We start from the raw sequence: 144,179 nt of genomic DNA, 5'->3' as shown, positions 1-144,179 counted from the left end.
AATCGTTAGACAGAATGCAAAGTATAATGCGTATAGCGAGAATACTATTATGAAATAATACTGTAAGAGCATTGTATGGTTTCTAAGCCATATAAAAATACATACATAAATAACATAGACTAAAATATTCAACTGGTGCTTCTAAAATACGCCTACCCCAATGTATCTAACCTAAGTCTAGTACGTGGGAAGAGGTAAGTATGGTCTTTAGCATAGGTTTAGTTTTATCAAGAATCTACCAAAGGTTCCTCTAGGTTCTTATCAGCTCCATAGCTTGTTAGAATGAAGGAGGTCTGGTATTTCTTTCTCTGGACTCGATTTCCCAACACCCTGCAAAGGGAGTCAGAAACACTGGAGCTGGATTTCTCAGCAGAGGAGGGCAGCTTCCTGATCAGTGCGTCAGCTGGAGAGTCGGCTTCCTTTGGCACTTGCTGTAGCGAGCTGCGTCGGGCGAATAGGTCGTCGAACTGCTCCGAACCACCGTACCTTGTTCTAGCAAGTGAAGGTGTATTTATACTCTTGAAGGTGTTTAGGAATGCCATAGGTGATGTAAAGTCGGGCATATGAGCATCATGAATAAACCCCTAAGGAATAGATGTTCATTGGAAAACTAACTGAGTTCTTGGAGAAATCAATATTCAAGCAAGGGGAAGTCCCTAACGGCTTAAGCAGGTTTGCCAAGAAATCGTTGTGACGTTTGGTGAACGGATGGAAGTAGCCATGCCTGCATTTGGGCTGCATGGGCTATGCCTAAATAGGAGCTTAATTTCTATGCCTATATAAGGGCGCATTGTGTACGCGACCTTGTGTGTTTACTTTTACCAGCAACTGCAAGTAGTTCGATTGCCCTCTCGGTGCCACAGGCGATTTGCTGCCCCTGCCTCGCCTCCCCTTTGACCTCCATTTTGTTCAGTGTTGTTGTTCCCAGGCACGCCCCTCCTCACCGCTACCGCCTCCCAGCTGCTGACCCTCCCACCCACGTTCAGAGAGCTCGCCACCTCCTCTCACCCCTTGTGACCGCCCGGACTCGTTCCTGACCGGTTGCTCTCTCCTCGCTCCTCTCCCATTGCTGCTGCCTGCCCTTGGTGAACATCGCACCCCTAACTGGACACTACGGTATCGCCTGCGCTTTGTAATATTAGCGTAGTGATATTTTAGAAGCTGATAAACATAACGTAGGCTCCGCATTGTAATCGTATTGTTATCATAGCGCATGGAATTGTAGCGCCGCCCGCCCTGCTTTGTGCACAGTGCATTGTGTACGCGACCTTGTGTGTTTACTTTTACCAGCAACTGCAAGTAGTTCGATTGCACTCTCGGTGCCACAGGCGATTTGCTGCCCCTGCCTCGCCTCCCCTTTGACCTCCATTTTGTTCAGTGTTGTTGTTCCCAGGCACGCCCCTCCTCACCGCTACCGCCTCCCAGCTGCTGACCCTTCCACCCACGTTCAGAGAGCTCGCCACCTCCTCTCACCCCTTGTGACTGCCCGGACTCGTTCCTGACCGGTTGCTCCCTCCTCGCTCCTCTCCCATTGCTGCTGCCTGCCCTTGGTGAACATTGCACCCCTAACTGGACACTACGGTATCGCCTGCGCTTTGTAATATTAGCGTAGTGATATTTTAGAAGCTGATAAACATAACGTAGGCTCCGCATTGTAATCGTATTGTTATCATAGCGCATGGAATTGTAGCGCCGCCCGCCCTGCTTTGTGCACAGTGCATTGTGTATGCGACCTTGTTTGTTTACTTTTACCAGCAACTGCAAGTAGTTCGATTGCACTCTCGGTGCCACAGGCGATTTGCTGCCCCTGCCTCGCCTCCCCTTTGACCTCCATTTTGTTCAGTGTTGTTGTTCCCAGGCACGCCCCTCCTCACCGCTACCGCCTCCCAGCTGCTGACCCTCCCACCCACGTTCAGAGAGCTCGCCACCTCCTCTCACCCCTTGTGACCGCCCGAACTCGTTCCTGACCGGTTGCTCCCTCCTCGCTCCTCTCCCATTGCTGCTGCCTGCCCTTGGTGAACATTGCACCCCTAACTGGACACTACGGTATCGCCTGCGCTTTGTAATATTAGCGTAGTGATATTTTAGAAGCTGATAAACATAACGTAGGCTACGCATTGTAATCGTATTGTTATCATAGCGCATGGAATTGTAGCGCCGCCCGCCCTGCTTTGTGCACAGTGCATTGTGTACGCGACCTTGTGTGTTTACTTTTACCAGCAACTGCAAGTAGTTCGATTGCTCTCTCGGTGCCACAGGCGATTTGCTGCCCCTGCCTCGCCTCCCCTTTGACCTCCATTTTGTTCAGTGTTGTTGTTCCCAGGCACGCCCCTCCTCACTGCTACCGCCTCCTAGCTGCTGACCCTCCCACGCTCCGCCCCCTCCACTATCCATTAAATGCCAGATGTCCCAACGCGCAGCGTCCACGCGCTGCGGCCGCGCCGAAGGTGCGCCAAAGGTAAGCCCATCTACGCCCGTCCGCGCCTGGACCGCGCCCAGCGCCAGACCCCCTGGTTCCCATAATGCCCAGCCCACTCGCATCACCTACGATGCCACCACCCTCCTAGCCCTTAACCCCGGCCGATCCCCAAACTGCGCCCTAGCCGCGCCTGGACACACCCATGGACCCTTCTCTTGCAACTCCTGCAAATTCGACGGCACCAAAACCAACTCCACATCCACCAACGCCATACAGAGACCTGACACCAAACACCTTAAATGCATCCTGCTCAACACCCGCTCGGTCCACAGACACGCCATCGACCTCTGGAATCTACTAGACACCATCTCACCAGACGTCGCCTTCCTAACAGAAACATGGATGAATGCCTCTTCAGCCCCAGACATCACCATTGCCATCCCGGAAGGATACAAGATCATCCGTAAGGACCGCATCAAGCAAACAGGAGGAGGCATCGCCATCGTCCATAAGAATTCCATCCGCATCTCAACCAGCTCTGACGCCAACCTTGCCAGCGCCGAACACCTCCACTTCCAGATCCACACCGACCCCAACACCACACTCAGAGGCACCCTCCTCTACCGGCCTCCAGGACCCCGTGCACAATTCAGGGACGACATCACTGACTTTATTACCCCACACGCCCTCCCCTCCGAGGACTACATTCTATTGGGAGACCTCAATTTTCACCTGGAAAAGAGCAATGACAGCAGCACCACCACCCTTCTGGACAATCTCGCCAACCTCGGACTCAAACAACTTGTCACTACCCCCACCCACAATGCAGGTCACACACTCGACCCTATCTTCACCTCCAGCAAACATGTCTCCTTCTGTCACACCACAGCTCTCCATTGGACGGACCACAGCTGCGTTCACTTTATCTACAAGAAGACCACAACCCACAACCATCCTCAACCTACTATGCGAAGAAAGTGGAACAAAATCACCATCGATCAGATCTCCTCATCGCTTCTTCAAAACCCCCCTGCCCACTCCCCAAACGCCGACCAAGCAGCCATTAACCTCACCCAATGGCTATCCAACAGCGCCGACATCCTAGCACCGTTGAAAAAACGTCAAATCAAACTAGGCAGCAAAAACGCCCGATGATCTTAAGAAATCGAAGAAACTCTGTTGCTCCCTTGAGAAGGTCTGGAAAAAAGACCCAAACACCAGCACCAGGGACGCCTTCAAAAACGCCACCCGCATACACCACCAACTAATCCGGTCTGCCAAGAAAGCTGCATTCAAAGACCGACTAGATAACAACGCCCACAACAGCAAGGAATTATTCAACATCGTCAAAGAATTTACCAACCCATCAGCCAACTCCAACGACATCACCCCCTCCCAAGCCCTCTGCGACTCCCTAGCTTCCTTCTTCCACAACAAAATCGCAGACATCCACAACAGCTTCGACAACCGACCCGGAGACCAACCCACCCAACCTTCTGCAGGACCTTCACCCCCCTTGAACACCCTCAACGACTGGAACCCAATCTCCACTGAGGACACCATCCGCCTGATGAACTCCATCCACTCAGGATCCCCAACTGACCCATGCCCTCACCACATCTTCAACAAAGCAGACTCCATCATAGCACCACACCTCCGAGATGTCATCAACTGCTCCCTCAACTCCGCCACCTTCCCGGAAAGCTGGAAACACGCAGAACTCAGCGCCCTTCTGAAAAAACCCACAGCTGACCCCACCGAACTCAAAAACTACCGCCCCATCTCGCTTCTTCCATTCCCGGCCAAAGTCATCGAGAAAGCTGTCAACAACCAGCTCGCCACCTTCCTCGAAGCTAACAAATCCCTCGACTCCTCACAGTCCGGCTTCCGAGCCAAACGCAGCACCGAGACCGCACTTATCGCAGCAACAGACGACATTCGAACTCTACTGGACAATGGAGACACAGTCGCCCTCATCCTCCTTGACCTCTCCGCTGCCTTCGACACAGTCTGTCATAGCACCCTTCTACAACGCCTCAGAAACGTCGGAATCCAAGGAAAAGCACTGGAATGGATCACCTCGTTCCTCACCGGAAGAACCCAGAGAGTCCGCCTCCCACCATTCAAGTCAGAGGCCTCTGAAGTCATCTGCGGCGTGCCACAAGGATCGTCACTCAGGCCCACCCTCTTCAACGTATACATGAGCCCCCTTGCGGCCATCGCTCGCCAACACAATCTCAACATCATCTCCTACGCTGACGACACTCAACTGATCCTCTCACTCACCAAAGACCCTAACACCGCCAAAACCAACTTACACGAAGGAATGAAAGAAGTAGCCGAGTGGATGAAGCACAGCCGTCTGAAACTGAACTCAGACAAAACAGAAGTCCTCATCTTAGGCACCTCCCCCTCCGCCTGGGATGACTCTTGGTGGCCAGAGGCCCATGGAAAAGCACCCATCCCGACGGACCACGCACGGAACCTGGGCGCCATCCTGGACTCCTCACTCTCGATGACCAGACAAGTCAACGCCGTTTCATCATCTTGCTACAACATCCTTCACATGCTCAAAAAAACATTTCGCTGGATCCCCGCCGAAACTAGAAAAACGGTCACCCACGCACTGGTCACGAGCCGCCTGGACTACGGAAACACCCTATACGCCGGGACCACCGCAAAACTCCAGAAAAAACTCCAACGCATCCAGAACGCTTCAGCCAGGCTCATACTAGACATCCCGCGTAAAGATCACATCTCTGGTCACCTGAAAAACCTCCACTGGCTCCCCGTAAATAAGAGGATTACTTTCCGCCTCCTAACCCACGCACACAAAGCACTTTACGAACTTGGACCCGAATGCCTCAACACACGACTGTCCTTCTACACCCCCTCCCGTCAGCTACGATCCTCCAACCAAGCCCTTGCCACTGTACCTCGCATCAACAAAACCACCATGGGAGGTAGATCCTTCTCCTACCTGGCAGCTAAAACCTGGAACTCACTTCCCACTCACCTTCGCCTTACTCAGAACCACCTAGCATTCAGAAAGCAACTTAAAACTTGGATATTCGACAAGTAATTCCCCACCCTGCCTCAAGCGCCTTGAGACCCTATGGGTATGTAGCGCGCTATATAAATCTCTTGACTTGACTTGACTTGACAACGTGAATTGTACCTATATAAGGGCATGAATCGGGAAAATTCAAACGGAACCTAAACAACTACACAACACCGTGACTATTTATTTAAATATATTTTGGAGATTCAGACCTTTTTTCTCCAACATCAGCTTATGAGTTCTGAAAATCCACAAATGTTTGTCTTGAGATATACAATTGTGGTTTACATATCTAATTCACTAAACAAATTGTTCCAATGTAAAAGGTGGGAGGCACACAGAAGAGCTTTTAGAAGGTAGGATGCACACAGGAGAGGTTTTAGAAGGTGGGATGCGTACAGGAGAACAACTGACAGGTAGCTAGAGAGCTACCAGTAGCTCAGAAGCTACTCATTGTAGAAGCCTGGACTAAGTGTTTTGTAGAGGGTGCCTGAAAATAGACAACTTAACAGATTTTTAACACTTCTGCCTGGAGATGCACATTTCAATGAAGGCAGGCGAAAATAAGTTGTTACTGGTACCTCAGATACAGCTGGGTCCCAGTGAATGGAAACTGAACCACAATGTCTTTGGGGCGCTGATGTCCATAGGCAGATTCTCTCTCTTAAATTATGTCATTAGGATAAAGTTTATACAAGTTTATCGTTGTTAGTTGTTGTAATAATTATAGTATTGTCATTGATGAAGATGCTGTCATTGCTGAAATCAGATGTTGTCTATACATGGTGTTATTATACTTCATACAATTTTACTATTCCCGAGTTGAGATGAAGCATTAGGTAACATAATACAAGTATACTGAAAGAACTAGATTATGGATGTAGTTTGCCTTATTGGGCTCAGATCAGAAGAATGAACAGTGAGTTGAAGAAATGTAAGCATCTCCTCGCAAGAAGAAAGAGGGAGAGAAGGAGTTGAAAGAGTACAATAATCAGAACTGGTTAGTGAAATAGGTGCACTGTACGTTTAGTTTTTTGCAGTTTGTTTTCTGTATGTTTATTGGTAAATGTGGTTGTTTACTATTAAACAAATGTACTTGGAAAGGACTACAATATAAAATAAAGGAAGACTTGCATAATTATATTCTCCATGTCCTTTAAGAGAACTAAATTTTATTTCTTGATAGGTAAATTTTAATTGTAGTTTACAAGTTTTAAGCCATGGCATTGATCTCACAGTCCACAGCTCTTGGAAAGGATTCCTAGTTGGTATACTTTGGCCATTCCCCTTTTAGAGACCTCCCCGGTCGTTTTCATCCCACTACGTAACTTTGGCAATGCTTAGCTTTTGTTCTGCACCATACTTGCCTTCTTTAATGCCACAGACAAGTATAAAACGGCTAGAGCTGCCGACTTTGGAGCTAGGGAACCAGGTTCTAGCCTCTGCGTCTTTTCTACATCTTTTGTTTCTGGTCAAATTACTTAATCTCCCAGTGTGTACCAAAAAATGAAGGTGTCCTTGTGTAACGTAACTGTGGTGCTCATCTTGTAAGTGCTCTGTTGTAAGTCTAGTTTATTTCTATGGCACCTCTTGTGCTTCTTGTTTATTGGTCCTCTCCATTACGTCACTTGGAACGTTGTATTATTAATTAATTTACGTTACCACCTCTCGTAGTGACTCTGTCCAGCTGATTGACTCTGCGCAGTCGTTTCCTTCACTCTCTCCTCAAGCTCGTTTAATTACAATAAATCCTTATAATTATATAATTATCATTTTGCGTCATACTTATGAGGCATCACTACAATTTGGCGACGAGTTCGGGATACTCCTTTCTTGTGACGGGCTTGTGGTAGAGAGACGATTTCAGGCGGCTGATCCTTTACCTAAGGCAAGTGCTTATTATTCAGTTCAATGAGGAAATTTTTGCTCATCATTCATTTGTCTCTCCTTTACTTTTGGGGCAGGTGACAATCTGTTGGAAACGCTTATTCTCAAAACGTATTGCCGTCAACAGAAGAATTTTCCTGAAATTGACGATCGGCTAAACTTTTCATGATCGCCCAAGAACATTTTCAGCTGTGCAGCTACCGGTGAACTGACGTTCATGCGTCATGGCGTCTTCAACGTAAGTTACACAACGCCATTTTAGAAGTCATTCAGCTTTCATTATGAAGGACGGCTTTCTCCGTTACTGTTCACTTACTAAAGAACGGCAAGGTATTGCCTTTCCACATAAATTTCATAACCAGTATGAACGTTCAAGTTAAATAATTAGCAAAGTAGTTACATACAGGACTAATCTTTTCATTTAGTTGCTTCTTAGATGAAAATTAAACTGAAGAACGGTATTGCCATTCTTTTCCCTGCGTTTGGCAAAGTTTTACCTTTCATACTTGTTCTTTGCAAGGATCATTATTTCACAAAATATTTCTTACTGGTACACTTGTAAAATGTATAAGCCTCTTTGCCAACTTTATTGTAAGTTCAATTGTTAAAGTTGTGCTTATAAATAAGGCTTTTCTTGTCAAAAAGTATACATTTGCTAGAATATTGATTTTAAATATTTTGCAACATATTAATTTTGCAGTCATTATTCAAATTTCTAGTTACTAGTCTTTGATTTAGTAAGTATTTAGTTCTGTACCAGGGTCACAATTGAGTATTTTATTAAGAGCGAGCCTTCAAACTGTGAACTCGAGATCATGGCCAGTGAACACAATTTCAGTACACCTGCTGCTTTTCTCAATGAACCTGGACAACCAGTCATGAAGTGGCGGAATTGGTATAGAGCTTTCGAAAATTACTTAGTCGCAATAGATGGTAAGAAGTTTGAACCAGAGCGAAAGAAAGCAATTCTTTTTGGAATTTTAGTTGTCGCTGGCCAAGAAATTTTTGACAGTTTGCCCGAATATGAACCTACCCCTGGACAGTTTATTCCTCTTGATGAGTTTCAAGAAGCAGTTAAAAGACTAGAGAAACAGTTCGACAAAGAAAAAAATATTATGGTTGGCAGACACCGGTTTACTATGAGAAAACAATCCGAATCTGAAAATGTTGAAGAATACATAGCCAGTTTGAGAGTGTTAGCTGCAAAATGCGATTTCAAAGATATGGTTGACAAGTATATTCGTGATCAATTTGTTTTCCATTGTTTGGAGCGAGAAATTCAAGAACGTTTGCTTGCCTGCAAGAATCCTACTATTTCGGATGTTATTGATATCGCCAAAGGCATAGAACGTTCGCTAGAGGGTTCCAAAGAATTGTCAAAAGTTTCTGGTCCAGGTTCCAATGTGTATTTGGTGCAGGATAAAAAGAAAAAAGATACAAATTCAAGTATTAAGTACAAAGAAAAATACAATGCTAATGCTTTTCAATTTGTATGTTTTAGATGTGGTTCTAGAAATCACAAAGCTGACTTTTGGGGTGCCCAGCACTTGGGAGAAAGTGCACAAGATGCCAGAAGGTAGGGCATTTTTCTGCGGTTTGTGGTAATTTTGGTCAGAAACGTTTCCTAAAAACCAATGTGAGTAATGTTGAAGAATTCGATGAGGACATGTGTTCAAACATCGTTTTAACTATTGAAAATACTGCAAAGAAGTTAAAGGTCCTTTAGGTGTGGCTCATGTTGGCGAAGTTGAACTTCACATTATGGCTCACTCGGGTTCGCCAATAACTATTATTTCAGACAAAAAGTATTTACAGCGTTGGCCAGATGTTGATCTACTGTCATCTGACGTGAACCCTAAAGAGTTTGGTGAATTCGACATCAATATGTTTGGCTACTTTGAGGAGGTGTTAAACATCAAAAGAAGGTGTGTGGTTACAAAAATGTATGTAGCTGAGCGTGGTAGGAATATTGTCGGCTGGAGGGATCTAGCCAAGTTAAAAATAATTCTAAAACCTGGTGCAGACGACCCTATTATACTTGATGAAGGTTTTGTTTCTGTTGTTTCTATTTCTTCAGTGCCATCTATTGATGACGGAATTGCTTCTATTTTAAGTAAGTATGAATCCCTGTTCGAGGACCGCATAGGGTGTGTCAAGGGGTTTGTTCATAAAATTATACTTAAAAGGGATGCTATTCCAGTCAGACATAAAGTCAGGCCTTTACGGTTATCTGTTAGGGAGGATTTGCAGCTGTTATTGAACTAACTCATCAAGGAGGGAGTAATTGAACCAACTGATTCAGCTGAATGGATTTCCGAAATTGTATTAATTAAAAAGAAAAGCAGAGATTTCCGTTTGTTTGCTGAGTTAAGATCTTTGAACAGAAATATCTTAGTGGATTGTTTCCCATTACCCAAAATTCAGGAAATTGTGGCTGCCACTGCAGGTTCTAAGTATTTTTCACTCATAGATCTTAAATCAGCGTAAAACCAGGGTAAGTTGGATGACAAATCGAAAGAATTAACTACATTCATCACTCCGCTAGGTGCGTTCAGGTACAGACGTTTACAATTTGGCCTAGCATCTTCTGCTAGTGTCTTCCAAAAACTTATGGAAAGCATGTTTAGTGGTATGACGGGCGTCCAGAAATTCCAGGATGACATCCTCATTAACGCTAATACTGTGGATGAACACAATGCCATATTGGATTCTGTCCTTGGTAAATTGCAGAAGGGAATAACCGTTTCTAAAAGCAAATGTGAATTTCTCAAAACAGAGTTAGAATACTTGGATCATATCCTTAGTCTTGAGGCTATTAAACCAAAGTTGAATTTGGTAAAAGTTATAGCTGACTGCCCCAAATCAGAAGAAAAAGACTCATTGAGATCGTTTTTAGGTCTCAGTGAGTATTATTCACGGTTCATAGAAAACTATTCTAACATGGTTGAACCTTTAAGAGCCCTTTTACCTAAAGGGCAACAGTTTGTGTGGGAAGATAACATGACCAGTCTTTTGCAGAGATCCAAAGACCTATCTTGAATGCACCTACTTTAAGGCCTTTTGACACAAATGGTCAGAATATAATTACAGTTGATGCCAGTTCGGTTGGCATAGGTGCCGTTGTTACTCAGAAAGTTGGTAAGCATGTCCACACTGTTGCTTTTATTTCCAGGAGGTTGAGTGACACTGAAAAGAATTACAGCACCATCAAGAGGGAAGCCCTCGCATGTGTATGGGCTGTAGACAAGCAAAAAATGTATTTATGGGGTAGGAAGTTTGAATTGATTACTGATCATAAACCCTCACTTTCATGTTTGACAGCTATGGTAGAAGAAATGGAAAAGCTTCAGCCAGGTTAGTACGGCTGCTTGCTAAATTGCAGGAATACAATTTCTCTATCAGACACATTTCAGGTAAGAACAATGTCAGAGCTGATTTCCTTTCCCGTTTGCCCACCGAAGGTTCGGAACCCTTAAGGGAGGACGAAACAGAATGTGTTGTTTCTAATGTAGAAATTTTGCAAGGGTCACTCAATGTAATTTTAGAAAATGAATGGATCAAAGCAATGGAGAATTATCCAGTTTTGACCAAAGTTAAGTTGTATATGTCTACTAGGTGGCCTCCTGTACGCAACCTAACTGCTGATCTTAAAATCTTTTTGCAAGTGTCTGATGAATTAAGCGTTGTTAAAGGACTCCTCATGAGAGGAGATTTACTTATTCCTTCATCCAAACTAAGAAATCAGTTAATCTAAACGGCACATAGTTCCCATCTAGGGTCCACCATGACAAAGAAAAGATTGAAAGTACATTGTTGGTGGCCCGGGTTGGATCTGGATGTAAACTTGCATATTGACAAATGTGATATCTGAATCAGGTCAGATAAACATTGGAAACCTAGAGTGCAGGAGATGCAACTTGTTTCTATTCCCAGTTCATCTTGGTTTAAGATTGCCATTGATATGGCAGGTCCTTTTCAGATCCTAGAGCAGGATTCCAAATTTTTAATTGCTGTTAGTGACTACTACAGTAAGTGGATATATCATAAGTTTGTGCATACTATTGACTCGGACACTGTCATTGACTTGCTTTGCCATTGAAGGAAGCCCACGCATTATTGTGTCTGATAATGGGAAGCAACTAACATCTAACAAAATGACTGCCTTTTTACACCAACATGGCGTTTGTCAGAAGACTCTGTTGTATTCACCTAAATCCAATGGTCAGATTGAAAGAGTCAATAGCTTCCTTAAGGATGGTAAGGGGGGAAGGGAGGGGGATAGAGGGAGGGGAACAGGTAGGGGGGGAGAGGAGCGAGAAGTGGGACGGGTCAGGGGGGGATACGAGAGGGCCGGGGAGGGGAGAATGGGGGAAACAAATTTCATCACATCAGCATATAGAAGAAACTAAAGACGCCAGGTTAACAAAAACTAACTGGGGGAGCGTGAAAAAAACCCAGAAATGACTGTGCGGATAGCTTCGCTGAATGTCTGCGGACTAAACAATGGCAGGAAACGAAGAGCTTCGAGGGAATATTTAAGAACACTGCATGCTGAGCTGATTTGCCTACAAGAAACACATATAGAGGTCTCCCAAAAGGGACTCTTAGAACAGCTGGGATACCAATTAGTATCATATACGACGCAAGGAACAAGAACAAGAGGGGTAGCCATCTTAGCAAAGCATGGATGCGTGGTTGTAAATAGACAAAAATCAGACCGATATGGTAGATGGGTATTGGTGGAATGCCAGATACAAAGCTACAATTTCACACTATGCTCATTGTATGCTCCCACAGTAGAGGACCCAGAAGTTATGGTCTCTGTTAACTTAGAAATAGCCAATTGGCCCCTGCCATTAATAGTCTGTGGAGACTTAAATGTTAATGGACTGAATGGCTTGTGGAAGAACGACCCGGGTAAATTCTCCGGTCGGAAGAAGAGAAGCCACAGAGCACTGATTCAACTGATGTGTGATAATGGCCTAGTAGATATATGGGAGCTGCAAAATAACTTAGGGAGCGGTAGTACATAATATTCTGCCCCTCATAAGGTCTTAGCAAGGCTAGACTATTTTTTGGTATCACCTGCTGTAGCATCCACCGCAAAGATTAGCATACTACCCAGGGTAATGTCTGATCATAACCCTCTCATCTTAGATATTACAACCGCCGCCCAGCAAAGGAAGGTGACAAATTGGACATTTGAGAGAGCCTTGCTACAGAACACAGAGTACATCATTCTAATGAAAGAATGGATAAGAATTTTTTTGTACTAAACAAAAATTATGTTCCACCTGCAGTAGTATGGGATACCCTGAAAGCAGGTATAAGGGGGGAGACAATCAGGTATTCAATTAGGCGGGATAAGGCAGAGAGGGAGGAAGTAGAAACAAGAATAGGGGCAGTTGCTAGACTAGAACATGAACTTAGTAGAGCAATCAGGGCGAATCAGGATATTGTTAGTATAACATATGAGCTTGCTATGGCTAAGGCAGCGGTTGGGGAGCTATTTGCTTCTAAAGCATCAGGGAAGTATTTGGCATGGAGAAAGGACCAATGTGAGTATAGTGAGCAGATAGGTTGCATGCTAGCTGTCCGAACAAGGCAGGATGCTACTAAAGGGGATATTTCTGAGATTAGATCTGAGAACGGAAGGGTCGCAACAACCCCGAGAGTATATGTGCTAGTTTTGGGGACTACTATCAGAAACTATATGAAGATGACAATACGGCATCTATCGAGGATATAGAAGGATATCTTGAGAGTGTCAGACTAGAGAAACTAACAATAGAGGAAAGGGGGGCATTGGAGATGGCATTTAATAAAACAGAAATACAGAGGGCAGTCTATGGCTTACCATCTGGCAAAGCAGTAGGCCCAGACTCTATACCCTTGGAGTTCTACAAAACATTTTTAACCGAGATAGAAGAAGAATTATATGAGTTGGCTGTAAATGTACAAGAGGGTGCGATGCCACCGGAGTCATGGGGAGAGGCAACCATGATAGTCTTTCTGAAAAAAGACAAGCCCGCAACCAATCCTGGATCTTATAGGCCGATAAGCCTAATGAATAGCGACGTGAAAATGTACTCAAAGATGCTGGCAAATAGGCTAGGAGCAGTAATTGGTAAGATCGTCTCCCCATGGCAGCACGGGTTTATCCCTGGGAGAGGAACAGCGGAACATGTTAGAAGAGTGCTTACGTTATTTGATGGCACGGCATCCTCACGAGACCCTATGGCGCTGATCCTTTTAGATGCTGAGAAGGTATTTGATAGGGTCTCGTGGGGATTTTCTGGGCTGCGTTGGAGAAGCTGAACATGGGGGAGGGCTTTGTGGGAGCTCTGAAAGCCTTATATAACAACCCAAGAATAAGAGTTAGAACCATGGGGGAGCTGAGTGGTATAATAGATATTGGACGAGGAACTAGGCAAGGGTGTCCCTGTTCCCCGCTACTATTCGCTCTATATATAGATACATTCATTAGGAGGATAGAGCAGAATAGAAACATTCTGCCCATAGTATTGAATAGGCATGAAACAAAAATACTAGGATATGCGGATGACTTGGCTATAACATCAAGAGAACCAATGTCAGCCCTAAGTGAAATAGAACAAGAAGCAGCTGCATTTGGAAGACTGTCTGGGTACAAACTAAATGCAAACAAAACTCAAGTAGTAATAAACCAGGAAATATCTTTAATCGATCCAAGAGTGGTAGAGATAGCGGTATATCTGGGGGTTCGCATAACCTCAGACCTTTCTAAAGTGGTATCTAAGAACTTAAGCCCCATCATAGATAAGGCCAAATCTGATTTTGACAAACTGAATAACTTACACCTAACAACAATTGGACGCTGCAACGTTATTAAAATGGTGTTTATGCCAAAGGTGCTTTACTTATTTAGGACCATACCGCTGATCTTTAACAATAGCTGGTTCAGGGAGCTAGAAAAGGTGACAAATAGATTTATCTGGGCCAAGGGTAAAACACGCCGCAGCCAAAAATTTCTGTCACTCCCAAGAGAAAGAGGTGGGCTGGCGCTACCAGATTTTAAGGCATATTATTGGGCAACGGTCCTACAATACATCAGAGGTATGTTGGGGGGGAGCGTTTTGGACAGATGGAGAGGTAAAGATGGTGTCCCAGACGTACATGAATTAGTAGTGAAAAACTCTAATCAATGGCTACTCACATACGAGGAGAGGAGCTATCATAAAAAAGTAAGGTTTAAGACCTTGGTGGCCGCAAGATCAGTCTGGTCTGGGATAAGGAGAAAATTAAAACTAGGGAGAATGAAGTATTATACCCCTCTGTATGGGAACCCATCACTGCCGGTGGTATTTCATGACCCAGTTATGAAGAGCTGGGATGTATTAGGGGTTAAAACTATTGGGGACCTTATAGGGGCAACCGGCCTGATTTCTTTTGAGCAGGCACAACGCTTATATAACCTAGGGCGCAGAGACTTCTTTAAGTACCTACAAGTGAGGTCAGTTCTGATAAAGAAGCAGGGAGGAGACATGAATTTTCAAAGAATCGAATTGCTGGAATGTGTAAGGAATGAAGGGGGAACCTCCATCTCGCAAATATACAAAGAAATTTGTAAACATAAAAAGGACGATTGTGAAAGAATGTATGAGAAGTGGAGAGACAAATTAGGTCTAACGGGTAACGAGGCAGAGAAGTCATTAAAACTATCAAATTCGGTTTTAAGTGTGGCAAATTTACAATCTCAACACTACAAGACTTTGTTTGAACACTACTATACTCCTTATAAAATAGTGCAATGGGGGGGAAATAGCGGGGGAATCTGTCCGAGATGCCAATCCACGCAAGCAGATACAATACACATGTTTGCATCATGCCCCTCTTTGGATATATATAAAAAATTGTTAGAACAATTTTTTGCCGACTCTCTGGGGATACATTTAACTTTGACAGATGAAGTTATGACTTTGGGCGTAGCGAGGGTGGGTGTAGATGTTCTCCATCATAAATTCCTGTATTTAGCGATGACCCTTAGCAGATTATGTATAGCCACACTTTGGAAGGATCCGAACCCCCGAACATTACAGCAATGGATCTCACGCGTACTGGCGATATATATCTTAGAAATGGCCTTATATGAAAAAAGAGGGAGGGAAAAAAAAGAGGCCGGTCAGAGGATATGGGCCCCAATAACAGAATGGAAAAGGAGACTGGGAGAGATTTAAGATGAATTAGGGGAAAACCAGACGCAATTAAAACTACAAGATATCTCTTAATGATGGCCCTCTATTATTTTTGAGACAATTTAAGTTTTATTTTTTTTTCTTCCCATTTGTTAGCCTATCTTACCCAGTCTAAAGCTCTTAGTGTGTCTTTGGGGAAAAAAATACAATATTTGTTTTAAACCGGATGATAATACTTTCTGAATTGTAAGATAAAAAAAAAATAATGTGTTTCTGTTTCTCTGGCAATATATGATGAATCTGTAAATCTGATGTTGATGGAAAAATAAAAAAATTAAAAAAAATTTAAAAAAATAAAAAAAGGATGGGGTCCAGTTGGCTTTGGCTTCTAGACTACCTGTCAAGAAGTTCATTCAAGAAAGGGTATTTGCGTACAACACCACTCCAAACAGTGTTACTCGATTTTCTCCTTTTTTCTTGAGAGGAAGGAGATTTGACAATTTATTTATTTTATTTATTTATTTAACTGTTTTATAGCGTGCTCTATTACTACCAGAGTATCCTGGCGCGAAAAGGAAAAACAAGCAAGTGGCCGTCTGAAAAGAGTGATAAAAGCTAATAGGCGATTCTAAAAAGATAAGTTTTTAGTGCCTTCTTAAAAGAAACGATATTTTCAATCGATCTCAAGGGAAGGGGTAGAGTGTTCCAAGTCCGAGCTGCGACAACAGCAAGCGAGTAGCCTCCCAGGCGTACTCGCTGAAAGCGGGGCACCCTCAGGAAATTACAATCAGATGAGCGTAAAGGCCGAGTGGGAACATAGCGGCTAAATCTTTTTCTCAAATAAAAAGGCCCCAGGTCATTGACTGCCTTGAATGCTAAGGTAAGGATTTTAAAAGTTATCCTTTGCGCAATCGGCAGCCAATGAAGTTCCTTCAAATGTGCTCGCACGCTTTCTCTACTTGGAATTTTGAACAGCAAATGTGCCGTGGCATTTTGGATAATCTGCAGTCGGGCAACTAAGAAGGCCGGAGTACCGCTAAAAAGAGAGTTGGCGTAGTCGAGCCGAGATAAAATTAAAGCCCTCGCAACCGACTCTCTTGCTGAAGATGGCAAATAAGGAAAGAACTTTCTCATGGCTTTAAGGGATCCGAAGCACACCCCTGTGAGTTTTTTTATGTGTGCCTCGAATCTCAGATCCTCTCCGAACCAGACTCCCAAATTCTTTGCAGAGATAGTAACTGAGCCTGGCTGGGGAAAATCAGGCGGCCACAAGAGTTCTCCAAAATTGGGCGAGAATTGGCCATACAGCAAAATTTCAGTCTTGTCTTCGTTGCACTTCAGCTGTGCCACTGCTAACCAGTTAAACACAGCAGAGAGGCACGAACGGACAACCTCTGTGTTAGTTGCTGCATCATGCCAAGTAAATAGAAGCTGCGTATCGTCTGCATACGCTATGATTTTTGCTCCCATTTGTTCGGCCCGCACAATAAGAGGGGTAAGATATATATTAAAAAGCAGGGGGCTCAATGTAGATCCCTGAGGAACCCCGGTAGTGAGGGGCCTAATAGAGGATGAAAAAGGTGGGATCCAAACCTGCTGAGACCTGTCGGATAAAAAAGACTTCACCCATTCCAATCCTGAACCCAATACACCAATCTCAGCCAAGCGAGTCAGGAGGAGTGAGTGTGGGACAGTATCAAACGCGGCAGAGAGGTCCAATAAAATCAGAGCCGCTCTGCCGCCACTGTCCAAGCACTCCCTGATTGCCTCAGTAATCTCCACCAAAGCCGACTCCGTGCTATAAGCTGCACGGAAGCCAGACTGAGCAGGATGTAAAACCTCCGAGGAGTCTACAAAGGCATTCAGCTGAGCAAATGCAAGTTTCTCCCCAATTTTTGCCATAGCTGGGAGTAGAGATATGGGTCTGTAGTTACTAGGCACAGTTGAATCTGCACCTGTCTTCTTTAACAAGGGAAGCAGCTTAGCCTGTTTCCATTCGTTAGGAACCCTAGCTGTTGTAAAAGATAGGCCCATTATTTGAGAAACCTCAGGTGCCACTACTTCTGCCACTTCGGCCATCAGCTACAAGTCAGAAAGAAGATTGTTGATTGCCAGTTGAAATCTAAAATGTATCACGACAAGGTACATAGGGCCGTTAAAAAAGAATTCTGCAAGGGAGAATGGGCACTTGTCAAAAAACCTAATACTCAACTCAACGGGGAATCGAAATATTTTGATCCAGAAGAAATTGTTGAAGTTTCGGGTAGTGCTATTTACCTCAGAAATGTTGGGAGGCGAATTAAGAGTGACGCTATAAAATTGAAGAGAGATCAGGTTGATTTGTGGTTCAAGGGTAAAAATGACAAAGCTAGATTTGAGTATGAATTTTCATGGCTTGATACGTATTCAGGTGAAGATGGTGATGACTTAACTGTGCATAAAGAAAACATCTGTTATCCTCTGTTCAGATGCAGTAATGACAGCGATGAGAGAATGTCTAGCAGAGGTACCTTTGCTGGCACAGAAGGTGAGATGTGTAATGACACTGTTGAGGATAAACAATCAATCAATCAATCAGGGCATTTATATAGCGCACTACTCACCCAGAGGGTCTCAAGGCGCTAAGAAAACAAGAAAACTTTGATGTTGTTCCCAGAGGAGAGTTTCCCACTTCCACTACTGCATGTGGTGATAGTGCAGAGGTTCATGGTGGTTGGGAGGGTACTTGCACCAGATATGGCAGAATATCCAAGTTACCCAAAGTATTTAAGGACTATGAATTGCATTAATTTATCATTGTTAGAAAGGGAGATATTGTAAGTCTAGTTTATTTCTATGGCACCTCTCGTGCTTCTTGTTTATTGGTCCTCTCCATTACGTCACTTGGAACGTTGTATTAATATTTAGGTTACGTCACCACCTCTTGTAGTGACTGTCCAGCTCACTGACTCTGCGCAGTCGTTTCCTTCACTCTCTCCTCAAGCTCGTTTAATTACAATAAATACTTATAATTATATAATTATCATTTCGCGTCATACTTATGAGGCATCACTACATGCTCCAATACCTTCGGGTCCAGTTCGCACTATATAAATTTGCAAAAAATAACTATCGAAAGGAAAAACGCACAGCCTCCGTATATTTCTCTATTTTCAAAAATTCTAAGGCTGCTCCAATTCTATGTCAGGGAGCGGAGGCGAGGATTTTGCTAGTCCTTTCTCCATTTTATTGGACAGCAAGTTAGTAGTAAAGAAAAAACATCACATCCAGGACTACCCAAACCAACATGGCAGCGGTAGCCCTGGTAACCCAACATCCAATCAGAGTCCACTAGTTCGTATATATGGAATCCCATCTGTTAGTCCTTCCTCTTTCTCCATTGCTGCCTCGGCAAGATAAGTCACGCTCTTCATATCTTTGTCGTGGCAGTTCTTTGTGTGATTGTTGACAGCTTTATTTTATAGCGACTGTTTAAATTTAACTCTGCCTTATCGTAGGCTGTGTTTATTTAACGCGGTAGGCTTTCAGCCCGAGCGTTCATTTCTTCGCGCGTGCGCGATCTTGGTGTCGGCTTCTGACGCCGATCAGCTGTTCTCCTCAGCGCTCTTCGCGCTTGAGTAGAAACGCGCTGAGGCACTGCGCTTCTGTCTTTTTTCAGCCTCTTCCCTCACACGGACGCCGTTTTAGACGGCAAGAAGTACTTTTCTGACTGGAATTTTTTGAAGTTATTCATACTTTCTGTCAGAATTTTGATTTCAGGTTTTCTATTGTGTTAGCCTGCCTGGTACCTGTGTGAAGGGATTTCCCCTTGTATTTAGTTGGGGTGTTTGTGTATGGGTACCAGTTTTTCTGCTAATATGCAGTCCGGTCCTTCAACTGTTGAGGTGGTGGCTCCTAATGTTCAGCCACAACTGACCCCTTTACACCCTCCTGCAGAGGTTGACAGGCTTCTCTCTTCGGCGATAGCCCAAGCGCTGGCACCTCTGCAGGACAGTGTAAACAGACTGTCAGCCCATGTGTTTAAAAATGATACTGGTGTTTTTGGGGACAGTGGGGCAGGGCCCAGTGGTGTTCCGTGTGCTCTACCACGTACGGCCAGAAAGCGTGACGCGGGGCACCTGAAGGGCTTCAGTAAATTATCTGAGGTGTTCCGTAAGAGTGCGCGCACGCTTAGAAGCGCACCCTACCGGGGGGGAAGACTCACCCGGAGAGACTGGTGGCTTTGCCACCCAGGACCTTGACCCGGAGGAAGGGTTCCCCATTGAGGGAGATGATGAGGAGGACGAATACGTTGATGAGGATGAGGATGCTTCCTCAGAGGATTTTTCTGATGTGAGCAGGTACTGGCGCCCTAAGCCCAGTGCTCCTAGTCTTGCGGAGGGTGATCTGGCCCCTCCTAATATGTTTGACCCATCGACTATTGTAAGACCCAGGTCATCGGAGTGGTTTCCTGAGCAGTCTACTGCTGATTATGTCGCAGCTAAGCTTCGACAGCCTTTGACTCAGGATGTCCGACTCCGTCTGCGCTCTGAGTGCCCCCGCCCTTCCCTTCCCTTTAGAGTGGCATGCACCCCTGAGATTGACCCCAAGTTGTGCACCTTCTTTGCAAAATATATCAAGGATCCCAAAAAGGGTATTGATAGGTCATGGAAAGCCTGTCAGGATAAACTCCTAGATGTTGTGGGCCCTCTCACAAAAATTATTGAGACGGCCCAGCGTTCTAAGGAGTCGGGCTTACCGATGTCTGTTGATGACGTGGCTGGTTGGTCGCAACGGGCAATGTGCCTTCTAGGCAATGCCAATTGCGCGCTTTCTGCAGAACGGCGGCGTTCCTTACTGCTTAAGATTGACCCGAAATTAGGGGAATTGTCGTCTTCGGAGGCAGGTCCTGTTGCACAGGGTGCTTTGTTTGGTGACCCCTTTGTTAAGGAGTTGGGGAAGTTTGTGGCAACCTTTTCGGCTCTGGACAAGGCTCAAGCCTCGATGAAAAAATTCTTCCCCAGAAAGGTTTTTGGCGGGGCCGGCAGAGGCAGGGGTCGCTCTTCCGGCCGTCAAGCCCAGCAAGGCCCCAATAGAGGCCAGTACAAACGAAATAACGGCTGGAATGATGGACGACAGGGTACCTTTTACCCCTCCAGAGGAGGCAGAGGCCAAGGCAAAGGACGTGGTGGATTCCAGTCAAACTCCAGAGGATTTAATGGTAAGATTTCGAATCGTCTCTCTGGTTCAAATGGGGGGAAGGTTAGCGTTGTTCCCCCAAGCCTGGGCGTCATTAACTTCAGATCCTTGGGTGCTGGAGACCGTTCAGGGGTTTCACATCGAGTTCTACGGTTCCCCTGTTCAGTTTTCTCGTCCTCGTCCTCTAGTGTTTTCTGTCTCAGACCAAGAACTTGTCGATTTAGAGGTTCAGGCGATGTTACAAAAAGGCGCCATTATCCCCTCGGCGCTTCACCCAAACGGTTTCCTCAGCAACATCTTCCTGGTGGAAAAGAAAGGCAAAGGGTTCAGACCAGTAATCAACCTCCGCTCCTTCAACGAGTGGTTGGTTTACAGACACTTCAAGATGGAGGGCATCCATCTTCTGAGGGACCTTTTGTTACAGAACGATTGGCTGGTTCGCTTGGACCTGAAAGATGCTTATCTTTCGGTTCCAATCTTTCCTCCTCATCGTCGTTTCCTTCAGTTTCTGTGGAGGAATCAGGTTTACGAATTCCTTACGCTTCCCTTTGGTCTTTCCTCAGCACCTTGGTGCTTTACCAAACTCCTGCGCCCGGTGGTAGAACATCTCCGGACCTTAGGGATTCGTCTAATTGTTTACCTGGACGACATTCTTTTGATGTGTCAGTCCAGGGATCTCCTTCTTCATCATCTTCAGGTCACTATAACCCTCCTTCAATCTCTGGGTTTCATCATCAATGCCCAGAAGTCGGACCTCTTTCCCCGACAGGAAATGACTTTCCTTGACTTTCTGATCATAACTACGGATGCGACTCTTCACCTTCCTTCCGAAAAGACCTCCAAGATCAAGAAGGAGATTCGCAAGGTTCTTCGGCGGGATCGTGTATCCCTCCGCCAACTAGCCAGGATTGTGGGCTTACTCTCCTCATCGATCCAGGCCATTTTTCCAGGCCCTCTCCATTACAGGGCCCTTCAGAGACTGAAGGCATTTCATCTCCGCAAGGGTCTTACTTATTCGGAACTGATTTCCTTGAATCTGGAAGCCCGATCGGAACTCCTCTGGTGGTTAGATCACATGGATGCCTGGAACGGGAAGGCGATTTTCGGTTCCCGTCCGGATCTGGTGATCGAGTCAGACGCCAGTCGCCAGGGTTGGGGTGCCCGTTGCGGCCCCCTCTCGGTCGGCGGCAGATGGACGGAGGAGGAACTTCACCTCCATATCAACTGTCTGGAGCTCCTTGCGGGCTCGCTCGCAATCCGCTCCTTCACCTCGACCAAAGTTTCGTGTTGTGTGCTTCTTCGGATGGACAACACAACGGCGGTCAGGTACATCAATCGGTTGGGAGGTACGCACTCCAAGGTTCTAGCGGACCTTGCGAAAGACTTTTGGAACTATTGCCTTCTTCGCCAAATCTCTGTCACGGCGGAGTATCTCCCAGGCGATCTGAACACTGTTGCGGATTGGCAATCCAGGAATTTCCGGGATGCCAGCGACTGGAGACTGGATCCCCCAGTATTTCAGAGAATTTCGAACCTTTGGGGTCTTCCAATAATGGACTTATTTGCGTCCAGATGGAACGCCCAGCTTCCCCGCTTCTACAGCTGGAAACCGGATCCGGGGGCGGAAGCAGTGGATGCCTTCCTGCAGGACTGGTCCCTGTTTCCAGCTTATGCGTTTCCCCCCTTCCTTTTCATTCAAAGGGTGGCGGCTCAAGTCCGCAGGCAGAAAGCTTCTCTGATTCTGATCACGCCAATCTGGAGAGCTCAATGCTGGTTCCCTTCTCTTTTGGAACTATCTTGGGACAGGCCTCTTCGGCTCCCGTCGTTCGACCACATTCTGACGGATCCATTGGGTCTCCCGCATCCGCTGGTTCTCCAGGGCCATCTACGTCTCATGGCATGGAGGATTTCAGGGGACGTTGGTCTTGCGACTCGCTTTCGAGAGACGCTGAGCTCCTCATTCGAGGAGCCTGGGCTCCTAACACCACTAAGCGGTATAGATCAGCATGGAACAGATGGGTTCGTTGGTGTGTGGGAAAACACCTGGATCCCATGGGCTCCTCTGTCACTGACGTGATTAACTTCCTCGCTGATCTTTTCAAAAAGAAATTGGCGTATAGCACCATTAATTCTTTCAGGTCGGCAATTTCTGCTGGGCATGCCCTGGTTGATGGCTCGCCAGTTGGTGAGCACCCTTGGGTTTGTAAACTCCTTAAAGGTATTCGACTTTCGCGCCCCCCAGAACCTCGTTATTCAGGTTTGTGGGATGTTAATGTGGTTTTGAATTTTCTAAAATCCTGGCAGGATAATCAATACCTTTCCCGCAAGGAGCTTTCGGCCAAATTAGCGATTCTCCTCTGCTTGATTTCATGTAAACGTGCTTCAGATGTTCGGGCACTGGACGTGTCAGCCAGGGTTTTTACCCCAGAAGGGGTTACATTTACTGTTTCAAGGAGAACCAAATGTAATACCAGGTCAGTATCCTACCCGGCTTTCCCAGATTCGCCAAAGCTCTGTGTTGTTCGTTGCCTTAAGACATATGAGGATGTTACTCTTGAGCTCCGCCCTCCGGGCGAAAGACAATTACTTATAGCGGTTAAGAAACCATTCAAGGCAGTTTCTTCTCCCACCATTGCCAGATGGGTCAGGTGGATAATGTCTGAAGCTGGAATTAGCGTCACTGACTTTGGGGCTCATTCCACTAGAGGTGCAATGGCTTCCAAGGCTATTCAGGTAGGTGGACGCCTGGAGGATATCATGAATGCAGCGGATTGGTCATCAGATTCGACTTTCAAAAAGTTCTACTTTAAGCCAATCCATGAGGCTGCTTCGTTGGTGGTGAGTAGGCTTTGAACAAGCAAAATCCTCGCCTCCGCTCCCTGACATAGAATGAGAAATTTCCTAGTTACCACAAAGGAAAGTTTCAATTCTATTAAGGAGGCGGAGGCGAGGATTTTCCCACCCAGGCTTATCGAGCCTGCCCTCCCGTAACTGGACTATGATTTGTAACTTCGTCTAAGGGAGTATACCTTTTCTGAGTTTTAATGTTTTCATTGATGAGTTGTGCAATGTTGATTAAGTTCTATCTGCATTTCGTTTGGTGACTCCATTGCAATGTTCTTGAATTCTTCGACATTGTTCTGGACGAGATATTATTATTTTGTTCTCTTCCCTAGGCTCCGATCAAAAGACGGACTAGTGGTTGGATGACTTCTTCCCTACGGCAGCTTCCACGAAAGAGGAAGGACTAACAGATGGGATTCCATATATACGAACTAGTGGACTCTGATTGGATGTTGGGTTACCAGGGCTACCGCTGCCATGTTGGTTTGGGTAGTCCTGGATGTGATGTTTTTTCTTTACTACTAACTTGCTGTCCAATAAAATGGAGAAAGGACTAGCAAAATCCTCGCCTCCGCCTCCTTAATAGAATTGAAACTTTCCTTTGTGGTAACTAGGAAATTTCTCATTCGCGCTTTATAAATCTGCAAAAAATAATAACCGAGGGGAAAAATGGTCAGCTACCTCTAAGGATGTTACGGAAAAGTCACGTTTTACTACCATAAATAACTTGATGCATTTATTCCGTTTTTGTGTGAGAGAAATTAAATGTATGTGTTAATTTCCGCGCAGAAACATATTTAATCCGCCTATTAATCACCATAGACCCGGCTGCTGCATGCCTCTCCGACGTTACATTTTTTTCTGTTCGCAATAGGTTCAGACTCAGCGGAGTGCTTCACATGGTAGTTGCTGATATAAAGAGGAGCCGGTGTACCTTGCGAGAAGTTTATTTTTTACCGGAACTGTTCTCGACTACAATCTGACTGTATTGGTTTTAACCCTCACGCGCCGAGACGTCACGCTGCTGTTGCTTAGGAGATCGCTATAATTTCAGTGCGGAAGTTATGAAACCTGAACAACCAAGATATGGTGCGATTCCTCCGTAATGGCAGTAGAAAATGAAGAAAGACTCTTACAGTTCATTAAGGGGTGGGGAAAGAAGACTACCGTTCAAGGAAAAAGCGTCTGCGAGTTGCAAACTGATGTCGTAATTCATTTTATTTCGCTTATCTGATCAGCAATGGATGACGCCCTGCTGCAGGGCACATTGAAAGCCCTTGGGTAAGTAGCCCCTCGTAAAAAAGATTTTCCTACCAAACTATGCAAACCGTTTTTAGCTAGCAGCCCTCCGCTCCAAAGGCGCTACACTTGAAGTCAATCCTTCCTATTACATTTGGAAACTCCGCACCCACTATTAGAGACCGTGGAACCGTCCCGGTACGGGTTCCCTGCCCTTTCGTTCCGGGCCCCCACCCAGCTGTTTCGAATCCCTGCTCACATATTTGAAAACAGTGGTCGAAAGACAGGCAGTATATGGAAACTGAGAAAGTACTGCTAGTCCTGTGAGAGGCGTGGCTAAAAAGCAACATTTTCTTTAAGTATTTTTTTTTCCTGTAGTTAGTTGCTCCAAACGTATTTGATACAGCTGCGTACTTTGACATTTAAACGTATTTTATGTGGTTTAATAAGCATCGAATATTGACATTCGTGAGATTATCTGCCACCATGTTATAAACTGGACACTGGTTAAACCATTCTGGACAAAGGGTACAAATTACTGGCACAAATCTAGAACAAAGTGCGAGCTTTTATGGTCACACCCGTTCTATACAGCTAATTGAAACATAACTAAGATAATGAACAGTTGCCATAATAATTTACGTTTGATGAGTTTCATAAATGTACATTACTTGCTATACAGTAGAGATCTTATAGAATGTGCCACCTATTGTGTCGGGACCACCCATGGAATGAGGCAGTGGAGTCATAGCTGGAAGGTTGTAGTCTTCTTCATTGCAAGAGGGAAAGCCGGCCTTAACAGTGTGCCAGCCCGCCTTGCGTGCACTCTTCTACACGTCACTTACTGTCCCAAAGGGCTGCCCCGGATGTGACGTGAGTTAGGAACATCTAGAGTGTGACACCACACATCTCCCCTTTAATAACATTACACAAGATAACAACGAAATACATCTCCGTGTTGAACGCGTATACACATAGGGTCATCAACGGATCAACATATGACTGTTTCCAACCACTGGCTGAAATTTTGGGCGGAGGAGCAGGCTGCGGGTGGATGGGGAAAAGGGGAAGTGACTGCCCAAGATGAGAGGGAAAGAGGGGGAAGTGAGGCTTACATATCATACTCACTGTATTTCCTGTGTAACACCACTTTCTTACCCTTGCAGGTGCGCGTGAGAGGAACTTGTGGTGCGTGTGTTTCCCCTGAGCGGGAACTGCTTTCTTGTGTGCTCCCTTCCGGGCTCTTGTTGTGTGAGGTGGTAGCCTCTTGTGTGATGTCTGGATTGTCGGTGTCATCAGAGGTGGTGTATGTTGTGTGGACTCGGATTGGTTCCTGTCTGCCATGACCCCTGCATCACCCCCTGTCCCCCTCATTGTGCTGTTCCTCTGTGGCCCTGAGGTGATGCCTCCTTCTTCCCTGTCTGATTCCCCTCCACTGTATTCACTTCTAGTGGTGTTATTGTCCTTGTTCCACCCGATGACCTTGTTGCATTTTGCCATTCTGCAGTGCGACCACACTTTGCCATCACTCAGCAAGGTGGAGCGGGAGTAAAGTTCTCTGATTTGTAGGGGCTTGCTGAATTTGCTTTCTCCTTTCTTTCATAGGTTGCCCAGTTTCACCGGACCCAATCACCTGTAGTCAGGAAGTCTTCTCATACACTATGCCTCCTATCATAGTTGGTTTTATAGGTTTTCTGTGCTTTCTCTAAATTGCTCTGATCACCAATCGTGACCATTTGCTTTGTAGTTGCAGGTTCATTCAGAAATGCTTGTCTCTGGTACATAAACAACAAAAGGGAGCACAGGGTATAAGGCAACCAGACCCCTATCATTCTTTTACCCTCCACCTAGACCCATTCATCATGGCCCCAAGTGGAACCCTGTCAACCAGTACTATGGCAGTGCTCCAAACTTGGCTAGACATGGTGATTATAATATGTGGTCTGGCATTCCCACCTTCAATAGATTCAGTTGCCTAGATGCTGTCGACTGACTTGGCACTATGCCTGACTGTATCTCTGAGTTATATGACACCTTCTGTAGAATGGGCAAAGGCAATTCCAAACTTAAAAATGTCCTACAATTGCACGATGATGACCAGATCACTAAGGATATGTTGCATAGGACCATCTGATATCCCCAGAAAATGGAATTATCTTACAAAGCTGGAAATGTATGCCATAGTACAGCTGAGGGTGGTCGGGATGGGGGATTAATTACTGCAGTTAGAGAAAAAGCCAGGGATGCAGAGAAAGATATATCAAATCTGCAGGTAGGCAGCCTACCCAAACAGTGTGTAGCCAATCCTTCCCCTGACACTCAGAGCATTGCACCTCGCTTACTCATTCTATCATGGAACATCGCAGGTGTCTGCAAGAACCTAAAAGACCCTGAGTGGGCAAACTATATTGACACCTGTGACATTTGTCTACTACAAGAAACTTGGGCTACAGAAGTTCCTCACCGGGTAGGATATAAAACTTATGGTATCAAGGCAGTCCAGTCTGATAGAGGAAGACCATCAGGGGGCCTAATAATTTGGCTAAAAATCACCCTGGTCATGCAGGTTGAATTTGTTGATACAGGCTCTCCGGATATTTTGGCCCTAAGGGTCACTCCACCCTGTGGAAACGAATGTTACATCGTCAATGTTTACAACAGACCGATCAGCCACTCCAAGGTGTCACCAACACTTGAAGCCCTGGATCTCCTTTTGAAAAACTTAGTTGGAGATACCCCGGTCATCTTGGGAGGAGACTTAAATTGTAACTTCGAACCTGTCCCGGGCATCTCTGATGTGTTTGAAGATGAGGACAAAGCGTATAACATTCCCCAGCTTGAAACCACCAAATCTGTTAAATATTCTACATTGGCCAGCCAACTATTAAGACTTACCGCAGATCACGGCCTTAGAGCAGGCAATGGCCGTCTCCCATCGGACTTGCAAAAACAACCAACCTTCTCTAAAGCTAAAAGTAATCTAGACTTTGTACTTGTTTCTCTTAGCATCTGGCACTTTTTGATTGATCTGAAAGTAGTAAGCAGGGGGGAAAGTGATCACTATCCTTTGGAACTTTACATCAACATGAACATGGTTAGTGACACCATCTTAACATCAACTGAATCTACCCATGTCAGCATATGTGAGGACGTCCACATAAACAACAACAGACGTGCAGTAAGATGGCCACGTGTTTTGGCGGATGGTAATGCCATAGCGTTGGTGTATTCTCTTTTTGAGCAAACGTTTGCACATATAGCTGACCATGCCTTCTTACCTGAACACTTTGAACATTTTGTCGATCTACACAAAGTCTTCTTTTCCGAACTAAAAACGTATCTATCAAAAATGCCGAGAAAGAAGCAGCAAAACTCAAGAGTGGCCAATCACGGAAAGTTATGGTATGACCACTCGTGCAGGATTGCTAAAAGAAACTTATTGCTTGCCATTAAAAATAAGACAAAAGAAGAAGTTAAACTTGCAAGGGTGGAATACAAACGTACATTAAAAACATCCAAAAAACTTTGGGAGGAATCAATCTGGGCTGAAATGCTAGCCGCTGCAAAAATCAATGATAATGTTGGCTTCTGGAGGCTAGTGGCTAATGGGGGGCATGCTGGGAGAGCTGTGAAAGATGTATTCCTGGATGAGATGACCTGGGTAACTCACTTTACAAATCTCTATAAACAATACGATGGTGACAGCCAAGGGAGCTTAAGGTCCCCCCCCCTTATTGAACCCCTCAACTTCACATTGGAAGAGACAGTAAGGGCGATCAACGAACTTAAAAACACCAAAGCCCCTGGTCCGGATAAAATACCGGGGGATCTTTACAAACACGAAGTTGACGTCTGGGCCCCCTATGTGAACCGTCTGTTCAATGTCTTATCCTCAAACTGCAACTTTCCAGACAGTTGGCGGGCAGCGGAGGTTGTGTTAATATTTAAAAAGGGGGATAGACTGATACCCTCTAACTACAGACCAATTAGTCTGATGGACACGCTCCAAAAATTATATGCTAAACACTTGCTATTCAGGATCAACGACTGGCTTGAAGACTCGAACATAATTTCCAAATTCCAAGCTGGTTTCAGGAGTAAGACCAGCACTATAGACCAAATTTTTCGATTTTGCTGTTTGATTTGGAAATATGTGCAACTCAAAAAAGGTCACCTGTATGTAGCCTTCGTTGACCTGAGGGCTGCATTCGATCTTGTCCCACGCAGTCTACTTTGGAAAACTTTAAGAGAAATAGGTTTACCGGGATGCCTCCTAGCCCAAATAGTCGAGCTGCATGCTGATAACTTCGCAAACATCAGGTGGGGCCCTAATGGCGAGTTGACACGCAACATTCCCATTGAACGCGGGGTTCGCCAGGGATGTGTCCTGGCCCCTACCTTGTTCTCTCTGTTTATTAATGATGTCCCTGAATATTTGAATGCTTGTGTTAATGATTCGCCGCAGCTCAATGGTGTAAGGGTGCCTGCGTTGCTCTTCGCAGACGATACAATACTTATATCTCAAACAAAAAAGGGCCTCCAGGCACTCCTTAATTCCTTCAGCTGCTATTGCCAGACAAAGGGCTTGGAAATTAATGCTAATAAAACAAAATGCATGTCACTAAATCCCAGTATGCCAGATAGAGGGCTTCTGACCTTGAACAGCCAAAAACTAGGTACTGTGGATAACTTTTCCTATTTGGGCGTTGTACTCGATTCCAAGCAAAGTTGGAAACCCCAAATCGAGAAAAGTAAGATATCATATGCCCAAAACGTCAAACCAATTTTATGCAAAATGAATACTAGCACAAGCAAAAGTGTAACCCCGGTTTTAGAACTTTTTAAATTCAAAATACAATCTGCTGTGCTATATGGAGCAGAGATATGGGGCCCGTGGGCAAAGAATAGTTTTCAAATTCTGGACAATAAATTCATGCGTGCCTCTGTAAGGGTTCCTAATAGTACACCCCTTTTACCTCTCCAACTTGACCTGAACTTCAGGAGAACAGACCATCTAGTTATCCTAAGGCCATTATTATTCTGGGTTAGGCTTTGGGCTACTCCTGAGCATAGAATACAGAAATGGCCTGCAAGAATTGATGACTCTTGATTCTTTTAGCTCCATCCATTGGCTAGTGCATATTAAAAAATGGTTTACACTCCTGGGCTTATATTCAATGTGGGAGACTCCAGACAAAATGCCCACTTTTTCCAAACTAGTAGTTAAGCGAGCCTTCTGGACCCACATGAGTGGAAAATTAGTGGATGGAAGTAGTGTTGGTTCCGCAGTCCAGGCTTTCTTATCATTTAAGGATGAGTTCCGTTTTGAATCATTCCTGGACGAGATTGAGCCACCCATTGCAAAAACCCTTTACTTAAAGTTCAGATACGGGATACTTATGCTGAATTACAATACCGAAAGATGGGCACAAAAAAGACTGGGAGAATCGAATGTTAAAACTGGGTGTTGCCCTATGTGTTCCAATGTCTGTTCTGAGAATGAGGTTCACATGTTTTTTGTTTGTAGCGCATATATGAATGCTAGAAAGAAATGGCTAAAACCAATGTGTAACCTCTTGGGAACTAGGTCCTGCTCAATAGCCTTTAGGATCATGAAAAGTAATTCAACCCAGTACATTGTATTTAGTATAAGTAAATTTCTATATTCTGCTTACATAATCCGTAAAAAACAAGGACATTGTCTTTGAGTTGGAAAAGTGTATATGTTTACATAACCCTTACATTTTTAATATTTTTACATATTTTTAAATTTGAAATGAAATATATTGCGTGTTTGTTTTTAAAATATGAATTGTAAAAGCTATTCTTTCTCCGTGCACCATTTTCTTAATCACTGCCATGCTTACTGCTTGATTTTCTATGTATGTATGTGACTTTTATGGCCAAATTGGCCGAAATAAAGTAATAATAATAAGGCAATCATGACTGCACCTATCAATAATCTGGTTTAAGTGATCATAAAATCTGGGTGCTAGGGACCTGAAGCTCAATACCCCTAAGCTTCCAAGGGAAATTCCCACAGTTTACAATAAATGACAATGATCCAGCACTCCACAATAGAAAATCAACAATGAGCAAGTATTGCAGAAATTAGAATCCAATCAGCAGTTCTTTTTATAAATGTTCTTTATTCATATTCTTCCCACGACCGTAGCCAACGTGTTTCGTCCAAAAGGACTTCTTCAGGGCAAAAGGTAGTAATTTGTTATATTACTAGCTGGTTCTTCAATCACTTCTCACACTATATAGTGTTCTTTTAAGGCAGCCCTCTTGGAACAATACTTATCAGTTTCAAATTTTGTCCTCCCTGTACTATTGGCTGCCTACACTCGATAGACTCTCTCAAAGATATTTTTCAATACGATTCGAGAACATTTATAAAAAGACCTGCTGAATGGATTCTAATTTCTGCAATACTTGCTCATTGTTGATTTTCTATTGCGGAGTGCTGGGTCATTGTATTTTAATGGTTGTCTCTGGTGAATGGTTCCCTTCCTCTGAGGATTTTGAACGGGCTGTATCCCGTTAGGGTGGGTGTAATTCGATATGCCCACAACGTGTTCTTCGTTTCCGTTTTCCATTTTTTTCCTGCGCTAATGGCCGCTTGAACGAAACCCATTATCACTCTGTTAAATATTTCCACTAGGCCATTTCCTGCTGGGTGGTACACTGGTGTATGTTTAACCTTGATACCATTCCTCCTGAGAAAGGCGGTTCACTTCTCCAAAGTGAACTGGGGACCATTATCACTTGTAATCACTCTCGGAATGCCTTCCCTTAAGAACGCGTTGGTAAGAAAGGAAATGACCGCACCGGTGTCCATCTTCTCACAGACTTCTACCTCTGGCCACTTGGAGTATCTGTCAACTAGGGCGATCACATATTTGGGTGTCCCCCAAGAATCCAGTACAGGTCCCAAAATGTTGACAGCCAATTCTTCCCTGGGGTTGTTGGGTGTGAGGAACGCACCCATTGGGGGTCGTAGCATGGTCAGTGATTTGTCTGCATTGGCACACTGCATGCATGCTCTAACGTACCTCTCCACGGAGGTGTCGATGGCTGGCCACCAGTACAACTCCTTCACTCTCTTCTTTAGTTTCACAATCCCCAGGTGGCCTTCGTGTGTTATGCTGAGGATGCGGTCCACCAACTCTCGCGGAGGGACGACTTTGCCGCCTCTCAACAGAAAAATGGTGTTGTAGCTAATGGGCAGTTTGTTGCGTACTACCCAATATTTTCTGAGTTTGTCTCTTAGGTGCCTCTTCTCGGGCCATCCGCGTGTCACACATATTTTCACTTGCGACAGTACAGAATCCTTGTCATAGGCTGTCTCCCAATCCTGGTCGCTGATGATGTCCTCCTGGTCTGTCGTAAAAGCCACACTATTCGTCCCATTCACTGCAGATCGGTGCTCCTTCCCAGGCCGCTGAACGGCTGAGATAATCCGCCACCTTATTCCTGTGTCCTGGCAGGTACTCTACGTCGTAGACAAAATCCAAGAGTCTGAGTGTCATCTTAGCGACGAGCAGAGCAGCTGTGGCATTACCACTGGACGAGAGAACCTTCAGCAGAGGTTTATGGTCCGTCTGGAGTGTGAATCAGGAACTCCAGAGGTATTGATGAAATTTTTCCATTGCTCAAACGGACGCCAGCATTTCCTTTTCGATGACGCTGAATTTCTCCTCCAATGGAACGTGAGGCAAACCCTATGGTGGTCTCCGTACCGTCCACGGAGCGTTGAGACATGACCGCCCCCAATCCTTTGTGTCACTAGCGTCAGTGGTCAATATGCTGGGAGCTGAGTCGTCAAAGCCTTGTAGGGAATGGAATCGCAAATGTCCTTTTTGATTTTCTCGAATTCCACATCAGACTCCGATGTCCATAGGAACTTGTTCTTTTCCTTCAATAGTTGGCCCAAGCTGTGTGTTTTCGTGGCAAAATTTCGAACAAACTTGCTGTAGAATTCCGCTAATCCCAGAAAGGAGCGGACAGCATCCTTGTTACCTGGCGTGGGTGCAGACATGATGGCTTCAATGTTTGCCTTCCTGGGAGAGATTCCTTTGTCGCTGATCTCGTGCCCTAAGTATGTGACAGTGTGTAGGCCAAACCTGCACTTCTCCAATTCCGCCGTAAGGCCATTTGCCGCCAATTTCCGTAGCACCGTTCTCAGTTTGTCGTCATGTTCAGCTTTGGTCTTACCCATGACGAGTTTGTCGTCTTGGAAATATAAGACGCTGCTGAGATCCTTGAATAACCTGTGCATACGTTTTTGAAATACTGTCTCGGCGGAAGCAAGGCCGGATCACCAAATGGCAATTGCTGGAATCGGTAGCAGCCGAATGGGGTGATGAAGGAGGTTAGCTTCCTGCTTGAGGGGTGAAGCGTTATTTGGTGATACACTGCTGTGAGGTCGATTGCTGAAAACCATTTGATTCCCATGGTCTGGGCTAACAATTAGTTGATTCTCGGCAGCGGGAAGTTGTCCGCGACTATGATCTTGTTCAATTCCCTGAGGTCTATGCAAAGGCATACTTTGCCACTTGATTTCCATGCTACGACCAGGGGTGCCAACCACTCTGCACTCTCAATGGACTCTATGATGCCATTATCTTCCAGGTGCTGCAATTCCAGCTGCACCGCCTCCCTACAGTTGAAGGGAATATTCCGGACTTTAAGGCTGAGTGGTACTGCTCCATCCTTCAGCATTATCTTGGACAGTTTCCCTATGGTCTGGCCGAAGACTTCAGGAAATTCGTATTGCCACCGGGATCCTTCCGGCAGGGAAAGGTCACTCGTCATTAGTACTTGAGTTTCTCCACTGGGGTTGAGTTGAATGCCTAAGGTCCCTTGGTAAGCCCACCTGACTACAGAAGGCCCCTTTTCGGCAACGTACAACTTGCCCTTTGTTTATCTCCCTTTGAAGTCGAACTTAAGTCGTCTAAACCCACCCATGGGTATTTTCTCTCCTGTGAAGGTGACTGGGTGTATGTCGGTGGGGTGCAGGCGACTCCCTACTGTGGTGGCAAAGTCCCTTTCCCAGATATCCCTTTGTATGATAGTGTACAGGGACCCTGAATCTGCTACCATAGAAATCTACAAACCCCCCTAATGGTCAACATGCAGGAGGGTTTTTTTCCGGCTGGTACAATCAACGCCCATCACATGGTCTTCAATATAAAGAATACAATCATTGTCCCCACCCTGCCCATCTTCTAAGTCTGATTCAGACATGACACATTTTACAGTAGAGTTGCTGGGTTTACAAATGCAGACTTTGCCGAAGTGGCCTACCAGCCCACAATATGAACATTGACATGAAATGCAGGGTATCTTTTGTCCTATGCCATGTGAGACTGGCTACCGCATCTATAGCAACTGCCTTTCGTGTGGCTGGGATGTCTGATGGGCCCGGCTCGCTTGTGCATGGGTTTCTTACTCTACTTGTGCCTGGTGCTGTGGTTGGGCTTGTCATTGGAACCCTGTTTGCCGCTCACCATGCACACTGTGGGCTTACGGTCACTCTCCTGCTCAGCTGCCGCAGCACAGCATTAGGGCAGTTCGGCTATTTGACGATCGCTATGATGTCATTCAGGGGTGCTTCCCCGATGACCCATAATTTTGCCTGTACTCTAGTGTGCACTGTATGCATGATAATCTGATCACGCACAAATTCGTTGTGGAGGTGGCCACATTTGCAATTCAGTGCTAGTTTTTTCAGCGCTGCTACATAGTCTTACAGTGTTTCAGTATTGGTTTGCTTGCTTCTGTTGGAAAAAATTGTATCTGTCTATGGCAGTGCAAATACCTGGTTGATAATGGCAATCTAAACCGTCTAAGGCATGCCGGAACACGCCCGTGTCCTCCGCTTTCCTTGTTTTCTTTACCATGCTTTCGTAGAACCTTAACTCTTCAGGGCTCAGATTGTGCAGTAGTATTCTCTTTTTACTTTGCTAGAGAAATCTTCCTCCCCTTCATCATCAGGGAGGTAAAGAGACTAAGAGTACGTTGGCATTTGGCTAATGTTGTTTGTACCAGCTTCAAATACCGTCTTCGAAGGCATGCAAGGATCTTGGGATCTAAAGTCCTTAAAGACTTCCCATACAATGTTCTACTGAGTTAGCATGAACACCTGGCCCCTTGTTCCTTAACATTAATGTAGCACCTTCCACAGACAGTTGATGCTGCTCAGGAAAAAATTAGAAATACAGTAACTTTTGGCATACAAGGTATTTATGCAAAACAAAATGATGCCATACTTATACACATTGTGCATGGATTTGGGGTGGCATATTGTTGGACTTGGCCCTACTTGTAGGAACTGATTCAGGATTCCCGGGCAATTTGTGTACTATGCTCAAACAGTAACAAGACATTTTTTTTCAACGGGTGTCTTGGAGCTTAAGGCTGCTGTTGAACCCCCAAATTGAACACCAAGTGCATTTGTTTAGCATGTGATCTGCTGGGCTGTGAACTCTGACCGTTGAAGGTTTATTCCGAGAGGTAGTATCTTAGAACTTAATTAAAGTATTCCATACCAATCAATAAATCATTGTTCAGCCAGTGCGTGATTTAAGAAAATAAAGTATTTTAATCTGGCATACAACCATTACTATTCAGGAAATAGTAGAGGGCCAAAGGAAAGAAAAAGTACACACAATATACAGGGGTCTTTTGAAGGGAATGAACTACCATTAAACTCGAAGCAATCAACAAGTTCTAATCAGTGTATGGCATAACATCAGTGAGTATTATATTTAGACCCTCCCCTGTGCTGTAGAGCACATTATTCTGGCCCTGGGGCTGCTATAAGGTAATTAATATTGAGATTGTTAGAAGTTACACGGTGATGAAGCTACAGGTGTAGCAGCTTAGGGAAGTTGTCTCCTTGGCAGTTATGGTTTTGTACAGTACTTTGACTAATCGCGGGCTAATGGGCCTCTTCTCTGTTTGGGGGGCTGAGTTGGTGCACTGCTCCTGCTGATGTGCATGCCATGTAATGGCTAAGAGACCAGAGGTACTGATCGCCCCTTCTCTGCTGCCTTTCTCAGCAGTCTCTGTTGCAGATGTTGGGCACCTATCTTCTGAGTGAAGAGGTGGGGCTGCACAAACCAAGCTGTGCCGAAGGCGCACTCACTTGTGCTTGATGAAATGATAGTAATTGCTGCAGTGACCCTGGTGAATGGTCTTCCATGGAAAAACAGTGAATGCATTTGCACTGGTCTCTAGGACAAAGCCATCAGAGGTGCTTTGGCTTCGTGTGAGGTAACTACCGAATACTCCCACATCTTTGTAACACCAAGTTAAAGTGCTTCTGGCTATACTGAAAAACTCGGAGTGCACTGGCTAGTCTCAGGATTATATTCAGGGAAGTCTGCTGAACTTGACCTACTAATTGCTTACACTCTTATAATATTGGATTATGTGACATGGTGAATGTTGTTAGAAGTTGATTCTCGCTGATAGTAACCTGGGTTTTCACTGGCACAGGAGGAATATGAAAATGTTGAATGTCAGGCTTGTTAAGTGTTATCTTAAGTAAAGATAAAACGGGAGCTGGAGACATCATAAAAGATGCACATGAAAAGGAGATACTTGGACCCTGTTGGTTCCAAGAAGTATGTATATGAAAACACCGCACTGATGCCAGTAGGTGAAGGGAGAGGCTATGGAATCTAATTTGGTTTCTGTCTAGAGAGAAGCTGATATTAGACTGGAAGTAATAGTGTCAAGTATGTCTCCCCAGATGAAGTGATATGAAGCATAAACACTGAATCATTTGTGGCCTGCACTGCATATCCCCTCTTATAAACTTAACTGTATGTCTCCCAAAACATGGTGTTAGGCAACATTTTGCTCGGGACAGAGGCAAATGGAGCCCTAAAAGGGTTGAACCAGCCTTCTCTGTCATGTTCACTGAAAAAGAAATGGCCACGTTCTGATATAGAGGTAGCCTGATACTCTAACGAGTCGGGAACAGATGCTGCGTATCCCACAATGAATGTAGATACCAAACTGTGTTGTGCTTTTCTTTTCTGCTGCTTATCAGTTCTGTCAGATGTTAACACCTTAGAGATGTTGCTGATCCATTTACTCAAATAAGAGAATATATTTTGTCTCGGACCACAGACTTGAGCCTGTTCCTCTGACTTGTTGGAATGGACGGTCAATGTAGCTGGAGTGGTATGTACGATTTTGGTGATGATGCAGTGTAGCAAAAGCTGATACCCTGGTGGAATATGACTCTTGCTGCACCTAGGGTGTCCACCATGGACCATCACTCTGATGTTAGTGCATGTCAGTACTTTCTTGCGCATGTCACTATTAAGTCTTCGAGGCATCTCAGTCCCACTTCTAATATGGTCTCATAGTTCCAGGTCATGCCCTAGTGCTAGGCTGTGTGGACACCTTAAAGCTAGACCTGATGTTGGGCTGTGTGCAAACTATGGAAAGATCCAAGATATTGTAGGAGGTTCATGTTTGATCTTCTAACGAGATGGCGCCTCTGAAGAGAACCAGTAATTCCAATCCAGAGCCTCTGAAAAAAGGAGACTACTTGGTCTCATCTTCTTTTGTTTCTTAACTGCTGAACTTAAGCAAGTCCCAGGGGGTGACTATGAAAGCTGTCTATCCACCAACCAAGTCTATTCTGAAGAATCTGCAATTACAGGGAATCTTGCGAGTGGGCTGAAGAAAACTTTCATTTTACTTTGAAACTCGTGACGTGCTGCATCTGTGGGTACTGTGAAAGGAAGAAGGTGAGTGGGGCAAGACCAATATGCCAATATATTCCACGAGCACCCATTGAAAAGAATGAGTGCGGTTACTCGCATCTCTTGTTGAACAGGGATCAGATACCTTGCAATGGAAGCCCACGACGGGCCAAGAGTGGGGATTTTATAAGGCTGCAAATGTTCTCAGACATATAATTGTTAAAATCATTTACTTTGCATAAAATGTGCGCCTCTTCTTCCTTTTTTTGTATGGATATCACAGGAATCTAAAGGAAGAAGGACTGGATTACAAGTTCATTACATGGGCTGGTGTGAAAAGCTTGATACTCCTAATATTGATAATCTTTTTACAGGATCCACCACAAACAAAACTATTTGTGCTTGGAACCCATCTCTTTTTTACCACCATCAGAAGAAGTTAAGGTTTAGCTGCCCCTGCTACAATTCTATCTTTTAATCCGCACTCTACATACACATTCCTGCAGTGAGACAATCACAACTGTCATGGCCCTCGCATGTGGTCATCCAGTGTTTACCATATGTTTTTTCTTACTCCCATGTTTCCCTAAAGATACAAAGGACCACTTTTGGAGGAGGCTGACCTTCATGGAGCAGTGACGCTCGGAGCCGCATGCCAGGACTTTGCCAGTTTGTGTGTATGGCTAATATCGGAGATGAAAGCGGTTTGTCTGCTGGAGGAAGATGTCAGTCCAACTATTGGTGAGAATGGACAAAAGACATTTGTTTTTCTGAATTTTTATAAATAGCCTGCCATCTACTCACTTCCTAAATACCACACAATACTACCTCAAAAACAATACAAGCGACTCCATATTTTAATACAATTAACTTTTCCTTCTAGGCCTACATAAAGTCTAAATTACTAAACATCAGGGGATGTATGAGGAAAATAGTAAACAATGACTAATAGAGAGCAAGATATGAAGAAGAAAGTGATATTTGGTGCAGTTATAGTGCATGAGAGACATATTGCATGGCAGTGTCATCCATGATTAAGTGACCTGAAGCATCAAGACTGCATTATTTGTGACCTGCCCTGCAGATTTCTTACTTTACACTCATTCAGCTGTATGACTGAAGTAGGGTCGTAGGTGACATTTGGGTCAGGACCTGAGCCAAAAGATTCAGATCCATAAATAGGGCCTTTTCTGTAATGTTGACTGAAAAACAAATCACACCGTGATTAGAGGTAGTCTGGTGCTTACTACTGAAAAGGACACAGTGATTGGTGATGTGGAGTGAAAGCAGTTCAGCTTGTGAAAGTGATGATTTAGCGATGGTTACTGTGGTAGTTGGAACAATCAATGTTGGATACATTGTAAAGTGGGAAGGCACTTCTTCAGTTGAGACAGTGGTGGTAAATTTAGGGTAGAGCACAGAAGGATGATTTGTTTAGAATTATATAAAGTTTTTTGTAGGTTTCCACATGAGAGAGCCTTCTGGTGGTGCTTTAGCCCTGGTGGCATATCGTTCTTAGGCCTTCACTATCTTCCATCACTGTTTCTTAGATTTGTTCCCCCTGTCCTCAGAAGAGTCTGGCGAAAATAGACTGGACGAGGTAAATATGTTTTGTAGTCTAAGGTTGATGAAGGATAGTAGTGTCCAGCTAATGCCCTCTGAATGGTGAATTGTCTTTCTTCTGCAAGGGAGAATGCTTGGTCATTGTTTTTTGTTTATGGGGGCTATTTGTGAGATTATTATTTTTATTGTGGACCCTCTTGCTTTTATGTAAATTAGATTTTTGCTACATTAGAGAAATTCATAACCCTACTAATATCACTTGTTTTAAAAAAAAATCTAAATCTTGGTCTGCATAGCTAGGGTAGACAGGTCAGAGTTCACAATCAATTATTTATACTTAGTTACAAAGGGTGTCCAATTTATAAATTTGTGGTGTTCTTTTGGGATTTCCCCGCTGTTCATATTGACGGTACAGTGTGCAAGTAGGCTGAATTTGTTTGTTCCTATTACATCCAGAGCAGAAGGGACCCTTGTGATGGCAGGGAAATATTTGAGAATTCCTCTAGTTTTGGTGTCTGGGAAATACCTGCCTTCCTCGTGCGAAACTATAAACAGCTTGCACACTTTCTTTCTGCCCCAGGTCCATTCTCTGTCAGATCTCGCTTCACTAGAGGGCCTATTGGGTTTTCAGAATATAAAGACTGCAGACTAGGATTAGTATGGATGTGATCTTGAAGCCGAGCTGCCGATTTAGATACCTGGAGTTCTGGGTACTAATTTTAGATTTGGCTTTTGACTAAAATAATGTAATTCTGAGCAGAACACGTAATTTCCAAGTGCCTAAAATTGTAAAGTATGTGAAATGGAATTGTAAATATGTGAAATGTGTAATAGAAATATGTAAACTCCCTATTTGATATCCATTACCTCACAACCAGATTTGCTCTGCCTAAATAAAATACTTTATGTACAGATATTACCTGTATCTGAGTTCTAGTCCTGTTTATCCCAAGTCCATTTAAATATGCTGAAGTTGGGCAAACTAATCATGTTGTCTTTTGCACCTACACAATCTGAGGGTAGAGTGCATTCAATGCCTTAAAGAGGTAGTATAAAGAGGACCAAGAGGAGTACCACTGAACTAGTAGACCAGGCTAGATCAGTATCAATAATTCCCACTCTGCAGATATGTCCTGGACCAGCGACTCAAATCATCATCTTGCAGCCCTTCATGAATCTCTGACTTGAGGTTAGCTTTGCAGTAGGGCACCAATGGACATTCAGCGGCGAGAAATGGAAATATGAGCCAGACTGTATGATTAAATCAGAGCCACTAGTTAAGAGAGCTTGACCAGTTTTACTGGTTTTAACCGGCTACACTTTCTACTACCAGCTGAGAAAGTTCCTTGTTTCTATTTATGAGCTAAGTAAGTTGCTGCAAGGAACCCTTTGTATAGTTTAGCTCTCAATGAGTCAGGCTGTTTTCTTCAGTGCAAGCCATGTCAAAAATGTGGAGATGTACTTTTTTTTAAAGTGAACCAGTTGTCAGTCTTGCATGCCTTTGTGCGACTAGTGTAGTTTTTTTTTGTCTATGTAACTAACAGAAGCCCATTTCCAAGATGGGACCGCAATCAGATTGCAAACGTTTAAAACACTTTTAGGATTTAGATGGTTTTTTGCTGGAATCCTCCGTTGAGTTTTGTACCTCATAACTCCCCAAAATCAAATTTTGCATTATTGAATACGTTTCAGATTTTCAGTCTCTTTTTACAACTATTGCTTTTTTGCTGTTTACCTGCATCCTGATATTTTTTTCATATTCTCTCATACGTTCCTGCATATTTAAGCCTGTTATCCTTGATCCATTTCCACAAGTATTCCCATTTTTTAGGTCTCGCTGAACCAACGCGCATGCGTTGTTCTGCGAGAATATAGTATGGCTTTAAAAAATGCTCCCAAAGTCTGCAGATCGGACACAGTGCATGTGCGCCTGGCGCGCACACCATTTGTCCGCCTGCAGGCTTTGGGAGCAATTTTGCAGCCACTTTGATGTTCTCAGTGAGCTGCGCGGCCACTGAGAACATCAAAGTGGCCGCGAAATGCTCACCATTTGTCACCCCCTCCCTTCCTGCTGGCATTCCCCCCTCCCTTCTCGCCCAGTCCTTATTTCCCTTGTTATTACCGTATTTATTCCTGGGAGTGCGGGCCTAGATCCTTCCTGTCAGAGTAAACAGCTGTAAAAACTGCTGGCAAAGCATATCAATCGCTTGTAATTTAGACTTGCTGGCGTGAAATATGTTTATCCGCAAACCACGTGTGAGATCATCTAGCGGGAGCACCGCTGGCCTTCCTGGTTTCATCATTATCAGTGTGATTAAAGATATTGCATGGATGGTAAGGACACGGGTAAAAGCCCAGGTCGGCTCCATTTGCCCATAAAGTAAACCTCAGATATGTTTTTGATGCAAGTGGAAAATGACAATTCTTCCTTTTGAGAAGGTGTGTTTCTTGAACCCATTCTACGCTTGAGTTGTTTATCACGCTTTATTGAAATTTCTGTTTTTGCCCAAGTTAAAAATAATCTTTAATGATTATATTGATCTTTATTCCCACCAAGAATGTTCTCCTTTGTGAAGAGGCAAGGGATCTTGCAGGCACTAATTGTCGATTAGGACTAACGGGCCACAAAAGCAAAGCTAGGAGCTGCCTTAGAAGCCTGCTTTCTTTTGTTGTGATGTGACTTTTGGGGTGGGGGGTCAGAGACACTGGATCCAAACCGGTGCAGACGGGCCCTTGCGACATTTGCACCAAACTTTTGGACTGTTGGTTATGAGGGTCAGTTACTTAAGCTGAGTTCAATGCCCCACCTGCTTTAATCTCATTTATGTAGTGCCCCCAGTCTCCACCACGGGTAGTTACGTGACTCAAAACTAGATATGTGTTGAGTGAGGGCAGAGCGAGCAGGCACGAAAAAACCACCAGACTCCCTGGGCTGCCAACCCTGCTCGCACTTGCTTCCCCCACAGCGGACATATTCGATTGCTTCCTTTATTAGTGTTTTCTTTGAGTCAGTAACCCTTTCCCATTCATGTTTGATGTCTGGAAAATAGTGAGGGTAATGGTTTTGTTAATGTGAAATTCGCTTGTTAAACAGAAACCTCTCACAACGCGTAATAAATTAAGCTTGGACGCGAGTGTTAAAAAAAGAGTTTCCCATCGCCCATTTTCAGGCAGCATCACTTTGTCAAAAGTCAAGTCACTGTTTTAAATGCTCGCAGGAAGAAAATACGTTTAGTTTTCGGGTGGAGCTGTTAGTTCTAGACATAAACTAGCAGTGTGCATGTTGAGGGCTTTTAATTCTATAATTTGGGGAATTTTATTATCCTGGCTCCCGCAGACGTGCGTGCAAAACATACATCGGAGGTAGGTTAACTTGTTATTTATTATTAGGTCTATGATGTGTCTTTTTTTCAAATTTAGTTAAAAAGTAAATTATTTTGTAAACAGTTACGTATGTTTTTGTAACCTGTTATAAAGTATTAGCCAGTTCACATAGGAGAATTCGAAATCAGCAGAGCCAAGTGAAGCAGGCTAATGTTTGTGACTTGGTTCATCTTTCAATGTCCTTTTTGTCGTGCAGGTAAGGAGACCTAACAGTGGAACCTTCTCAAAGTCAGCACCTAACATAAAGTAGCACCAGATGATGATTGATACCCCTACTGAGTTCACAGGGGTTCGTGTGCACACTGAATAGCACCCACTGTAACAATGCTTGTTCCCTAGGGAACTGAATCAATTAAACATAACAGCACAGGTGCACCACAGCATTTAACATGAGACAAATCAATATAGTATGCAATTCCAATAAGTCACTGAGATAGCAGTTCCTCGATTTGATTTCTTTATTTCAATAGAAAAATGAAGCACTATACAGCCGACGCGTTTCGTTCCCGAAAGGGACTTCTTCAGGGCTTCCAATAGTAGAAAGAGACTCCAGGTGAAGATGAAAAACGAAGATCTAAAAGTGTAGCACTGCAATGACGGAAAGGCTTGTCTCACCATGTTAATGACAAGTGGTCCAATAGCCGTCTAGTATCTAATATATCCGCTGGTTTCAGAGGTTTTAAAATGTATGGGTCCAAACAGATGGAGCTGCACGTGATAATAGATCTATCTGTTATCCATTTCAGATGTGCGATCCCATAGCGCGTAGTCAATCATAAAGGGTAATTATATAGGTTCAATGCCCAAATCGTAATTTATTAGTAACGACCGGCAGTGTCAAAATCCACCCAGCAGCGACCGCGATGAGTCCTCCGGCAGTGAGTCCTTTTTGTCGTGGTCTGGCCTATCAAGCCACCTTTAAACACTTCGATATGTCCAGACCCAATTTCAAAAGGAAGGAATTCATCTAATGTGCAGCAGGGCAGCGAGAATGCGTCTTAGCTGCTTGGGAAGTCTGACGGAATGTTTCAAAGGAGTTGTTCTCGAAAGACAAGTTTATTTTTAATGCGTGTAGGTTGTGAAGACGTACCATTTCCTCCCTTTCGAAAGTAATCTCCTTTTAACGCATTGAGCAGCTGCGGAGAAACGTGCACAAGAACTTGCCTGTTTAAGAACGTAACTTTAAAATGAATGTAGGAACATATGCTGGAATCAGACTGGGGTGTTCTGTGTTTTTAGGAGGAAACATATCTGGAACTTTTTGTGGTGATTTACAATCTAAAACAATTGCATAGTTGAGTAATGATTTAAAGACAAAGGCCCTTATAAATAGAAAAAGTTGGGAACGGATATTAAAGTCAGAGAGTAAAAATGGCAAAGTCGCTGTTGAATTAAAAAAACAACATGTTAACTAAATACACACTGAATCATGAAAAATATAGCGAATGTAACAATACACACATTCAACTACCAATTATCCATCGATCGCTTATAGGTAGACTTTTTTCATTACAGATGAAGAATGCGATTAGAAAACAGGTAACAGTATCCTCGTTTCGTCACTTTTAAGTAGATGTTTTGATATTTTAAATCATTCTTGTAGGCGAATTTACAAGGAAGAAGGAAATCAGACTAAAAAACGAATGGTATAGATGGGCCTTTGCTAGAGGAAGTCTATCGGAATTATTTATTTAGTATAATTTATGGGAATTCTGTAAGTTCTGATGAAATACTGCATATGGGACCAGTGTTTCCTGTTCTGCCTTAGTTTGTTTCCTAGTGTTCACAAGTTCTGAAGTGTGTATGTATGTATGTATGTATGTATGTGTGTATATATATATATATATGTATATATAGATAGATAGATAGATAGATATTCGGCAAGGCCAACTCAGCCTTCTAATCATCCGAGAATACCTACTTTTAAATCGGGTATTAGTGGTACCCGTTATTTACAAAAAAGAAAGCGGAACTGTGGTTTGAAATAGTATATACAACGCACTTTGCTGTTATCACATGTGGATGAAACATAACATACCTATTGTTTGGATTTAAATAATAATGCTTGTTCACCTTCTGAGGAGCCCTTGATAAAAGTATTTTGGGGAATGCCAGGGTCCTGCAAGTGGTTTGTACAAGCCACACTAGCTCCAAGAGGAGTTTGCTGACTCAAATACAAGTGTGTGGGCCACTTGTTATATTTCAAGATGTTTGGTTAGAGTGAAAAATCATAATCCAGAGATGTCAATGGACTGAAGGAAAACTGCCCGATGTATTCCAACAAGCAGTGTAAGCTAGCGCACGGAGGTAAAAGAAATACTCCTGAAAGGTTTAACCGTGTGTGCAGAACGTTCCTATGATGATGGTTGCGTGACTCCGTCACTGATAATGGATGTGGCCCATGCGTACTTTACGTTGCGTCGGTCCCGACTGCTCAGATCAGACTGCAGCAGACAGGCCGATCCAATGGCCGTTGTGTACTTCCAGTGTCCCAAGACGCCCACCCCATGGGTGTTTCAGAAGGCTGCCCCAGACAACAACAGCGTCCGCAACCTATTATGACAGCTCTGTGCTACCCGGCCCGGGCCGCATTTAAGTTTGGTCAATAAGCACACGGATCCCCTAGGACTCAGCAGATTGTTGCACTGGTGTACTTAACACACTTTATCTAATACACAAAATGAAGGAGTGAGAAGGGAGCGCTCGGTTCTCTCATCCTCAGCCCCACTTTGTTAACCGGTGCTCTCAGCGTTGGTGATTCACATGTGTATAAACCAGAGCGACGTTGAAACGCCAAAGGAATGCTTATATTTACTAGTTTTATGGAACCTGAGTTTTAGCATATAACTGAAGAAGGACTTTTCAGGGGCAGGTGGTCAGGCTCGGACATGTTCAGTAAACTCAATTGCTTTGGACAGAGAGAAAGTGTGATCTTAACAGCAATACAATATAACGAGGGCTTCATAGTTCAATCGTATAGGTAAGGTCTGAAATGGGTAAGATCGTCAAATCTCTAAACTAGGATGTCCAACCTAACAAATTAGAGCATGTGTCAGTGACAAAATAGGCAAAAAAGCAGAGCGAGAAAGCGGATATTCGTAAACGTGGGAGCGCCCCCCCCACCTCCACATTCCTATTCATTTCGAACAAACAGACAACCGATTCCACTGGACTATTTTGCGCACGCGAGGCTTTCCTTTCATGACGGGTGTCAATAAAAACATTGATGTAGAAACCTCTCAATGGTTGCTGAAAGTCGAGCGCTATCCGGTCAACCGCACACAGTCCAACGGAATGGTTATCTTCGACTAACGAGACACTGGATGGCAGACAGACCCGCAGTGGACAGAACGAAGGACTTTTGGTTGCCATGTGAAATCTGTGCACCTAACACAGTCAGTAAACCAACAGCTTTCGGCGTGATGACTTTTTGTGGGGTAAAATATACAAAACCAAGGTGGGGTGGGTGAAGAAATTATGGGGATGGAGCGAAACTTTTACAATGGGCCTCTTGTTATAATAAACGAGCAGCAATAGATCTACTGCCCCTTCCCCCAGACACAGAGAAGGGGGGACTAACTGCGCGACAAAAGCCAGGCCAGCATTGTTTTATTTTCTTGCCATTATTTTCCCACCATTTGCCTTATAATGCAGCTCCTATGCCTCGCGAGAGTGTTTCTTAGGTCTCGGCCTGATCCAGCGCATGCGCTGGTCTCGGCTGAGACATTTAGTAACTCTGAGAAATGCTACTTTGCCGAAGATCAGCTTGCTAGAACGCGCACAAGAGCGCTCGCGCATGCGCCTAATAGCAAGCTGGTGACCGGCAAGATCGCGCTCTTTAATTTCCTCTTTAATTTCAAATGTCGCTGCATTGTTTACTCTATCATGCGCCCACAACTCGCGTCTCCAGCCGCGATTATTTTCACTTTCGCGGCGCAGCGATGTAATGCCGTGCATATGTTTAAGCGGCCAATGCTTGTTTTATTTACGCTGTGCGCCTGCTACAGAACTTTTACAGTGCAATACAGTGATACTCACTCTGCCCCTCGCCAGTGATGTCTTGGGGATAACTAGTATTGCCTAAAGGTAAGGTTGCCTAGTCCTGTACACGCTCTGCCATTTGCCGCTAATTAGACATGTTGATAAGCAGTTTACAAGAAGGCTTGTTTTCGCTAGGACCACATTCCTGTGACACGAGAAGCTATGGTAAAGGCAGAAAGGTTCAGCAATGATCTAAACCACCGCTCAGTGGCCCCCAGTCCCCCAAATCCGCCCCCCCCCACCCCGCAATTAATAACCCCCACTGCTGTTTTGAAAACCAGGAGGAATCAGCCTGCTTAAGCCTTGACCATGAAGCACACAGACTATGGGGCGAGCCAGTGGAGGCGCGAGCCTGGCCGGGCCTGAGGTCTGCTCTGACTCAGCCTGTGGTCCCATGGGACTGACTGCTGAGCCAAATTCAGCCGTTCCGGCATCCCTGTCCTCGGGAGCTCGCCCCTCCTCGGGAGCTCGCCCCTCCTCTCCGCCCCCCCGCCCCAGACCTTCAAGTTCGATAACGAAGCCAGCTCTGCATCTGCAACCAAATCTTAAAAATGTGTGACACTGAGGAAATCTCTCCTACTGAGAAGTAAGTTGAGAGAAGTGTGCATCTGTCTACAGTCTGTACCATGATAAACATTACTCTGTGGGCCTCTGTGTCTTCGCTGCACACACTTTGCACTACAGGTAAAGTGTCTGCACTTTTAATACATGCTGTTTGCTAACTCATCTATACCAAAATGAATTATCTTTCCTGCTAGTTCTCCTGTTGAGGTTTAATCCTACTAGTTGTGCCTAACTTCATTAGAGAAAGATCTACACCGGACTAATCGTAATTTGTATATGATGCTGTAATCAACCCCACCATGCCCAGACTGATCCTTTAGTATGCTAAACTCTGTGCCAAGCCTGTGGTAAGCACCACAACTCCCGTCCTGCAACCCCCAACCCCAGGATGCGCACCTCCCCACACAGATCCCCCCCGCAGTCCTGATGCCATCGGAGCCCCACATAATACCCACAAATTGCAAATTTCAAACCACCACCAAGCCAGCCCCTTAAACCAACACCCCAGCCCTACTATCCTCACATCATCCACCTACTCTCCTGCAAGTCTTATACTTGTTTAAAATGCTCGCTGCCCTAATTTCTGACTCAAATGACATTTATTTTTTTGCTTCATATTATGACATATAGGTTGCCCATCGTGGAAACCTATTGTGTTTAACGTGGTTGTATATTTGTCTTTTCATAACAACTAATTTGCACTCTTTTTACGGTAGACTTTTCCTTATAAAGTTAAATTTTTGCGATTGATAAATGTAACCCCATTTGTGGTGATTGGTATGGTTCTGCTTGCCACAGAGGACGCAGTGCTTTAGTGCACTCTAAATATTTGTGCGTTTCCGCCTTAATCGTGTTGTCTGTGAGTGTTCGAGGCAACCTTGAAATAGTTTAGCTTCCCCATTCAGTAAATCGTATCCCAGCTCGTTTCTAAGGTCTTGTTAAATATGTATTCATTATTCAATACATACTCTACTGAGTTTGCATCATTCAGGTTTAAACTTTAACGACTTTTGAATCCTTGCTATCTTCTGTAAAGAAACCATGATCTTTGCCCAACTACTAGAAAAAGTGAGCACCATTGTAACTTTTGGAATTTACAGCTTACCCAGCGGAGGTCTGTCATCACGGCCAATCTTGTTCACTTATACTTTGTACTGATTGAATATATTTCTCACGCTATCTCATTCAGTTGAAGTATTGTATGGATTATATATTGTAGAGAGTGAGAGTGCCTTCAAGTTTTGAACATTTCTTGCACTGTCTTGAAAGTAATCTGCGTTCTCCCAACAGGTCCAGAGGATGCGGATACGTTCCAATTGGAAATGAGTGGTGTACTCAGTGAGTTGTGCTGCCCGTACCCCACGCTGACCACAGGGAGTGTTACTTCCAGGCTCACCACTATGGAGAACTGCCACATACTGCTGAGTAGGTGAAATTTAGCTGCTTTACTGTAACAAAACCGATGTGGCGAGCGGGAATAGGAAAATATTAAACAACAAAAATAATTGCAAGGGCACATGGTACTTTCCTATTAAATTATTATGGGTTTTATCAGCTACTGATCTTTTGAATCTCCATGTGAGCTTTCTGTCACACCTAGTTCCAAATCCACATAAACTAAAGTGGTTTCCAGGCCCTAACAAGTTCCTGAGTAAAATATTGCGCTCTATACATATAACCAAATAGTAAGGTTTTTAATCCTTTCTTTTGTTGTTGTCTAAAGAAACATTTTGAGACTCTCTCACCTCCGGGCAGAGCCTCTTCATATTACACCTCACCACTGTCTGAGGATAAAATCAATTAAATATCTACCCGCAATGTTCTCTGCGGTGGTGAAGAGCAGCTGTGTAATCCAATAACAAGACGTTGAAGTCTATTTGGGTGCCATTAGGCAATCAGTGGTGTATGCGACTGATATAGGTGTAATGCATTATCCACGTTACCACCCTGGTTAACTAGTTTTGGACTCTTTAGAGGCAATATAGAGTTGCAGTATTATAAGCCCGAACCCAAAATAACTGTAGTGAGAAAAGTATGTCACTTTACCAGTGCCTTTATATAAAAGTTACAGTTCTTGCTCAGTTGATTTACCTATTTGCTGGGCTGAGAGTAAAGCCAAAATCCCATTGTCTTTACTTTCTGAGAAATCTAATTCGGCGTTTCTCTTTTTAGGTCTCGCCTGAGCCAGCTCATGCATGCGCTGTACTCTGGCGAGACTTATAGTAAGGGCTTCAGAAAATGCTACCACTGTGGCCTAGAGCTTCAGTGCATGTGCGCGGGCTCGCGCTTACGAGAAGAGGCGCCATATGGCTCTCCTCTCTCGTCATGGGTGATCAGCTTTCAAGATACAAGAGGTTTCTTTCACATTCCTGAAGCCAATACCTTCCTTGCCCTGTTTCATATGAGGGTGAAACCGTCCACATGATGACACTGTTGGGCTGCAGAAATGTACAAGTTCTGCGAATAACTTGTAATGTGCCTTTAATCTTTCACTTTTGAGTGCCGTCTGATCAAAGTTGTGTTTTCGAAATTATAGTGGATTTACCTCAGAGGTGCGCATTACTGAAGCCCCGGATCGACTGAAATGTATTGCATGCAAAGTAATATAGAACATCTTGCATATACATTGATACGTTAAGCATTTTTAAAGTGTTGAAATCTAGCTAAAATGCATTCTTTTGGGTTCTTTATTTATTTGAGGAACAGTTATGGTCCAATGTGATCTATGATGCAGTATCACGCTATGGTTTAGATTGGCGACGTATTTGGTGAGTAGATTAGCTGTAATCCTAATTATCACATATGAAACGCAACGTTGTTTGATTTTGCTGCAGCAATAGGAGTTACATAGGGCTGTTAAGTAGATATTCCAGAAGTCAAGAGACTGTTCCCCAGTGTTCCTGTTTGTCACCTAAATTATTCACCTCTTTTAAAGAACTCCTTAAACAAGAACCCCCTAATAATCAAGCTCAGTCACGCAATATATATTTTTAGATCTGGCTTTAGCCCAAAACACTTCATTTTAGTGAAATTATTACACAGAAGCGCTTGCTACTGTTTCCATAGGAAGAGTGCTTTTTTCTTCACTAATAACTGTAGCGCAATTTGATAAATCTGCTCGAAACTAACCCCAAAAAAGTTCCTCACTGCTCCATCATGGAAAGTTTTTTGTGCCGACCCCTGAACCGTGACCAGGAAAACAAGCAATGGCATAGCCATAGGTGAGGCATGGAGGCCACCGGGTCCCATCGGCAGATCAGGTAGATTATTGTAATGTTGGCATAGAGAGTCACATCATAATGGGTTTCACAAATACAGCTGCTCCCTCTCTTACTGCAGCAGAACACATATGCCAGCAGTTCCATTAGTAGATTAGCCCTGTCGCTTGTCCTGCTCCATAGTCCATTTCGCTGAGACCTCACCACCCGTTTACAACATGGATTTTGGCAATATGGAGAAGTTTCATTCAGTTTATGAAATAAGGCTCAAATAAATTAGTGCAGGTCTTGTAACAGGAGCCTCCGAGTGATAGTATTGAACCTTTTCTCAAAAACAGGGCGAGGTGGTCCTTCTGGTCTAGAAGAAAATGATGTTTAACGTGTGCCAGTCTCCTAACAGTAGCCATTATATTTATTCACGTTAGAAACCTGGATTGATCAGGTGAGTCTGTGTCGTCAGTACTCTCTGCAATCTTGAGAACAATGCTTTACTCAGCATTTGTAAAATGATATTAATCATGGACAATGGTCTGTAGGACTTGTAGTTGGAAGGGTGCTTGCCTGGTCTTGCCACCACCTTTGTAAGGACTTCCCTCATTCTGTCTGGCAGTATTCCTCCTTTATGCGCTTCTGAGTACTCTTTTGGAAGTTCATCCACAATGATGTCTGATGTACACTGATAAAACTCCACAGGAAGGAGGTCTTCTTTCTCGATGTATTTTGCAGTGATACCTGGAGCTCCTCCACAGTGAGCAGCATTCCAAGTAGAGCTCTCTGGTCTGGATAAGTTATGGTAATCTAACAACCTCAGGGTAGACTTGCACTGGATAAACGCCCAAGCATGCGGCAGCCGGGCGTACATCTACTTTAAGTATTCACTGAACAGTTCATTTATACTGAGGGCTCTCGGTTTTATGGCGATATCCGTCTGTATTTATCCATAACGATGTTTTGCTAATTTTATCTTCCTTTATTCATATATATATATATATTTTTTTTTTGAGTTTGTGAAAAATGAAGCTGAAAGTACTGTTTTTTCATGTTTATTTAACCGATAAATGTGAACCCATGCTTGAATGCCAGACAGGTTTTAATGATATGAACACCCACAAATGATAAATTGTTGCCCTGAGCTGAAAATATGCACGTTTTAATATCAACCTTCTGTATATCTACTGCTGTTTAAGCCTTTTTACAAAATTTTTTTTTTCTTTTTTACCCCCCTTGCCTGTCAATCCGCCCAGTTATTGGACTTGCAGTCATGACTGACAGCATTTAGAATCACTCAAAAAAACAACACAATTTTCTTTCTCGTCCACAATTAAACAAATGTTTTTCGGTCTGTATTCATCGGTAAAATTCAGTAAAAAGAGAAAACGGGGAGACTTACTTATCCTATACAAATCCGAATATACTGATCTCAGCCTTGCTCATTGACACATAGTATTCTTATGGGGTTCTCAGATTTCAGTTGAAAAATAAGCATTCTGGCAATTTTATTTCCCTCTCCGCACAACCATTGTCTGTAGGAATTACGAGTAAATCTAGTGAATCGTAAACCATAGCCAAGTTTTGGTTTTCCTGCATGACATACCAAATATTCTCTGATGTGCGGGAGCCTTTCTCTCCATCTTTGCTATCTTATCTTCAGTTCGCAGTATATCTTTCTTCATCTTCAGCCTGATCCGGTATATCTTAGTAGTACAGGTGCAGTATATGGCAGTCCTCATTGGTTGGGAAGTGATGCTTAAATTCCTTGTGAAAATCTGCCCTATATCTCTGATCATGTATAGTGTCAATTCTTTAAACTACAGGTACGGTTACATGTTCCACTGTTACTACAGGTGAACGCTGACTTGAGTGGGAAATGGCCAGTCAGTGCATCGCCTTGACATACGGATAGTTGATGTCCTGGCTTACAAGGATATTAATATTATTAATTGTTTAGAAACTTCAAACTTCCACTCGATATGGGTTACGTGGTGTTATTGAGGAAACGTTTTCAGTACCTTATTGTAAATTGTGCAGTTTCACAAATTACATTTTTACCAAAAACATGTCTACCTTGATATACAAAAAGAAAAGTTTTTAACAAAAGAATATAATACACAAAATGCTGTTATATAGTCAAATGGCCATACGAATATATATATATATATATACATATATATATACATCATGAATATCACAGTAAACCAACTCCTGATTTTCTCAATCTCAGATATTTTTATATAATACAAATCCCTGCATTTCAGTTCTATGTCACTGAAGCCAGTTAGTTACATCAGCTTGCAGACTCTTATACACTCATCCACCTACTTATTCGTAATTTTATAAACATCTGTTTTCAACTGTTTTCAGGTTATAGGGGTGGCAGCTAAGGTTATGGGAATATTGCAAGAGTGAAATGAATAGTTATGGTAGTACCTTAACACATGAATTGGTGTCTTTATAGGTTTTGTGGCTTTGCATCTATTAAACCCCCTAACCATCTTCACTTCCTTTTAACTTAAGTGTTTTTGCTGAAAATCTTTGGGGGAATAGCTGCTTGTCCTTAAAAATGTTGCCACTACAAGCACCAACGCTCATTAAAAGCAAAACAATCATATATGATCACATACTCCTTCAAATTCAAAGTAAACACTCAGATCGAGGTAGGTGAACATCTCATGGCTTCTAAAGTTCTGAAATCAACTGAATAATTAAAGAAAGTGAATGTGCCTACTATGGGGTGTGTCTGATACTTCCCATCCTTCCACTTCATATCTGGCAGTTCTAGCATGTTTAGCTCTTGATTGCAAAGTTGAACTGGGTTCAATACATTAGGGTTTTAAACTGTAGTAGGTGTTACGGGTATTGTAAATCCATGCCCACGCAATGCTTTAGACATTCTTTTTTGGAAAACATTTAATATTTCACAGCCTAAAAGTACCTCGAACTACCATACTCCTATGTCTGAATGTTCCAGACCCTCAAAGTGTGGAATAAGCTGCAGAATTGTCATTAAAGGTGGATGTAAATCACAATTCTCAGTGATTGGATTGTTAGTAAATGCAGTGCTTAAATTGTGGAGCTGATGGGCACCAGCATTCATTTTTGGGATTGCATCTCTTTTTCCATCGGCAGACTTTGGCATGGAGCAAGAGAGGGAAACACTTAAAAGTGTAAAAAATAACTGTTACAAAGGGAGAAATCTGAGATGAAAAACAATCTGTGAGTATGAGATAAAGAGACATGACTTTTTAGGTGGTGGAAAAAAAGAGGCATGGGGTGGAATAAATGCTGTCTCGCGTTGGTATTCAGTGATCCTGGCGTTCAGCAACTCCAGCATTAGGCAGTGCCAGTGGTATGCCCTTTCACTTTTCTTTTTCAAATTCAGCACAAAGTGCATGTCTATCTAAACAGGACAGAGTTTGGTGCTATTTCAGAATTAAGGATCGCACCGTCTTCAGAGTCCGATCTTCTACCGTTGGTGTGCTGCTTTGAAATTCATGCACTATAGTGCGCTGTGCACTATGCTAAAATAGAAAGAGGTAGTTGTACAATGACAGGCATAGGGCATGTCTGAGCAGAGCCTTAGTGATGCGTTGGAGAGGTGTTTCTGAAGTATATATGCCATCTTGACCTAGGATAGGGTACTGCCATTCCTTCTGGGTTCGGAGTCTTACATTTCAGTGCTGGTTGTGGATGAATAGTCGCCTTCTGGAATGTGGGACTTGAGCACCTCAGTTTGAACTGTATTACACCGTGGTCCCTCTTGGGCTGTAGGTCCAATGTCTCTGTATGTGATACGTACACCAGGCTAGTAAAAAATGTCTTTAAGGACCTTTTCTCTGGGATTTTAGACAAGGGCTCTCTCTAGGCTTCAAAATGCTGTTGCATTCTATTATAAACATGCTCTACACATTTATTTTAAGTTTTTTGTTATTATGATGGTTCATCCAGATAAACAAACATATGTTAATATTGCAGAAGAAATACTTTCCTTCTTATGCAGAGATGCATTTGACACAAATTCAGCAATTGCGTACAAAGACATTGACACTGGAAAACCATCAACTAGTAGTAGTTATGTTAGCATTCTATTAACTTAAGTTGTTTTTGAACCTAGCGCTTTAAAGAAGTTTCAAATGTTATTAACAGTACTACTGGAAATTGCATAAATACCAATCTAAAGCCCTCCAAAATACAAGATTTTGAAGGTTAGCTGGGGGACCCTATAAGCCTGAAACCTCGTTGATTCAAAAAACATATACACCTCGAATAATCCAAAAACTACAGGGAGCAGTAAAGGAATCTTGGCGCCCAGCCCCAATGCCAACCAGGTACAGAATGGCATATTAATGTTAAATGTACACGGTATTCATAAAGAAAGGTGTGTTTAAAATAATGTTATGCCTTAAAGTTACTGCAGCACCGCTTCTTTAATTGTAAACTTTATTCCTTAATATGTGCAAATAACTTCCAAATGGACTTGGAAGCCCTCAAAGAGTAGTGGATACTAGTTACTACTTTTAGGTCTTTCAAATTATGTTAAAGGTTGGTTTGTATAAACACATACATCAATTTAGAGCATAGTGCCTGTGAGAGTATTGGTGCGGCTTATTGCTTCATATTGTTGCTTTCTTTAAAAGTGTATGTGTTTAAAGCCTTGATCACTGTGAGTTTACCTTTAAATGTCTAAACAGCTACAATACTCGCACTGAGAAAAGCACTATTCTTATTTGCAACCTTGGAGATGGGCATCAATGCATCTGTATCCGCCCGTGGAAATTAACTTGCCCGGGATAAATCCCAAACGTGTTATTTAGAGAGATTTCTGACTGTGTGGGATTTGAATTTTATGATGTACTCTTATTAGTTGTAGCTTTTGACAGGGACTCTAGCTAGATGGCTTCTTTTGCAGCTTGATGATTGTTTGAATAGACAAATCTCAGTCAATCATAACAGTCAGGTGGCTTTTCTCATGGGTTGGATGTTGTTATTATTTAATTGTTGACTGTTTTAGTAGAAAAGGGTAGTCTCCTCTCTCCAACACATGGCTTTTATTTTAGCATGCAGATTTTAATAATGTGGTAATAAATTCTGGGGGAAGGCATGAGCGACCTTCAAAAGTATGTCCCCATCACCGTCCAAGGTTCATGATGACTTGTGTATAGCCAAGTTTGATGAATGAAACCAAGACTATAGCGGAGTTCATTTAGTGTTCCTCAGACTTCGACTGCACATTTATCACACGTTACCTATGAGCAATCAGGGTGTGGATTTCCCATAATATGAAGTACCCTTGGCGTTGATTCACCCAAAACACTATAGTCAAACTATGGGGCAGATATCCCTCCGATGGTGGCTGTGGATAGATAGGCATATTTGTGGGAAGACTGTGGACCACAGGTAAGGTTGGGCTCTGAAGGCGATGAGTGAAATGTGTATAGATTAGAACAAAATGTGGATTAGTAGTTAATTGGCACTTCTGTGATGTTGCTTGATGTACAGTTCGCCTGTTTCTTATGTTAAATGGCAGCTGTATTTTGGTGAGGGCTGTTCAGCAATTTAAAGATTTCATTTTAAGGTCATTTGAGGATGTGTGCTGTTTGTATTGGGTTTCTGCACTCCTTAAACGAGACCAAGTCATTATAAAAAGTTTCTGTCAGTGTTACATGAAAATATACTGACTGCCAAGTTTCTGTGAAACGTGCGGGTGTGAGTATTTCTGATACCTTTTCATGTTCCGGTTGCAACAGATCCATACCCTGAATTATGTAATGTTTGACTCTTTCAGCTAGGTATGTTTCCTTTATCCTAGCTCTTGAGCTGATGCCTTGGGAGATCTTTAAAATATTCTTTTAACATTGAAAAGCCTTTTATTCAGGGGCACTGAATGAGCTACGTCATAGGCGTCTGTCCGCAGGAATACCTGGGCGTCTCTCTGGCACACAAACCTTTATCAGTAGTGGGCATGGACCCAATGTTTTGTGAGAACACTGTAAGAGAATTAAGTCTATACGTCTTTCTTGCTGCACTTTAGCCCTGTATAAGCTGAATTAATGTAGTAATGCAAGCTTCCCAACCGTTGCATAACGGGTTTCACAGTGCATTCTCTCTTCAGCCTTTCTCTGTTCAGAACTGCAAGCTGCCAGGCTGCTGTACAGTCGACAGGATACTCCACCCAAGCAACCAGAGGAGAAAAATGATGTTGTCCATGAAGAACTACGGCTTATCCGAGAAGCTCTGGGCATGCCACCAGCCCCAGACACTCCTGAATTACAACAGCTCAGTGAGGTGGAAGCCAAGGTAAGAAAAGTAGAATCCATAAAGCAAAGATTGTGAATGAATAGTTTGTAATAAACTTAAAATCGAAATTATAATATTTGCAAGGGCTCCGAAGTAGTGCCAGTAGGAACTACTTACGTGAAACACTGTGTCTTTAAAAAAAACTCCAGTCATTAAACAAGCATTTGCAATGCAATAGGTCTCGCATTTGCGAGAGTTTAAGCTATTGGCTTTTTAAATGACAATGCCTGTTATTTATCAGTTTTGATAATTAACACATAAATAAAAGGCATTTTCATTTACAATGCCAATAGCTCAAGCTCTTGAAAATGTGAGACCAATTTCACTTCAAAGAAGTGGCTGCAGGAGGAGCTATGCTAGCAAGCAAGTTGGCCGCATAAGCTCCCGGCTCCGCCGACCTCCGCCAGCAGCTCGTATATCCTGCAAGTTATCCTGCTTTTACACCGGACTCCCGTGTACACGAGGAGTGACTGACTTTGAAGGTGCAATCCCGAACTTTTTAATTCATCGGGTGACGAAGATACGCAGTGTTTCATTTTCGGCCTAACTCCGCGTGGAAGCCGGGGCCTCGATTTCCAACCCATCCGGGCTGGAGTTGAACAACATCGGCTGTGGACTTTGGGTTTCGTCCGGTCTCCCGAACGGAGACACACTTTACTTGTTTCCAACGGCGATTTAGTATCCTGTCTACACCGCAGACGCTGCAGCGTGACTCTTCGGTTGCTGTGATCCTGTATCCGACGCCCAGAGACACCGTAAGCCTCCTGGGGGTGACGGACCGGAGCCCTGACTAGCGGCGAAGGTGTAGAAATCGTGAGGTGAGGGCGCCCATTGTTGTTGTCTGCTCCGGTTGTGCTTGCTACCCCGGAGTAGTCGACCTCCGGGGTTCATATCCTGCTCTGTCGCTTCGCGAGAGGAGATGGAGGGGACAGAAGGCACACCAACGCTGCATGCCGTAATGGCGGCCATTGGAGCGCTCCACTCACAGATCATCGTCAAATACCAGGCACTGTCTGCAACAGTGGACAGTATCTGCCGGAGACTGGACGGCGACTTTTCGGCATCATATCAGCCAGTTGTAATACCTATGGAACATTGTATGCTCAACTTTGAGGACCCTGTGCGGAAGCCGGATTCCGTGTGCATTACTGATCACTACAGGATAGATCGCGCGCCCGTGAACATTGTTAGCTTCCCCTGCTTGAGCCATATCCCGCTAAACATCAACATGGACAACCTTGAATGCCTCAACAAGGTCACCAGTGGCTATCGGAGAGTTTCATTGTCCTTCCACGCTTTTCCTCACTTGCTCTGTGTATATCGTGAACTTTTATCCTTTCTTCGATTTGCTCGTACTGACTTGAACTTTTATGAACGCTCTGCTTCTTTCACTGTTGTTGTGGTCTGGGTTATAAGTGCTCTAGTGAAGAATCGTACCGGCCAGGGTTAACTTGTGTTTTTTAGGGTTCTGCATAATATTTTAATTTGCTGCTGGGATTGTGACCTGTAATGTACGGGAGTCGGTGGTGTGTATCATACTTCCCCGGATTGATTGTATATTTCGCTGCATTCTATTTTGACCGTGTTTCGAGGTGGTCGCATCTGGTGGGGGGTCAGGGAGTCCGGGAGTGTGTTTTTATATCTCCTCCTCCGCTTCTCTTCTCCTTTTAGGGATGTTTCTGGGCGACAGGCACGCTGCTAGTGGGTTAGGCCGTAGCCATTTCAGGGGTACAGGGTGGAGGGGGGGTTGTTATTTCGCCTTTGTTTTGTTCTATGGCCCCTTTTTCTTTCTTCTTTCACTCTTTAGGGTATTCTTCTGGGCGACAGGCATGCTGCTAGTGGGGTAGGCCGTAGCCATTGCAGGGGTGAGGGGTGAGGGGGGGGTTTGTTATTTTGCCTTTGTTTTGTTCTATGGCCCCTTTTTTCTTCTTGCAGTGTCCGGTAGCAGTACTTTCCGTTTCATCCTAAAGTATACGAGTGGGCGGGGTCTGAGGGTGGGCGGCTACGATGAGAGATCGGTTATTTTGTTCTTCATCCTCATTGAGCTTGCTAGCGCTTGCGTCTTTACTGTTCCTTTTAAGTTGGTCCGCGTCTACCTTCTTACACATCCCCGCCTTTAATATACCCTCGAAGGAGTGGCTCCGGATATCCTGAATCTTCTTCTTTATCTTGTCTCTGGCGAGGGGAAGGGGGGGTTAAATGTAAAATGAAACCTTATGAATATCATGCGATCTGTACTGTGTTCAATGCACCGTATATTCTTTACCGCTGCCGGACCTCAGGGTTGCCGGCTGAAGAGCTGTGTTATTGGAACTACTGATACGTATCGCCTACATGTAGTGACCGGCCCCTATGGTTGTAGGTCTACTTCTGTAATTTTTGCTGAACAATATAATAAAGGTTTTAAAAAAAAAAAAAGAAGTGGCTGCAATTGTCCCGGGCTGCTTGTGCCTGCAGTAGGAGAAACTCATTAAAGAATTCAGTACTTACAGACTTACCGTGTAACAACAGAAGTAAAAGGGCCAGTCCTCATGGGAGGTTACAAATGAAGACAAGGCGGTACTAGGAGGGACTAACAAGCCTATTAACGAATCAGAAGCCAGCATTTATGAAGGACAATGACACAAGCCAATGAAAAATATGTGCGGCGAGTGGGCAGGGCTTCAAGTCCATACTCGAATACAGCATGCCTTGCAGCGCATGCACTGCCCAGGTTCGACCTAAAAAACATGAAACATATTTACCTTAACCCCTTGCCTGCTGAGGTCGAGCCCAGCTTGTCATGAGGCACAGTGGAGCTGTGCTCATAACGAGCTGGGCTCGTCATAACGGCTGCGCCACTCACCCACGAGGTGAATTCCACACCTGTGCGGACGTTCTATGGGAGTGGGCGGAATCATGACGAGCCCAGCTCGGCATGAGCACAGCTCCACTGTGCATCATGACGAGCTGGGCTCGTCATGAGCACTGCAGCGCCGCGCGCGGCCCCCCTCCCCTCCCCGCACAGGAGGGAAATTACGCCCACAGTTAACGGGTTAATAAGTGTTAACAAGAATCAATGAGAATTGGGCATTTCAAGTAACAAATATGGCTTAACACATAAGGTAGTCTTTACAATACATATGACCTGACAGATGATATCAGCCAAGCGGTAGACTCCGTCACATCACGTTGATGGTTCATAAAAGCATTTTTACCCCAGCTATATCTGGTTTTACAATGCTCTCAGGATTATTGAATAAGACTGTGCATCCTAACTTATATAGGCCATTCTTGACGTAGGTAAGCCACAGTATCCAGAGAGCATGATCAAGGCTCAAAACATCTATAACAAACTTCCTGTTGCGTACTAGCTCAGGTTTGAGTCAAATAGTTAACCATAAAATGAGTGGGCTCAGCCGAATGATGTCCAACACAAAGCCCTGCCCCAGCTTTTCGTGGACAATAAACATGGGTAAGCTGCCGGGGATTGCAAGTAAGCCTCTCAAATAATAATTTCAACATTTTGTAAAACAATGAAATTAGCATACCTCCAAAGGTCCCTACCTTAGGCCGCTATTGACGCACACTTAGCCTTATAGATCTGAAGCATAGCTGGTGCACACTTTTGCCCTAACCAAGCAGCAAAGTCAAAAACAGAGGCCATACGGGCAAAAACATGTCCCCTAGACCTGCTCAATAGTGTTCAATTGACAGATGAATGAAACAGCATTCCAAAGTAGAAGAATGTATTCACTTTGCTAAGTGCTCTGCCATTGTGGAAAAAGGATCTACTTTTCGTATTTTTCGGTTCTATTGTCATAGTTTGTGATTTAATGGCATTAATAGTGAAATGCAAGGTTTCCATATAGCTGACAAAGGTATTGTTGCTGGGCAGGCCGGGCAGAAAGAACCAAGGCAGAGGCAGTTGTGGTATGCTTAAGAGAGGGCTTTATTTTTATAAAGACTCGTCTCGTTCTGCTTGTCAGTCTTTCCCGGGCGAACGCCGCTGGGTCCGTCCTGGTCTGATGTGGGGCTCCAGACTCTTGAGGGGGTCTTCAGCAGCAAGGTGATCGTCTCGGGTAGTTCCGGTGTTGTTGCCCCAAAAGAAACAGAAAAAGAAACCAAGGATTTAGGACAACCGTCCTATTTCTTTAGATCAGGGACCGGGAGTGAGGGAAACTGAGTGCTCAGGTGCTCTGGGGTTTCTAGTGAGGGAGGGGGTCTGAGGAGGACCGGTGCTCGTGTTTGGTAGGAAGGTTCTTTACAATATTTACAAATATGTACAAGAAAGACTGTACACATGCGGCGGGGTGTTTTACAAAGGAGGGGGTTGGCGTCTCCCCACCCAACCCGCTACTTTCCCCCGTACCTGCTCGAGCCACGCTCCTCCCGGGGAAACGTGGCGGGGCGGCTCGTAGAGACGTTGGCCTCCTGGCTTGTCACCGACACTCCTCCGATCTACGCCTCTCTCGTCCACCTCGTCTTTATCCTCCTGTCTCGCTGTTCTCCTCGCCGCTCTCTCCTCTTCCGCAGCGTCCACCTCCAGGGAATCGCCGTCCACCGACTTCCTGGTTCCGCTCACTCTTGACGGGACCTGCGCGATGACGTCAGATGGGGGAGGCGGGCCGGGTTAAAGGAGCTGTGTACTATTCCGTCGTCTCCGTCGTCCTCCTGACCCCAAAAGTACCCTTCGTCCTGGATCCAGTCGTCAGCCCCTAATGGAGGAGATTGCTGCGTAGAGGGGACAGAGGTGGGTGAGAGGGGGATGGCGGACCACCAGTCCCGCCGTTCCTCAGGTGTCTCGTCTGTCCGCCCCACCCCGTCACATATATCTAATAAAAATGTTAAACCGTGGGCTGTTGTAGAGGCGAGTACTGGATAGGTCAGCATAACGTAGTGCTGGGACACACTACTCACCCACCATAGGTATATCACGACCTCCAGCAGCAAAAACCTGCTCCAACTTATTTATGTATAGGGTGAATAGAAAGTGGGCCATAGTGCAACCTTGTCTGAAACTCCCTCCCCATTAAGTAAAAAGTGCCCGGAGCATTCTCCCTCTGACCACACCTTACAAAGCAGTTCAAGATTAAGTGCAAATCGTGCAGGAAGAGAACAATGTTTTGTCAATCCCCATATCCAACATAATGAGCCACCGTTTCTCTATGTTTACCCGATAGAAAGCTGAGCTCAAGTTCATGAAGGCCAAGTGTATCACTCCTGAACTTGCCACAGTGTACTTATTCATGAGTAAATACAGGTTCAAACACTGATCCACTGTCCCCCTTCCTGATCTGAAACCATTCTGTAACTTAGATAGCACATGACAGTCTTTAGTCCATACCATCCGCCTGGAAAATATCCTCTTCCATATGACATTGATCACTGATTCGATAACACAAGAGTCATCTCTAGAGCCTTTTTTGAAGATAGGCACAACTAGTGATTTAGACCAAAGAGATGGAAGTCTGTATGAGAGCAGCATTTATGTGAATGGTAAGCAAGGGGGCCCACAAGGAAATGTTGGTCTTAAATGTTTAAGTACAGCAATACCCTTTTGGGGCCAGGGGCCTTATTGTTAGGAAGGCTGAGAATAGCATCTCTAACTTCTTCCCAGGCAAATATTAGAGACAAGCATTTACAATGCAATGGTCTCGGCATTGTTAAAGTTAGAGCTATTGGCATTGCTCATGACATTTTTATTTATGTTTTGGTTTTTAAAACGTAAATAAATGGCATTGTCATTTACAATGCCAATAGCTTAATCGCTCGCAAATGCGAGACCTATTGCATTTGCACCCACACAGAGCCACACACACAAAGCCACCCACACACACATACAGAGACACCCACACAGAGTAATTCACATAGAGCCACCCACACACACACAGAGCCACCTACACACACACAGAACCACCCTCACACAGACAGAGCCACCCACACATAGTCACCTAAAAAAGCTACCCACACAGAGCCATACAGACAGAGCCACACACACAGACAAAGCCACACACACACAGACAGAGCCACACACAAACAGACAGAGCCACACACACAGACACACAGATCCCCACACACAGAGCCCCACACACAGACACACAGAGCCCCACACATAGAGCCCCACACACACAGACACAGAGCCCAATACACACAGAGCCCAACACACACACACAGAGCCCAACACACACACACACACACACGCACACCCACACACAGAGCTCAACACACACACACACAGAGCCCAACACACAGACATCCCTCAGTCTAGGTCAGCCACACGCCCATCTCTGCCCAGTAACGCCCCAGGGAACAGAGGCAAGAAAAAACAAGCAGCTCCCCCAAAAATAAAAGTTTTACAAAAACTAAGAAAAAACAAAATTCACCAAAGGCAAAAGGCAACTAACCAGCGAAAGACCTACTAGTTTTTCCAATGCCTGCTATAGAGTGATACAAGTCTAATAGTAGCTTTATCCGGACTTGTACAACTGCCTTGGTCTCCGGACACCAATCAACCGCCACACTGATGGCAATTTGTAACAGGCCTAATTGTGAAAAGTAAATATACCAATCCAGATATGACTGTTCCCACAACACATCAAAGGATAAGAGATACCACTAAATAATGGAAAAGTTGGAATCAACCCAAGGGAGACCTCCGTTCTTGGCCTGCATGATGCACAACATGCTATTGATCGCTGCGCGGGGTCTCCAACACTGGGGACTTCCATTATGGGGGATGTGGTAGTCCGTGTTCACCAGAGGAGCAATCAATGAGGCAGTTTAAAGACTACCAAACAATAGGAGGAAAAGGAAACGGGGAATAACAAAGCATCAGGTGAACACAGAAACGTTAAAAAAAGCAAGCACAACGAGGGCACAGGGGGGGGCAGAAGAGAAAGCACAACGAGGGAACGGGGGGCAGAAGAGGAAGCACAACGAGGGAACGGGGGGGGCAGAAAAGGGCCTCTCGCCTGCATTGTAGAAGCGGTCCAGCACGCCGATCTCCCTGAAGTCCAGCATCTCCAGCCAGACGCCGGCCCCCTCAAATGCCTCCCGCAGGCTCTCTAGCGCGGCGCCCTCACAGGCCTGCACCCCGGGGCTGGCCTCCTTCACCACGTACGCCAAGGAGGTCCTCATGCACCTGAGCGAGCGCAGGCAGAGAACAGAGGCAAGAACGGGGGGGGCAGAAAAGCAAGCACAACAAGGGAACAAGGGGGGGGACACATACATTACTTGGAAGTGCAACAGTTCTAGTTTGACTTTTGACAACTTATAGAGTAAAGTTTGCACCAAACTATCTTATCACCTATCCCTCAAGTTTTTGTCCCTCCAATTAGGGCAAGGCAGGGTGGTTTGCAAGTTGTCAACAGCAGGCATGCGCCCCAGGCCACCAGCTGCGTGCAGGGTAAGTTTGGGGAACAGGGGGTCGCCCCAACCCCTGGGGTGTTGTAATTCCCGGTGTGCGCGCGGCAGCCCCGGGTACTTCTGCAAGCAGTATTTACATTCACAGGAAGCACCGGGGAGGACTTCCTTGACAGGCCACGGTAACTGACGCCCCCACCTGTGGAAACCCTCACGTGTGCTCTCACCTGACAACCGCTCCCCAGCTCCTCGCCGCGGGCCTCGCCTCGTCCCCTCACCCTGTCATGCCGCTGCCCACCGTCTGAAACCATCAAGCCGGGCCAGGCCTAGCACTCACCATCCCTTGCCTGATGCCCTGGCCGGCTCCAAGCCTCCTCCCACCAGCGCGGAGGCCCCGCCTCCCGTCTCTGACGTCACCGCGCACACTCTGTTTACTTTTCTTCTTTGGTGCTGTTGTTCCTCCCGCCCTCCCTTCCAAGCATGCTCGCCGTGACGTCGCGAAAAGATGGCGGCCCCCGTCAGTAAAATGGAGCACAGAGGAGCGAAGCCGAGGAACATCGACTTTCACTGAGGCGACGGCAGCGGCCATTTTGAAAATGTGATCCAATGAAAATTCCAAACAAGTGATTACTCATAAGCTTGTTTTCTTTAAACACACGAATATTGTTCCACCAAAATATAAAATAAAATGAATTACTTAGGAATAATATTGTTCTGATTAATAATAATTGCAATTACAAAATGTATTAAACATAGATTTTTTTTTAACGTCTAAATAGCTGCCAAGGTTTCCGATTGCTATGTGTGTAGCGCTACAGCCAGTGGAAGCAACGCGACTTGCAGACAGCGCGGCGTGCTGTTCACAACCTCATGATGACTTAACCTTATAGTACTGGGGAGAGTGCGGCGCACACGGCCACCAGAGCCGACCGTGGCACCAGGGATCGGGTGGAGGTACTTGGGGGCCCGGGATGACGCCGGAGGTCGGTGGGGGCGACGCGCCGTATTTGCCGCATAATCCTTCACCTGCGCCATAATCTGCAGAAGTTAACCAAAAAAATGTTGCTTTTAGTTCAAATAATACAAACAAGAACAGCGCAAGGGGGAAAGGACCACCATCTTTCTCCGAGGTCATGCGGAAATGCCTCGGAGAAAGACACCGTCATTTTGGGATTCGAGGGCGTGTTTTTCTTTCTCTCCTCTTCCCATTGGCTGGAATGCAAAATTCCAGCCAATGGGAAGAGGAGAGAAAGAACCTAAAAAACACCCCGCCCCCCCCCCCGAATCCGGGCTTGAACGGAGTGATGCCCCTCTCCTCCAATGGCTGGCCTCCGTTTAGGAAGCCAGCCAATGGAGAAGAGGGGCGGGTTCAAGCCCCCATACTGAAAAACAAAATTTCTCGCCACGAGACTGCGCAAGCGCAGCCTACGCAGGCCCAGACTTAAAAATGACTAGGGAGAGCTTCTACCCGCAGCGCCCAAGCAAGAATTTCCCTTATTTGTTCAACTAAGTTCATGTTTTAATAAAATATTCAAAGATTCATAAGCTCTGATATGTTTTTATGTATTTTTATGAATGATGTTCATATTGCCCAGACCTCATAGAGGTTGTTTTTTACTTTCTAAAGGGGTGTAGTCAATACGTGGAAATGGATTATCTCTGGGTCATGTCACATCCGGTGACGGAAGGAGTTAAGCAATAATTTTTATTGGAGTCCCATAAGCTACCGCCAATATAACTGGTGAGGTGCAGCCCAAGATGTAAGATATTGTCTAAGATTGTGTCCTCTTACATATTATATTTATATATAGAGAGAAATATTTTCTTCTTAATGTTATTATCAACCATCTAGCAACAGTCACACTTCATTAAGGGCAATATATTCAGCAGCCAATCTTCACTGATGTGTGTGGTTGGAGATACATTCGCACTTAAGTGACGTGAATATCTGGAGATTCAGTCAACAGTTACACTTCCATTTTGTGTGTGGTTAGGGATACCGTCACTCTTCACTTTTCTCTATCGCCAGAGATGCATTCAACGGTCACACCTTAGTCCTGCTTGAGCCTGGATATACAGCGATGCTTCACTGTTGCTAGAGGTACATTCTATATCAGGACTGGAGTCAAGGATTATGAATTTTCTTCCTTCACTTTTCTAACATAATCATAAATATATTTCCAAATAACATACGGAAGAGTTAAACAACAAAGTACCAAACAGTCCTCCAATCATGTTCGCCTGTCCATAATGAACCCATATTCCAACTCCTCCTCTTTCTTTGCTGCTTATTCAAGAGAGATTTTTAATTCGGTCTGTGTGCTGTATTAAGTGACTGTTTTTTTTTTTACAACAAAAATGTTACTGATTGAGCGGTGAGACTAGCATGACAGGCTCCCATCGCAACGAATCCTGAGAGCTCTAGCTTAATATCCCATGAAGTAGTAGGGCGCCCTTTAGAGCAGACTCCCAATGTCTTTTCCCTGTTGGTGACCACCAGCTCAATGCGTAGGCGTGAAGAGTGGTCCTCCTCATGCAGTCAGCTGTCCCGTGTGCACCGGAGCAGAGTACTCCAACATTTAGATGGGGAAAGAATCTTCTGGCAGCCACCCAATTCTCACTAACTAGTTTAATTAAACGGATTCTACTCCGGATGACAACGCTTGCACTGTAAGGTTAATCTTGAGCTGCTGCATTAGGGCAGCAAGGAATCGAGCTCTTCAGTGGATTTAAATGGCAAAAATATTTTAATGAAAGATGACCTCGGGGACCAGGTTAAAGTTGTGGGAGCTTTTGTGCATTAATCAGATTTCTACATTGGTAATAGAGTTCATGATATTAATCTACTTTTGTATTAACATGTACATTTTGATTATACTATTGCCAGACCTGGCACCATTGGCGTGGGTCTCCCTTCCATTTTTTGCTGTTGCCTCCTGTGTTTTTGCTATATGTTTTGCTGGTCTAGATGCTTTGGGCACTGTGCCACTGCTATTTAGTGCCACAGTGCAAGTGCTCCCTATTGTTAAGTATTGTATTGGACTAGTGACTCCATGATTGGTTAATTTGATTTACTTGTCAGTTCCTGGTACAGTGCACCATGTGTGCCCAGGGCCTATAAATCAATTGCTGCTAGTGGGCTTGCAGCATTGGTTGTGCCACCCGCAATAGCAGCTTGTAAATCTGTGCCTCAGGCCTGCCATTGCAGAGCCTGTGTGCATCCTGGGGCTGCCATGTCGACTTGGCAAGTGCATCCACTTGCCAGTCCCTAAACCTTCCCTTTTCTACATATTAGTCACCCCTAAGGTAGGCCCATGGGTAGGGTGCATTGTATGTAAAAGGTAGGACATGCCCTGATGTGTGTAACATGTCCTGATAGTACTAATATATAGTAATATATTTATTTGTACATGATTAATTAAAATCTTTACAAATTATAAAAACACCAATAAGAACATTTAAAAAACCATTTGTACTTAAACTTATCAGATTAGATTAGATAAAAAATACGAGATTTGTTGAGATCAGTTCATGATTATCCTCAGAGTCTTATAATGTTCGTCAAACGCTATTAAGTCTTTTTCTTGTTAAATTGAAGAACTTCACGACCCGGCAATTCAATTTGATGTTACTGGTGGTAAAGCACAATTTGACTACCTGCCTGCAGGTCCGAACCGCATGTAGTTTAAAGGATGGTCGCAGAAGGTTGTACCTCAGGTCCCTTAGTCTAGGGCAGATGCAAATCACATGGACGATGTCCTCCTTGCCAATTTTGCACAGGCGACACTGTTGTGAAGGGTTATTTCTCTCCCAGGGAGGAAGGTGTGGCAGTATAGGAATTACACCGAGGCGTAGTTTTAGGAACTTTTCTTTAACTTTTATTTTCATGCCAATATTGAGGTATGCTTGTGACTGTATTTTTCCATGATCGCACAGCGCTATCCATCTGTGCGCTCTATTTGCTAAGTCCTTCTTGTCTTCAATCGCTGAAATAATACGTACTGATTTTTTGGCAACTTTTTTGAAAGACAAGAGATCTATTGACGTTTCGCAGATATCGATCAAGCCTAGAACTTCGAGTGATTCAAATAGGTAGTCTCTAGGCAAAGAATTGCGATGCCGAAGTAACTCTTCCCATACGTTAGAGCTTAAGGAGCCAGCCTCTGCAGTGCGAATCTTGCGCCAGCTGGCTACGTACGCACTCCGCCTTTCTAATGTTTGAGGATGCCGAATTCTAGTCGAATCTGAGCAGGAGAGACATATTTAGGAAGGTTAATGTCCTGATAGTGAATTACAGCCAATTTTGTTTTTCACTATTGCAGGGCTACCTGTTCCCATAGACCAGAATGGGCAGTTTGATTATAACATCTTATAATCCCTACTCAGGGAACTAGGTAGACATTTGAGATTAGTATGCCTGAACTCAGAATGATAAAATACATCTTTAGTGAAGTTGGTTTTAACGTTCTGTGTTTGAAAATAATACCACTTAGGTATTTTCTTGCCTAACCATCCAAGCCTGCCTCTGCTAGGTTGTGTAATCCATGTCTGGTTTGTGAGTGACAGGGGCTGGGTTGCTCCAGGAGACAGGGTGAGTCGGCAGAAGGCTGAATAGACCTATCTGCATGAGGAGTGGTGGGAGGAATAGCACCTGGGCCTGAATAGGGCTGTGCCTGCCTTCCATAATGCTGGCTCCACCTCCTGTGGTGTGTCTGATGACCCTGGCCCACACTGACAAAGGAAGACGTTGTGCACTGGCAGAATGCACCCAGAACTGGTTTGGACTAGATACAGACACTCTCTGTCTTCAGAGACAAAGGATGTTGGTGTATAAAAAGGGGGACCCAGACCCCAGAACTTTAGATCACTTCTGGAAATCAAGACGACCATTTGCCAAGGAGAAGAACCAAAGAAACTGAAGGTAGGAGACTGCCCCTGTGCTGTACTGTTGGGGTTGGCCTTCAGTGGTTACTTTATTGCCAAGGAAAAAAGAAAAGGACTTTGTGTGTACTTTTGTAATCTTGAAGAAGAATCTCCAAGGGCTTGAACTGAGCTTGCCTCCTGCCTGAAGTCTGAGGGATACAAGACTTCACCACCAGCTCCCCTGAATTCCCTTGCTGTGGAATTCTGGCTGCAGAGAGGGGCCTACTCTTGTTTGGGCCCTCTGAGAAGACTGCGAGTTGCTGGGAGCTCGAAGCGCGATGCAACAAGGAGAATCGTGTCGCCGCTACAGCAGTTGCTGTCGCATCGCCAAACAAGCGTGCTGCAGCCGCAAAGGTTGCCGTCGCAGCACCGGAGAAGCGCGTTGCAGGGCTTGTCGCGGCTCAGAAGTTACTGAGTTTGCCGCACGGCCGTCGGGCGTGCATGCATCACATCGCATTTTCTCGCATCGCACCGGATCTGCACATCGCATCGAGGCACCATCTTGTTGCATCGCACAGGATCACAGTAAGAAACCGACACATCACTTCGTCTCTGGTAAGGAACCGATGCATCACCTCCCCTGCACTGCAGTAAGGAACCGATGCATCACCTCCCCCTAAGCAAGGAACCGACGCATCACCTTCCCTGCGACCCTTTTGTTTGTAGTGCATGACGCATCCCAGGTACTTGGAGAGCAAAGTGTTGCATTCTCCATCTACATTGAACTAAGCTATTTCCACTATTTTAAAGCCAATTTTTGATTATAGTATTTTGGAATTTTGTCTTTTTGTCCTGAGTTAAGTCTAGTAAAGATTACTCATTGTTAGGTTTTGCTGGTGATGCAGCGCAAAAGCGCTGTCGCCAGCGAGATCTTTTGTTATGGACTTGCCTGCCAAGTGGTACAGACCAGGGCACGCGCCGATTGGGGTCTGTGGACGTGCTTCGGAGAGGCGCTTGCGCAGATGCGCTTACATATACACGCACACACAGCCCATGCTTTCGCTTGGCTCGCATGCAGTAACGGTGCGCACACACACACACACACGTGCGCACTCCCCTTCCCCGTACAACTAAGGCACACTCATCGGCGGCCTCAGCCACCACTCATGACTTCTGCAGCCACCGCGGGATTCTCCCTCAGGCATGGGAGCCCCGCGTCACCACTGCTCCTCTGAGCCAGCCACTCCGTGGGCGCGGGCTTCCCGCAGAAGACGGAAGTCCCGCCCCACGACAGGCGATACGCTCCCGAACATCCAGTTTCGGGATGTGCACGCTCACGGCTTGTTCTATTGTTCATTCTTTTCTATTTCTTGTTTCATGAAGCAGCAACCTCTGGTTTGTTTGCCACCCCGCCCCCTTAAATCACCAGACACTCATTTGCATTATGTCTACAAGTAAGTCAATTAAACTGCTCTTTCGAACGAAGCTCCGGATATGTCATGAGGCTGGAAGAAGCTGGAACCCTTGCGCGTTATTTACAATCCGGCGAATTTAAAGGCATTTTAATGAAATATATCTCAGTATATCATATACACCACGGGCTTTTTCCGTTCTTTGGACAACGGAGCGCGCCTGTTGCTGGTACTATGACTGCCAGGTAGTAAACTCCAAATTGCGGCTAATACACCTGTCTGGTACAAATATCGAAGCTAAAAGGCTCAGTCAGCACGGGAGGCTCGTTCACACAGACTCCGGTACACACAGGTCACCTCCCGGATATCACCTTCCATTGTAAGGGTTTCTGAAATAACACAATAAACACATACAGGCACTTTCGGTTTCCCTGGGAATAACGTCCGGTTCCCTCACGGTAACGACCAGCAGGTCTTACTGCTGTTGTTTGTCATCTGTCTCTGCACTGTGGGTGGACTTTGGCATCGGGACAACCATGGTAGGTGCATCCGTTAATGTATCAACTCAAAATGTGCCTGCAGAGTGCAGTACAAGGGGATAATATTGGATTCAAATCCTTGCACCCCAGCCTTAAATGAGACGTAGTTAATATTATTAACACTTGTTTTAACAATAAATTAAAACAAATTTGAAGAATCTACATCGTGATTACTTTGAAAGCACAGTCTTTATATCAAGAGAGTTTTTATTTTCCAACACACTTCACACTGAACCCCAGTTTTGTATCCTTGTACCCAGCAGTGAGTTTCATTTGGTAATTTGTAGTTTTCTCATCCAAATGTGAATTTATTTTTAATTTTTTCCAAATGAGGATTTATAAGTCACAACATGCAAGTGGCTAATAGCCAACAACTTGTCGGGATGGAGCGATATTGTCACAAATGAGACAATGCCCGCCCTTGGCATGTTTGCTGCCCAACTATTCCCTTTTGCAATACACGGTAGTGATAGTCTACAAATACCTGTATAAAACCACACCCATAGTACTAAGTTAAGACAATATGCCATAGTTCAAACAAAAGTCACAATGTTAAAGAGTCTGCGTCAACACCATTCTAAGGAGTCCGCTTACATCGATTATTGTGTTTCATCTCTGGCGCCTTTTCTCTCTTATATTAATGTGCATAAAGAATTCATAACTTAGGCGCTAAGAGGACTTCCTTTGTAGCTTTACATCACCTACAGGTTTTGTGAATATAGTTGATTTAATATTATTTTTCTTTTTTGTAGGGTACTCCAGGTTTGTTTATATGTAATGTATATAATGTACTTGTATGATGTATATAGATAAATATGTATAGCTTTTCCATTATTTTTTCTTATGTTGTGTGCCACCTTGTCCTGTGATGCGTATATTTGTGTTTGTAAATTTGTGAAATGATATGTTGGATAAATAATTGTACACTACAAGATAATTAAATATATCTTGTGAGAGAAAAACGTTTTTTTGAATTTATCCCTCTACACCAGTGTTCTTCAATCTGTGGGGCGCGCCCCCCTGGGGGGGGCGCGACACCTTCCCAGGGGGGGGCGCGAACTCCACTTAAATCTGACCTTTGTTCCCGGCGTCGCTCCATTCTTCTTGTAGGATTCTGGTATGTCTAAGGGGGAGGGAGGGGAGATCGATGGGGCAGGACGTGCCCATTCTTTTGACATGTTAACTCTCCCAGGAGGGGGTTAATTCGCAGAGCTGACAGCTTCAGCTGCAGTGGGAGGCACGGAGCCTCCTCTGCTAAAACCGAAAGCAAACAAACAAACAGACTTTCGGTTTTAGCAGTGGAGACACCTCGCCTCCCACTGCAGCTGAAGCATTTCATCTCTGTGAAGTAACCCCTTCCTTGGAGAGTTAGCTCTTCGTAGAAAGACAAAGTTTCCAGAGTTCGAGTCTCGGCAATAAAGCTGAACATCCTGTGATTCTGGGCAAATCACAATCTCCCCGTGCCTAACAAAACAGTCCAACTATCATGAAACTGTGCTGCTTATATTTAAAATCTCCCAATTCCGCAAGGGGCCCTTTAAGCAGTATGAATAACTTGAATAAACATTTTAAAACATGCATTGAACATCTGCCAAGCAGTGGACATAACTGTCAAATATTTATGTGCACTAAATGTTGCTTCCTTACAAATACATTGTTGCTATTAGCTCTTCTTGTCGGTCTTTTTGATTTGAGAGAAGTAAGGCTCGGCTGCCAGCATATGGTGCGATGAAATGTGTATGTGTTTGAGTGCGTGTGGTAGTTGCCTGCTTGGAGTTTAAGTGAGAGGGTGGGATGCTGATGTTTCAAGGTAGTTCATACTTTGAGGGCGTGTTTGTTTTAAGTGGGGATATTGTTCCCAGCAAGCACTCATGCAAAGCAATTATTATTATTACTGATCCGACAAGCTTTTTGGACAGATTTGTAGTAGTGCAGATAAATGATGTCCGGTTCCTGTAACAAATTTATATAATGAATTTAATGGATTTTATAGTCCTAATCGTGGTATATAAACTGCTTCCTTGGTAACTGTTGAGCAGTGGCAGGCAGGAAATCAAGGAGACCGCTATCATTTCATGTTCTGTATAAAAATGCACATTTAAGTCGTTCCAAGCAGATGTTTCTGGCTCTTTGTGTAACTATTTCAGGAAGCATCTTAAGGAGCCTAATTCACCTGGATTCTGTCCCTTTATTTTCATGGTATGGATTGCACGTAGGTGGGAGGTTGTCATTTAATATCGAGTCTATATCATCTGTGGGCTGTAAATGCATATATGTATGTGTGAAAACCATTAAAATCAGACCGCTTCGTCCCACTCTGTACATCAGATGTGTTAGCGCCGACTTAGCCCAGTTACCATGTGCTTTTTGTTGATTTAAACAAAATTCAGAAACTCTTTGAAGATGTGTTTGAACTGAGGGGAAGCCATGGTAGTAAGAGCTCCACGCCTCTTTGTACAACGAGGATTTCTACTTACCAATAGAAGTGAAATATTACCTCAGAATGTGACTGCTCACAGCTGCTGGTTTCCACGGAGGGACCTTCTTCTGGTTCCAACAGCTATTTTAGAAAGAAGGGGATGGGGGGGTTCTTGTTGTTGGAAAGAAAGGCATGGGGCTGCCATTGTCTGCTTCTCCAGGGGGGAAAAAGTGCAAGGCCACTATAGTAAAAGCGTGCCGTGCTTGCAAAATATATAAATAAACAATACATATAAAAGGGGCAAGGTCAGAAGAAAATAAAGGCATGCGGTCACGAGCTGCCAAATAAAACAAGTGGTGCGCATGTCACGCCTCTGTGGGCACAATCCTAGCTCCTCCCACGGCCTATTGGTGTCGATTACGCGCTTAAAATTTCTGTCAGGTGGTGGGGGGGCCCAACATCCCAAAAAATTTAGCTGGGGGGGCTCAACCAACAAAAGTTTGAAGACCTCTGCTCTACACCCCCTTTGTTCTACTTTTTCATCCCTGTGATGTATCTAGCCCAGGTTTTGGAGGGTTATTTGGGCAGAACCCCTGTATAATTTTTTCTGCAGGTTATTAAAAGGGACCTATGATCGTCAGATTTTTTTTTTATTTGGAGGGAGTACAGATAGACCACTAAGCATGCAGTGGATTGAAATGCGGGGTGGATCATGGCACTTAAGTACTAAAGTTACAAAATTCGGGGACAACCATATCTGGGGTTGGAGCCTTGAAGGGTGGACAGCATGCTCCCAGCCTCTGCTTCCTTTATACAAGTGACTACTTTCAGCCATGATAGTGGACTAATTCTTCATCGAAGACTACAACTCCCAGAATTCCCCAATATGTTAAACTCAAGAGTAGAAAGGCTATTTACTTGTTTCCTGTAAATATGGGAACATGTTGCAGCTCTCATTCTATACCATATATGCGGATATATCTGCAGGGCTGCAAGTATGTGTGGGGGAAATCAGTGCCATATAGGCATCTGTGATGTTCTGGAGTTAATGAGTGGTACAGCAGGGCAGAGAGCAACAGGCAGCGCCAGCGGGCCGATCCCTGCCCCAGCCACCAGCAGCAGATCATAACTGGATACCTGCCAATCAGAATTCCCAGAATGATGATGAGCCTCCTGCACGAGCTGGACTTTGAAAGTGAGAAGCACTAATAAAAGTGCGATGTTGCTGATTTATTACTCATCGAGCAGGAACAGATGAAGAGGGGGATGAAAAAATTAGTGTTTGTGCCAGCGGCTCACACATAGCAAACACAAGCAAGACCCCTGGGACCGACAGGGCGCTGCCGGAGGAAAGTGGAGCTCACACTTAAAATCGGAAGGGGAGAGGCCAGGAGGGTTGGGGCAGAGTCAGTGACCTCTGGGGAAAGACCTCCAAGGCCAGTCTGCCAGATTTGCTTTGCTGTTGTCTTCGTGCTCGTGCAGTTGGTTGTATCGCAAAGCTCACTGATCCCACATCCCTGAACTGAGGCGCTTTTGATCCATCTGGTTGTTCTGAAATATTCCGATCAAATTCTGCACAATGATATTTTCGAATGACGTATAATTTGCAGGCCATGTCCATATTAATTAGCCCTCTGTAAAAAAAGACAAGCATTTGCAATCCAATAGGTCTCACATTTACGCGACATTAAGCTCTTGGCATTGTAAATGACCATGCCTTTTATTTATGTTTAAAAAATGAAAACATAAATAAAAGGCTTTGTCATTTACAATGCCGATAGCTCAAGCTCGTTAATAATGTATCAGCCTAGTAAGCCCATTGTGTACTATGAAATATTGCATGCTGTGTCTGCTTTTACATGCTTGTATGCCAAGTCTCAACTCGTGCGTGTATGTGTGTACACACTGCATGCCTGTGTTGAAGAAGCAGATTTTCCCCAGATATCCTCAAGCACTGCTTGGCGTTAGTCGCCTCTAATTCATTCGGTAGTTATCAAATAAAGAGGCGGTCGCTGGGAACTGGAAAGCAGGAAACAGATTTATTTCTCGGGAGCAAAGCACGTCAGATCGGACAAACAGAGTATCGTCTCGAGGTGCTCTCTCTGCATCTCTGTGGCCTTGCCTTATATACAGTATTATATTGTTTTATTGCAGTGTAACACATTCCTGCCATTACTTTGATGTATGTTAAGTATTTCTGGAATCCCCGCTTTAGGCTTGTTCCCACACATATTCACATAGTAGAGACCCCCACCCCAATCACAGTAGGTGATGGCTATCGCGCAGCTTGACATTCCGTCAGGGGCTGAAATATGCGCAATCGGTCGGACCTCATGGGGTCGTGGCATTGATTAATCCCGGCTCCTTTGGTGAGAGGCGAGATCATACTGTATGGGGGCAATAAACTGTATCCGCAGGGTTGGGTGATGGCCTGGGATCGGATCGAACAACCAGGTGCAAGGGAAGGGGTTATCAAAGGGGCCTGTTCGTGTGCGAGGGATGAAAGGATACGTGGGTTTGGCACGGGAAGTGGCTCCGGGGCAGGGTCGCGCTGTGGAGGTTTTATGACTCAAGCATGTGTGCATGGGGGCTGCCAGCGCGCGGGGGATGATAGCGAGGTCAGGGAGACGTGCAGGCGATCGGTAATGTACGAAGTGGCCATGGTGTCTAAGATGGCTGCCGCTTACGCGCTCGTACGGGCCTAGGTTTGGACAAGATGGCGCCGGTAATGTTCACATCGAAATCTAATTTTCCACACCTGCCCTCACCACATGTAACCTTGTGATTCAGCTGAAAGCAGCTCTCACTCTAATCGCCCTCACTCTATCTATCGCCCTCACTCTATCTATCGCACTCACTCTTTCTATCGCTATCTATCTATCTATCTATCTATCTATCTATCTATCTATCTATCTACCGCCCTCACTCTATCCTATCTATCTATCTATCTATCTATCTATCTATCTATCTATCTATCTATCTATCGCCCTCACTTTATCTATTGCCCTCACTCTATCTATCCTATCCTATCTATCTATCTATCTATCTATCTATCTATCTATCTATCTATCTATCTATCTATCTATCTATCTATTTATTTATCGCCCTCACTCTATCTATCTATCTATCTACCACACGCACTCTATTGCCCTCCCTATATCTATCGCATCACCACAGCATCACTTAGCACCACCACAGCATCACTCAAGGGCACCACAACATCACTATGCTCTACCACAGCATCACTAAACACCACAGCATCACTCGTCGCCACCACAATTTCACTCCGCGCCATTGCAGCATCAATCTGTGCAACCATTCAACAACAACTGGTTCAAATATTTCCTCTCAATGTTTCAAGCTTTATTACAAATGTCACAAAAGGATGTTAATATTTCACTTCTGTTCCTGGATTTTCGTCACAATAAAATATACTAAACATAATCTTCACAAAAGTTATTTACAAAAGTTTAAGCTATTGCCTTTATAAATTACAATAACTTTTATTTACGTATTAATTATTTAAAAAAATGTAAAACCATTGTTATTTGTAATATCAATACATCTCAGTCACGCAAATACAATACATATTGCATTACAAATGCTATAAGTGTCACATTTGCAAAAGTTAAAACTATTGGCATTATAAATGACAAAGCTATTAATTGCGCAATTTTCAAAACCAACAAATACATAAATATTTTGTCATTTACAATACCAATAGCTCAAACTTTCCTAATGCGAGACCTATTGCATTGCAAATGCTTGTGCTAAACTGGTGTGGTGTCCATTTGTAGTGTTTTCACTGTATTACTGTATGTGTTCACAAATGCTTTACACACTGCATCTGAGAGAATCCTGTCTGCTCGTGCCAAGCTACCAAGGGGGTGAGCAGGGGTTATTTTAGAAGTGTACCCCCTTACCCTGACTAGAAGCAAGGGTCCCTATTTGGTCAAAGGTACCTACCTCTGTCAACTAGAGACCTTAATTTCTAACACCTATAAAACAGTTTTGCCATTCCTGTTGAAGTGCATTTTCCTGGTGTATTCTAACGAGGCCTCAGCTAGGCCACGTAGCTATCTAGTTCAAAGTGGATGTCTTGTCACTTATGTGTCCTGTTTTTTATTTCTGTTGGACGTGGTCAATCAAGTCATGTTTGTTTGATTCCGACTGACACTGTTTGCAAAGAAGACTCTAACATGTGCTCAATATTTTATTTTTTCTTCAGGGGCCTTCTGCTTGCATGCAATAATACTTTCATTCACAATGGTTCGCTATTGTTTATGTAACTAGTTTGTTCTGGCTCCTCCGGATGATCCTTATCCCTACTGCCTGAATTAGCAGATTCTCATTGATAGGCTTGAGAGCCTCCAAAACTGCTTACGATAGGGACCATTCTAAATCTCCTCGAAGAGATTAGGTCAGAGTGGGCTGAATCAATATCCATGTAGTGGGTTAGTGCTTATGATAATTCAAAAGTCTTATTTCTGATTTGTTGAAAATGTATTTTTTTTGCTCACACCATGATGAATCTGCACTTTCTATGCTTGTCTATGAGGAAATTTCCTACAGAAACTCTCGAATTTGGGTGCGAGTGTGATCATTTCGGGTACTATTAGGGATACTGTCCAATTTCTTGCTAATTTTGCTGAAAATTGGGGACTTGCATCTAGTTTTGGATTTGAAATCACATCAATATCAACAATTTATTATTGTATTTCTTCAGCAAACAGTCAGCAGGCCAAGTTCCAATAAAATATTCCAATTTTTATTAAAATATTGTTGCAGATGAATCAATATGTTACATATTCATAAAGTCTTTACAGCCTACGCATTCGTCCTATACCGGACGTCATCAGGGCTGAAATGGTTTTGGTTTTGCTTGTTATTCTACATTTTCCTATTACAGAGAGTCTTCGTGGTATTTATTTCATTCAGCAGTATTTTATTTCACCTGAATTGTACCTCTTGAATTTTAGGAATCCTTATAAATGTTTAATTCTGCTCTAGAACTCAGTTATTGAGTCTGTCTGTATGTATTTTACTGTATTTTTGATATACCGATTTTGCACCTTATCTAGGGGCACACTGCCCCCTGTAATTGAGGTTAGCGCTGCCCTTGGTCTACCCACCGTGGGTGTTCAGTTGAGGTAACTTTTGAGATGTCAGATTTTAGGGATACACTGCACCCACAGATGTGACGTCCGTCACCACGCTGCAGCATATAATGGTGTCTGGGACTTCCCCCAGCTGGAGAGGCTAAGGCTAATTATAATAACACTTCGGACATGTTTGAACCTGCTGTAACAACCAAGATCCTTGGAGTGAACACAGATTGCAAAAGTTGCATAGTTTTGGACAAAAAAGATTAGGCAACCCCTGGATAAAAATGCCATAACACAAATTCGAGCTTAATGCCCCTGACCACTATTGGAGGACAAACTGACCTCAATACCGCGCATCAACAACAAAAGGTAGACCTAGCTACATCAGAGGCTGGCTTCATAGCCTAAGGTAGCGTGTTTGGAGATCCATTTGGATGAAGTTGGAAAGTTCATGGCAACCTTCTCAGCCTTACAGAAGGCCCAAACCTGAATAACCAAAGTCTCTAGAGAAGGTTTCACCAAGGCCGTAAGAGGCAGGGGATGCTACTCCAGTTGTCCCTTCCATCAAAGCCTGCTAAGAGGACAATCTGGGCAGAACAAAGAATGGGAAGACAAACTGCAGTTCAGCATTCTTGCCATCAGGTGGTCATGCCAGAGGCAGAAGCGACAGGCGTAGGATTCAGAAGTGGAGAGCACACCCCAGGAGGTTATACAGGTAAAGATTATGCATTTTCCCTTCCAATATTAGAAAGGAGTCTGACGGAGAAACCAGAAATGGAGACCAAAGGAGCCATTTGCAGATGTTTATTGCACTGCCGATAAAAAAGATGAATGGTGTAAACCAGTTATAAATGTGAGAGTTCAACAAATGGCTGATAAACTTTTGTTTGAAGATGAAGGCAATTCATCTGTTATGAAATGTACTCCTCCTGGGAACTGCAGAGCCAGGCTAAAACTGAAGGACGTCTACCTAACTGTTCTCATCTTTGCTCCAAATACACATTTTCTTCAATTCACGTTGAGCGATTGGATATACAATTGTCTCTTTGTTCCATCCGGACAGTAATCAACCCTGTGGTGCTTCACTAACCTCCTCCGACTGGGTGTAGAATACTTGAGGTTGAGCGGCATCGGGTTCATTGTTCTCCTGGATGACATCCTTCTCCTAGATCAGTGCCCACTGCAATTAAAGTACAGTCTGAACTGCACTATTGCATTGCTTCAGGACCTGGCGTTATTAATAAATCTGAAGTCAGTCTGAATTCCGAAGTGATCCATGACTTTTTGGTGGCAGACAATGTCAGCCATCCTATGAAGAAGATGGCTGAAACCAAGAAGGATTTAAGGGAAGTTCTCAGTAGAACGATGATGTCCCTCAGGTGTCTGACTAGGGTTGTTGAGATCCTCTAGTGTTCCATTCCAGCCATTTTTCCCTGCCCCGTTCACTATAGGGCCCTTCGGAGTTTGAAGGCAGCTCATCTTGGAAGGGACATGAGGTACGTGGATAGGATATAACGGTTGCAGAAGGTTAGCACAGTGATTCAGTGGTGGCTGGAGCATATGGGTGCCTGGATTGGAAGAGCAATCTTTGGCTCGTATACGGACAAAGTGATTAAACCAGATGCCAGTCGGGCGAGGGGGCTGGATGCAGCAACATCTCCTTGTGGGAAGTTTGAAAGATGTGAACTACACATCAACTGTTTGGAGTTACTGACATTGGAAATCAGGTGTTTGATGGACGAAGTGTCCTGTTGTGTGGTGCTAAAGATGGACAATATGTCTGCAGTGAAGTACATCAACTGAAAGGAAGGCCAGAGATCCTAGATTCTGGTAGAATTGGCAAATTATTTAGGCATTTGTACCTAGAAAAAAAACTTTCTATCTCAGCAGAGTACCTACTAGGTCAGAATGCAGTGGCGGACTTAAACTCCAGATTATTCCAAAATGCAAGCAAATGGATTCTGAACCATGAAGGTACTGATGCAGAGGAGGAGTTCCCTGCAAAACAGATCTCTTTACTTCGAGATTGAACAATCAAACACCAGAGTACGTCAGTTGGAAACCAGATCCAGGGGCAAAAACAGTGGATGCTTTCCTAGAAGATTGGGGGGGGGCTCAGAGGTATGCTCCATACTCTCCCTCACCCCATTCTCCCTGATAACCTAGATGTCTGCCAAATGACTCGTCAGATATTCAATCTGTTTATGGAGACTCTCATTTGGAGATCACAAGCTTTTTCCCCCAGATGTTGCTGGGGCTATTGTGGGATTTTCTCATAGCTCCTCCCCCTCCTCCGAAACATTCTAACAGATTAGCAATTACACTGTTTGGTTTTAGGAGGTTTTCTGAGACTAATGGCGAGGGAACGCTGAACGGCCTAGGGCCTTTCAGATTGTGCTGAAGTACTCATCCCACGGGCCTGGGCAGAAGGCACTGCAAAAAGATACAGGTCTGAATGGAGGAGATGGGTATATTGCTGTGTGGAAAGACAACTGGATCTGATGGGGTTAGGAGTTGTTCATGTCCCTTTTTTCTTTTTTTTTTTTCTTTCAGCACTGGTAATTAATAGTTTGCAATACAGACCTGTTAACACTTTCATATCAACAGTGCTTGCATAGCACCTTCCAGTGAACAATTCGCTGGTGCGAGAACACACCTTTAGGTCTGTAGGCTAATGTAAGACGCTACAAATCAGCCCTTAAGCTAGCCAAAGCTGCATTTTATGACAGCAGAATAAAAAACGCCACCAACTCGTCAAAAGAATCTTACCTGATAGTTAAAGAACTATTAAACATCCCAATAACACCCTCCTCTCACTCCCCTCCTCCAGACAGAAGTACGGATCTGGCCAACTACTTCGACTCCAAAATCTCGAGGATATTGGACTCCCTTCCATCCATCAGCCCACCTATCCACACGGATATAGAGGACTGCAACAACAGCCCACGGCTGTCCACTTTCAGAGCAGTTTCCCTTACCGAGGTTTCGTCCACGCTTGATAAAATGAAAAGCGGATCTCCCCTTGACCCAGCCCCGGTTAGATTCCTGAAAGCTGTGTCGACCAACATAGCCCCTACCATCAGGGATCTTATCAACACCTCTCTCTCCCAAGGAACGGTGCCCTCCAACTGGAAGAATGCGGTTGTCAAGGCCCTGTTGAAAAAGCCCCAACTTAACCCAGACGACATGGCCAACTTCAGACCTATTTCGCTGCTCCCATGTATCAGCAAAATTGCGGAGAAACTAGTGAATGCGCAATTGTCCCAATTTCTTGAGACAAACAATCTTCTGCGACAATCCCAAACAGGATTCCGGCCCGGCCATGGCACGGACACTGCCCTCCTCTCCGTCATCGAGGAGGCAAGGTGTATCCTGGATTCAGGAGGATCAGTGGCAGTGATCCTCCTGGACCTCAGTGCCGCCTTTGATACAGTGGACCACCGTGTCCTTCTACATCGCCTGGCCAGGGCAGGAATTGTGGGAACTGCACAAGCATGGATTCAATCCTTCCTATCCGGCCGCTCTTTTCAGGTGTGGGACGGTAACTCACGTTCAGACTCACTATCACTCAAGAACGGAGTTCCCCAGGGATCATCGCTTAGTCCCACCCTGTTTAATGTATACATGGCCCCGCTAGAAGATGTCGTGACCCCATACGGGATAAAAATAATAAACTATGCTGACGACACTCAACTCGTCGTATCCTTGTCCCACCTGGATAACCACCCAGACAGTCTGCTGAACTGTCTCCAGGACATCCACACCTGGATGTGTGAATCCTCCCTGAGGCTGAATGGTGCAAAAACCGAAATCATGCTCCTGGGCAATAAATGGACGTCCATCCCTCCATCAGTCTGGCCGGACGCCTTCGGTGAAATTCCCACACCTAAAAAAGAGATCAAAACACTAGGAGTATGGTTGGAACCTGACCTCACCATGAGGACTCAGGCTGTCAAAACAGCTGGCACCTGTTTTGGTCTCCTGCGATCTGTTCGCAAGATCCTCCCTCTTCTCCCCCTCCCATCCAGGAAACTACTGATCCAGGGGCTCATCATAGCCAGGCTTGACTACAGCAACGCCATCTATCTTGGGGCACCGGAATTCACCCTGGCTAAACTCCAACGCACCCAAAATGCGGCGGCTAGGCTCATTATGAACCTCCCACCCAGAGCCTCAGCCAAGCCGGCTCTTAAGGCCCTACACTGGCTCCCTGTCCGCCAGAGAGTAGAGTTTAAAGCCTTGTGCACCACCCATAAGCTCATTAATGGGGTTGGTCCGGCCGCTCTGAAAGACATGGTTATCCCCTACAAAGCCCCCAGACTCCTTCGCTCCGACGCCGAACATCTGGCCACTGTACCAAAATTCAAGAAGGCTCGCACCGGTGGTCGCCGCTTCTCGGTCAAAGCTTCCACAGGATGGAATTCTCTTCCACGCAGTCTACGTCTGGAACCCTGTCACGCTCTATTCTGAAAAAAACTTAAAACCTTCCTGTTTCCCAAATAGTCCATCCCCTCCTCCCCCTCTCCTGGTCCACATAGATTTATAGCGCGGGGAGGCCTACGGGTCACCAGGCGCTTTAGAAATCACAAAATAAATAATGAGGGATATCCAGTTCAATATTCACCCAAAGTCTTGATATTCCAATATTTGGAATGTTAATAAAGTTCTTAACTTTTTACTTTCATGGCAGTTCAATGATTTCTTATCTTGAAAGGCTTTGTCAGCTAAACTGGCTATATTATTATGCCTAATGTCTTGCAGACGCATAGCTGATTCTAGTGTATTGGATTTGTAGGTCCTGTGCTTACTTCAGATGAGGGTCACCTTTACTATCCCAGAAGGACCAAAACAAATAAATGATCCATTTATTTCCCTGCTTTTGAGGAAAAGCCCAAACTGTGCATGGTCATCTGTATTAAAGCTTGCGAAGAAATCATAGCAGATTTAAGGCCTGCAGGGGAAACTCAACTGTTGATTGCTTTGAGGGAGACTTTTGAGGCATCTTTTCCCCTCAGTCGCTAGGTGGGTGAAGTGGATCATGTAGGAAGCAGGGGTACATGTGTAAAGTTTTGCAGAAAACTTGGCTAGAGGTACAGTGTCTTTTAACACTTTACTCCTGGGGGTGCCTTGAGGATATTATGAATGCAACAAACTTTTCATCCAAATCAACTTTCGAGAAGTACTATTTTAAACCCACTTTGGTAGTAGCATCTTTAATGGTAACTAAGCTTAGAACATGCATAAAATTCTCCCCCGATCCTGATACACAATGTAAAATGTCCTAGTTAACAAAAATTACATTTTAGATGTTATTAAGGGCACATAGGCGAAGATTATACCACCCAGGGATCTTTGGAGATAGGTCTGATCCTCCCACTGGAATGTAGCTTTTTGGAGTGAGTCATTCATATCTGAAAGAGACACGTTAGTGATAGATTCCTTACCTTAGAATATCCCCAGGCGTCAGACTGGATCCGGAAAGTTTTGCGTAGCAGTACCCTTGCGCGTCGGTAGGCGTCGTCTGCGGCTCCGCGTCCGTCGTCGGCGTCGTGGGCGCCGTGATGACGTCGTCGAAGTACTTAGACGCCGCCTCCGCGTGCTGACGTCAGTTCTTCTTTTTTCCGCGCCAGCCAGCGCAGATCTGGAAAAAGCAGTTCCCTAGTCATTTTTTGACTAACTTTTTGGATCTTTTGATCTATTTCGAAGTCTTCACGACTCCGACGGTGCCGTTAGGGATGCCCGGCTTCAAGCACTGCGACGAGTGCGAACGCCTCATGTCGATTACGGATCCGCACCGCCTGTGCCTGACGTGTTTGGGTGTCGACCATGACGACGAGGCCTGCTCTGACTGTCGGGCCCTCTCGAGGAAGGCCAGGCGGGAGCGGTCCCGCAGGCGACTCGAGATCCGCCAGTCGGCCCCGCGCCGTGTGAGTTCCCGGTCCCGGTCCCACGGGAGGTCGAGGGACAGGTCGCGGGGGCGGAGCCATCACAGCTCCGGGAGTCGGCGCCACTCCTCCGGGTCCAAGTCGTCAGGTAAGAAGCATAAGAAGTCGAAGAGACATCATCGCTCTTCCGACTCCCCCCGACGCTCGCGTGATGCGGCCGGGGGTTCGGGTGACACCGCCCACGCGGCTCCTCAGGAGTCGCGGGCGCCGCGTTCGGCTCCATACACCCCGGTCCCTGGGCTGAACGCGACGCCGGAGGAGATAGAGCGCTTCCTCATGGCCATGAGGTCCCTTTCTTCTCCGACGGGTTCCGCGGCGCCTTCGGGCCCAGCGAACCCGTCTGGGGGCCCTAGTGGGTCGGGGGCTGCGACCCCGACGCCGTCGGGTGCTTCGGCTTCGATGCCGCCGGCGTCTTCGGCGCCGGCGCCGCAGGGCTCCACGATCCTGACGCCGCCGCTGCCCTCGGGCTCGGCGCCGCAGCGTTCAGCGGTCCCAGCGTCGTTGGTGCCTTCGGGCCCGACGCCGCAGGGTGCCGTTCGGCCCTCGTCGGGCGCTGGACCGTCACCGGTGGACCTTATGACCCCCCCGGGGTCGGTCCGTGTGGTGTCCCCTCCGGCGTCGGCCTCGGCCGACGCCGTCCCCAATGCCTCCTCTCTATGGGTTCCGGCGTCGGGACGGGGCCTGTCGGCGCCGATCTCGACGCCGGTCGGGGATTTCCATCCCTATGATCCATCCTCATTCACTTACGACCCTGAGTCTCAGGAGATGGGGGAAGAGGAGGATTGGGAGGGGTCTGAGGACCCTCTGACAAGGGAATGTCAGTCTAGCATGGACTGGACAGGAGACCTTGGGGAGGCCAGTGGCCTGGACACCTCTCCAGACCCTGGATTCGTCTCTCCTCCTTCCGTGGCTTCGGAGGAGGGCGCGACATATAGTGTGGTGTTGATGAGGGCTGCTAAGGCGTTGGGCCTTGAGCTCCCCGTCGCGGCCGTGAGGACTAACCTCCTCACTGAGGTCCTTAAGCCGCAGTCATGCTCCATGGAGCCTATGCTGCCGTTTAATGAGGCCTTGTCGGGCGTTCTTTTGGGCACTTGGTCCAGGCCCGCTACAGGTTCGCCTGTAGATAGGAACGTGGCCAGACGCCACCGCCCGGCCCCGGGCGACCCATGTTTCCTGTCCACCCACCCCACCCCCGAGAGTCTGGTTATCCAGGCCTCTAACTCCCAGACCGCCTTCCCGACGGCTCTCCCCGATCGGGAATCCAAGAGGTACGAGGCCTATGGCAAAAAGGTGTTCTCGTCCCTCAGCTTGGGACTGCGGTCTTCCAACACCGCATGCCTCTTGGGCCGTTACACCCATTCTATATGGGAAACGGTGGCGGAATTGCTGCCAGAGTGTCCGTTGGAGGTACGGGCCAAACTCGGCTAAGCCCTAGTGGAGGGCCGGGACGCAGCGAAGTATTCGATCAGGTGCGGACTGGATACAACTGACTCGCTGGGCAGAGCGATGGCTACGACGGTGGCGATTCGACGCCACGCCTGGCTCAGATCCGCCAACTTCTCGGCTGATGTCCAGAATACCCTCATGGACATGCCGTTCGATGGCCGTCGCCTCTTTGGCGACAAGGCAGACCACGCGCTTGAGCGCTTTAAGGACTCCAGGGCTACGGCCAAGTCCTTGGGCCTCTCGGCCCCGCGCCAGCAAGTGGGTGCCTTTCGCTCCTTTCGTGGCCAAGGAAGGGGCGTCCCCACGCGTGCCGCCAGCCACTCGCCGCAAACTGTCGTCCAGCGCGGCGGCGGCCGTGGAAACCGCTGTGGAGGCGGTCGGGGAGGCAAGCGGAGCCAGTCCACACCTGCCCCCGCAGCATCCGCCTCTAAACCCTCCTAGTCTGTGCTTTTCGACCCATGTGACGCCAGTGGGGGGCAGGGTTCGCCATCACCACTCTCACTGGCGCACAGTCACTTCGGACAGGTGGGTGCTGCAGATCGTCCGAAGGGGCTACTCCCTCCCCTTCGAGACGACCCCTCAAGCCATGCCACCGCAACACCACCGCGTATCGGGGGATCATTTGCGGCTCCTGCAGGAGGAAGTTTCGGCCCTCTTGGCCAAGGGGGCCATCGAGCGCGTTCCTGGGCCAGAAGTAGGTCGTGGTTGTTACTCCCACTACTTCCTGGTACCCAAGAAGGGCAAAGGGGGCCTACGCCCTATCTTGGATCTGAGGAACGTCAACGGCTTCCTCCGGAAGGAGAAGTTCGAAATGCTGACACTGGCTCAGGTCTTGGCTGCCCTAGACCCAGGAGACTAGATGGTAGCGTTGGACTTGCAGGATGCGTATTTCCACATCCCCGTCCTGCCGGCCCACCGGCGTTACCTGCGGTTCACGGTAGGCCTCGAGCACTTTCAGTTTACCGTGCTCCCCTTCGGCCTTACCAGCGCTCCACGGGTGTTCACGAAGGTGATGGCGGTGGTCGCAGCTCACCTGCGCAGGTTAGGGGTTTCAGTCTTCCCCTACCTAGACGACTGGTTGTTGAAGGCGGGCTCGCCCCAGGCAGTCGTCAACCACCTCCAGACTACGGCGGATCTCCTGCACCGGCTGGGATTTTCCATCAATGTGCCGAAGTCACACCTGTGCCCCTCTCAGAAGCTCCTTTTCATCGGAGCAGTTCTCGACTCGGCGCAGTTTGGGGTTTATCCGCCCGAACAGCGGGTTCGGGATATACAGGCCCTGATTCCGATCTTCGGGCCGTTATCCCGGGTTTCGGTCAGGTTGACGCTGCGGCTTCTGGGGCTGATGGCCTCCTGCATCCTTCTGGTGCATCACGCACGGTGGCGGATGCGGGCTCTGCAGTGGGACCTGAAGTTTCAGTGGGCCCAGCACCGGGGCAACCTGTCCGACCATGTCCTGATCTCGGAGGGCACTGCGAGACAGCTGCAGTGGTGGCTCACGGACCGCGATTGGGTCAACGGCAGATCCCTCTCCCTTCCCCAACCGGAGCACGTAGGGCTGGGGTGGCCACTTGGGAGAGGCGGACATCAGAGGACTCTGGTCTCCGGCGGAGTCCCGGCTCCATATCAATCTTTTGGAGCTGCGGGCGATTCGTCTGGCACTGAAAGCATTCCTCCCGTCTGTCCGAGGGAGTGCAGTGCAGGTGTTCACGGACAACACCACCGCCATGTGGTACTGCAACAAACAGGGCGGTGTGGGGTCGTGGACCCTATGCCAGGAGGCTCTGCGCCTCTGGCAATGGCTGGAACATCAGGGCGTGACTCTGGTGGTTCAACACCTGGCAGGTTCTCTGAACGCCAGGGCGGACGAACTCAGCCGTCGGTGCTCGATGGATCTCGAATGGCGTCTGAACTCGGACGTGGCGCAAGGCCTCTTTCTGCGTTGGGGAGAGCCTTGGTTAGATCTATTCGCCACCGAAGAGAACGCGCAATGTCATCAGTTCTGCGCGTTGGAATTTCCAAGGCGGCACTCGCTCGGAGACGCTTTTCGTCGCGAGTGGAGCTGCGGTCTGTTGTACGCCTTTCCGCCTATACCTCTTCTGCCCAGAGTGCTGAAGAAGATCAAGAGCGACCGGGCACAAGTCATCCTTGTGGCTCCGGACTGGGCACAAAGGTACTGGTATCCCGAGCTACTCAGTATGTCAGTCGATCCCCCGGTTCGTCTGCCTCTTCAGGAGGACCTTCTGTCACAGCAGCAGGGGACGGTCCTCCACCCGAACCTGTCCAGTCTCCACCTCCATGCATGGAGATTGAGCGGCGACAGTTGAGGCCATTTGACTTGCCTCCTGAAGTTTGCAACATCATTCTGGCAGCCAGGCGTCCCTCCACAAAGACGGTATACGCCTGCAGGTGGAACAGATTTGTGGCATGGTGCACAGCAAAGGCTGTGGATCCTCTCAATGCCCCTCTCTCTGAGATTCTTCTCTTCCTTCTTTCTCTTGCCCAGCAGGGCTCTGCTCTGGGCACTATCAAGGGCTATCTTTCGGCTCTTTCAGCCTTTCTAAGGCTGCCTGACCAACCTTCCTTGTTCAAGTCCCCTATAGTAAACAGATTTCTGAAAGGCATCACTCATACCTTTCCTCCTGTTCCTTTCGTGATGCCTCAGTGGGACTTGAACCTGGTTCTAACATTTCTGATGTGCGCTCCCTTTGAGCCACTTCATAACTGTCCACTTCGCCTTCTTTCTTTGAAGACTGCCTTCCTGGTAGCCATCACCTCTGCCAGGAGAGTGAGTGAGCTCCAGGCCCTCTCTTGAAAGCCTCCTTTCCTTTCAGTCCATCCGGACAAGGTTGTTTTGAGGACTAGGCCCTCCTTCTTGCCTAAGGTGGTCACGGCCTTCCACATGGGGCAGTCCATCACATTGCCCACCTTCTTTCCGCCTCCGCACCCCTCGAGAGAGGAGGAGAGGCTCCACCGTCTGGACCCAAAACGTGCGCTCTCGTTCTATCTGGATCGCACACGCCAGTTCCGGGTGGATGATCAACTCTTTGTTGGGTACGCGGGCGCTAAGAAAGGAAAAGCGGTGCACAAGAGGACCATTTCTCGATGGATTATCATGTGCATCCAGGCGTGTTACTCCTTGGCAAAGAAGGAACCACCTGTTGGGCTGCGGGCTCATTCTACTCGAGCCACGGCCACTACAACTGCCTTGGGCCGAGGTGTGCCCTTGCAGGACATTTGCCAGGCTGCTACGTGGGCTTCGTTGCACACGTTTGCGAGGCACTACTGCCTGGACAGTCAAGTCCGGAGGGATGGCTACTTCGGCCGCTCCGTTCTCCAGGACTTTCTGGTGTGAATATTGGTTCGCAGACCCACCACCACGGGGATGGTATTGCTGGGGTATCTATTCTAAGGTAAGGAATCTATCACTAACGTGTCTCTTTCAGATGCACAAGTTACTACTTGTGTAACGATATATCTGTAAGAGACATTAGTTAGTGATAGATTCCTTACCGACCCACCCATCCTCCCCGTTCTGCGAACCGATATCTAGGGTTAAGGTCATCCCCTTTCAGGGCCCTAGTTTCTTGGCACCAGTGTCGGTTTTTGTCATGGCTGTGCGCTTCTGGCGCGGAAAAGCTGTGGCTAAGAACTGACGTCAGCACGTGGAGGCGGCGTCTAAGTACTCCGACGACGTCATCACGGCGCCCACGACGCCGATGACGGACGCGGAGCCGCAGACGACGCCTACCGACGCGCAAGGGTACTGCTACGCAAAACTTTCCGGATCCAGTCTGACGCCTGGGGATATTCTAAGGTAAGGAATCTATCACTAACTAATGTCTCTTACAGATATATCGTTACACAAGTAGTAACTTGTGCGTCAGTAGAATTGGTTTTATTCTGGAAGGGCCACCTGTTCTTCGCCAGGGCGACTGAGTAAATTACTCCATTGCCCTGACAGAGGTACCGCCTGCCAGATTTAAAAATGCCCTCTGGCACAGCAGACATTTCTAGCATTGACAGGAACCACTGTCATGGCCGTTCCTGCCAATGCATTGTAATTTTGTAATTAAGCGAAGATTCATTGATGGTCTTGCCACAAAAGCCCAGGAAACTGCAAGCCATGGAAGCTTGAAAGAACTATACAACATAACAAGGAAACTCTCCAGCAGATAAAGGAAGTCACAAAGACCTGTTAAAGACGAAGCTGGTAAGACAATTGTGGGTAGCGAAGGCCAACATAAAGATGGGTTGTGCACTTTGAAGAACTGCTGAACCAGCCCGTGCCACAGTCTGTACTAGACATACAGGCAGCTGACAAGGACTTGCCAGTCGACTGCAGCAAACCAACCAAGGAAGAAATACAAATACCGAATCGTCAAAGCAAGGGCTGCCTTCAATCAGCTAAAGATCTGGAGCTCCAAGGACCTAACGATGCAAACCAAGATCCGGCTTTTTAACACCAAAGTAAATTTGGTCATTCTATAAGGAGCTGAAACTTTGAGAACAACAGTGACCACAATCAACAAAGTCCAGACCTTCATCAACACCTGCCTGAGGAAAATCTCCCACATTCGCTGGCCAAACGCCGTCAGCAACAATGACATATGGCAGTAGACTTTCCAACTCCCTGCTCATGAAGAAATCATGAAAAGACACTGCGGCTAGATAGGTCACAGCCTCTGCAAGCCCGCATCAAACACCAACATGCAAGCCATGACCTGGAACCCTCAAGTAAAAAGAAAAAAAAGGCCAAGAAACACCTGGTGCTCAGACCTCGATGCTGACTGCACAGAGATGGTATGCACCTGGAGTCCGATTGAAAGAAAGGCCCAGGACAGAAGTGGCTAGAGTGTCCTTGGATTGCCTATACCCCAGAAGGGGTAGTATGTATAACTAAGTAAGTATCTCCCTTGTCTGTTCGAGAATGAGTTCCAAATGTTATAATCAGTATGGTTGGAATATAAGGGCCGAGGTATTTTTAGAGTTTGGTATTAGTCTAGTATTGTATTGTATTGTATTGTTTTGGTAAAGCGCTACAGCTGCCCCGGCAATGAGGCGTCCCGGCGCTAGAACCCAGATCGTATCCTGAGCGGGAAGAATCCATGGACAGAAGGAGGATTACAGGCAAGGGAATAGAAACGTTTTCACTGCTTTCCGGAAAGCTGATAAGTTGTCTATCGAACGAATATGATGTGGTAGGTCATTCCACATCTTGGCTCCCAGGAACCGAAAGGAGCGGCCGCCCATGCGGCAGAGTTTTATGCGTGGGACGCATAGAAGGTTTTGGTTGGAAGATCTTAGGTTCCGTGACGGCGCGTAGGGAGTGAGAAGGGGTTGAAGCAGAGGGGGGGTGTTGAGTTTAAGGATTTTGAAGGACATAATGAGGGTCTTGAATTTGATTCTAGAATCAACAGGTAGCCAGTGTAGTTTTCTGATGGTCGCTCTGGCTGAGCATCTGCGGGGGAGGCCGACCAAAGTTCTAGCCGCAGAATTCTGCACGCGTTGGAGTCGTGCTAACTCACATTTGTTGGCACCAAGAAGGAGCACATTGGCATAGTCTAGACGCGAGAGGATGGTGGCTTGGATAATGAGTTGGCGGGTCTTTGCGTCGAAGAAGCCTAGTATGTGGCTGAGGCTTCTCAGCAGGCCAATGCAGGTGCCGGCGATTTTTTTGGTGTTGGCTCGAAAGTTGAGTGAGTCATCCATCCAGACACCCAAGTTTTTCACTAGGGTTTTGGGGGGAGGGATGGTACCCAGGGAGGACGGCCACCAGTGCTCATTCCAGAGGCTGGTGTTTTTGCCAAGGAGTAGCACCTCTGTCTTTCCGCCATTAAGTTGTAAACAGTTCATTGTCATCCATTGGGCGACCGCAGAGAGTCCGTTTTTGAAGTTAGAGGATAAGTTGGAAGGACCATCTGAGAGAGCGATGGCCAGTTGTGTATCGTCAGCATACGATACTAATGTCAAGCCCCACTCTTTGGCCACTGCCGCCAGAGGCTGAACGTATAGATTAAAAAGAGAGGGGCTCAACGCAGAGCCCTGCGGGACTCCCTGTTCAATAGGGTGGGGTTTGGATAGAAAGGGGGGGGCAGAGACTCGAAAAGACCTGTTTTCGAAGAAAGATCTGAACCAGTCCAAGGCATGACCAGCTACTCCAAAGGTCTCCAAACGCTTAAGAAGGATGACATGGGATACCGTGTCAAAGGCCGCACTGAGATCCAGAAGGATCAGCGCAGCACTTTGACCGGCATCTAAGATCGTTCGGAGGTGCTCTGTGGTGGCTAAGAGAGCAGACTCAGTGCTATGGCCTGGTCTAAACCCATTTTGTGATGGGTCAAGAATGATGTTTTTGACCATATGCTGGGATAGAGTACTGTTGACATGCGCTTCAGCGAGTTTGGATAGCCATGGGAGCAGGGAGATTGGGCGAAAGTTCTCCGGTTTAGATGGATCTAGGGTGGGTTTCTTGATGATAGGCGAAACCCACGCTTGCTTCCAGGCAGGTGGTACACACGCTGAAGTGAAGGAGAGGTTCAGGATGGCGGTTAACGCTGGTAGGAAGAAGTTGAGTGACTCTAAGAATTGAGCCGGGGCATGGGGTCCGCGGGGGAGCCAGATTTGACTTTATTGCATAGTCTGATGAGGATGTCTTTGGAGATTTCTGGGATGCAGGTCAAGGTTGAATAGCTGGGGGAAATGGAGGGATTGCTAGTAGTGCTAGGGGCGTGCTGGGGGAAGGAGGTGTAGATTTTCTGTACCTTGTCGACGAAGAAGTAGTTTCCTGTGAGCTTGTTCAATCTGAAAAACATTGTCAAAGCACGCTGGATCCAAGTTAGTAAGAAACGTATATAGTACTTAACAGCAGATTTTGAATTTTCTTGTAAGCCAAAAATTCTAAGGTTAGCCTATCTATTTCTGCCCTCTAGTGCAGTGACGTCTCTTTCCACAACCTCTACCTTCTTTGCAAGGATGTCCGTTGTCTTTTTAAAAGCCACCCGTGAATCCTCTGTTTACTTATTCTTGCTTTAGCCTCATCAGTACTGCCCACTAGCACCTTGGAATCGCACCTCTGACCTAATATTTAGTTTTGCAGAAATTCAGTGTGCGATCTCTTGCCTTGCGTAATGTCATGTAGGTCGTTCAGTCTTCGCAGGATAAATTCCTTTTTCGTATCCAAGTCTCACTTGCATTTGATAGGTGACTCAAGGATGGGCAGCTCCTGTTTGGTTCTCTTGTCACCATGCTTTTGATCAGTTGTCTCTAGGTTCAGCCATTTTACTGATCCAAAGTGTCATTGCCAGGGTAAATTGGATAAAATGGGGTCATCTGAATTTCCACTAGCTGTCCTCCAGCTTAACCCAGGCCCTAAACAGACACCTTAGATTAATTGCAAGTCGTAAAGTTCAATGGAGGAATGAATGCAACGACTTTAAAAGGACTGAGTCAAAGTATCACATAACATTAAGGCATCCGGCAACTGTCAGGGGCGAAATGGCATATGGACAGATCATTAGGAACTGCTGAACATCTACTTAAGGAGTCCTACACAGTAACCACTCGATGCAGGAAGAGCATAGGTGCAGTTTGCCGAACAGCACCTAGATTATGTATGAAGATATTCTAATTGCGAGTGAGATTTAAGATTCGTCCCATAAAAATCAGTGGCAGCTGCCGATGCTCACATAAAAAAACCATGCCCTCCAGATCTGGTGATCAGCGTATCATCACAATACCAATCAGCTTACCATTGCATTAATATGTTTCTCCCACACCCCTGAGTGTGGCAGGTCACAGATTTATCTCTGCTAGGGTGACCATGCGTCCCGGGTTTGCCCGCACAGTCCCAGTTTTTCACCTGCTGTCCCGGCAGATTTCAGGAAATGTAGCTACTGTCCTAGTTTTTAGAGAGTACCGACTGAAAACTGTGGGATGTGCTTTTTATACTTCACAAAGCAGGGATAGTTAGCAGTTGTTTCAAGAAATCAATTTAATTAACAGGCAAGCTACTGGGTTTAAAAATTGCATTTTATGTATGTTTTAACTGCCTGTTCTGTAACTCTCTGCCGAGGAGCGCTTTTATTATGTGTGCTCACGTGAAGTAATACTGTAGTCCCTCTTCTATTTTCCTGAAATGTCCCGGTTTTTGGCTTTAAAATTCTGGTCACCCTAATCTCGGTGTCAAAGAGCCAAATGCCTCTCTTTGTTCTTTGCACTGGGCCGAGTGATGCCGGCAAGGATACGGGCAGACGGCGTTACGAGTTTACAATTGGGTAGCTTCCTGCCGAGACGTTTGAAGGAATGGGCAAAGTGGGCTCTGGTCCAGGACTCCAGCCTTTCAAAAGGCCCAGATGGAGGTAGCTCTGTTCAGCAGATATTCTTGCACGGATGACCTTGAATAATTCTTAAACGGATTGTTTTAAATATTGTTTTCCTTTCATTTATTTTGAATGTGGGTAATGAGTGAGAGACTATCTGAAAGAAACAGGTTAATATTAGATTCCTTACCTTAGAATATCTCCAGGCGTCAGACTGGATCTGGAAACTTTTGTGTAGGAGTAACCATGCACGTCGGTAGGTGTCGTCTGCGGCTCCGCGTCCGTCGTTGGCACCGGGATGACGTCGCCGGAGTACTTAGACGCCGCCCTCGCGCGCTGACGTCCGTTCTTCTTTTTTCCGCACCATCAAGCAAAGATCCGGAAAAAGTGGTACCCTTAGTCAATTTTTGACTAACTTTTTCGATCCTTTTTGATAATTTTTCGAAATCTATCGACTCAGACGGTGCCGGTAGGGATGCCCGGGTTCAAACTCTGCATCGACTGGACTGCAACTGACTGATGTTGGTTACCGACCCCCATCGCCGGTGCCTTCACTATCTGGGCCCCGACCACGACGACAAGTCCTGCTCCGACTGCCGGGCCTTGACTTCCAAAGCTAGACGGGAGCGGTCCCGCAAGCGACTCGAGCTCCGGCAATCGGCCCGCGCCGCTCGAGGTCCCGGTCCGCGAGGAGGTTAAGGGACCGGTCGCGGGGTCGGAGTCATCATAGCTCCAGGAGTCGTCACGAGTCTTCGAGCTCGAAGTCCTCAGGTAAGAGGCACAAGAAGCCGAAGAGGCGTCCTCACTCTTCTGACTCCCCCCGACGATTGCGCGACGTGGCCGGAGGTTCGGGCGACACCGCCCCCGCGGCTCCGACGGAGCCGCAGGTGTCGCGGCCTGCTCCATACCTGCCGGTCCTAGGGCAGAACACGATGCCGGAGGAGATGGAGGAGTTCCTTACGGCCATGAGGTCACTCACTCCTCTGTCGGGTTCCGCGGCGCCTTCAGGCCAAGCTTCGGCCCCAGCGCCATCGGCGACTTCGGTCCCGACGCCTCAGGCCCCCGCCGGATCCGGCTCCGGATCCGGGTCGTCGCCAGACGCCCTCACGACCTCGCCGGCACCGACCCCCAGAGTGTCGTCTCCGGCGCCGTCCCAGGACGACGTCGTCCCTGGTCCTACCCTCGATTCGGGTTCGGCGTCGGAGCGGTGCCGCTCTCGACGCCGATGGGGGATTTCTATTTCTATGACCCGGCCCCATCCTTTGACCCTGAGTATCAGGAGATGGGTGGCAAGGAGGATTGGGAGGGGTCTGAGGACCCTCTGGCACGTGAGTGCCAGTCTTCTCAGGACTGGACAGGTGAGCTAGGGGATGCCAGTGGTCTGGACACTTCGCCCGGCACTGGTTTTGTCTCACCTCCTACCGTGGCTACGGAGGAGGAAGCTGCCTATAGCGTGGTGCTGACGCGGGCTGCCAAGGCCTTGGGCCTTGAGCTCCCCGTCGCGGCCGTGAGGACTAACCTCCTCACTAAGGTCCTTAAACCGCAGGCAAGCTCGGCTAAGCCTCTGCTGACGTTTAACAAGGCCTTGTCAGACGTTCTTCTGGGCACGTGGTCCAAGCCGCTACAGGTCAGCCTGTAGATAGGAATGTGGCCAGGCGCCACCGCCCGGCACCGGGCGACCCTTGCTTCCTGTTCAACCTCCCCACCCCCGAGAGCCTGGTCATCCAGGCCTCTAACTCCCAGACCGCATTCCCGATGGCTCCCCCCAATCGGGAATCCAAGAGGTATGAGCAATACAGAAAGAAGGTATTCTCCTCCCTGGGTTTGGGGTTGCGGTCAGTCAACACTGCGTGCCTCTTGGGCCATTACACCCACTCTCAGTGGGACACGGTCGCGGAAGTGCTGCCACAATGTCACAGAGCTGCTTCTGCTTTTACAATGTTGAAAACACATGAATATTAGATGCGAGTACATTTAGAATTTGGACGAGTATGCCTTTGCACTCTCAGTGACATGGCCAAAGAGTGCATGAAAGAGCTAAAGTTGGATTATGAATTCAAAGCTGTTCCAAACTCGGGTCCCCAAAATACACTTGGTCAAGGGCCCCGAAAATCCCTAAGATGACCCTGGCTTCCTTAAGTGAGCCTGGCTCCCCGGTGTATCCTATCACATTTGTGGGTCAGTGTGAGTTCTTATGGAGCAATAAAATTAGTTTTTTGCACCCGTCACCTAGAAGCTCTACACCTAAGCTGCTATCCTGCTGGGCGCAGACCAAGCCCCGTTTCCCTCCGAGGTTACAATTTGGTAGCTTCTTGGAGTGAGCCAGGCTCCCCAACAGGGGTGCATCTAGACCAAAATATTCTTGGGGGTGTGGGGGGCTGACACTTCAGACTCTGGAGGCGAAGCCAAATTCAGACTCGGGCTTTAAATGATTTGGGGTGACCCAATTGCGTATTTTACAGTTTCATACAGTGCAAAGTCGACCTGAAGGTATTGGAGCACTTTACATGATCTCCAGTTACATTACACAAGGTCACTTTCGTATTTATTTTTGATTTGAGGCATGAGGACATTGAGGGCCCCATTTACCATAAATTCATGCAACACATCAAGTCGCCTTACTGCACTTCATGAAAGGACAGGAATAAGCCATATTTAGCATTGTACTACACATTCTTGTCTTTCCTAGCTACGGTGCACTTTTGAATGCCTAGAAGCAATGCAGACAGCCTTCCGCTATGGTGCAAGAGTGCCTGCGTTGTAGGCAGGATTGTTTTTGTGCAGGAAGGGGCACGATCCTGCACAAAAACAATCAAGAGCAGCATTTTCCTCTTTCAAGTGTGCTGCAGAAAGAGAAATAGATATATAGCTCCTCGTTAAGCCTCCCCTAGAAAGGTGTAGGATTTTGAAACATTCCCAGGTCTTCCACTAATGGTAAATCTGGGAATGCCCCAAAATACATGGGTAAATGTGTCGGAACACCACCTCTCCGCCTATGTAATTCCTCCCTGGGGCGGAGTAACACAATGCAACAATTTGTGCTGCCTTGCGTTACTTCACATTTACCAAGCTACGTAGGGCCATGCAAAGTGGCCTTGCAAGTCTTGGTAAATATTATTCAAGGTTTGTGCCACCCTTGTGCGCCTTTGCGGGGCGCAATCGCAATGCAAACCCATGATAAATATAGGCCTAAGTGATTTACCCAGGATCACAGGATGTTGAGCCGATGCCGAGACTTGACCCTGGTTCCCCCGTTCCTAAGTCAGCAGCTCTGGATTTAATGCCACATCCTCTCCTTGTTATAGTTATTGTACAAATGTGCATAGGGGTCATTTTGTGTCTAATACATGACAGATAGTGCATTTTAAAGCATGCTGGTCCTCTAACAAATCGTACTGGAAGATTATGGACGTCATTCAAGGAATTTTAGCAGAACAGATGGGAAATTCTGTATTTGACTACACATTAAACAGATTTAGCTAGTATGATGTGGCATTTCTGGTTCTAATTTTAATTTCATCATCTATTGGTGACAAATTATAACCTTTCTTAGTCTGTCAGCACGCTTCATGATTTCTCTTCGTTTTCTCTAAAATAGTCGAATCTGGCTTACAGTCCCCCGAATAGCTGTATTTTGCAGCTCTGCCGCCATCAGTTTCCATGTGTGAATACTCATGGGCACATACCTCAGGCTAGAGTAACGAAGAGCAGGCAATGGTCTGATATGGTTTGTCATAAAGTACCCTACTACAGCCACTAGCCTCATCTGCAGGGAATGTCCCCACCAGTTGCCAATGAGCTGTCTTCTGAATCGCTGGTGCCAGTCAAGCTCAAGGATTCATGAAGTACGACCACTGATGCAGCAATCCTCTAATCTTGTGCAGAGTAGAGGATGGTCTTCCAAGTTACTGCGGTTTTCTCCTTCATTGCGATCACACTTTTGTCGTGCAATGGGATTAATACAGAGGTCTTCCACAGTGTGTCCATGTTTCAGCCCATGTCCACTCTGCTGATGCATCTGTGAAGAAGTGAGATTTCCTAATGTACAGGACTTTTAGGTTTCATGGCAATTATAACCTGTGCTTAAGGTCTGATTAAAGAAGTCATTTCTTAACTTACTGAAATATTCTCTTTTGTTGTTGTATCACCAGTCATCAGGAAGAATCAGTACTTCTGATTTGCCAATTGTGTAAGCAATCCAAGTTAGTCAAAAGGTTTCGCGGGGGTACCCAAGGCAAAAACTAGTTGTGGTGCCCTGAAGAGGGAGTCTGGTTTCCCATCTTGACCAAACTGTGTGACCCTGGAAATTGTTTTTCTTTATTGTTACTCCTTTTCCATTAATATCACATTTAGGAGTACCTTGAGATGATTCACTTCAGAATACTCTCTGTACAAAATCCGTTAATATCCCCCTGCTATGTCTACAATGAAAACCTTAGACAGGAGGCACAAGACAACTGACTTACTTTTTCGTTCAATTCTAAAAATTTAATCCGAGCAAAAGATGAAAAAATGTGATAGCCATGTAATGCCAATATTGCACAATGTGCAATAATGAAAACTGATTTCAATCGTAGCTTCACAGCTTGATGAAACTATGTGACCTAAGCAATTAATTTTTCTCTAAGCTTCCTTTTCCAAAAGCATACTTTTTTAGAGTGCCTTGAAATAAATCAGTTCAGGATGCACACTGAACAAATATTCCAATTGTATATTGCTTAGTAGACAATATTGTTGTTCAATCTAGAACAATAAAAGTTTATATAGAAGGCACTAGACCACTTACTTTGGTCTTGAGTCACTAATAAAATAACCCCTTCAGAAGGGGTGTTGTTGACTTTCAAATCCAATGAAGGCCACTCAGTGCAGTGAAGTAATCAAGTGTACTTAAATGAAAAAATCCAAAATGCACATTTTTATTTCAAACCTTTGTACCTCTGCTTTAAAAACGAGCATTTGCAATGCAATAGGTCCCGCATTTGCGAGAGTTTGACCTATTGGCATTGTAAATGACAATGCTTTTTATTTATGTGTTTTGAAAACCTGCACCAGGTGCGTAAACATGCACTTTGTGCTTATAGTCCTTGCTTACGAGAAGAAGGCCTGTCAGTTAAACAGGCGCAGTTACTGCCAGCCTTGCTTCTTGTAAGCAAGGACTATAGGTACAAAGTGCTTGTTTACGCACCGCTTGTAGGTTTTCAAAACATAAATAAAAAGCATTGTCATTTACAATGCCAATAGCTCAAAACTCTCGCAAATGCCAATGCTGCACCCAATAGCAGTTTGCAGATAGACGAGTATAGAGTAACCAGCCCAGGATAAATGGATAGGGCTAGAACAGGAGAAAAAAACTCCCTACGAAGGAACAGAAAAGTAATGATTGGTTAATGGTGAAAGACGAAGAAACAGAAGTAGGTGTCTGGAGGGAGAAGAGTGACCACAATCATGTCCAAGAAAAAGAAACAGAAGAAGGTCCTGTGGGAAGAAGGAACAAACTAGTGTGATGAGAAGAAAAGGGACTGAGCAGTGTCAATTGTGTAAAAAGGACTGAATAAGTTATAGGGTTCACCCTGCTTGGCTACCTTCATAGCTTTATGTTCAGATTTCTCTATAGAGAGTTCTTATCTTGCCAGAATTATTGATCCTTCGATATTCTTGCTCCTGCAGTTTTCATGCAGGCCAGATGCAGGTACAAAGCAGTCTTTCTGTGACAATGAGCCAGGGTTCAAGTCTCGTCTCAAAATCTACTGCATTTTCTTTATGGGCTTCACTATCTGACAATACTAAGAAATGATTTGTAGCACTTTTGGGTTTATAAATCGGATCTGCTGCTAGGGAGATTAATATACTTTATTAAACGAGAGACCAATGTATTTTAAGCTAGCTGGAAACAAAGGACTGAATTTAGCAAGAATTAAAGCTATAACTCACAACTAGTTCTTAAAGCTAATCCTACCAATAAGGGCAAGACCATAAGTGGTGAAACATAAAGAAAAAGCTCCAATGTCCACAGTGAAATAATAGAATGTAAGGAAGGTTTTAAGAAGCGGATTATGCACTATTTCTTAGCTCATGAAAAAAACACAAACTCACAAAAATACGACATCCATATATGTTTCTAGAATGAGCAAAAAGCTCCAAATAGCATGGCCTACCTGTTGTGGGTGACTTCAGATTCCATATTCATTCAACACCAGACCGCTTTCCTCAAATTCCCAACAATTACTTTGTTAGGCCTGGCATCTTTGGCGTGGTTTCCCCAGTCTTTTTTGCCTCTACCTCCTGTATTTTTGATGCTGTGCTGGATTTCGTTTTTGCTGGTTTAGATGCTGTGGACACTCTGCCACTGCTGATCAGTGCCAGAGTGTAAGTGCTCCCTGTGTACATTATTATTGTGATTGGATATACAGGATTGGCATAATTGTATCACCTAGAAGTCCCTAGTAAAGTGCACTGGGTGTGCTAGGGCTGGTGATGACAAATGCTACTAGTGGGCCTGCAGCACTGCTTGTGCCACCCACATGAGTAGCCCCAAAATGGTGTCTCAGGCCTGCCACCGCAGTGCCTGTGGGCAGTCTGTGAACTGCCATGTCCTCCTGGTCAGTGTCCCCACTGACCAGGCCCAACCCTTCCCTTTCTGTGCACATTGGTCACCCTTATGGCAGGGTGCAGTGTATGTGAAAGGTAGAGCATGTACTTGTGCAGGTGACATGCTCTGGTAGTGAATTACAGCCATTTTCGTTTTTCACTGCTGCAAGGCTATCTTGCTCCATATGCTATCATGGCGTATGCTGGCTACAGTGGCTACCAGCATATCTTCCCATAGCAACAAGATAGGACATAAAATTCTGGTATCCCTGAACTCAGAATTTAATAACACATATTTTAGGATTTTTTTTTTTAAATCCTGTGTTTGAGAACAGCACTTTTAGAAAGTTGCTGAATTGACTGTCTGGTTTGAGAGTGACCGGGGCTGGGGATTCCCCAGGAGTCTGGCCGAGTCAGCCCTAGGCTGAACGACTGCATTTGCAACTTGAGTGGTGGGAGGAGATAGCACCTGGGCCTGAATAGGGCTGTGCCTGCCTTCCACAATGCTGGCTCCACCTCCTGCTGGGTGGCTGATGACCCTGCCCCTCACTCTGAAAGGAAAGGAGAAGCAAGAAAAACAAGGTGCTCAAGGAACACCCAGAACTGGTTCAGACCGGGCTCACAGCCCTCCTGCACAAAGGGAACAAAGACTTTTAGGGGTATAAGTATAGGACCCCTAACTACAGAAAATTAGATCATCCTGGAATCAAGAAGGAACCTCTGCCAAGGAGAAAGCCGAAACTGAAGTAGGAAGATTGTCCTGCTGTTGCTATGCTGGATTGCCCTGCTGTTGTTTTGCTGCCAAGGAGAGGGGAAGGACTTTGCTTTGTGCTGTGTCCCCTTGCTTGAAGGAATCTCGAAGGGCCTGAGAAGAGCTGGCTCCCTGTTTTGAAGTCCCAGGAACAAAAGGACTTCACCCCCCAGCTTCCCTGAGCTCTGCTGAGAGAGCTCTGCCCTTCCTGGAGTGCTTGGCCCATGTGTGGTGCCTCTGGAAGTTGTACTTGTGTTGGGAAGCCCGAAATCACGCTTTTAAAGACTTTGCTACAGAAAAGTTATTGCATCGCTCGCTACGGAGCGCATCCCCAGTGTGAGGAAGTTCCCGCCGCTACGGAGGTCGAGATCGTCGCAGCCCCTGTTGCTGCTGCCTAAGACGTCGCACCCTTCGCTTGTGGGAAGATCACCATCGCTGCGAGCATCGTCACAGGGCCTGTCATCGCTGGGTGAGATCGCCGTACCGCTTGCTTGCGGACCGCATCACGTCGCTGCGAACATCGTCGCAGAGCCATCGTATCGAGGAGCTGCGAGAGAGAGATCCCCCCTGGATCGCGCATCGTCGCCCGGGAGATCACCGCAGCCCCTATGAGATTGCTGCATCGTGCCTTTGCGTGAACAAACTTCCTACGGAACCTACGCACCGGAATCCATACAAGTGGCCTTCCTCCCCATACAGACCCGATTCGTCGCAACACGCCCACTGCTGCAGTGGGGCTGTCGCAAACGACTCCCCAAGGTCTCAGGAGCAACGCATTGCTTGTTTTCCACCACACCAGCTTCTGCTTTGGAACTTTGCCGCATTTAAAAGGTACTGTTGGCTAAACGTGACGCAACTGTGAACTTTTCATGCAACTGTGGATTATTTTATCGCAACCTTAAGAACTTTTTTGCAACCATATTCTTGAACTGTGTATGTTGGATTTTTGTCGTTTTGGTCTTGTGTAGTTTAGATTAAATACCTTTATTTTTCTTAACTGTTGTGGAGTCAGTTTGTGGTGTTTTCACTGTGTCACTGTGAGTTTTGGTACAAATACTTTACACATTGCTTTTGGATAAGCCTGACTGCTTGTGCCAAGCTACCAAGGGGGTGAGCAGAGGTTATCTAAAGAGTGTTTCTTCCTTACCCTGACTAGAAGCAAGGGTCCCTATTTGGACAGTGGTACCTACCTCTGCCAACTAGAGACCCCCAGTTCTAACATACTTGGAATGGAATGGACATTTAATGTCCGCCACAGGCACACCCAGCCACGTTGGACCGAAGATCTCAGCTCCCAAAGGAAACTGGTCACATGTCAGGCAGTCGCAGCATTTCATCGACCGTGCACTGGTGGAGGTGACCCAGTAAGCTAGAGGTGAAATCCTTCTCAACCTAGTGCCAAACAGTTAAGAAAGCCTTTCCCCATACAATTAATTAGAAAAATGAAAAAAATTGCTAAAATCATGCAGAGGAATTTGCAAGCTACTATTCACTATAAGATGAAGTCAAACCTCCCATGATTAGCGCTGAAGAATCCATGGATTTCTCTTGCTGCAGGTAAAATAATTCCCCACCCCCATTAACACAAGGGAGTGATCAAAAGTGAAACTTGTGTCTTAAGATTGACTCAGTAGCACCGAGTGCCTGCCTTTAGGGGTGCGCTTAGTGACTGCACAGCACTACCTGCGAAGAGGTGTGTTTGTATTCAAGGGACTGCGAGGGTACTGACAAGCAACCATGGTTGACAATTTAAAAATGTGCACAGATGCCCTTTATGAAGTGGCATAAAGCAAATTAGCAAATTTTTAGCTTGCACAATTACAAGCGCATATTTGTGCTTAACACAAATTAAACACGTGTGTGAACAAGGCTCAGTGTTTTTGCCATCACTGCAGTGATTATCTGCGACAAACGTGAACATATAACATTTAATTCTTTATTAGATAATAATTCTGAGCTTGTTAAACTACTAGAATTTGTTGTCGAAATTCATCCATTTCGGTTATTCCGGTTTAAAATGTGTTTTTCTTCCTGAACATTGCATCGAAACAAACTGTGCTTTCATCTTCTGACAGAGCTTCCAAGCGCCTTGAAGACAAGAGAATGCATGGCCCTGAGCGCTAGAGGCACCGCACTTAATATGCTGGGCAATGGATGAAGCAGTTGTCCAATAGAAATAAAGATGGACTTGGCAAAGTGCAGGCAGGAAATGCAGGGGACTGAAACACCAACAAATGCTGCTTCAAATTAGCTGCCTTTTCCCCCCGAGATGTAAGGAGACGAACTGCCTCCGAACACGCCCCTCCCATCCTCAGCCAGATGAGATTGCTTTTACATCTGGACATGTAGTTGAACAACTTTAGCAGAATCCCTCTAATCAACATATACAGCACGCAAAAGACAACCATTAATCAAAGACTGGGGAACAAAAGAACGAGAGGATGCCACGAGGAAGGTGTTCAAAGAAGGGATACTGTGAGACACAGCAACCCATTTGTGGTAAATCCATCTAAACATGAAATAAATGAATACATACTGACTAGTCTACTGCAGATTGTAATCTCAGCACCAGTGAGATGTAAAAATGCTTCCAGTGCCAATTTCCATGCTGCGCGGCCGTGAAAATGACACGGTCGCGCGGCCCGTGAAAGTGATCGCGATCAAGCGCGGCGGAGTAAAGACACATGGCGGCTACGAGTGGTGCGCGCGCAGCAGTAATCACACCTTATGGTGCCTCTGCTCAAGTGCGCGCCCAGGCACATGCACTGCAAGCTGTGGCTGGCGGTAGCATTTTTTGAAGCCCTTACTTAAAGTCTCGCCAGAGCAACGCTAGCGCTGGGTCAAGCGAGACCTAAAAAGTGAAATTCTGCAAGCAACATTAACAGCGAGGGAGTCAGAAGTACGAGGCACAGATGGGAGCTATTCTCTCTGACGCATCTCTGCTGTAGAGATTCATGCGACAGGTCATGGCCTCTCTACGACGCCCTACTGGTGCTGGCTGGTAGTGAGGCAGGAGATCCTTGGATGTTGGGCGTAAGATGTTCATGCCTCACACTTTTTTGCAGAATGACGTCTCTGTCGCCATAGTTTATCAGTTTAGCAATTATAGGTGTGATTGGTGCTCTTGGTGGCAATGGTGATACCAAGAATCTGTGCGTCCATCCAACTGAGTAGAACTAAGTAGGACTTGGGTATAAATATTGTGCTGTGTCTAAGTGTCCAGTGTCACAGTGTCCAGTGTCACAGTGTCCAGCTCCTGCAGTAACCTATTTGGCTATCAGTTGTATGCCTCCGGCTGTACCAGATTGCACTAGCATCATTGTAGTGATGCAGCAGTCTTTGGTACAATATCAGAACCTCACTTTCTTTGCAGCAGTTTTTGTAAGGTGATGACCAATCTTAACGCAATTGCAAGAATAATGCCCATTCTTCTTTCCCAAAGAGATTCTTGCCGCAGACGAGGAGGTGTCTCAGGCAAGAGTCTATAAAGTCTTCTGGCCTCTCAGTGCCGAGCCTTTTTCCTTCTCATGCTGGTTCTGTGCCCCTTACATTCACCTCTCATCTCCCCTCTTCCCCATCTACCTCTCTCCTCCCACCAGCTTCTCTTCTCTTGCTGGTTCCGCCACTCTTACATCTACCTCTCTCTTCCCTCTCTTTTTATTTTTTCCTGCTTGTTATAAACTATTCTATATCCACCTTTCCCTTCAATGCCCTACTCTTTAACTTGTCACCTTTCCTGAGCCTCTCCAGCCTTTCATCTTATGTCGCTAGTTCTGCCCATCATACACTAGAGGTGGGCATGCCATTGAAAGCACAAGCCAGACTCGAACCTGAAGCCAGCTTCTGGCTCAGGTCAAGGTCCTATTGGATCATCGAGCCCATACCAAGCCAAGCTTGCTTGCGACTTTTGCCTGTCTTCCTCTCGCCAGGATGTGGTGTTACGGTAGTCTCAGCGATGGTTCATTATTCTGGGATTCTGGGTAAATCACTTAACCTCTCTGCCTATAAATAGTGCATGTGCTGTTGTGTAATGTAACTGTTGTTTATGTAACATGCTTCAATACTTTTTGGTTGAGTTTTAAAAACTGCAGAAAAATGCATTGAGGTAAAAACAAAGCCTAAATATAAGGAAAGACAAATAGATACTCATTTACTGACTGATTTATGCAAAGTGAAACCAGAAATCATCGATGAATCACGGCTTCCTCACTTAAATTGGGTGATCTTTGATAAATATTTTATTTAACCAAAGCTTGTTTTTCTTCATTTCTTGTGCCTGAAAACACTTTCAAATACGTGAGTTTGGACTACCACTACTTTTTCATTTTTTTAGCTATGTTGTACAGCAGCATGGCTGATGTGCAGCATGGTTGTAAGTAAAAAAAAACAACTATGGCGTCGCCAGCGTTGACTGCATCATAGCACTTTTTTTTTCTTTCAGCCATGCTGCACAGCAGCTGTGCTGCTGTTCAACATGGCTAAAACAAAATTGAGAAAGCCAATAGATCTGGCATAGGAGAGACCTATTGGCTTTTACCAGTGATGTCAATGTTTGTCTTAATGGGTGCAGAACAGGCAATCAGAATAGTCTAACCATATAGGCTCTTTCTGATTGGTGGGGTTGGTGGGGGCAGCCAATCGGAATTCCTGAACAGAAGGTTAGCAATCACACAACCATTTATGGTCTAGAGTTAGATGCTACAGCAGTTTTTTTCCTGTCTCTGGGAACATAAGTTCATCCCAGAAATAGTGGCTTTGTTTGTGTTTCTAAAAAGAAAACACCATTCCTTCCTGCTGAGATTTTCTGAAATATTATTTGTTTGCTTTTTTACATTGTCGCTTTCAAAAGTATTCTTTTTTTCTGTTTTGTGTTTTCCTTTCCTTCGCAGCAACAGCTAAAATGTGCATCTTCCCCTTAGATATCCGAGGTACTGCCCATTGAGCCACAAAGTCCAGTGCTACACCCGCTGCTGAAAACACCGCTGGAGCCTCGGCAATGGGTACAAGGGGAGCGGGCATATTTTTACTTCTGTTTTTAGTTTGGCTGCTGTGCTGTCTTGTATCTCACTAAATGTTCTATTTCTTCACAGTTAAGGTTTGCCAGCACATTTAAAAATGACGTCAACAAATAATGTTACCTACATGTAATAGGAAGTATCCTAATTTGTTTTTTCTCTAAGATTTTTTTATCAATATTGTCCTTTTTAAGACTCTTAAGCAAAGAAAAACCAGGAGAGAGAAAAAAAATAACGGTTAAAGCTTAGTTATAGTTAGGAAAAATGTATTTATTCTTTCTATACAAACCAAACTTAAACTACACAAACATTAGAAATTCGAAAATTAAAGTTATATCTTAAATTTATATTTCACACACAATCTCCGAAATACTATAAACTGGCACACCTCCGTACACAGTGTTCTCAAATCAATGCCACACTACATTAACTATAACTCGTTACAGACCATACCCTGTGTGCTTGCAAATTAAGTAATTTGAGATGTCATAACTGTTATGGATGCTAGGATTTCACACAGTGTAAGTGATGTACTATGAAAAGGTATAAGCAGTAATCATAAAGGCAGAGTTATAGTTAATGTAGTGTACTACTTTACTAGAAGTGCATAAGACGGAATGAAGCACTTTAGGTAAATCGGTAAATGTTGGGTAAAAGTAGTTTTATTACTTCATATGTTTAAAAAAGGTTTACAGAGTATGGTGCTAGTACCTAGAAAGTACAGCAATAGTTACAGAAATAAAATTATATAAATGTAAAAAATGCTTAAATACTCTGTAGTATACCATAGGTGGGTTGTATGTAACCGAAATATAGTTTAGTAAAGTGTGTGTTTTTTTCAGATTTCTTTAAAAAAAATGAAGTTGCAAAGTATTTTCTAAGTAGTACTGCGTACATTTTCAAACATATATATACTATTTTTCTCTACCTTTACAGAGTTTGCTAAAGTGTCTCAATCCTTCCTTTTTAAAATGTTTTATTTATTTTATTTTCACAGTTCAGCAAAGGAGAATTACAGCCACAACAAAATCTACAAACATGATACAGATCTATAAATGATATTACATAGAAACATAAGAATTTGAAAAACAAGAAAGCAACAAGTCAGAGGCCTAGCATCATACAGTCGTAAACTCAGAGAAAACTCCCAATATATACTCTCCTAGTTTTCGTTTCCTAGTTCCTTTAATAGAATACAAGCTTGTTTCCAAATTTACTAAATTAAACATTTTGATATGCCAAGAATCAAACCTTGGAGGTTCAGGACAAAGCCACTCAGAGCTCATACATAATCGAGCCACAGTCATTGCGACAAATAAAAAATACCGCTGTTTATGAAAGAGATTTCCCTTGGTAACCACTTGCCCAATCCCTAAAAGCATTAAAGCTGGTTTAATAGTGAATGGTGCTTTAACCATCTTAGATAAATAACTTTCAATATTCTGCAAAAATGTATTTAATTTAACACAACTGAACAATATATGGAGACTATCTGCATCATCTCCCCCACAATGGAAACATTTGCCATCATATCGATCTCTCCATTTATGCATTTGTGCTAAAGTGTAATTCAAGTTAAATGCAGTTTTAAAAAATTTTACTTTTAGATTTGCACACAAGAAAACTTCCTTAGACCTAACAATTGCCTCTTCTAATGATATTTCCTCTCCCAATGTGACAGTCCACTGTGAGTTGTGTTTCTCCATGTCATCCATTCTATATGAAGATAATATTTTATACAAAACTCCTATCTTCCCATAAGATCTAACAGCCTCAATGAGTGGATTTGACCTCAGTTGCAGCTTTCTGCGTCTTAGAAAATCTCGCATTTGAAGACATTAAAAAAATTGTGAATAAGGCACCTGGTCTTGTTTTACAAGGTCTTCATACTGGATGAAAAGTCCCCCATCGCCATATAAATCTCCTATCTGACGAATACCCTTGTCTCTCCATCCAGTAGCCTCCCTATCCCGAAATATTATGGGCAATAGCTTCCCCGCATTCATTGGGGTATAATATGTCAGACCTTCTGGATCAATTAATTTACGTACTCTCCTCCAGACTTTAAAAGCTGCTTCCAAGACCTTAAACCTGGTCCTTTTATAATAGCTCCCGTCAATTTCTCTAAATAAACAACACTTTGCCAATTAGCTGGAAGATTGAGGGAGCTACTGTAGTGCTATCCCCTGTTTCTCCACTCAATAATACTAACATTTTTTGCAGAAAACAAACTTAATAATAAAGCATAAAATCTGGTATTGCTAAGCCACCCCTTGAAATTGGAAGTGTCAAAAATCTAATAGCTCTCCCAGGTTTCCCTGGGGCCCAAAGAATTTTAGAGCAAAGTGACTGTAAGCTTTGCAGGTGAGTTGTTGTTATTTCAAGTGGTATAGATCTGAATAAATATTATACCCTGGGAAGTATATTCATCTTTAAGACATTCCCTCTGCCAATTAAAGTAAGATGTAGCCGTCCCCATCTATTGCGAAGTAATGTTCCCCAATTAGCATCTACTACTTCTATCATTGATGTCCTGATTTTAATGCCCAAATATGTGGCCTCTGCAGCTTTTCTAGAATCTTGTATTACAGCGTTATCTGTGCAAACAAGTTGTCTTTTGGTGATATTTAATTTATAATAGGGATTCTGAAGGTTTTTAAATCAGTAAAGGATGGGTGCACTGCCAGTTTATACGCACAAAGATTTCAAAGCAACTAATGTCCTAGGTGCTAATCGGCGAGTGGACAAACCTTTAACCACTCGGTTAAGTAGAAAGACTACCACTTGTCTAAATACATGGATTGCTGATGCACTCTAATTCAAGTATATAAATAGTTAAGTAACACTGTCACAACAAATTCAACACAAAATGACAGAAGTTTTTAAACAGAACTCCAGCAGAAGAGTGAATCTTGGAGTCTTTAATGAAGTATACAGCCAGCCGACACGTGTTTCATCGCACTCGCGATTCCTCAGGGCTGAAACAAACAAATAAGTAGCATCGAGCATGTATCTTGTATGAATACATTTCACAAAACATGACCATGGTATATGGTCTGTACAAACATTATTCGCTTCCTACTGCAGTGAATGCACAGTGATTCGCCTTAAATCTCTTATTGTGCCATCACAATGCATCCGTGTCGAAAATGGTGTCCAATACCGGTATTTAAAATGGACGTGCTCATGAGTAGTGAATTTGTGATGGCTAGGTGAAGGGACATAAATCGTGTGCCCAAGGCGACCATAAATACAACGATCTGTTCGTCGCAGCGGAAAAGGTGTACTATCCGTGTGCGACTCATTCATCCTTCATGCTAGTAGGTTGTGTACAGTGAAACATGTACCCAAATGAAAACATACCTAGATGGCCGTGTAAACGTCAGGAGGTCTGTATATTTAAATAAGACAATAAAAAGGGGAGAAAATGGAAAAAATCTCATCACTAATTGTCCTCAAAGTGACGATAAGGCAAGAAAATAACCATAGTGAGGCTGTTTCCCCAAAGTTAAACGGAGGCTCACCGCTCAGCTGGTGATAATTCCGACCCAGCCGGGCCCGTGACCAATGACACTCGGTATGAGTGTATGCGGCGAGGGTTGCAATCCTTGATTCTGTAATTGCACCAAATAATATGTGTCACTGAAAATATACCTGGTACTCTCTTATCCAAAGATATGTCCAGAGGTTCTCTCGAATATATATCCAATATCTATATCTATTTATACCTTGTGCCAATCAAGAGAAGAAACATCGTAACTGTTCGTTGACTAAAGTACTTGTACACACTCGTGGACCTCGTATGTTAATGACCCAACTTCACTCCTTACAACATAATCTGATATCCTTAACCAACAAGTGTATGTCGTATTTGAAACACTTACATAATCGTTGTATCGCAGTATTTAAAAGGCTCGGAGGTCACACTCCTGAATGACAACACCATTACTATCAGAGAGGCGGACAAGGGGGGCAATGTAGTGATAATGGATCGTATAGATTATCACCAAGAAATTTTTCAGCAGCTGCAGGATGATTCGTGCTATGAACGCCTCACATATAACCCCATTGGCCCTCTGACATTAGAAATCAACTCACATTTGTCAATATGGAAACAATCTGGGTTTCTAAACGAGGAGGAGTACCTGTACTTGAAAGTGTTCAGACCTACATATCCATGGTTATACACTCTGCCAAAAATACACAAGAATCTCCCTTTTCCACCAGGGAGACCAATTGTTTCTGGTATAGGGGGACCCACTGAAAGAATAGCGGAATACGTGGATCTCTTCCTGGGCCCCCTGGTCAGAAACCTACCTTCCTACATACAGGACACCAAACATATCTTGAGCACACTAGCAGACATTGAGTGGCAAGAAGGTTCTCTTCTTGTCACGATGGATGTGGTGTCACTCTACACCAGCATTAACACTGATCTGGGTATGCAGGCTATAAACAAATTTCTGTATAACAGACCAGCGACATTGTGGAAACACACTGTGATGCTGTCCACCATGACTGAATTGATTTTAAAAAACAACTGTTTCATGTTTGATAAAAACTGGTACTGCCAGAAGAAAGGAGTGGCCATGGGCTCTAAAATATCACCCTCGTTTGCTAACTTATTCATGGGCGCACTCGAAGCCGACTTAATTTGGGGCAAAAGGGGTGCTCAATATATCGACTCCATTATATTTTGGGGTCGATATATTGACGACTGCATCCTGATTTGGTCAGGCTCAGAGGACCTTTTAAATGACTTTTTCACATATCTGAATGATAATACTTGGGAGATTCGTTTCACCATGAAGTGGAGCAAAACGAACATTGAATTTTTGGATATTGAGTTCTACATATCTTCTAACTGTCTGCACAGTAGACTTTTCAGGAAGTCCACAGCATGCAATGCAGTCTTGCATGCCTCGAGCTCACATCCCCCACACCAAATAAACGCCATACCCTTTGGCGAATTCCTAAGGGAGAGAAGGAACTGCAGTGAGGACTGTGAGTTTGGGAGATGTTTGACAAGCATGAAGGAGAGATTTTATAATAGAGGTTATTCGACCAATACAATTGTGAAAGCTGAAAAAAGAGTCAGAAAAGTCAAAAGAGCACACACTCTGACTATTACACATAAGTCCACCACGATAAAGAAGGAACATGTCAGAATGGTGATGATTTCAATTCACTCCATTTTGCATTACGGAGAAGTCTTACCAAACATTGGAGCTTATTGAAATCAGAGAGAGCCTTGACGGATTACATTACAGATAGACCTCAAATCTCTTTTAGAAGAGGAAACACATTACGGAGTAAATTGAGTCCCACGGTACCTCGGGACACAATATGTGCTGATTGGTTGACACAACATAGTCTAGGGTTTCACAAATGCGGATTCTGCAGTGTGTGCAAATGGGCCAAACATGGTACAAGACAATTTATGGGCCCGGATGGTGTCTCTTACACCATCAAGAGTAACATAAACTGCACAACCAAATTCGTGATTTACATCATTGAATGTGAATGTGGGAAATACTATGTGGGGAGCACCATCAGGCAATTAAAAGACAGAATGATGGAACACATGAGGGCCATTTTGAACTGCGACCCAAAATATCCAGTAGCATTACACGTAGCTTCCTGCCAGAAAGATAAGAGCAATAAAATTGTCCAATTCTTTGGGATTGAAACAGTCCCTTTAGCAGTAAGGGGCGGTAACCGAGAATTGAGACTGAGGTGTACAGAGGCAACTTGGATCATGCGTTTGAAATCTGTAGAACTAGGACTCAATTATGACCAGGAGATGCAGTATTTCCTAGGAGATTCAGCAATGTATTACTATAAATCAAAGACATGTTACTGTTTGTGATGTAGCTACAATATTTGCAGAACTGTGTTTGTGATTGTCTAGATCAGATAATACCAAAATCCATCTTCAAGCTTTGATAACTCTCCTACACTCGATGATACTGTGAATCAAGATCTCTTTTCGAAGCAATGACAATGTAGATGTGAACATAAAAGTTTTTTGTAAAAATGTATTGTAATTAAGAATGAGACTGGATTTTAAGTCACGTATGTCTGGGATACACACTGTGAGGCTAACTACTTCCACTCACGGTGTGCACTACCCAATAAAGAGGTTCGCCGGGATCATCGTTTCACTTTGTAATATATTACACAGAATTTTGACTTTTGAACACGTAACTCATTCGGTTGTCTAATTTTACTAATATACGGTATACGATATAATACCGACGTTTCTATCATCCACGCAATTATAATAACTTCGGAACTTTGCAATAATTGGGCGAAATCGGTAAACCCAACATGGACGCGATCGTAACGAACACAGCCACTCTAGTTGATCCGACACGAGACGTCAGGACGCATATAACGCCTGCTTGGACCCGATCACGTGTCCAAACAGGAACAGGGCTCGGAGGATAGGACGCGCTGTACGGTTTCACGGAGCCTCACACGGGTAAGACTAAGAGCACCAAATGGACTTATGAACGGAGATTCCGTCCCTGGAATGAATTAGGTTTCTGACACCTTTGCGTTTTGCTGTTATTTCAGCCTGGGGTCTACGTTATTTGGGAACCACAACCGGAACCTTTACGCAAACCGATACATGAGAATAGGTAAGCTCACACGAACTGTTACCGCCAGCGTGATTTTGCATATTGTCAAAACAGATGAGAAATACTCTTACCGTAGCCCGTATTTCTTTTCAGAACAGCACTCTGTTCGAGGATAAGATAAAACGTAATCACGAGATCTTGTGACCTCCGAGCCTTTTAAATACTGCGATACAACGATTATGTAAGTGTTTCAAATACGACATACACTTGTTGGTTAAGGATATCAGATTATGTTGTAAGGAGTGAAGTTGGGTCATTAACATACGAGGTCCACGAGTGTGTACAAGTACGATGTTTCTTCTCTTGATTGGCACAAGGTATAAATAGATATAGATATTGGATATATATTCGAGAGAACCTCTGGACATATCTTTGGATAAGAGAGTACCAGGTATATTTTCAGTGACACATATTATTTGGTGCAATTACAGAATCAAGGATTGCAACCCTCGCTGCATACACTCATACCGAGTGTCATTGGTCACGGGCCCGGCTGGGTCGGAATTATCACCAGCTGAGCGGTGAGCCTCCGTTTAACTTTGGGGAAACAGCCTCACTATGGTTATTTTCTTGCCTTATCGTCACTTTGAGGACAATTAGTGATGAGAATTTTTCCATTTTCTCCCCTTTTTATTGTCTTATTTAAATATACAGACCTCCTGACGTTTACACGGCCATCTAGGTATGTTTTCATTTGGGTACATGTTTCACTGTACACAACCTACTAGCATGAAGGATGAATGAGTCGCACACGGATAGTACACCTTTTCCGCTGTGACGAACAGATCGTTGTATTTATGGTCGCCTTGGGCACACGATTTATGTCCCTTCACCTAGCCATCACAAATTCACTACTCATGAGCACGTTCATTTTAAATACCGGTATTGGACACCATTTTCGACACGGATGCATTGTGGTGGCACAATAAGAGATTTAAGGCGAATCACTATGCATTCACTGCAGTAGGAAGCTAATAATGTTTGTACAGACCATATACCATGGTCATGTTTTGTGAAATGTATTCATACAAGATACATGCTCGATGCTACTTATTTGTTTGTTTCAGCCCTGAGGAATCGCGAGTGCGATGAAACACGTGTCGGCTGGCTGTATACTTCATTAAAGACTCCAAGATTCACTCTTCTGCTGGAGTTCTGTTTAAAAACTTCTGTCATTTTGTGTTGAATTTGTTGTGACAGTGTTACTTAACTATTTATATACTTGAATTAGAGTGCATCGGCAATCCATGTATATTTAATTTATAGCCTGACACCTGACCAAATTCAAGTGCTAGCCGTTCAATTTCTGAAAGTGCAGTTGCCGGATCTTCAGACATCACTGCAATGTCATCTGCGTAAGCAAATACTGAGTGAGGGACATCATGAATGATAAATGGTCGGATCAACTTGCTCTTACAAAGCATGTCAACAAAAGGATTAATATATAATGCAAAAAGTAAAGGGGAGCAGGGACATCCTTGCCTAGTACCTCTGGTAATTCTTACTACCTCTGAGGTCCTACCCATTACAGCAATTCTGGCGACCGGGGAAGCGTACAAAACCTGCAAAGCAGTCATAAAACCTTTCCCAAATCCCAAGATTTCCATCAAGCTCCACAGGTAATCCCACTCCACCCGGTCGAACGCTTTTTCAGCGTCTAATAAGATTAATCCTAATTGTCGTTTCTCCACTTGAGCAATATCAATAAGGGTGCTCACTTTGTTGATATATGCCACTATTCCCCTTCCAGGAATAAATCCATGTTGATTCTGTGAAACTAGCGATGCTATAACCTTAGAGAGACGATTAGCCAATATTTTGGAATATATTTTCCCATCACAATTCATTAATGAAATAGGACAGTATGACCTGGGTATCTCAGGGTCTTTCCCCTTTTTACCACAAACTACTATAGTGGCTTCCTCCCAAGATTGAGGTGCCCGTCCCATTTGAGCCGCTCTAAATGTAGCCAACATCGTTTTTTCCAATTGACCAAAAAAGAGTTTGTATATCTCCTCAGGTATACTGTCAGGACCTGCAGCTTTCCCCGATGCTAAAGTTTTGACTGCAATTTCTAACTCTTCCATGGTAATTGGGGTTTCAAGCTGGGCTGCCACCTCTGGTTCTAGTTCTGGAAAGGCCCCGGCCTGCAACACCCTTTCTACTTCTACACTCTCCCTCTGCTTTGTATAGAGCTCAGTATAATATTGATCAAAAATGGTCAAAATACCTTGCTCATCAGATGTTGAAGGACTGGGCTATTCTAAGGCCCAGCGGTGCCAGGGAACAACAACTGAAACCTTCGTGGGTTACCTGTTCCGGCGTACAAATTACAGAGACACAGGACACTTCCTTCGGCGTCAAAGATCAACGTTTATTTACTGCAGGGATACAGAAATCGCAAGAAGTACACTACGTGTAGGTTCTGAGAGACTGCTTCGAATTGCAACAGTGGATCGCTCCTTTTATACATCTTTTCGTCATAGCACAACATGGCGAACAAAAGGTTACAACTCAGTTCCCACAGTAATCTTCAAAAGGGTCGCTTTCATGTATTCAGAAGCCCGGAACATAATTACAGTAGCATCGCCGGTTCCCAACTGTAAAAGTACGTTATCCCACCATTAAGTACATTCCATTCTGGCTGTAAACGAGTTAAGAAAAGAGACAGAAACGGGTGCAAGGAAGGCAAAGATAGACAACAGATTGGAAAAGAGTGTAGGGGGGGCAATATCGGAAGCACGATTGCAGGATCAAAGGATTTGTGCCTAATGCATGCACGACTGAAACAATGGACCGGCATGGCAAGATGAGCCTCGAGCGGAGCCATCTGCATTTGCAGTGTCATCCCCCTCGTCATAAAGACATCCTCAAAGGAACACATGTCTTCCGCAAGAGCTTGGGAATCCCAGGGTCACGAAGCGGACAGTGTCCGTTCGCTGGCTACTTGAAGGCAAGAGACAAAACGGATGCCGTATCTAAAATGGAACCCGTGGGTTCAAATGGAGAAACCCACGAATAAGACGAACGGTTCAGGGCAGCGTAGCGAAATCGCGTACACCCACTAAACTCGTCATTTGCGGTTCATAGATATCAAACTCGTCCATATTCGAACAAGTCAAAAAACGCCATTACGATTCTCACGGAACCTCAGATGCTCCTTTTGCCCTCATGTAGGCAAGCACTAGTCGAGATCATATTCGATCTCGATATTCATCAGATCGTTCAGATGTTGCTGCAACATTATTCTATCCATCAATGCTTCCTTGGTAACAGATGGCTGTCTTATACACGTTGTAGCACAGAAGCCACATAAGGCAGGACCACACTGTACACAAAGACAACACGTGAATAGGAACGTCGCAACAACCCCGATGATCATCAGAATCTTCCAACCCCACGTCGACATTAGGCCCCAAAACCATCCTAGTAGCGTCCAATCACCTACGTCCACGTGTATGGACTCGGAGATCTTATGCAACTTCGAGATGGCTTGATATACAGTTGGAGCGTTATCAGGAATGAAAATGCAGCAACTCGAATGGATCACCTTGCACACACCACCTCTATCTGCAAGAACAACGTCTAGAACCATACGGTTCTGCAACGTCATAAGCCTATCCGCCTGAAACTCTGCTGTTAGATTACCAAGCGCACTCGCAGTTATATTAGCAGTCGATTCTACCACACGAGTCAACTGTCTCAGGTTCCTACTATTAACCATAGGTCCCCAAAACGGCAGGAAACCCTTAAAGAAATCTCCTGCTTCTTGACCGGCAGTGTCCTCTTTGCTAATAACGCCTCTCACAACTCTAGTCTTGTGATAGTCCGAGGCAACTGTAAAAGTTGGTGGCAAAAGATTCGCAATATAACAGGTGCCCGAGAAGTCACGGGGCAACCACGTATATGCGCGATCATAACATAAAAAGTAGGTACCCTTGGCAGTCAGGAAAACAGGGGAAGAGAGCATCGGCAAAACATACGTTTCAGTACAAGCACTCTTCCCAAGCTGAGCTCGCGGATTTCGACCAAGTCCTTGCAAGCAGAAATTGCCGAGATGGGGTACAATCCAGATCGGAGACGAGCTTTTAAGCTGTCTATCACCCACTGACATGCTATACTCCACCTCCCTCAGGTCCTTGTATGCTCGCACCTCTTCCTCCGGAATAAGCGATGCATCAAAAATATCTCTATCTAAGTCAACAATCGCTCTCGCCAAAGGCTTGTGGTACGGGCCGGGACCAGGATCTGCAGAGCGTGGCTCTCGATGGGGGTAGGAATCTAGTGCACTACGGAACATAGTTTGGAATGCTCGAGCTGACCCCTGGGAGCTGTAAGGAAGAACCAAATACGGAATACCCCTATCCATGGTATGTGGCATTAACCCACACACCCAACAGTTAGTAGTATTCATCACCAACTGATGCTGATGTAGGAGTTGGACAAAGGAGTTGTTCATGAATTCCGCACGTCTAACCTGTTCATGTTGGGTTAGGGGATGAAAGGAATGTGGAGAAACAGTGGGAATAGAATCCAGTTTAGGAGAAGAGAAAGTAGGTGAAGCGGAAGGCAATAATGACTGTATTCCAAAATACACTCCACCCACCAGTAGCATAGAAACAGTCAGAAACAGCAGGAATACCTGAAACAGAAAGCATTTTGTTCGTACAACCTTATATAATTTCGATTTTTGAGCCAACATCCTCTCTACTTCCGGCAGCTTAGAGAACGCCATCCTCTAAAAACCGTCCGTAACGTTCTTGACGCACTTCGTTCTGAGTAGCGATTATCAATTCCCAGGAGTTCCTAGGAATCGACAAAAGTAACCGACCTAATGTCAGGAACCTGCTAAACAGAAGGAAGTACCCGCACGGCCCTACGGTCAACCCGGATGTAAGGTTTTCTTTAATCAATCATTCAATTTTAATGCAAATCTCCTAGCTGTGGAAAAAGAGGAACACACGTGAAAAGAAACTCAAAAATTAATAGAGGATGCAATTATTCATAACGTTCACGGCAACAATAAGGGGGGGTAATATAAATTCAAAAGGGAGAACAAAAAGGGATGTTTTTATTAGTCTTTGTCACGAGAACGAAGGAAATATCGACTTCTCCCAGGTCGAGTCTGTTCTTCAAATAATTGTTCAGATTGTGGAACAGCGTTCGATCGTTCTGATGACAGTTCAGGCCTTGAATTTTCCAATGCTGGCGATTCAACAGATGTGTCTGACTGCAATGAATTGTCTCCTACAGGTTGAGCATCACTAAACGGCACAAAACATGTTGGGGTCTCCGTTTCCGTTGCGGCAATCCCAGTCCTCACCCAAGAATCTGCTGGCAAAGGGATCGGGACTTTCTTGGTGTGGGTGGCGTGCACCCAATTCTTTCTGCCTTCCAAACGAACTGCAGTCCTTGTAGCCAGCAGGACTTGGAAGGGACCCACAAATCGCGGCTCCAGGTTACGCTTTCTCCCAAAGTTGCGGGTGACCACCCAGTCACCCGGTTGGAGCCGATGTCCAGGACCCTCTGTCTGTGCCGGTAGAGCTTCAAAGACCTGTTGATGAATTAACCTCAGTTTAGCAGTCAGATCATGAAGATAATCAATCAACATTGGGTATTCAAGACTATCAAATGCCTTAGGCCTCGGGACTCCCCAAATGTTCGCAGGACGGCCGAACACAATCTCATATGGACTAAGCCCTACTCGAGAGTGCACAGTCGCCCTGGTCGACAAGAGAGCTAGAGGCAAGGCATCAGGCCATGACAAACCAGTCGTAGCTTGAATCTTAGCAAGTTTCAGTTTCAGAGTACCATTGTACCCTTCAACTAAACCCTCTGACTGGGGATGATTGGCGCTATGGAATTTTTGTCAAATTCCAAGGCCCTTACACACACTCTTCATCACACTCCCCACAAACTCACTTCCGTTATCTGACCATACAACCCGTGGCATTCCATACCGAGGAAAGTATTCCTTCAGTAGGACTTTCGCTGTGGACAGGGCAGTATTATCTTTAGAAGGATAGGCCTCAATCCATCTGGAGAACGCGCAAACCACAACTAAAACAAACTTCAGGTTATTGCATCTCTCCATATGGATGAAGTCCAATTGGATGACTTCAAAGGGACATGTAGGAGGAGCAAAATGGCCAGGTGGAGTGGGGGTGCCCTTGCCAGGATTATACATCATACATACCATATAATTCTTAACCACTCTCTCAGCACACTTAGCGCTACCATCATTCTTCCATACAGGGGACAACAACTTACATATACCTTTCGCGCTAATATGTGACAAGCTGTGAGCCATAGTCACAACGGCTAGCACATATGCATCCGGTAACATCCACCTCTGACATTCCGACAAATCAACCCAACATCCATGCGCATCTAACTTTCCCGTACTTTCTTTCCACTTAGTCTTTTCAGTCTCAGTGGCCTCATTCTGAATCGCTTTCACGCTCTCAACAGTGTCCTCACACATGCCAGTCTCAGCCGGCCACCTTACTGAACTCGTAACGTACATTCGGGTTGCAAGATTCTTAGCTGTTTCCTTTGCAATCTCGTCCGCAAAAGCGTTACCACGACCAACATCATCCGTAACCTTTCGGTGTGCGCTGCATTTAATGATTGCCACCTGCTTAGGCAATGTAAGTGCGTCCAAAAGATCGTTCACGAGCTGTCCGTGTTGGATCTTCGTGCCATGCGATGTCATAAATCCTCTTTCTCTCCACAATCGACCAAAGCTATGTGCAACGCCAAACGCGTATTGACTATCTGTAAACACATTCACTCGCTTTCCCTTAGACAAAACACACGCTCTTGTCAACGCAATCAACTCTGCCGCTTGCGCTGAGTTCTGGCTCAATCTCGCAGTTTCCACAACCGTACTCAATGTCACTACAGCATACGCAGTCGTCACATCACCATTCGGCAACTTAAAACATGAACCATCAACATACAAAGTACCATCGGGATCTGTCAATGGAGTGTTTTTTAGGTCAACACGACCCTTCGTTTCTTCTTCAGTTCTTAAATAACAATCATGTGGGGGTACATCATCTGATTCCATATTAGTCGGCAACAATGTCGCCGGATTCAGCACATTACAACGCTTTATTTGTATATGACTTGCCAAAAGCGTCAACTCATAACCAGACAACCTTGCGCTCGTCAAGTGTTGAGTTTTTGTGCGATTCAAGAGAGTGTCAACTGCATGCGGAACCATCACCGTAAGCATATTATCCATGACCAGTCCTGCAGATTGCCGGATGGACACCGCAGCTGCCGCTGTCGCTCTTAGACAACTCAGCAATGCTCTAGCTACTGGGTCCAAGGTCGAGGAAAAATATGCACATGGACGCTGCTTACCGCCAAATTGTTGCGTCAAGACACTCAACGCACAACCCTCTCTCTCGTGAACGTATAGTGTAAACGGCTTACTGTAGTGAGGAAATATAAATTTTATGGTCAAGTTGTGTTCCCTAGCGAGTACCCCACCGTCTCCATGTACCAGCTTAAAGTGCATGTAACTTCCCTCCTGAGCCAGCTATGAAGACGCAAATACATTTGCGTCCAACGTTAACATGTCCTCTTTCAGACCCACCCTGAATGGGTTGAATAGTCGGTTCCTAAGTATGCCATGCCACCGTCTTTTTGTAGTGTACTTTACACGTTTTTCTGCTCTGGCAAAGTAGGCCCTGAATTTCTGCCATCGAGCCTTTTTCTGGCTTCTGACTCTGAAAGCCTCAGCCCAGGCTGTCTCTGTACCCGTGAACTCTGACTTACTCTCTGCGCGGCTCCCGGCGCTTAGCTCAGCCTGCTGCCTGCCAAGACTGACTTCAACCTTCGAATTATCTGTTCCGCTCCTCGAAAATACATTCCTGCCTACTAGTTTCAGTAAACATCCCCCCAGCTGCAGAGCAAAGGGCCGGACTGTCTCCGTGCAAGTAATTCATAGCCTCTGTTACCATGCTCCCATGGAAGGCCCATGCCCCCACGTTTCTCATGCAGACACGTAGGCGCTTATACACGCATTCACAGTCAGTATAGAATAGCTTCTGCCCCAGAGACCTTTCCCGTTCAGATAATATGGTTCCCAAACATCAGATATCAGATATGATAGAGGTACGAGTTGATCTGACACGCCAGACTTCTGTCTCTTTCCGTCAGTGAAAATGTCAAGTCCCCTGCACCCTCCAGTTTCCACGTCAATCACACGTCATGCAGCTGCGCGCGCATTCAAGCCTCCGATTTCTGCTGACATTGCAACATTCTGTTTGGTGCCACCCACTTATGACACCTTATGACACCTACCTGTGACGTTTCTAGCACACACCTCTAGTTCACGCCTAGTCCACGCCTTCTGATTACGTACTAGTAACACGTGGATGCTGTTATCTTGTCTTCTCTCAGCTGTTACGCCTACTACATTGCTTTCTATGATGTAAATTAAGTATATAAGCTATGTATTGTCAATAAAATAGTGCTCTATCCCTTCCTGAACCCCTGAGGTTGCAGGAACATGATATCCAGGTCATGACCATTCCTTTTTAAGGAATAAAACCCCTAAGAACTCTAACACCACGGACTCTGTTTCTTTCTTTCCGATTGAGTTATTATTGATTAAGTACTTACCTGCATAGAAATTAAGATGGTAAATTAAATATTTACGACAGTAGTCAGGAGTACCTAACACAGGGGCCGAACACAACGCATCACGCAATTCAGAAAAACTTTTCTGACACTCTTCAGTCCTTGGCAAAGGAGTCGGAACATCCTTGCACGTGAGGGCTAACAATGGCTTCGCTAGCAATGAAAATTTTGGAATCCATTGCCTGCAGTATGACGTGATACCTAGAAAGGCACGCACATCTCTCTGAGTTGTTGGCACAGTCATTCGAGCGATCGTTGCAATTCTTTCTGGGGTCAACCTTCTTCCCTCCTTTGACAATAAGTGACCTAGATAGGTTACTTCTTGACAACAATATTGCAGCTTAGAAGGTGACACCTTGTGATGTAAGTCACAGAGATGCTGTAACAGCGATACTGTCGCAGTTTTGCAAATCTCTTTAGTGTCAGCAGCCACCAACAGATCATCAACGTACTGAATCAAGGCCGCGCCAGCCGGTAACACAAACACATCAAGTTGACTCTTGAGGGCTTGACTGTAGATCGATGGACTCTCACAGTAGCCCTGAGGAGCGCGTTTAAACCTGAAGCTGCGACCACCTAATGAAAAGCCGAATAGATCTCTGCTTTCCTCAGCAATCGGAATGCTAAAAAAAGCATTCTTCAAATCGATTACCGAGAACCAAGAGGCAGAGGCTGGAATCAGAGTCAGTAAAGCCGTAATGTCAGGCACCACAGGAAATTGTGGAATCACAATTTTATTTACCTCTCGTAAATCAATGACAAAAAGGTACACAGGAGGCTTAGATGGATCAGTTCTTTTCAAGATAGGTAACACAGGACTATTACATACATTTCCCCGGGTTTCCTCAATAACATCCTTCTTGATCAAGTCATATATGATCGCTAATAGCGCTCGTTCACCATCAAGAGAGATACGATACTGGGGAATACGTGGTAAACGCACATTCGATTTCAATTGGACAACATAGGGTGATATGTCAGCAGGCCCACGTCATTGGGACCTGTTGCCCACAAAGACTCAGGAAGAGAACTCAATTCCGGTGGGAGCTTATCAAATGACAAGTACATAGGAGAGATCACTCTCTGACCCAATGTAAGCTCTACTCACGCAGGAGAACAGTACAGAGTCGCATATAACCGTTTCAACAAATCCAGGCCCAAAAGATTCTCACCACAACCAGTAGTCAAAATCAAAGGAGCTTCTAGCTCACGCGGTCCAATTGTAAGGGGCAAAGGGCTAGAAACTGGATTGCTAACGGGGGCGCCAGAGAATCCAACGGAAACATTCGTTAAGCCAGACAAAGGTGCGCCTGGGAGTTTCGAATGCATGATGGAACTTTTCGCTGCACCAGTGTCCAACAGAAAAGGCTCAACTACGCCCCATGTGGCAACTGCGACGTAAGGCCCTCTCTGATCAACCGGAACTGATACTACTCCCTCTCTTTGTCTGTGGCTGTCCTAGTAATTACCGTCAGCATCAATGTCATGCTCGATGTAATAGTCGTCCACATGATACTGTGCAGATCTACCAGACGATGAACCACGCTGATCAAAGCAATTGTTCGAGTCTGATGAAATGGTAGAACGCTCATTCTGATTCTGAGTAACACCGCGTCCTCTACCACGTGATGCCTGTTGAGGACCACTACGACCTCCTCGAACCGGAACACCATTATATCGGTCACGTAAAACCGGACAATTAAACTTCAAATGGCCCTCACCCCTACAATATGCGCATTGATTATATCCAAGCATAGATCTCGGTGTAGAGGAGTCAGTACGCGACTGCGTCCTAGAAAACTGTGATTGCGATCGATTTTGCTGCTGTGAGTCATTTTGAGTCGAGCGCGGAGGATACGCTTGCTGCAACAGAACTTTAGTTTTAAGATCCTTCGTTTTTTTATCCGCACAATCAGTTTCTTCCTTCTCTCTATTTTCGTAATATTGAGCCATGGCTAATATTTGAGCAGAGGTAGAAACAGCCCATGAACTTTCAGAATTCTTCAATTTGTTGCTGAGTTCAGGCAACAAATTCGACACAAATTTATCTACAAACAATCGCTGACCTACCTCAGTGCTCATATCCTGACCACTGTGATCGATGAATGCCTCCTCAAATCTGGTAAAGAAATCGGAGACACTCTCCTCCTTCTTTTGCTTGCACGCAGACAATTTATCCCAGTTAACTCTCATTGCTGGCATAAGTGTCTTCATAAGGGTAATTATTCTCTGGGGCAGATCCGTAATGATCTGTTCAGGCTTAGCCCCACCAACTTGTCGTCCGTCAGCCGCCGCAAGAGCAGCCCAATCACCGCCTAACTCAGCTACGTGATTCTCTTGACGGATTTTTGCCCAAATTGGTTGAGGTACTACGTTACCAAACAACATATCAATGTCGGCAAGGTTCATAATAGTAGCATCCACTAGCTGAGATAATTCCTTGTAATAACCTGCCGGATTTTTCCGGGGGTCAGGCAAAGATTGCTTCACCTGCAAAACTTCCGATCGCTTCCATGGGAGGTGTATCCAAACTCTCTGGAAGTGTGGCAAAATTACAGGTTTAGCAGCGGGATTACCTGGCATCCACACTGGAGGAACTTCTCGCATGGGATACAGACCAGGTTGTGCCATCCACTCCTCAGTTTCGTCATTAAACAATGCTCGAGGTTGTACTGAAGATCGAAACGATAAGAGACGCTCTAAAGCACGTGGAACATTACCACCCACAATCATACCGTTCGAAAACTGATTCTGGAGTTCAGTCATTTCGGGCAGTACATTGTCTACCTCATCATTATCCCACTCCTCTCGTAAGGATTTACACATTTCCTCAAACACGGATCTTTGTGTGGGCTCATTAAATTGAGAGAACGTCTCAAAAACTATGCGCGGGGTGTATTTAGCAGGATGCCTAATCCATTTACGTGTCATTTTCACCAACGTCTCACTCTCCCTACCACCAGGAATTTGGCTTCGTCTCTGAGAGACATCAGAAACATCGGACCCAAGGATCGGTCCAAATGGAGAGTAAAGATTAGCAACAGCATTAGGTATGCGACTACGGACAGATGGAGAAGAGGAGAGAAGTACAGGGGCAACAACATGAGGGCTGAACATAGGAGCAGTAGGAGTAGCCAAGATTTCAGAAGTGGTAGGAACAATAGATTGAGAAGGTACAGGCAAAGGAGCAGTAGGAATAAGAGCAGGTAAAGGAGCAGGTAGAGGAGCAGGTAAAGGAACAGGGCCTACTTGAGGAACAAGAGGATTCAGAGGAACAGGACCAACGGCAGGCTGACCAGCAGCTGCCGGAACAACAGGTTGAAGGACAGGAGGAACCACAGGAGCCGTAGTATCCTGCGCGTATGAAGGTGGTGATTTCAGTAGATAGGACAGCAAAGGGTCCTCTACCGCTTCTTTTCCCTTCTTATCAGAACTCGACGGTAAAACAGGATAACACTTATCCACCGCCATATGTTGCAGTCTAGCAAAAACTTCCTTTTCCTTCTCTTCTTTGTCTCGCTGAAACTGCTCTGAATTTCGCATCACCGTAATGATACCTTCTCTCTTATTTTTCTTAATCTGTTTGATTTCTTTCTGCTTGGCCTCCTTGCGCCATAACCGAAAGTAATCAAACATGGCCGGCCTAGATTTCTTTTTAAACAATATTGCTTCGAGATTGTCCAAAATTGCAGTTTCGAAACTACCATGGGGTGGCCAACTAAGGACACCATCATTTTTAGTATAGCGTATCCAATAATCATTATATACGATAGGACCTACTCCGTGGCGACTATAGAGCTCATAAATTGGAGTTCCAACTGGAGGTATCGGACATGAGTCCTCCAATCGGGAATCCGCACCGCAACATTTAAAGAAACCAAACAAAGTACTACGGCCAGGCATCGTGCACACTAACCGAGTTTACAAACTTCAAGGGTTATCGAATTACGATGTCCTCGCAAAAATGCAAGACCCTCGGTTTTGGCAATTGCAATCGTCAAATAGAACCCAACAACTAAGAACCAACAACTAAGAACCACAAATGCAATGGAACCATGCAAACAACCAAGTTACAACAACAACCAAGGATTCTGGGAGCGACCCACAAATACTTAACTGAAAGAACAATGGCGTCACCAGGAAGGCCCGTCTATCGTCTCGCCGTACAAAGGACTGCGCCAAAACAGGTCGACAGTCGGGGCATCAGTCCGTCGCAGCCGTCAGGAGGCGGGAATCTTCGCGGGAAAAATCTTCGGACCACTTATTTCAACAACAGGATCGATGAAGCGGGGTGCACCTTCCCTCAGAGATTTCACACGAAGTTCCTCACGATCGTCGGGCTTTGGACCGTTACCGCTGATGTCGCCCTACGTTGGGCGCCAACTGAAGGACTGGGCTATTCTAAGGCCCAGCGGTGCCAGGGAACAACACCTGAAACCTTCGTGGGTTACCTGTTCCGGCGTACAAATTACAGATACACAGGACACTTCCTTCGGCGTCAAAGATCAACGTTTATTTATTGCAGGGATACAGAAATCGCAAGAAGTACACTACGTGTAGGTTCTGAGAGACTGCTTTGAATTGCAACAGTGGATCGCTCCTTTTATACATATTTTCGTCATAGCACAACATGGCGAACAAAAGGTTACAACTCAGTTCCCACAGTAAACTTCAAAAGGGTCGCTTTCATGTATTCAGAAGCCCGGAACATAATTACAGTAGCATTGCCGGTTCCCAACTGTAAAAGTACGTTATCCCACCATTAAGTACATTCCATTCTGGCTGTAAACGAGTTAAGAAAAGAGACAGAAACAGGTGCAAGGAAGGCAAAGATAGACAACAGATTGGAAAAGAGTGTAGGGGGGGCAATATCGGAAGCACAATTGCAGGATCAAAGGATTCGTGCCTAATGCATGCACGACTGAAACAATGGACCGGCATGGCAAGATGAGCCTCGAGCGGAGCCATCTGCCTTTGCAGTGTCATCCCCCTCGTCATAAAGACTTCCTCAAAGGAACAGATGTCTTCCGCAAGAGCTTGGGAATCCCAGTGTCACGAAGCGGACAGTGTCCGTTCGCTGGCTACTTGAGGGCAAGAGACAAAATGGATGCCGTATCTAAAATGGAACCCGTGGGTTCAAATGGAGAAACCCACGAATAAGACGAACGGTTCAGGGCAGCGTAGCGAAATCGCGTACACCCACTAAACTCGTCATTTGCGGTTCATAGATATCAAACTCGTCCATATTCGAACAAGTCAAAAAACGCCATTACGATTCTCACGGAACCTCAATGTTAATGTCCCTAAATTATCCTTTAAGGCTGAGATTCGCCGGTTAGCTTCATTCATACGTAATTTAAGAGCAAGTCATCTCCCTACTGCTTCCCTGTACTCATGACATTGCTTTCTGTATGTCAAAAATTTCCTTGCATTCTCCTTATCCCAGACACCTCTTATTTTAGCCCGTTTCCTGACTACATTGTCCTCTAAATCTTGTATATTACCCTGTTGTGCTATACCATGTGTCAATTGCTCCTCTGTCCGTTGCAGATCCACATATAAACCCTGTACCTGAATTTTAAGTTTTTTTTTATGGGACAATCCAAAACTCAATACTTTGCCCCTAAAACAGGCCTTGAATGTATCCCACACAATGTCAATTCTGGCCGAATTCCTATTATTGTTAAAAAAAACTCAGTCAACCACCTGGTAATATGTTCTCTGAAGTGGTCATTAACACATAATTTCCGATCAAAAGAAAACTTTTTGGGTCTCAAAACCTCTCGCCAGCCTGACATCTCTAATAAGATAGGAACATGGTCTGACGAAATTCTAGGATATATCTGCATTCCCGCTCCCACCAAGAAAGCAGAAGATAAAAAAAATAATCTATTCTCACCATTTGGGGAAAAGAATAAAATATGTATCCTGGATCTGTTGGGGATAGCTTACTTTAAGCATCTACCAGGCCGTGGTCCTTTAACAGATTATACAAACCCTTAAAACTCGAGGCTTCCGACCTTTATAGCCCTGAGGACCCACCATAAGATCCTGGTTAGTTAAGTTGATTTTTATATCTCCACAAATGATCAACGGGGCTGGCCAAGTCGCTAGCTCTTAGTTCAACTCTTCCAAAATTATAGCCTCATCTAAGTTGGACCCATAGATAGTGCATAGAGTATAATTACAATTTCTTCATCTACATTCAGTTTTGGCCCAACGACCAAATATGTCAGCTAAGCTGCGATTAAGCATATATGTACTGGACTTGACTAAAATCGCCACCTCCCGAACCATTACTGATTGCTGAGAAGCAACAACTATTGAATATTCTAAATCATATAATAAATGGTGCTTACCCCAGGGTAAGTGCGTCTCCTGCACACATACAAGATCCGGCTGAATGTTGCGAAGCTCTGCAGCTATACTCCTCCTTTTATTGATGTTATTAAGGCCGGAAACGTTTAGAGAGCAAATTGTAATCCCTCTGGAAGCCATCAACAAACCAAACTACAATCAATAACAGATGGGCAGATACCTTTTTACATAGAGAACTAATAAAAAAAATTAATACATTATCTTTTTTTTTTGCCATTCTCACTCACTGAAACTGTGAAATTTTTCCCCATTTCACCCCACCACAAAAACACAACCATTCTCCCTAAAGCCCGAGACCCCCACAACCCCCTTACCCTCCCCCCGCCCCCCACCTTTAACAAGGCTTTAGGACTTATGGTCCTGCAGATGTCAGCTGCCGTTAGCCCCTGCCCTTGCCTGCAAATTGTCTACATACTCCTCTAACCAAGACAGAGAGATACACCTTTCCCTCTTCCCCCCCAAGTAAATAGCCATTCCCTGAGTAATACATTTCAAGAGGAGAAAAATTAGAAAATAATGGAGAGAAAGAGAAAGAAGAGCTAGAACTAGTACTGGAAAGTAAATAGTGAATAGTTAGGACAGATAAGGCTCCTGACCTACATGAGCACGTTATATCATCATTTAACACTATTCACTCAACATGCTATTCAAATACTCTTTGGCAGAACGCTCAGAAGTAAAGAAGCGAGTATGCTCATGAAAAATAATCTTCAACTTTGCGGGGTTCATTAAGTATGCCTGTGCTCCTTTAGCCTGAAATTGAGTGATTAACTGTTGAAGCTGCCAGCGAGTTTCCATGGTGTATTTACTAAAATCAGGTCGAACAACAAACTCAAAATCAGGCTCTGCTTTCTTCTTATCCGGGTGAGCCAACTTAAACACCTCCTCTCTAGCCAAAAAGTTATTAAATGAAATTATAAAGGTGCTTGGTCCATCTTGAGATTGTCCCGCGCAATAAATCCACAATGAATTTACGAGGGTCCTGCCCTTCCTTTCCTTCCGGTATTTGTAAAACCCGCAAGTTATTCCTACGTGCTCTATTTTCAAAATCAGCCATTTTCCATTTGGTGTCCTCTTTTATAGTACAAAGTGACTCAGTCATACGCTTTTGTTGCACAAATTCGTTCTCTAAATGTGATATCCGAGTCTCTGCCTCGTTAAACCTTGTAGTAAAATCAGATTGTGATTTAGCCAACCTGCGAACAGAGTTCTGAAGTTTTCGACACAGATTCTGAACCCTTTGGCTCTCCTCCCTTGTTTCCTCCCTTAGGGACATAATAGACTGATATATCAGGCGCAGGGATACTTCATCTTCACTGTGTAACGCAGTCTCCTCCATGCTCATATGGTGTTCTCCTCCATTGACAGTTATCAGTTCAGCCTTTTTGTGCACAGTGTGAGAGCCACCCTCACCAAAGTCAACTGAGTCATCCAGACAAATACTACTGTGAGCGCTCCCACCTGTCATATTCATTTGCTTGGCGTACTGCAAAACTAAGTCCTCACAGGATGAGGATGATGGTTCTAATACCGAATGAAAATCCCCTGATTCCTCATCTTGTGTCTGACCTTGAGCTCCTACTGTGAGTATGCCAGGGTGATAGTTATTGCCATCATTGCTGTCTTGCTCTGGGCCATCAATATCAGTCTCAATAGACGCAGCGGGCGGTGGGATAAAAATTCGAGTTGACCAACTCATCTATATCCCCCATAACGCCAAGTTGAGCCGTTGCTTCTCCTGCAGCCACTACTGCTGCTGGTACTTGTAGTCCATAATCCACGAGGCCGACCCCTTTTTCCCCTTGAGCTTATCCTTTATTGTAGAGAAAATCACCGGAATAATCTTCTTATCTATGCTACCCAGCTTGCTTTTAGTAGTTTCAACGTTCACTTTGGCTGGTTGAGGAGTCTTAGGGGAGATAGCAGCAGTACTATCGCTCACAACAATATCGCACCTTAAATCTTGCTCCTCCATTACTCGCGGATTATTCTTTTTAACTGTTCCTCCCGCCTTGTATTTAGTGTTTTCGACATCCGCTTTAGCAGATTTAACAGTATTGGGGGAGCGGTACTTTCGCTCACCTCGATTCTGCTGCTTGAGCCTTGTTCTTCTACAGCTCGCGGTCTTCCACGCACCCCTTTTGGAGGCATCTGTCCTGTGCGCTCACGACCAGCAGCGCGCCTCAAGCTGCTCCCACCGGTGTGTGCAGTCCAGGCTCTGACGAAGGAGAGCGCCCAGCTTCCACGCCGCTGCATGTACAGACCTGGCTGAAGACGGCTGATAGCCAGAAACCGGTCCTAGGATGCTTGATTCCAGTTCAGGGAATACATGGCTTGGCAGTTCGGGCTGGACTGTTCCCATGAGGCACAGGGTCAAGAATGATTTGTGACTGGGGGTGAATGTTTTGCCTTTGTGCAACATTCCGTCCATCATCTTGTTTGGTTTGGGTTTGTAATTTGGACTGATTATATCAGGGAGGGAGGGTGGGCATCATGGTGGGGCCCGACCAGCAAGAAACCTCTTCAAATTCAAGGTAAGCATATTAGTGTTAGTGTGTGTCTTATCTCCCTGCCTGCTCCAGCTCCTTGGCTTCTTAGCCTCCCTGCCTGCTCGATCACCTCTAATCATGATTTGACTTTTAGTGTTACCAGAAGGCTCAGGTACCTACAGAACAAGAGAACATCAATAATCGGGCCTTTTATTTAATGCGATTTTATCTAGCGTGAACTTTACCCGAAGGTGTCAGAGCGCTTTACATAAGAACCAGTTTCAATACATAAGGACCAAACATGCACATTGTAGGCATCCCATCCAAGCTATGGTAGGGGTAGGCAGCGGTAATTAGTCCCACATCCTTGTGGCCGACGCCACCATGACATCCTGTCACATTTTTAGAGAGGCGGTGGTAGTTTTTTATGGGCCTCGCAACCTTCAAAACCAAGAGATTGGATTTCAAATGTTCATCTCATTAGTGGCAATTTAGTAGCCATGCCATCAATAAGCAATTGAAAGGTGATCACTCAACCTTTGTGAGGGTCTTCAAATCTGTAGCAACAGGTCTTGCTGTATTTTCAATACTTTTTGATCCGTCTGAGCTAGAAACACATTTTTCTGTTAAAATCTGCAGATGATGGATAACGTGTCAGATATGACAAAATCCATAATTTTTATTTTATTTAAAAAAAAATTGTATTGTGACAGCAACAGTGATTACAAACGAAAGTGTATCTCGTCTAACACCGCAATGTAGAGAGGCACACAGTTCAAGAAACCTCACACGGCCTTTCTGCCCACATCCCGAAGGCCGGGCGGCGTGAATGTACGCTCACCTTTAGTTTTCACAGTGTAAGACTCATTTCTGCTATAATCAATTATTTCAATCACATTTTTCTCATTTATAAACAACAGCGGCCGCGGCATCGCATAATTTCAGTAGTTCTGGTCATTATTTGTCAGACATATATTGCATATAGAAATCGATCTTTTTCTTCCTCGCAGCACCTATGGTAAGATGTTTTTGTCGGACTCAAGTGTGAGCCGAACCTTAATATGGGCGCCTAATTCCATTCTGTCTTTGCACATTGAGATGCCTGACCCCAAGATATGCGGCCCAGAAGTCTTGTGATTCGCAAGGCTTCATTTTGCAATGTGGGTGTAAAGAATCCTGATTGGCCAACACTGCTGCCTTCTCTTTGTCACACTCTTTCCACTTTGTCACGAATTGACAAGATACTAGGGCTTGTCGCACATTCACTTGCACCAAGAAAAGTAAGGGCATGGGGTATATCCACAATGAAAAGACACCCAACGAGTATTTATTGAGAAGGAATTGCAATGATTTTAATCAATCACGCAATAAAAATGTATTCATTCACTAAACAATCACCCTGAGGAAGACAGGTAATTGGGCGATACATACACACAGACATGGAAACTATGGAAGAGCAAAGTATGAAGGCCTTTTATCCTGGGCTGGGTAATCTTAGTACTTTCAATTGATAGGAGCTGGATGCACAAGAACTACTACACTTACAGGGCAGAAGACGATCCATCAATTAAAAGATAGTATTTGACATTTGGTAGCAATGATTGTTGGGCTTGGTTAAGCGTCACTCAGGTGAAGTTCAGTTTAGCGCCCCTGCGCTGCGCTTTTGTTTTTTCCGCTTCCTTGGTCCCAGGGGGAGGGGGGTGGTGCTTTGCAGGAGGGCCCCCTCAAGTTTCGTTACGCCACTGGTCCATGTCCTAGTACTGGGTGTGCAACAGGTTGACACGTTCTGTGCATTTCCAAAGGTACTCACTGAGCAACTAAAATTAATAGTATGTATACACTCTCGCTCTTGTATAACTTCAACAATGTTGCTAAAACTTCCCCTCATGAGATTAGCCCACCGGAGAGAAAACATAATCTACCATGGTGTAATTTACATTTACATATCCATCCTTCCATGTGACCAAGTACAATAACAATTGTACTTAATAGTGTGCAAAGTAAAACGTTGGTAACCGAAAAAATGTAGATGTGATATACTAATTGACCAAGCATCTGAACCAATCTACAAACTGGCAGTTACACATGCGCTTCGCCCCTTCAAAGGCAAGCTTCGTACATCATAAATCAATTAACACAACACTGGATTTTATAATTTGTGATTTACAAATAAAAATTATTTTTAGGGGTTGAAAGAAACATTAATTTAGTTAAATGCTTTGCTGGTCAGAAAAGCATTCTGGTTGGCTTTCAAAAACGGTCTTTTTTGTAAATCTTCCAAAAACCCTTGAGCATCATTGCGATTGTTTTGCCAAACAGGGTTGATTAGGTTTGTTTCAGAGTTCAGGTAAAGATTTGGTTGACTATTTTTGCTCTGTGGTACAAAATAAATATGTATCTATTTATTTAAGTTATTAGCATTTTTATATAGCATGGACTACACCCTTAGGGTGACGGAACACTTTATACATGGGCAGTTGACCATTTGATTTTCAGGATGAAAATCCAATAAATAATAGTGAAGAAATAATATGTTCACAGGAGCTTGCAGGATTCCTCTTTTCTCTTACATTAAGCTGCAAAGTTGCAGAGTTAGCATTGAGACAAAAAGCGTGTGGCATGAATTTTGGAATTTAACAAAACACTTATTCTTAATTGAATTTATAATAGGATTAATAACTATATGAAAAACAATATAGGTTGTTTTGATGGGCAACTCGTAGAAGAAAGTCTTAATGCAATAAGAGGCCAATGGAACAAAATACTCAAAAGAATGTAAGCAGAACAGAAGCAACACTGTCTTGTAAGTTTTATGTCTTTTGTTTTTGTAAAATATTAATTAGTTTATATATTGTACCCAATACCACAGTTTTAGCTCTTTCTAAGTGCTTCATGTAGCAGGTGTTACTTTAAATTAATGTAATGGTGCATAGTTTCTCAACTCCGGAAGCATGAATGAAGGCTTTGGACTTGCAGTGATCCAAACTCACGAATATCAGGTCACAACAGATGTTAGCACAGAATGCCTAATTCGGTAAGCCCCACTTTAGGACGACCTAGAACGGGTTGCAAAAGTGATCACTCGTCCATTTAAAACATTTCTTTCTCTCCTACTCTGAGGATGAGTTTGTGGCTCTTTTGTCTGGTTCTATTAAGGGGCCAACTACTCTGAAACTCAGAATTGCCTTTGGGTTTAGAACTGAACATCTGTGTTTTGCCTGCTGCTGTTGCTAGCCCTCTGGCAGTTTCCACCTTCAGACTGGAATATTTGAAAATAGGCAAATGTGCAAAGAGGGATCTGGTGGTTTTTGCTCTATAGCTATTTGAGAGCGAAGGAGATCAACTAGTATGTCAGTGTTGGGATGATTTTGTGTGAAGTTACAGCTCTTTTCACAACATGGCCTTGCCGAACGAAGCAGTGTCGCATGATCCTGAAGATTTGCTAGAACTAATCGGAGACATGAAGAGGCATTTGGCCAAATAAAATGCCTTGAGACTCTCACGGGCGAGTAGTGCGCTCTACAAACCCTTGATTGATTGATTGATTGATTGAAAGGATGATAAACACACTATGAGTAAACAAACATTGCAAAATTACGCAGTTAGAGTAATTAGGTAGACAGACATTTTCTGTCCAGAAAGCTACATAAGATGAGAAAAGAGTCTTATGTGAGGGCAACATAATGCATTACCAGTGAAGGAAATTAAGGAGTTACTCAGAGAGTTAAAAGATGATTCTTGCGAACATGGCATCTACTTGGACAAAACTCTTCTTTGTGTATTCTTAATAAGGCACTAATAGATGAATGTCAAATGTATTACGTGGGGCAAATAACAGAAGAAATGTAATCAGGAATGTAAAGGAAACAGTGATGTGACAACCAGAAGTATCAGCGAAGTCCATAGTATTCCGGAGTGAAGTATGGAAATTAAGACAAAGAATAATCCTTGCTGCCCTTTTGATTCTACCACTTACAAATCACTACTGGGTTACCAACTTCTTCCAAAGGCTTGGAAAGGATAGTAGGTTCTTGGTGGCAGAGATGTGTGGCCCATGAATTGTAGAACCTTTTCCAGTTTCTTTTCAAAAAAATGACTTGGTACAGAACGTACTTTTCTGTCATTTGTGATGACATACTAGGGAATTCCGGCAAAGGGGCGATACCCGTGTTGCTTGTTGCTGTGGTTTAACCTTAGTAAAGTGTTGAAATATGTGGCCTTCCTGACTTTCACAATGCCAGTGGAATTATGATCTGGTCTGCATGATTACCAGTCTTTCATAACTAATTACTGAAAGACAGTTCAGCTAGGGGCACTTAGTTAATATCATCCAAAGTCAACTGTGTGGTACCTCCAAGATCTCAACTTTTCTCAATACTGTTTAATGCTTACGTAATACTCCATTCATGCACTAAACATAAGATTCGAATTAAACGTCAATGTGTTAATAAGTGAAATACTTTATTTAGATAAAAAAATATCTGTATGCAGTACATTTGTTTATACATTTAATCACTTAGTAGGTTATAATAGTATTACTAAAAAACCTAAATTGTGGTATGGGATTCTGGCTTTTTAATCAAAACTAAAATGTAATTCATCACAATACAGTTTGTTCTTAAAAGCATCCCATCGAATTGGTTTATAAAATGGTTTAGTTGAATTTACAGAAAATGTTCTATTTGTTTCATGAAATTGACCAGATAGGCGATATGCCAAATAGCCATTCTGACTAGATGTTCATGCTCCATCAAACTGTAGCAATAAGGAGTACGACATTTTGAATCCTAGGAAGTCATGAGTCTGAAAAGTATTTCCGACTCACAAAATGGGTTTAACAACTCATTCCGAAACACAGTTACGAAGGGGCATGAAAGGATCATTCCCTCCTAATTGCATTTGGAATGGTATGTTTCAATGGTTTGCAACTGCACTTTCAGTCGCAAACCATGCAAATGTTACTGATTCCTCGAAGGCGGTGGTAAAAAGTCTCAAGCAGGAAACTCTCCAATGTAGCACCATCTGTTATGGTTCTTGTGCCTTTCGTGGCTTTATTGTCCTTTTTTAGCTTGTTTTCTTTCCTCTGTCATGTGCAGGAGGAGCTCGCACGGATCAGTTGGACCCTGCTAAATGAATATGAATGCCGAATGCGGATGTTGGTCACTCGCATAGATGTCACTGTGACCTCCTTCCATTGGTCAGACAGGGCTAAGGTAAGTGGTCTTCAAAGAGACGCAGTTTGTGTTTGGGCCGGAGTGTGACAGTAATTGGCATTGTTGTGATGGCAAATCTAGTAAGAAGCACCACCTCGTTTCTTATTCAGAAAGTGTGTTGATATGTCTTTTTTCAACAAAAAGTAGAATCTTACTTTTTTCACTGGGCAGTAGTATGAGTGTATTGTCCCATATCTCCTATCATCCAGCCGATTCATCTCGTACTGTGCAAATGCCCATAATGTGATTACATCTAGGAGGGTTTTAGTTGTCCTTGTATATTCCATCTTGAATGTTGCAAGTCCCTCAGTCTTTCTATTGCATAATGTTTAGCAATTGTTATTGGTTATTATTTGTATGAATAATGTGCAATTTTGGGGATGCCCTTCTTTTTTCACTGTTAATTTTGTAACTGCAAGTGTTCCACTGGTCATTAGTTATGGGCTCTGTAGCTCTGAGAACTAAGGGCCATATGTATGTAGCACTGGTCACAATTTGCGACTGGTAGCCTGAAAACTCCAGTTTAGGATGGGAGCTTGTGGGGCAGGCGGAAAAGGCCTGCATCACAAGCTGCCATTGTAAAATGGATGTTTGTGAACATTCCTGCACCATGTGGCAGGCAGCACGGATACATGCCACACGGTGCAGGGATGTTTAGGGAAGACCCATAGGTGCCCTGCAGGGCCCTTAGTGGAGGGCCGCGTGTAAGGGGATCCTACTAGGGGCCTCCAAAGTCATTTTCCGACAGTTTAACAAAAGAGGACGTCAATTCAGACTACATTATTTTGACTTTGTGCCTAGACTTTGTTCCTATTTGACCTAAACATTGTGACATGTCGACCCTTGACCCAGATGTATGTTGCTTCAGGTGTTAGATCCATGTCATCAGTCGGACGACCTGACACGTTCAAAGTTCTTGAAAAGATTAAGGTCAGATGACATCAGCAGCAAATGGCAGACAAGGCAATGATTCTGCATGAATGGAGATAGATGGTGACCTCCATGATCTAAAATAACGGCCTCCTTAGTCTAAAATAATATTGGGGCCTATCTAGAATAAAGTCAGAGGAGTTGCAAGTGGGGCTTTATGTTATATCCATTTCCTCTTGAGTTTTGCTGCTCTGTAACTAAAAGCAATGAGATTTACTCCTGCAGTTAAAGTCTGGAATCGTGCTTGTTCGACAATGTAAATCCACCAGTTGATGTGGCTATCTCCTTTAGATAAAAAAAGTAGAATCAATCGCATCTGGGTAAATTACTTTCGTTCTTGCATCAAGCTTTAGCTTGGTTATGTCATCTGTGTGGCGTCTTGATGCAAGCTACAAAGTGAATGGCTGTGTTAAATGGCTTTACTCAGTTTCTATGCAGCCTCCTTATGTTGTGCTGTACATGCAATGTGGGTTTCTTCGTAAGGAAAATTAATGGTGGTTACTTTCTGACATGTTGCTGCTGTAGTTGTCTCATATAAATATGTAGTACTGCATAATTGCTCTGAACTGTCTGACTTCTATGCTGTCGGGCTATACCACGCTGCATCGCTCAGTGGCGACAGGACTCAAACTTGGATCGTAATTCGGTTATTACATGCACATGAAATAACTGTATTATATTTGTTGTAAAAATCAACCTCCAGGGATAGGAACCTTAATTTTGATTTCCTACACGGCCTTGCACAGTAGTCCTATCAATAGTTTGGTTTCATGATACTGGAAGCAACCTGAGTATTATAAAGCATTTCCAATGTAGCTCACTACCCACTGTGTTGGTTAATTTTCTCTCTTGGAAGCCCAGCAGGGAAAGGAAGCAACAATGGAGAAGCTGTTCAGTCCCCTTCGAGAACAGATGAACACCAAGTCACAGGTCACTCTGGCCCACCTACTAGCTGCCCGCGAGGATCTGTCACGTATTGTCAAAACCAGCAGCGGCTCATCTCGCGTTAACACCAGCAGCTCTGTCAACAAGGTGAGCATCTGGGTAAGGCTAGTCAATGCAATCACAAATTACTGCCATAGAAATGCTCTGATTTAGAGTGCTTGGAAGAAGTTACTTGCTGGTAGATGAGATGGGACTGGTAGCCTGTGAGCTCCTTGTGTAAATGGTTGCTAAACTGCATATAGCTTGACACTGTTCCACCAAGTGAATGAAAATAATATTTTGTCTATCTGCATTAACTTGGTAGGTCATTATGGGCAGTGTGCCCGACCGAGGGGGCAGGCCTGGTGAAATCGAGCCCCCGATGCCAACATGGGAGAAACGGCGAGAAGGTGGAGGCCGTGGTGGCGGTGGAGGCCGCCAGAAGTATTCAGGCAAGCACAATAAGAAGCGCTAATACCTGGTATCTGGACAGAGCTCATTTCATGGAGGGCCAACATGCCGATGACTGAAAACCTATCGTGATTGGGGTGGGTGCAGCTGGTTTCGAACTTTGTGCAGTGTGAAATTAGTTATTGGTGATGGTTGGGTCAGCACAATACCATTTTCTTAAGCTTAGCCATTGACATGGATTCGGTCACTAATAGACTCTTCTGGGCATTGTGTGGGCATCATAGAATTTATAATCCTGTACCATTTATTAAGAACTTGATATCTTTCAGTGGCACAAATCCAGCGGGATTAGGGCTCCTAAAAATGGCCATGTCTTTTTAAATGGAAGTCCGAGTGCAAATAATCATCCTCAAAGTAAAGTGGAGCTACTCTTTCCTCTTATAACCGTAACACTTATGCCCAAATATGAAATCGTAGATTTATAAGCTGCATTCAACCTTACTGTTATCTTCGACTGGTTTCTTGTTCATATCCCCCATAACTCGCATTCAAATCAAGTTTTGTTTCCGGAGTGTAATATGTTTACATATTTTTCATCCAAAAAAGTGTTGTTTACGTGATTTCCAAAGGTTAATATATTTGTTTTGTTTAGATCTCACTTTAGAATGCTGTGGTCTATAGAGCAGGACTAATCTGGAGCTTAATCAGGGTTCACTTAATCATAAGTATAAGACAAGTAACCTTATACAGCGCAATTCATAAAATCACATCACAGTGTAGACACTAGCACGCCACATCCAATATGCTGCCCGCCCATTTCAGAACATAGTTTCACGTGTCTCTTCCTTACTTGACTCGAAATTTACTCACTTTTTGTACCTTGATTTGCGAGCTGTTCCACATGGCGCATTTTTTTATTCCCCTTCATGGAAGACTAAGAAAGCTTTAGCAGGAGCAAAAACCTTAAGATATACTTCATTTGGAAAACTCTTGCAGGATTATCAGAGACCAATCACTAATCATCTCACCACCAGCAATTTATAAAAAAAAGTGTATGACTTCTGCCTGTACAAATTCATATATAGTGGTGTGGCACAACACGCGCAAGAACGTGCACGTTTTCATACATTACGCAATAATGATAACATCCATTTAAGAAAACAAATTAAAAATTAAATGTTTATTGAATAATGCACATTGGACTAAATTGCAATTCTTAAAGCATAATTTCATGTTTTCTTTCATGAAATGATTTTGAATAGTTGAATAAGTTAGTCTCGGTATTGGCAATTGTTTTGTTTTCTTACTGTATTGGCTCAGCCTTGCTGAGTGAGAGCCAGGACCCATTATTGTTTTGAGAACATCCATTTAAGGACATGAAACCTTAGTCCATGTCATATTAAATGTAGGTAGCCTCCTCATTCCAGTCAGCATTAAAAACTAAAATGGCTGTTTGAAAGTTCCTTTCCCTCATTTGACATCCTTGTATCCTTGTATGTCAGTGCAGTGTCAATCAAAAGACTAAATATTCCGCATAATATTTCGTATGCAGACTACAGTGCATCAAAGGTACTGAACTTTGATGAATACAATTCCCAACTACTAACAGGGAAAATGGTATTTGCTACTCAGTATGCCTAACAGCAGAAGAGAGCTACTCTTCACTCTTACCTGCCTGATTCAGAGTTGTCCAGATGTCAGGCAGAACCTGATTTGTGTGTACATTTAAATCTCCCCATGCCCTGTCCTGACGTTCCTTAAAGCTGGAAGTTGGCTCCAAACATGGTTTCCTGAGATGCATAAGCATGGAACTTATGAAATGGAATGGGAAAGGTCTGCAGGAAAAGGCCGGTGGGACACATTAATTTGGCCCAGGCTCCTGGCCGATCTTTTAATCACATAGCTTAAAATGTTCGCAGTTTTGGGGAGGACCTAAGAATTACAAAGTGGGACAGACTTGATTAGAAGATAATCACGGACAGCAAAAGTTTCTTCTCTGATCTTTGTGCCCAGACGTGCCCCATCGACCGGAGACTACTCACTGGTCCTCCTGTCTTATTAGCACGTTGGCTCCGGCGAGAGGCCTACTGCTCATGATGACTTATGTAAAGGTGGTTTACCAATGGTATATATTTATGGGGAGTACCTTTTTAAGGGTGCAGATCTGATCTAATTTACAGCAGCGTGGTATCAAATATTGAAGCTCTTGGAAGTGTTGAGCAATGAGGTCTCTCAGGGGGCTGCTTCATAGAGTGACATTTCGGTTTTGAACGCCAGAGGGGTACGATGGAAAAAAAACGAGGATCTCCATACACTGGTGTATTGCAAACTGATGCCCCTCCGCGAAGGTAGTGAAGGGCCCCCTCAGGGTTCCTTCCATAACTTCGAGATAAGCATAGGCCTTGGGCTGAAAAGGGGGCCCCTGAAAGGAACCTATTGCTCTGCAGGTGCTGTTGGGCATGAATTTTGTACCTACCCCTATACATTTTCCAACAACCTATTTTAGTTTCTTGCCATTGACAGGCCGCCCCGTAAATCCTTCACTTATTCATCATAAAGTATCACGCCTCCTAAGTCAATACGGTATCAAGACTGAGAAACTTGCCACCGTGTCTTTTTTCGACATTGAACCGGGCCGATACCTAGCCATTGATCATGCCTTCCATGCAACGTACCGCCTATATAATATTATTTGAGCGATAGACCCAAATGCTTGATAGAACTAGCAGCGTGTAGGTGACCTGCTCGCCACAGTGTAACTTCGCAAATAAGGTACAAATGTCTTTAAAGAATTACTTTGAAAGGACACCGTTGAGTGGTGCAGACGGACAACACTGACATCTTTTGGACAAGGATGGTACTGTGCGAAAACAAAGCGGTTTTCTTGTACTATGTCTAATAAGCTTGCTGCTTAAAAACCCTGAGTGGAGTCGATTTAAAGATTAAATGGAACAGGATTTTTTGTTATCAACGGATTGTGAGGTTCAGTGAAAAGGAAGCAATGTAAATATTCCCTTTTTCTGTCACTCCAGAACCACCCAGTGCTGTGTGACGTCTCTTTTCACAGGAGTAACTGGAGGCTTTTTTTTTTTTTAAGTACGGAAAAACGGGGTTCGTGAACCACCTCATATCCCACCCTCAGAGTTTTCACCTTATAAAATATGTCGACAGTTTACTGAATAATGCACTTACTGCCTTCGACTATGAGGTGGCGCTATTGTTTACGTTTTTTAAAAGAAAATAGATTGTGTTAATTTATTTTTCTAATTTTGGGCGACGACTATGTGTACGCACTAGTACGAGACTTAATGAGCAGCAGGGCGGGGGCAAAGTGGGGGATATTCTGTTCATTTTCGCATTTCCTTTTCTTTGACTGAAATTTAAATAAAAAAACAGTTTATAGTTTCTTTATTTGTACACTTTAATCGCAGAAATAAATGTTTTCATTATTGCCGAGAAATGCAAGACTTATTTAGTTAAGCCTCTGAGGAGGAGAAATGTTCTAAAACATAATAAAAAAATAACTTCTCTGTACAATTTGATGTCGAGTCTCCTTTTAAGTTATGTGAACGGGTGAAATGCGTTAAATGTGGGTTTCATTTGTGTGTGGGCTGACTCGAAAAGCAATCCACCTTGCAACACACAGGTTTGTATGCAGTTATTTTCCAAGTTGTTTATTTATCAAACGGTGGGGCACGATCAGCAAAAAAAAAAACCTTTGGGTCTTAGTGTCGGACGACGAACCATTGAAGGTAGCAACCATGTGAAACGTTTTTACCTTCATTTGAATGGTTGCCTGCCCATGTATAGCAAAGTAATCTTCAAAGTCAAGATTATTTTTCATACTTTTTTTTTAACCTCTCAGTATTTTTGTACATTTAAATGTAATTCTTGCTTCCCAGAACTGGCTCTATGCTCAAATCGACAGATGCTACTCCGTTTCCAAATCAAGGATAGTCCGACATGGAGGCGGAACCTTCCCCCTAGCCGCAGCCAACTACTGGACCTCTCTAGTATCCCTCCGAAATAAACCCCGTCTGCTTACTTTAAGGAATGCTCTTTAATTATCATCCCTGTTTGTTCATAGGCTACCTTTGCCATTGATCTACTTTTTATTCTCTCTCCTGTGTTCACCTTACCTTTCGTTGTAATGAAGGTGTGTATGAGTGATTGTATTCTAATTGCATTTATAAAGCGCTTACTACCCCTGATGAGGTGTCAAAGCACACTACTCCGGAACCCATAATGGATTAGTGGTGAATCAGTATAGTGAAATATGAAATCAATTTGAGCGGTGGTTTTATTAGTCTATTATTTGGATTGAGAAGGATAGAGGAGTGATAGAAGAGGGAAAAGGTTTGCATTTATTTAGTGTTTGCTACCCTTTATGAGGTGTTAAAGTGCATTTCAGCGAGTAGGACACTACTGTGGAACCAAAAAAGGATTAGTGGTATATTAGTCTATAATATATAAAATTAATTTGCGCGGTGGAAATGTTAGTCTGTTATTTAGATTGAAGAAGACAGTGGAGGGATGGAAGAGGGAAAGGTTTGCTTTTATATAGTTCTTGCTACCCCTGATGAGGTGTTGACACGCTTTTTGGCAGGTAACACGCTACTCTGGAACCCAAATAGGATTAGTGGGGAATTAGAGGAGAATATGAAAGTAATTTGAGTGGTGAATGTGTTAATCTGTTATTTGGAATAAAAAGGAATAGTGGAGGAATAGAAGTGGGAAGGGTATAGGAAGTTTTTTTTTCTTCCTTTTTTGTTGGAGTTTATAGCAGAAGGAGGGAGTGTGGGGTGAGCAATCGGGAGGTGGAGGGGGAAGAGTCAGAGGGAAGGGCTTAGAAAGGCTTCTTTGGGAGATCTGAATAGTAAAAGAGGTATGCGATGATGCAAGGGGGTAGAGGAGGGAAGAGTCTAGAAAGGGTTATTTTGGGGATCATAGTAGCAGTATGGGGTTTGGGATGAATGAGATGGTTGAGGGGAAACACTTGCAAATCGGAGCAAACTTTTTCAGAGGAGTAGAAGGGGCCACAAACTGGAGGAGAACCACGCTCCCCCCTTTTGAGTATTTGCACACCTCTCGCTTTTCCCGCTCTGCGGGAAACCTTCGCAGCTTGGTGTGTTTGGCAGCAGCAGAGGGGGTCACAACCAGGAGGTGAACTACATGGCCCAGCAGTCACCGGGGGAGAGAGACGCCCTCCAGCCATGCCCTGCCCAGGTGTACTTAACCAGCCCCATAATTCTGTCCCGCAAGACGAGCCGGGCGAAGCCCGGGCAAAGGGCAGGCCGTCTGTGGCCGTCGGGGGCCAGAAGAGGCCGGGCCGGGCCACCCCATAACATTTGCAAGGACGACTGCGAAGAGTGGACATCTACGCAAAGGTACTGTTATCTGGAACTACCACTTAGTGGACACTAAGCATGTGCGAATTTTGCGAATCTGGCGTTCGCGAATTTGAGAACTCGCAATCCGCAAAATCCGCGAATTCTCTCGAATTTGCGGATTTTTTTTGTGTTCGCAAGGGTTACTGCCAGTTCGCGAGGATTTTGTACCAGTTCGCGATTGCGAACTTACTTGTCGGCACGCAACGGTCGCGACTATGTTGTTTCTACGTCTTGTTCATCATCACAGGTTCACAGCACCCTCTGTTTCAACACTGCCACCCTCTGTTTCACCCATGCCACCCTCTGGTACATCAATGCCACCTCTGGTTCATCATCATCACTGTAGATTATGGGGGGAAAAAGCAAGCACACCTGCCCTGCTTCAACTGACATGAATTAATTTGGGGTTGATTTATTAATGTGTCACTGTTTTAAAATTCCAATCTGCACCTGCTTCCTTATCTGTAATTTGCTTTCTGTTGCAGTGCAATTTTTTTTTCCAGGACCTTTGTGGCCTACTTGTAGCTATTCTATGATCCGGCTGTGATGGTCAGAGCAGGGTCATACAATTGTTGCAACTAGCAACTGAACTCTGGAGGGGCCCCAGTCAGGAAGCACTACAGGGAATGGTTACTAATGATGAATTTGAACTTTTGCACCTGCTGCTGAGTGCTTTCAGTTTAGCAAAACTCGTTTTTCTGCAGAACAGCAAATGTAATGCCAACAAACTTACTTGTGAAAGTTTATTTCTAATCCAAAGTGATCCAAAGAAAGTCAAAAGGCCTCAAATCCAAAAAAGG

At 44.8% G+C, this 144,179-nt stretch overlaps 1 protein-coding gene across 2 annotated transcripts; it reads left to right on the top strand.

The window, feature by feature from the left end:
* The first annotated feature begins 24,620 nt into the window (after positions 1 to 24,620).
* On the top strand, positions 24,621 to 141,523 carry LOC147692434 (protein FAM98A-like). 2 transcript variants are annotated; one of them, XM_086938639.1, is made up of 8 exons: positions 24,621 to 24,844; positions 38,126 to 38,274; positions 48,376 to 48,510; positions 56,413 to 56,597; positions 106,250 to 106,330; positions 135,608 to 135,724; positions 137,516 to 137,686; positions 137,904 to 141,523. In XM_086938639.1, the coding sequence occupies exons 1-8, from the start codon at positions 24,804 to 24,806 to the stop codon at positions 138,051 to 138,053; spliced, it is 1,029 nt and encodes a 342-aa protein (XP_086794765.1). In that variant the 5' UTR covers positions 24,621 to 24,803; the 3' UTR covers positions 138,054 to 141,523. The 2 variants fall into 2 exon arrangements, with proteins under 2 accessions (XP_086794765.1, XP_086794766.1); XM_086938640.1 differs by lacking the exon at positions 48,376 to 48,510 and having other exon boundaries at positions 24,693 to 24,844.
* Positions 141,524 to 144,179: the final 2,656 nt, after the last annotated feature.

Source organism: Lissotriton vulgaris, chromosome 9 (genome assembly GCF_964263255.1).
Source record: "Lissotriton vulgaris chromosome 9, aLisVul1.2, whole genome shotgun sequence".
Lineage (NCBI taxonomy): Eukaryota > Metazoa > Chordata > Amphibia > Caudata > Salamandridae > Lissotriton > Lissotriton vulgaris.
Note: the sequence above shows the minus strand (reverse complement) of the source record. Positions and strands in the feature narration are given on the sequence as shown.

Coding starts and splice junctions, on each gene's coding strand:
- LOC147692434 (XM_086938639.1), top strand. CDS start 24,804: ATGGATGACGCCCTGCTGCAGGGCACATTGAAAGCCCTTGG. Junction 24,845..38,125: donor GGCACATTGAAAGCCCTTGG/GTAAGTAGCCCC, acceptor GTTTCCCTAAAG/ATACAAAGGACCACTTTTGG. Junction 137,687..137,903: donor CCAGCAGCTCTGTCAACAAG/GTGAGCATCTGG, acceptor TTAACTTGGTAG/GTCATTATGGGCAGTGTGCC.